This window comes from Eublepharis macularius, chromosome 19 (assembly GCF_028583425.1).
Source record: "Eublepharis macularius isolate TG4126 chromosome 19, MPM_Emac_v1.0, whole genome shotgun sequence".
Classification (NCBI taxonomy): domain Eukaryota; kingdom Metazoa; phylum Chordata; class Lepidosauria; order Squamata; family Eublepharidae; genus Eublepharis; species Eublepharis macularius.
This window is the reverse complement of record NC_072808.1, coordinates 19,018,889-19,130,527: the sequence shown is the minus strand read 5'-3', so window position 1 is coordinate 19,130,527 and position 111,639 is coordinate 19,018,889. Positions and strand designations below refer to the sequence as shown.

The window sequence follows — 111,639 nt, the reverse complement described above, 5'->3', positions numbered from 1 at the left end:
TCTACGGCCGTTCTGCATGCCGTGTATTAAAAAAGAAACCCTTGGCTTAAAAGCCTTGAAAATGTCCTAGAATAAAATCAAACAGGGAAAGTTGCTTTTAAATGTATTGTCGGCTTTCACGGCCGGAGAACGATGGTTGTTGTGGGTTTTCCGGGCTGTATTGCCGTGGTCTTGGCATTGTAGTTCCTGACGTTTCGCCAGCAGCTGTGGCTGGCATCTTCAGAGGTGTAGCACCAAGTGTAGGTGTAGCACTCAGTGTAGGTGTGACACTGAGAGATCTCTGTCCTTTGGTGCTACACCTCTGAAGATGCCAGCCACAGCTGCTGGCGAAACGTCAGGAACTACAATGCCAAGACCACGGCAATACAGCCCGGAAAACCCACAACAACCATTGCTTTTAAATGTTTTAAAACCTAAATCATAAAAATTGGGGGCAGCCAGGGGAGGGGTGTGTGTGGACTGGCATGCCAACTCACTTTGTGGGCCTCCAGAAATCTCTCGAATGTCCCACTGGCTTTCCAGCAGGAGTGGAAGTTGGCAAAGCGACCTACTTCACAGTCAACGCTACAGCAGCCAGAAGGGCCAAGCTGGACGTCCACTTCACTGGGCCAGGAAAGAGAGGTGCCGTTCAAGACTTTGAAATAATACATCACCATGACAACACCTATACTGTCAAATATACCCCAGTTCAGCAAGTAAGTGAGGGCAGAGGGGGTGGGGTGGGCATCAACCATGGACTGTTTTTTAGTTCATCCTAGAAAGCATGCTGGAAAGTAGCGTTGCCAGCCTCCAAGTGGTGACTGGAGATCTCCCGGAGCTACAGGTGACAGAGATCAGTTCCCCTGGAGAAAATGGCGGCTTTCGAGGATGCGCTCTGTGGCATATCCTACTGAGGCCTTTCCCCTCCTCAAACCCTGCCCTCTCCAAGGCTCCACCTTCAAAATCTCCTGGAATTTCCCATTTTCCCAGACGGGGCAGAAGTCAGCTTCTGGAAGAGCGTGGGAAAGAATGTAGAATCCCAGGATGCCTTGCGATTGTGAGAGAACCGAGTGGCAGTTGGTTGTAAAGGTTCTAATTTAGGGATCTTCGTTCCAAACATGTCATCTCCCATAATGGAGGAAACCTGCCCATGGTCTTTGGGGAGAAGTCAGCCTCAAACCTGCCCAGTGAACTAACTTCTAAGTTAACTAGTCAAAATTCTGGAAAAACTGGGCATTGCAATGCTAATTATGTAAATATTGCCCCTCAAGGTATAGCTAATGGCAGCTCTTGTCTTTTTCAGGGTACCATTGGCGTGAATGTAACCTACGGTGGAAAACACATCTTTAAAAGCCCTTTTATTGTGCCTGTGGTACCCATGTTGGACCTCGGCAACATCAAGATTTCTGGACTTCATGACAGTATGTATCTCAGTGGCTTAACTGCTGGCCCGTGCCTCTTTGCTTCTAACTGCTCTGCATGCTCAACTTGTATAATTCTGCTTCCAAGTTGTGACCATGCACAGCACTGGCCTCTGCTCATGAGGAAACCCCTATCGAGCCTCCTGGGCAAAAAGGCAGAAGAGCAATTTTTACTTGCAGCTTTTGTGACAGATGCTCATTCGGTGTAATGTCAAGTTCAGCCCTCGAAGATGTATTCCCACCCCCACCCCCATGCTTTCATGGAAGGGCAGCGTGCACCTACTTCTGTCCACAGCAGGTGGCATTTAAACTGTTTTGGCGGTGGCTCCCTACCCTTGCAATCTCACCGCCCTGACATGCATCAACTGCTGCATCCTTCAGAGCCCTTCAGGGTTTCTATTAACTATAATAATAATAACATTCGATTTATATACCACCCTTCAGGACAACTTAATGCCCACTCAGAGCGGTTTACAAAGTGTTATTATTACCCCACAACAATCACCCTGTGAGGTGGGTGGGGCTGAGAGAGCTCCAGAGAACTGTGACTCGCCCAAGGTCACCCAGCTGGCTTTGTGGAGGAGTGGGGAATCAAACCCGGCTCTCCAGATTAGAGTCCCGTGCTCTTAACCACTACACCAAACTGGCATGTCTAAACTTACAATCCTGTCCTCAAAGGCTGCTCACAAAGGGCCAAGCTAGAAGTGACGAATGACACTTGAACGGCAAGTGAACAGACTCACGTGCATTCCTCCCTGTTCACTTGCACTCCACTTGCACTCCACTTGATCAGTTAAGAGGGCAAGTGGAGCACAAGTGAACAGGGAGGAATACACGTGAGTCTGTTCACTTGCTGTTCAACTGTCATTCGTCACCTCTAGCTTGGTCCAAAGTTTCCCTTCTGGGAGACATGCCAGGGCCTAATAACTGGAAATGCTCCAAGGCTTCTTTGTTTACCAGGAATCATTAGTCACAATGACAGCCTTCTTTCCCCTTAGCTTAATCCCATCCAAAAATAATTTTTTTCCTCTCCAGGTTTTAGGATAGGCTAGGTCTCAAAATGCTGGCTACCTAGGAATGTGCAGCTGTTTTCAGATCTTGCTGTCAGAATCATAGAATCATAGGGTTGGAAGGGACCTCCAGAGTCATCTAGTCCAACCCCCTGCACAATGCAGGAAAATTGCAACAACCCCCCCCCCTCCCCACACACACACCCAGTGACCCCATGCCCAGAAGATGTCAAAACACCATCAGGATCCATAGCCAAACTGACCTGGGGAAAATTGCTACCTGACCCCAAGATGGTATTGTCCTTACCCTGGGCGTGTAAGAAGGGGCCATGAGAACTAAGCACTGATGTAGCCCTTCCTGCCCTCCCTCTCACGACCTGCCCAGGTTCACAGAATCAGCACTGCTGTCAGGTGGCCATCTTGCCCCTGCTTAAAAACCTCCAAAGAAGGAGAGCCCACCACCTCCTGAGGAAGCCTATTCCCCTGAGGGACCGCTCTATCTGTCAGGAAGTTCTTCCTAATGATTTAATTTTAACCCATTGGTTCTGGTCTGACCTTCTGGGGCAGTGGAAAACAACTCTGTGCCATCCTCTATATAGCAGCCCTTCAAGTACTTGAAGATGGTTATCATATCACCTCTGTTCTTGGTATACTTTAAGGTACTTGGTATGGGGCTGGGTGCAGGGCTTGTAAGCAGGATTTCTTGGCAAGCGGGAATGCTGAGAGCTTGTGAGGTAGCCGTCTGGATCAGCAGTCTGCAGCCCGTGGGTCAGTACTGAACCAAATACGGCTCTTTAAAGATCAGGGCAAGTGGGATATTAGAATAACTTTTGCTTTCAATATGACCCTGCTGAGTAGGTTTATGTTGTCTAATATCGGTCTTAGAATTGCTTATGGTCTGCTTCAGCATTTCTTTAACTCTGTATTGGATTCCTGCTGTATTGGATTCTTTGTAAACTTGCATTTATTTATCCTATGGCATTGTTTGCTGAAATGTCCTTGGCATTGACTGTACTGGACAGACATACAGACACAGAGAGAGAGAGAGAGAGGGACGGATGGACACACGGACGGAGACAGACAGTCAGTCAGTCAGTCAGTCAAATATTTTAGGCAGGCAAATATTTTATGGGACTAAATTGTTGCTTAGAAATACTTTGCAGGTACTTTCCAGAAAAGGAAATAAGAAATTGAACAGTTGCCAGTAATCCAAATGTAACCCACGCACAGCTTTGTGCCAGTGTATTAAAACGATCATGAACTGCAGATCTATTGAGGGGTCTTTGTTGATCTTTTGCTCTGAATTTTGACATCGTTTGGAGCTTTAATTGTCACAGACTGCGGAGCCCTCATCCAGATGAATATCTGACACACAAACTGTTCTTGCAGAGCTGGAAGTGGGCAAAGAGCAAAAGTTCACTGTCACATCCAAGGCGGATGGTGGTCCGGGCCAGGAGGCTGCCAACATCACAGACCCCCACAGCAAACCAGTGCCCTGTAAAGTGGAACCAGGCCTCAGCTCTGACAACAGCGTGAAGTTCATCCTTCCGGAGGAGGGACGCTATCAGGGGGATGTGACTTGCAGTGAAGTGCCTCTCCCTGGCAGCCCCTTCCCTCTGCAGGCTGGACCTCCTCCCGGCCCACCCAAGGTAAGGTCTCTGGGGCTCAGTGTCAGTTTCTGGCAGGTAGATCCCTCAGCCCCTCCCCAGTGAACACACATGGGTTCCAATAGAAAAGGCTTTATTCAGGATTTTTACAGTTCAGGTCTGAACTCCATCACAGAGCTTGGTAGAAGTAACAATTCAAAACAACGGGTCAATATTATACTTGAGTTTTCCCGCGTTCCAGCAACGGTTACGTTTTGGCGCGCAGGGGTATACTGGTTCTGTGAGAACCCATTATAGTTATGGCTAAGCAGTGAGTACACAGTACTGAGTTCCCGGCATCTGGGCAAAGTAACCAAAGCAAACGCCTGGAGTCTCCAAGGTCGTCTCTAGCTCAGAGAGGCTGTGAGATAACAGGAGGCCCATCCTGGCTGGAGGAAAAACAGTTATAATGTGAAAAGAACATGGCTAATGAGAGAATACAGCAGGTTAGACATTAGACATTCAATACACTGTGGCATCAGTGACAGAATAAACAAACAAACATGGCATGGATATACACAGACATGACACTCAGTGGCATAGCGTCGGGGGGGGGCAGAGGAGCTGTCACCTCAGATGCATAATTTTTAGGGAGCTCTGCGCCGAGAAGAGACTACGCTGTGTCTGTGGGAGGCTGCCTGTGGCGCTTTGGCAGCTTGCCACACCGACGGGGCGGCCGGCTTGCTGGACGCTGAGCTGGCCGTCCTGCAGTGGCTGCTGGCTGAGGAGCATGCCAAGCTGGCAGCAGAGGTACAGGCGGCTGCCACGGAGGGCTCCCAGGTAAGGGATGGGGAGGCGAGCGGCCCAAATTGCGGGAGCGCTTCCAGGAAGGTGGCCGCTCCCTGCATGATGATGTCCCTTCCCGGAAGGGATGTCATCGTGCAGTTCTGGCAGCACGCATGCTCTTTGTGCACACATGTGGTGGTGTCAGGGGCGCCACCTCCTGCCGGGAGTTGCCCTGGGTGCTGGCAACCCACACTACGCCACTACTAGGGCTGGTTGGGTGGGACTAATTCCTTACAGCATCATACTTCTAGGGAGGGTGTGATGGGTCTGTTGTCCTAAAAATCGATTACGGCAGCTTGATTTTGAGAACCTGCAGAGATTGTTCACCCCTGTCTTTTGGTCTTTCTTTCCCAAAATCCATACCCCCCTATATGTACTATCTTACCATCCCATGATACTACAGAGCTTTCTTGTTTGCAAAACTGAATATTCTGACAGAATTTGCCCTTAGGGCCTTAATTGGATTGATACATCCTTTCACACCCTGCTTGAACGCAAGTCCTTTGAAAATATAAGGGATATAAGGGAAAATATAAGGGACACTTGTTCGTCAAGTGTAGGGAGAAGCAATGTTAGCCAAGAAACGTAGTTTAAAAAGACAGCGCTGGCAGAGATCACTCCTTAGAGGGATTGTTAATTTCATCTTCACTTCCCTGAAGGCTCTGTCAATTTCACCTCTCCAGTCTAAAACTGTGTGGGATTGCAACCAGAGGGCAGAGAGGAATGGAAACAGGCTGGAGCTGCCTTCCAGAACCGGGCTTGGACCTGGAGAGGTGATAATGGGCTGAAGTTTCCCTTCTGGCATTTCACAGCCCCTTCATACAGCTCCAGCCTTTCCCTGCTGCCAGCTCTGTCTTTTTAAACTGCCCTTCCCGGCTAACATTACATCTCCTGACATGTCTTCTTCACGTGTCAGATGTCTCGTGTAGACTCTCAGAGTCAAAGCTTCCTTGGTCAGACAAGGGAGCTTTGACTCTCTGAAGCTCATACTTTGAAAATCTAGTTGATCTCTAAGCAGCGCCAGCTCCAGCGGGGCCACGGGTGGCGCATTGGGCAAGCCCAGGGCGCCGAGGGGTCCTCGTCGAGCTGTTCGATGGTGAATGTGCTGCCAGGCTCGAGCAGCAGGGCATCCTTCAGGCAATGCACACACCCCGCCGGCGCATCCAGGTTGGCCTCCAGGTTGGCATCGGAGCCGGGCGAGCTGGCCTCCTTGATGGAGTTGGTCAGGTGGGAGGAGCGGCCGCTGCTGTCTCTAAGGTGCAAGGGACCGAGAAGAAAGGGAAATCAAAGTGCCCCAGAGCCTGACATTAAATAAGATGGGGATATGCCAAGGGGGCAGCTTGCAGTGTCCTAATATTGCAGTATTCCTAATAAAGTATATGAGTGTAAGAGATTTGAGCTTCAAAAGGATTTGAGGAAGGGCTGCTCCTGTGGACTGGCAGAATAGAGGCTTTGTGTGCTAAGTTACGGGCAAAGACTTCCTTGTAGAGATGCAAAGATTCTCTAGAAAAGATTTGGCTACTCCAAAGGAAATGGTGAGAGAGATCAACACTAATGTCGTGCAAAACTCTCGCGAGAAGACGCTATCTTCCGTGCTTTTTGTGTGACTAGATTTTCGCAACATCACGGAAGCAGGTTAGTAGTGTGAAAACGGCCCTGCTTGTATATTATGATGGGGGGGGGGCATCTTGCCATTCATGGTGACTGCTTCCACATGGGAGGAGAGCCCCCCCCAACGATGTTCCTCGACCTGAAGGAGTAAGAAAGGAAGAGGTAAAAGATCCATGGACTGCAGAGGTAATTGCCTGACTTCCTCCCTTTCCCAGGTGAATGCCTACGGAGCAGGCCTGAAGAGCGGCTTGGCAGGATGCCCGGCTTCCTTCACCATAGATGCCAAGGGGGCTGGGCAAAGAGGCCTTCGCCTGATTGTGGAGGGTCCAGGGGCAGCCAAGTATGAGTGCTGGTATAAAAGTGATGGCACCTGCTCCGTGACCTACCTGCCCATGAGACCGGGCGAATACATCATCAGCATCCTCTTTTCCGAAATCCACGTGCCAGGCTCTCCCTTCAAAGCCAAGGTCGTGCATCCACTCGACTACCTGAAGCGCGTCGAACCAGGGCTGGAACACAGGGAGGCAAAGCTGGGTAAGGGAAAGGGCTAAACTCGGGACGGAAGACTAAGGTCCAAAGAGAGAGCTCAGATTTTTTTGGTAAGATCTTTATTGGAGAAATTAAAGACAAAAGTATTGCGGCTTACTTGCGTATCCTAGAATTTTTCCACACTGAATGTGTTTATCTTGAATTCTAAATAAATTATTTTGTTCATTTATTTATTTGCTTCATTTGTAGCCCACTTTTTTTCATCAAGAATGAGGGAAGATGACAAGGTCATAAAACCAATTCAATAAGCGAATCCGTACTATGGGAGACACAGGACTTTAACACAGATTTAACAGTCGCTCCTTAATTTTAGTGATTTCTGACTTGGCCAAATATAGGCCTATTTAATTGATGATAATCATATCAAGCCTGAATTCTCCCTAGCTATGGTACTTTGGTCACAGCATGAGAAGGCAAGACTCTTTGGAAAAGTCAATAATGCTAGGAAAAGTAGAAGGCAGTAGGAAAAGAGGAAGACCCAAAATGAGAGGGCTTGATTCGATAAAAGAAGCCCCGTCCTCCAGTTTGCAAGATCTGAAAAAATATGTTAATGATAGGATGTTTTGGAGGCCTTTCATTCATACAGTCGCCACAGGTCAGAGGCGACTTGATGGCACACAACGCACAGAGAATGGTCACTTAGAGCTAGAATCAGTGAGCGGCAAGCAGATGAAGGAATACTGGATCACTAGGGGAAATGCAACAAGTAAATCCTCTAGCATCTTTGAACATGTCCTAGCCCTACTTGTCAAACAGTATTTGGAGATACAACGGGGAGTGCTGGGATTGGTTGGAATTGTGTGGTTATATAAGCATTAAACAGTTTCTACTTATGAAGATACTTGCAGGCGCATTGGGAATTATTCATGGAATGACTGTTGCGCCCCCACCCACCCCCCGCCAGCTTTGCCTATTGCACTGACTGAACCAGAGATCAGGTATCTTGAGGAAAGGAACAAGTGGTTTGAAAGGTTGTATGCGCACGTAGAACTACACCAAGCTTTTTTGTGCTCCATGTATTCATTTAACACAGTGCCCCCAGTGGCAGGCAATCTCTCAGCGGTTTACCCGATTGCCCCTCCAGTTGCTGGAGACCAATGGGAGGTTTTGGGCTGCCCAGAGACTGCCCGCCACTGGCAGGCACCCTGGGGACACGTGTGGCACACATGCTCCCAGCGGATGTGATGACATCACTTCCGGAAGTGACATCATTGTGCCACCCACAGGAGTGCTCCCACGCTTCATTTGGGACCAATTTTGGCCCCAAACAGGCTGATTCCCAGAACATGGGAGCACTCTTGCAGCCAGTGTGGTGATGTCACTTCTGGATGTCACTTCTGCAAACACTGAGAAGACACACACGCAGAAGGCACAAGGTAAGCGCCAGGTCCCCACCATCACCAGGAGGATATAGGGACCTGGCAGCCCTACCTAGGACCCTTTCCTCTGTTGTAGAGGATGCTCAGGTGGAAGTTTCAAATCCAAAGCTCCTCTTAGGCTTGTCCCAGGAGAGGAGGGGAATACCCAGAACATCTCGAGAGGAGCACAGCACCAAGCTTACTGTCATGTTTGACTGTACCCATTCATCTGTGCCAATATTTCTTTTGTCAAGTACATGCTCAGTTGCCATAACTCTGTATGCTTAATTGCCTGGTATAACTCCATTTCCTGTTGCCAGTGTTCTGGTGGCTTCTCACACGTTCCCAGGTGGCTGTTGTCTATTTACAGCTTCAAACTTCCTTCCAGACTATGATGCGTCTTCTCTCTTCGTAACGTGATAGCACAAATATGCACAATGTTCTCACACAGAAAGAACAACAATGAATTGTTTGGCCATTGGGAGGGGGGAGGAAAGTCGGGTAGAACAGGGATTTCCCATGTTGCCATTCTTGTCAAACTTCTACTAGAACTACATAGCTGCTTACCTTACTCCTAAGTAGACCTTTGGACCTGAATATGGAAAGAACTGATTCCTGAATAAAAGTCATTTAACCAAGGACCTGTGTCTTGCTATAATGAACCAGGGGTTTGTCTGCTATATTGTCATCCAGAGCCTGACACTTAACTTGTTGGGTGCAGGATGCCGGCTTTGATCACCCACTGCGCTCCCACTGCCAGATCCTTTCTCACAGCAATATTTCAACCCCGCAAGAGGTTTGCCACTGCAGTGATCCCACCGCTGCCGTGGGCCCTGAGCAAGTAACAGCAGGTACTTCTGGTCCTGTTCTGTGGCTACAAAGACAGCCGAACAAAGTGATTGGATCAATAGCTGCATTTCAGTCTGGCGGGTGTAGAATCACATGTTGAATGCTTCCCCTACTGTAGGCAAACCCCTTGCAAGAGGAAAACGAGCATACCAGGGAGGGCACTGATCTAGAATCCTTCTCCCTAACGTCCCCTCCCATATGCACAAAGTTTTATATAGAGGAGCAGCCGGAAGGGGGCAGGTGTGACATTTTTTTACTTGCACTTGGAAGTGGTACAATCTATTCTACCACCTCCCTTTGCTGAATGTGTAGATCGAGTCATAGCATGTGCGCATCACACAGGCACCTGTTTCACATATTCGAAGCACTCTGGCGGTGTTGGCAAACACAAATTAATGGGGGTGTTGTGGCTACATGTCCCTGGCAAGGGAACTGACAGCAGCTTCATGGGCCAGTTTAAGGTCACAAAAACAGTACGGGCCGGTGTGGATCTTGGAGGCACAAAACTCCCCTTGTGCATTGAATACAAAATCCTCATGTTGTCCCTTAACAGACACAAGGATTTTATAACATACAGATTGGCTCTCGACTATCTCAAAAAGATAATACCCATCATGGGTTCCCGAACATTCGTGGAAATGGCACAGTTTGCCATCAGTTCATCTCGTTTCCTGGGTCAGGATGCCCCACCCTGTGTTACAAAGTAAAAATAGGAATTACGGTAAGTGAACCAAAATGCCAAAAACAACCGTTGCCGTGATATGCTTACTATATAGAATATTTTATACCACAATAAAAGTAATTTCATACAATTTATAAAAAATTTCTTTATATGTAATGTTTAAAAGCATATATTCCGTTATGGTTACATGTGTGAAAGGCAACACATCAAAAACACTTTTGCAATAGGCAAACAAAGTGCCAAGTATATAACAATTTTCTTATATAAATTTTTTTCTTATATAAATATAAAGTGTTTGTGCCTAATGATGACAAATTAGTGTCTGAACAAGTAACCAATTTTATAATTCAAATACTACCTTTCTGAATGCTGCAATATATATCAAAGTTCAAAATTCTTCATAGGATGATCCAACAAGTAAAATTCTATGTAAAGTGTAATAACTGCGATGGGGAGCCAGCAAATTCACCCGTTTCAAATCTTCATCCTGGCAGTTATTAATGTAGTAATAATGAAGTACAAAGATAATCAAGAGCTTTGAAAAAATTCTCAATATGTTTCAACAACCATCGGCAGCCATTCCATTTAAGCAGGGCTTTTTTTCAGCAGGAACGCGGGGGAACAGAGTTCCGGAACCTCTTGAAAATGGTCACATGGCTGGTGGCCCCGCCCCCTGATCTCCAGACAGAGGGGAGCTTAGATTGCCCTTCGCGTGGTGCATTTATGTGGCAGCGAAAACTGCAACAGCTTCAAGTGGAAATCACAGAAACCTCCTACACTAGCAAATTAGTACTCTAAGTACCAATTCTAAGTACCAATTCTCTACATTGTAGAGAAAATCACAGATGGCCTCCTTCAAGCTGAAATATACCCCAGAACAACGGATTTTACAGGAAAATGGCTCCCCTTCATTGAACATATAGCCAAGATCGACATACAACCAAAAAATCCAGTGTACCAGGGCTTTTTTTCTAGGAAAAGAGGTGGTGGAACTCAGTGGGTTGCCAGCACAGGGGGCAACTCTTGGTGGAAGGTGGTGCCCCTGGTACCACATGCGCAAGTGCAAAGTGTGCACACACCCCCAGGACCACACAATGACATCACTTTGGGTCAGCTGGAACAAGGGGGGAGTTTTTAAAAGTTTAAATCACCCTCTGCAAAAATGGTCACGTGGCTGGTGGCCCCGCCCCCTGATCTCCAGACAGAGGGGAGCGGCGCGCCGCTCAAGCGGCGCGGTGGGCGATCTCAACTCCCCTCTGTCTGGAGATCAGGGGGTGGGGCCACCAGCCACGTGACCATTTTCAAGAGGTTCCGGAACTCCGTCCCACCATGTTCCAGCTGAAAAAAAGCCTTGCAGTGTACCAAAGCATGATGTTATGAAAATTTCAAATCTATACATTCTAAGTCGGACCTTGCAGATCAATAAATGAGATGTGCAAACAACTTAATCATTTGGTTTGTCTTAATACATCTTATCCTCCTGAACAATCAACAACAAAATAAAGTTTTCAATCTCATGTAACATCGAAAGAATTCACGCAGATAACCTGAGTTATTGACTCAACAGACATATAACATAGGAATGCCAATAATGTACCTTGCAGCAGCTTTTGTTATCTTTAATGTTATTGTTGTTTATCTTTAATGATATCGTTGTTATAAGAAATTAAAATCAATGTTAATCAATGTTTTTTATAAAAAAAGGATACAGAAGCTGGTACAGGACCAAACAGGAGAAGGGAGTGGAGCCTATTTCACTCGTCCACCCAGCATCAAACTACGGGCCAAGCTACAAGCGATGAATGACACTTGCCTGGCAAGTGAACAGACTCACGTGTATATGTATTCCCCCCTGTTCACTTGCCATTCACTTGCGCTCCACTTGATCACTTTTAGCTTGGCCCTGAGCCACTGCTCTCTGTAGAGGGAGGCGGATGTTTTTTTTAATTACTGATGGCTCCTCCTTGGAGGTGGGGTGAGGCACCCCAGCCCCCACCCAGTCTTCTTCTTTGTGGTCTAGTGTCAGTTGCAAAAGAGGAAGCTCTCGCCTGTTACTTGGTTTCCCAGCCGTAGCACAGGGTGTGCTGCAATAAGTAGCATCTCGCAGGCCGCTCTGACCCCTCGCTCCTTGGAGGGGGTTTTGGTGGGGAGGCCATGGAGCTGTGGAAGCAATGTGCTCATTGGCTTATCCAGTGCCGGGTGCTGCCCTCCAACCACCGAGTGACCTGGGAAGGGGCTCAGGTCTGCGACTTGGCCCAAGCCTTGCGCGATGGAGTCCTCCTCTGCCAGCTTCTCAACAACCTCCTGCCCCATGCTGTCAACTTGCGGGAAATCAATTTGCGCCCTCAGATGTCCCAGGTGAGTGAGGCGGGCGGGGGAGTTGGGAGGGGTCTTAGCAGTATATGAGGAAAGAACACCCCTTGTTTCGGGGGAAAGGGGAAAGAAAGAAGAATCATAGAATCACAGGGTTGGAAGGGACCTCTAGGGTCATCTAGTCCAACCCCCTGCACAATGCAGGAAATTCACAACCACCCCCACCCCCACACACCTTCAGTGACCCCTGCTCCATGCCCAGAAGATGGCAAAACACCATCAGGATCTGTAACAAAACTGGCCTGGGGGAAATTGCTTCCTGACCCCAAGGTGACGATCGGTCTTACCCTGGGCATGTGAGAACGGCCATGAGAACTAAGCACTGATGTGGCCCTTCCTGCCCTCCCTCTCACGATCTGCCCAGGTTCACAGAATCAGCATTGCTGTCAGGTGGCCATCTAGCCTCTGCTTGAAAACCTCCAAAGAAGGACAGCCCACCACCTCCCGAGGAGGCCTATTCCACTGAGGGACCACTCTATCTGTCAGGAACTTCTTCCTAACGTTTATTTGTACTTTTCCTCAGTCTTGCCACCTTTGTGGAGATGAATTTATTACATTTTTATCCCACCCTTTCTTCAAGGAGCGCATAGAGATTCACCCTGCCCATATTTGATCTGCACAGCTATCCTATTCGGTAGATGAGGTGAACAGAGAAACTGGCCCAAAGTTACCCAGCAAGGTTAAACATCTGAAGCTGTGTTTCCCCCCACTTCTGGTTTAATATAACCACTAGGCGTGCCAGTCCCTGAACCAGGATTCGGCCAACATGTTCAGACAGAAAGAAATATCTGTCATGGGACCCAGGAAGGAAGTAAAAGACGTCAAAGCACAGGATGCGAGGGAATCAATGATACGGATACGATGAATAAATGTGTGGGGTGACAGCTGGAGAGGAACAGGAGATAGCACGGGGATCCAGAAAATAAGACGTTGGGGGGAGGGACCTCAGTTAATCTGTACTTTGGGGGTTGAATCCCATAACAAAAGGGTTAATGAGGAAGTCATTATTACAGTGTGATCTCATATATGTGGGTGGGGAGTATTGGTTTTCTGCTGGTATCTGATGTGAAGCAAGGAGGAGGAGGTGGGCTGGTGGTGGACAGATGGGGTGGGGGGACTGGTGCTGCCTGCTCTCTGCTGGGAGGGCAAAGATGTGCTGATGTTCTGTGTAGAGTTGCCAGCTCCAAGTTGGGAAATTCCTGGAGATCTAGGGGGTGAAAACTGGAGAAACCTGGAGAAAGTGGGGTTTGGGAAGGGAAAAGACCTTGGCATGGCAAGGAGCCCACCCCCCAAAGTAGCCATTTTCTCTAGGAGAACTGATCTCTGTGGCCTGGAAACCAGGTGTAATTCCGGGAGATCTCCAGCCACTACCTGGAGGCTGGCAACCCTAGTTCTGTGGCTGCTCGAGATGGCAGATGAGACTAAAGCTCATTTCTGACTCACAGCGACCCAAATCTAGAACAACATTTTTGAGATACAGGCTCTGTTCAGTGGCTCAAGAGTCCTGCACCAGAAGACACAAGCTGCGATCAGAATAAATTAGGATGTGTGACAATTAACCAGGACGCAGGTAGTTGTTTGCTTAGACAGAACATGGTTTTTGATAGGGGCTGAAACATGGCAGTGGAGAAGTTGAGTGGTGATAAGGGCAGAAGTCTAAAGAGTACCGTGAGAAGCACCCCTCTCCTCTCCCTCATGTTTTGCATTTAGGTAGGAACAATCAAAGGCATACTTATAGGATGGGGGAGACTTGTCTTGGCAGTAGTACACGTGAAAAGGATCTGGGGGTCTTAGTAGGCCATACACTGAAGATGAGTCAGCAGTGTGATGCAGTAGCTAAAAAAACAACTGCGATTTGGTGCTGCACCAACAGAATTGTAGTGTCCAGATCACATGAAGTGATGGTATCACTTGACTCGGTTTTGGTTAGACCTCGCTATTTCAGTTTGGGGCACTGTCATTTAAGAGGTTGACAAGCTGGAGCGTGTCCAAAGCAGAGCAACAAAGATGGTGATGGGTCTGGAGACCATGTCCTATGAGGAAAGGTTGAAAGAGCTGGATATGTTTAGCCTGGAAGGAAAACAACTGAGAGGTGATATGATAGATGAAGGGGTGTCACATAGAGGACTGAGTGGAGTTTTTTCCTGTTGCCGCAGAGGGTCAGACCAGATCCAATGGGTTAAAATGAAAACAAAAGAGTTTTCAGCTAAACTTTAGGAAGAACTTCCCAGCAGAGCAGTTCCTCAGTGGAACAGCCTTCCTTGGGAGGTGGTGGGCTCTCCTTCTTGGGAGGTTTTTAAGCAGAGGCCAAATGGCCATCTGATGAGCAGTGATGATTCTATGACTCTATGAATTTAGGAGAGGGAGGGCAGGGAGGGATGAGCCGGTGCGCAGCTCTCGTGACCCTATCACCATTGGGGTCAGGAAGGAATTTTCCTCCAGGCCAGATTGGCCAGGGAGAATGGAGGGTTTTTGTCTTCCTCCTGGGGTAGTGGGGGGTAGCTATGAATTTCCTGCATTGTGCAGGGGGTGGACTAGATGACCCTTGGGTATCCCAGCTCTATGTTTCTACGTTTCTCTGGGGTCAGGAGATGCTGCCTTTGCCTTTCAGGTATCTTCTCCTCAGGACCAGCAAGATAAAACCTGCTCTGTGAGGTTTATAAATGAAAATGATGACCTAGGATTTCTCAAGACCTTTTCCAGCCAACAGGGACAGGGTATCATTAGCTGCATGTTCTCTCGTGACATTTGGCTGAACGCAAACAAAAAGCCAAACTATAGACTAGGAGTCTTTCCACATGGCGATTTCCCTGTGGTTTGGGCGCCAAACTGCAGTGGTTTTTTTTCCGCATTTCCTCATGTCATCATTTTCCATACGTTGTCTTTCCATAGTTTCTTCATTGTTCCTTTCTCAAATGGGATCAAAGGTGGTTTGAGAAAGCATGGAGAAATAAGGAGGAAACCACAGAAAGGCAAATGGAAAACAACTTCACGAGGAAGCCTGGAGTAAAACTGCTGCAATAAGCCTCTGACCTGGATAGCCCAGGCAAGCCGGGGCCGTTTTCACATGGCTTACCGGCCACGGAACATCGTGCCAAGCTCCCGGAATGACAGCGTCTTCCTTGTGCAATTTCGCACGAGTTCTCGTTGAAATCACGCCAGGAAGACGCTGTCATTCCAGGAGCTTGGCGTGATGTTCCGTGGCCGGTAAGCAGTGTGAAAACGGCCCAGATCTCAGGAGCTAAGCAGGTTCATCCATGGTTAGTAACTGGATGGGAGACCTCCAAGGAAGACCAGGGTTGCAGAGGCAGGCAAAGGCAAGGGATTAGCAGAGGTGAAAACACCAGTAGAGGTCGCCATAAGTCAGCTTTGACTTGACAGCACTTTCCGCCACCACCAAGCCTCTGTGTGGAAAGACCACAGGTAGACAGATTTCTGATCTGATCCAGTGTAACCATTTTGTGCTATATTGCCAGTAACCCTGTTCTGTCACCATTGGCACGGCACTTAGTCCCCACAAAATTCTTGCAGGGTAGCCTTAGCAACAGACTGGGATCAAAAATTCAAATGTCACCCCTCTCCCCCCATTTCCTATAGTTCAGTCATTCCGTCCTGTGCTCTTGTGCTATTCCTACTCATTTCAGTGGGCCTTCCCAGGACATTTTCCCCTCTAGATCAGATCAGAATATCTTCTACTCTGCTGCCCATAATGGCATGCCAGGTCTGCTGCCTGAGACACCCTCCTTGTGCCAAGAAAGCTAGTTTCGCAAGACATTCTGCTGCTGGGATTATCTGGATCTGCTTCCAGAAGTCCTGTTTCTGATGGCCAGGCTATAGGAAATGCAGTCTCCAAGGGCCATCAGTCTGAGTGGAGAAGTGAAGGGTCTTGAATATTGTTCCTGCCATGTGGCTTTCTTTATAAAATCAAACACACATACGCTAGCTGTTTCAACATATGTTCAAGAGGGTAAATCAGGTACCCTGAGGAGAAAAAAAAAAACCATTGTAGCAGGGTGGATTTTCAAGCAGGTAAAATGGCCAACAGAGAACAAGTTCATATTCTCCTTCTTTGCCTCTGCTTGAAACTCCAGCTTCCAAGTTTGAGTTCTTGTTTTGTTTTTAAGCACAGAGCTTTCTTTATGTGTATCAGTGTGTAAATTGTAGGTTGCTCCTAAGACATTCAATTTATTCTTCACAAGGAAAATGGATAGACTCTTCTCCTTCAGAGATTACATATTATTGGTTGGAGACAGAGTTCGTAAAAAAAAAATCTATAGAAAAATGGCAATTGTACGGTAGTAACACCAAAGCCAGTTGGACTTCTCAATAGCAAAATGCAAAGTCTGGCATTTGCATAGGCAAATTCTTTATTTGTGTATGGATTATGGAGGCTGATAAGAAGCAGCAGGCGGCTCCAGGTCATAACAATATGGCCTTATGCACCACCAAAATTTTCCTGCATCCATTTTATCTCAGTTGTCGTTGCATTGATGTGCATGGCCTAACTTCTCCAGTATTTTACAGGACTGTATGCATGGGGTGATTCCCCTTCATATGTGGCAGTCTTTCTCAAAAGTTTGGAATTCAAACTTCACCTCTTTCTAAACTTAATCCACCCCCTTCCCAAAAAAGTGCAGCAAAACATCATAGTCCCCAGATCATCTTATGAAGCCAGACAGGTCCAAACTAGAGTATTTATGTATTAGATGAAGGGATGTTAAATATATATATATTTAGCAGAGGCATACACACGCACTTCCCCTGCCTTTCAGAGACCCCATTCTCTTGACTGGCTCTAGTCTCACTCACCTAGTTTTGAAGTAAGCAGGGAAAGGAGCTGGCACTCCGAGTCAAACTACACGAGATGCCAGACACGTGTTCTTCATGTGTCGGGTCCCACAAGGTTCCTTGGGTAGTGTAGTCTTACAAAGAACAGCTGCTTGATGTGATTCTCTGCCAGGGAGAAGAGCAGTGGTGGGGTTCTCTATCTTGCAAAAAGCTGCCCTAATTTCCTGCCTCCTGTTACATCCCCCCCCCTCCAAGCTCCCAGAGGAAAACCTGAGCTGAGGCTTTTTGCAAGAGACAGAGAGATTCCCCAGCAGAGAATCGTATCGAGCGGCTGTTCTTTGTAAAACTACCCAGGGAACCCTGAGGGACCCGACACACGCCCAGGCATCTTGTGTAGTTTCACTCTCAGGGCACTTGGGATGGTAGAGGGGCATACTCCCCTGGGGTGTTTGGGAGAGTGCAGGAGCTGCTGTGTTCAGACCGAAAAGTGCTCTGCCAGTTAACCTGAAGCAGATCACTGTTGTTACAGTTGCCAACTAACTAGAAAAAAGCAAAAATCAGACCTAGCTGGGTTTGGGGCCTCTGAACCAGTTTCCAGAATGTTTAAATGAAAGCCAGAATTTTAAGTTACAATGTTAAGCTGGTGCTCAGAATGTTTTCAAAACAAAAACACTCAACATTTGTGTGTAAAGACTAGAGATGGGCACAAACCGGGGGAAAAACGAACCATGTGGTTCGTGGTTTGTCAAATTTCATGAACCACGGACTTTCACGAACCTGCCCCTGGTTCGCGAACCGGTTCATTTGGTTCGTGAAAACGTCATGTCTAGGTCAGAAAATCATCACTTCTGGGTGAGCAGAAAGTCACTTCCGGGTCAGCAGAAAGTCAGCAGGAAGTTCATCCCCTGTCGCCTAGGAAACTGATTGATTGGCACCAGGCTGTCTGCAGTGACGAACCAAAAAATGAACCAAACGAACCAGCCTAAAAGTTCGTGGTGGTTCGTCAGAAATGGGATCTGACAAACAGTGGTTCACGAACCATGAACCGGCCTGGTTCATGCTTAATTTTGGTTCATGCAGATGGGAATCCATCCAGACTGATGCTTTTGGTCTTCCAAAGTCCATTCCTCAGCTCTGCCTCTGTTGCAGGTTTTCCAAGATCCCAGCCCATATTTTCAGAGATATCCCTACAAGCTACAGCAACAAACAGTTCATCTCATTATAAGCAAATCACTTTCCCTCGATCTGATAATCTGCCATATTACAAATACATCAGTTTCACAAACCCTGAAACATATTTTAACTTTCTAAGTCATTTAAATTTGTGACTTCATAGTACTACACTGCTATACAAAAGCTAACCTTTAACAGTTTTTAAATTATAAGCTATCACTAGCAAAACTTGAGGGGGAAGAATTCCTCTAAAGCATTTTTATTTTGTTTTATTAAAAACATTTGAATGCTGCTTTTCCACCCCAAGGAGGCAAACATGAAAATGTTTGAATGTTAAAACAGCATTTAAAATAATATATAAAGTAATTAAATAAAGACATATAAACACATAAACACACACCTTCAAAACCAGGGAAGAAGGACAAAGCAGTTATTGGGGGTATGCCAAAGGAGGGGGGGGAGTCTTTAGACAATAACAGAGGGAGACAGATGAATCTCCCTGAGTACGGTTGCCAAATGGTCCCCAAAAAACACTGAATTGGGGTCCCGGCACTCACTGTTGAGTTCTCCACTGCGTACGTGTAATGTGCACGTGTGCTCCCAGGCCCAGCATGATGTGTCCCTTCCAGAAAGTGATGTCATTGCTGGGGCACAGGAGGCCCAGCGGGCGGCTGGCAGGCAGTTTCCCAGAAGAGCACGTGCACTGAAGAACTCAACAGTGAGTGCCAGGACACCCATCCACTTTATCCTGTGCACGTAGGGATCCCGTTCCCCCAGTGGGGGTGGGGGATCCCCTGCTTGCACCTTTTGCCCCCCCCCCACTTAACTGGCTGGCTGGGAGAAAGGCGGGGAACAAGCCTTCCAGGTGCAGTAGGGATGCCCTGCCTCCACCCTCCACCCCCGCTTCCCTGGCCAGCGCGGGGAGTGTACCTTCTGTGTGCGCTCCCCTGCGGTGCTACATGCTTCCGTGTGCTGCAGCCGCCTGCATTGGGCCCATTTTGGCCAAGATCAGGCCCAGATTGTGGCTGCTGCAAAATGCAGGAGCGCTCCTGCCCTCCACAGTGGCCCAAAATGCACTTGTTTCAGCCCAGATCGAGCTCATTTTGGGCATGTTTTGGCACAGATCGGGCCTGTTTTGAGCCACTGCAGCGCACAGGAGCGCTCCTGCGCTGTGCAGCGGCCCAAAATGGGCCCGTTTTGGCATGGATCGTGCCTGTTTTGGGCTGCTGCGGAGCACAGGAGCGCTCCTATGCTCCACAGTGTCTCAAAATGGGCCAGATCCATGCCAAAACAGGCCTGAAACGAGCCCAATTTGGGCCGAAACTGGCGTGTTTTGGGCCACTGTAGAGGGCAGGAGCGCTTCCGCACTCCGCAGCATCTGCAGTCTGGGCCCCTGCAAAGCAGGGGGCTGCATGATGACGTCACTCCCCAGAGGCCCTAGGGTGTGCTCCCAGGGCCAGTGCGACGATATCACTGACATCATAGCACCACTCCCAGAGCGTTCAGGCGCTTCACAATGGGTTGATTTGGGCCCCAAATGGGCCGAATTGAGCCCATTTGTGGCCCCAGTCTGAATACCATAAAGTGTATGTGCGCTCCCCAGTCTGGCACGATGACCTCACTTCCTGGAAGTGATGTCATCACACCAACACGGGGCTACATGTCATCATACCAGCACAGGGCCACGTGTGCACTTTGTGCGCATGCAAGGAGCATCCAGGGAGCACCAGGAAGGTAAGAGCTGCTCCTGCTGGGAGGGTAAGAGGGCCTGGCAACCCTACGCTCACAGCAAGGAGGACGGGCAGGCCGGCAGGCCACTTCCCCAGTGCACCAGGAGCTGGGATGTCCGTACAGTATTTTAATCCCATTTCCCCCCAGAAAGTCCGAGAAAAAAACAGACTGTCTATGGGAAAACCAGACACCTGGCAACCTTGTATCTGAGGGGGAAGTTCCAAAGTTTTGGCGCCAGGATCACGAAGAACCTTTCTTGGGTTGCTACCTGACTGGTCTCAGATTGCTCATTTAACATATTACAGACTGTAGCTGGATGAGATTTTCTAGTACCTCAGAGATCTGGGCCCCTGCCCGAACTAAAAGAAAGCTCTTCTCAAATGCTCCATTTGTGAGGGAATTCAGCCATTACGCATTTCCACTGACATACTATTGTCATTCCTCCAACCATTTAAAGGCCTCTTAGGGCCAAGCTACACATGACGAATGACACTTGAACGGCAAGTGGATTGAGTGGAGGGCAAGTGAACAGGGAGAAATACACTTGCTGTTCAAGTGTCATTCGTCATGTGTAGCTTGGCCCTCAGTTCCTCACCATATTTCTGGATAAACTGTTATACTGCCACAAATTATATTGTGGTTTATATGTCTGAGAAGTGCGAAAATTGTTTTGACCGTTTTAGCCACGCGTAATTGACATATCAGTCGTCAGTCCCCCTGGTAGCCAGGGCCTACACCGAAATTTGGGCACATAACACTTAAAACCAACTCAGTACAAATAAATACTTTTAAGGATATCTGACATATTTCGGTCTTTGCTGTTTCAAGCAGATTAGGATAGCCCCCTCCCCTGATATCCGTATTCTGTCCATGGATCTGCTGGGTCGCCAATCCAGACAGGAAAATTCTTGGAGATTTGGAAGGGAGGGCAGAGTTTGGGGGCAGGGGAGCTCAGTAGAGAAGGGATGCTGTAGAACCCACCCTTTTCAGCTGACTTTTTCTCCAGAGGAATTCATCTCAGTGGTCTGGAGATCAGTCATAATTTTAGGAGAAGTCCAGGCCCACCTGGAGGTTGGCAACCCTAGCTGGCCCATGAAAACAGTTTGCTGAGCATCTGGCTCAAGCCCACCGTCATGTGCACAAACAGAAGTGCTGGTGCTCACCGCAGGGATGAGGGCCACATGACTGCCTTGCCATTGCTGTGGGCACACTTGAATCCGAACTGTTCGCCTGACGGAACACAAGTTCTGCGGTGCATCTATGGGTCCCAGTGAAAGAGCCACAAAATTTACATCACTCGCTAGCTGAGCTTGGGTTTGCCATTTCCTTTATGAGCTCTCTAGATCAGGATACAGATATTCGCTGTAGCTCTTTGCATGAACAAAACCCATCTCTCAACTGATTTGCTATTCACCTATCGCCCTCTCGAGTCACACTCTGGAAGCTAAAGCATTCTCCTGTGCCTGTTAATCCATGAGGGATAGGTTGGTTTAATTATAGACCCATCAGCAAAAGTTATGGTCCAGGTAAATTTGTAGAAATTATTCCTGAGGGGCAAGCTACACATGACGAATGACACTTGAACGGCAAGTGGATTGAGTGGAGGGCAAGTGAACAGGGAGAAATACACTTGCTGTTCAAGTGTCATTCATCATGTGTAGCTTGGCCCTAAGACTATAATGTAATGTACAACACGGTTCATAATAAACTAGGTGGAGGAAGAATCAGCACAGCTCATGCAAAAGGAGATAAGCATCATTTAATTTTTTAAAATTTGTTAAGCATACAAAAAAGAGTAGAATCATAGAATCATAGGGTTGGAAGGGACCACTAGGGTCATCTAGTCCAACCCCCTGCACAGTGCAGGAAATTCACAACTACCCCCCCACACACACACACAGTTATACCTGCTACATACCCAGAAGATAGGTTTATCTATCTATCTATCTATCTATCTATCTATCTATCTATCTATCTATCTATCTATCTATCTATCTATCTATCTATCTATCTATCTATCTATCTATCTATCTATCTATCTATCTATCTATCTATCTATCTATCTATCTATCTATAGTCTGCCTTTCTCACAGAAACTCAAGGTGGATTACCTAGTGTGAGATTAGTACAATCAGTAGCAAGGACAAGGGCAGGCATTTCCATACAGCGTCAAGGACATTTCCATAAACAATGTCATAGGGTAAATGAATATAAGTTTACAAAGCAAAGCATTAGCAAGGATCCAATATGGGGTTGAAGAATTGCTGAAACAGAACATAATCAATTCTAGGATTGACATTAGACAACATAAAGCACAAGTAGAATATAGTACATACTTAAAGCAATAGATAATATGTAAAGCAACATAATGACGGAGTCTATGGTTCCTAACTCATTAGTGAAACATCTGAGACCCCCTCCCTACAATACTGCCTTCCTATCTGAGTAAAAAGCCTTTCTGAATAATTTGGTTTTGCACTGTTTGCGGCAAGCCAGGAGAGTGGGGGGGCTCTCCTGACCTCCTCAGGCAGAGTATACAATGCCCAGAGTACACAATGTATTCTTAATTTTTTTTAAAAAAATATCAAAGTGTTCTCATTAAAGCTTCTCAGGAATTGTAGCAGACAGGGGATAAGAAGTTAACTCTTCATTTGGATTATGAATTGGCCAAAAGATAGTGTCAGTCCCTGGCAGTTCGGTCCCTCAAGCTCTCCACATTTAACACACAGGTGTTCCAGTTGAAGCAACTTTATTGAGATCCGCACAGTTCAGGATGTTCACACAAAGGTGGCAATTGGCAGAAGTGACAATTCAAACAAAGGCATTACTAATTATAGGGAAACTTCCCACCCTTCGAGGTCCGTTGACATTCTGGCGCAAAACCCTAAAGAAGTTTCATGGGAACTGATTAGTTTAGGCTAGATGTAATGCAAAGGGAAAATATCCCAGTCTCTGGGAAAAGATACAACGTTCGCTGCTAGCAGCTTGTCTTCAAGGATACTTGCTGGAAATGTGAAGGTAAATATTTTCAACAGATCACGGAGAGGCCCCACTGGCTCTCCTGCAGTTTATGTTAGCAGTTAAGACATCCTCAGATGATATATGCAGTACACAGAATATAACTTTGGCAAACAGTTAGGAACAGCACAAAATGCATAACACCAAATTGGCAGGTATGCTGGCATACATGACAGGGTAGGAGAATAAGGAGAAATTGTCTCTATTTCAAAATATTTGATGTGTTGAGAAGGGTTTACTGATCTCCAAGTGGGACCTGGAGTTCTCCTGGAATTACAACTGAACTCCAGACTATGGAGTTCAGAAAATTGGGAAAATAGCTGCTTTGGAGGGTGGCATCTATTGTATAATAACCGCCCTGAGAACATGTGTGCCATGGCTACTAGCCACAGTGACTAATGGAACCTCCACATTGAGACAGGGCTGGATCTAGGGATGCTGGAGACCGGTGCAACCGTTGTCTGGCCCTCTGTGCATGTGTGCAGCGTGCATGCACTCCTGGTGCTACGTGATGACATCACTTCCATGACATCATCACACAGGGCGGGAGGCATGCCGCCTGCATGGCAAACCGGTGGCCCCAGCGCGTGATGTGCTGCGGAGCTGGTGGCGGCGCGGGCGTGCACTGGGGTGGCTTGCTTGCTGAGCGGGCGGCACAGGGCAGCACGGCAGGCAAACCGTGTGGAGGGCCTCCTAGCCCTGTGCTCAGCCGCCCGCGTGGCAAGCAGCGGCATGCTCCTGGAGGCTGGTAGCCGCATCCGGCGCCCCCTCATGGGCAGCGCCAGGGGCAGGCTACCCCCCTGCTCCCCTCGATCCGGCCCTGCACTGAGAGGCAGTGAGCCTTTGGATACCTGTGCCAGGAGGCAAAAGCAAGAAAAGGCATCGCCATGGATACCCTGTTGTTGGTCCTCCGTAGCAACTAATTGGCCACTGTGTGACAGATTGCTGACTAGATGGACCACTGGTCCAATCCAGCAGGACTCTTCTTATGTTTCTATATGTCCTTGATAGTGATAATGTGATTTATACTCCACTTGCTCTATAGGAAACACTATCCAAAAAAATCGTCTTATGTCAGCTTTGTACTGGGACCGCAATTTTTTTTTTACAGTCACATTATGAGTGGCTTCTAGGAACCTCAAACCTCTTCCATCTGCTATCAATTCCAATTATGATAGCTAGTGACCAGAAAAACAGACATCCGTTTTAAAGCAGCTTCGCTGGCAGAAACCAGCCATTGGCAGTCCTTCTTCCAGCTTGTAAAGCTGACTCAGCTGACAGAATACTCTTTTACTATTGCATCAGAGGCAGAAGGTCTTCCCAGTCCACCCCGGGCAAGAGTTTCTGTCTGATAAACTGGAACCACTGCTGTTGCGTGAACTTGGGCCACACAGTAGATTTCTAATATAAGCTGTTTTGGGGTTGCCGTTTCCCCCACTGGGTGAATACAAAAGGCCAACTGTGGATTCTCCCAGTTGGGAGTTGGTCACCGGAACGCTGTTCGTCAGGAACCACTGCAGGTAAGAGAAGAAAATTCAATTCCTTCAATTAAGAGACTTTCTTGGCATTGAGAACTATGGGGGAGTTTATGCTATTTGGTTTGTGCATTTTTGTTGCATGTGAACTGCAAAATATAAAAGCACTTGGCACTTTTATGCTATAACAGCTATACTGTATAATTAATTAATTGTAAATTGTCGGTCCGTAGACCCTTCTGTTGTGGGTTATTGTTCCCCCAGTGGGAGCAGGGGATCTCCCGCTCTCACCCTCCACCCCCCACCACTCACCTGGCCACCAGGGAGAAAAGGCAAAGGAATAAGGACCTGGAAGTTACAACTGGTCCAGAATGCAGCAGCATACATCCTGACGGGGACGCCATTTAGGGCGCACGTCCGTCTTGTGTTATACCAGCTGCACTGGCTCCCGGTTGAGTTCCAGATCCAGTTCAAGGTACTGGTTCTAGTATTTAAAGAGAGCCAGCTTGGTGTAGTAGTTAAGAGCGCGGGACTCTAATCTGGAGAGCCGGGTTTGATTCCCCACTCCTCCACTTGAAGCCAGCTGGGTGACCTTGGGTCAGTCACAGCTCTCTTGGAGCGCTCTCAGGCCCACCCACCTCACAGGGTGTTTGTTGTGGGGATAATAATAACATACTTTGTAAACCGCTCTGAGTGGGCATTACGTTGTCCTGAAGAGCAGTATATAAATTGAATGTTGTTATTATTATTGTTGTTGTTATTCTTAAAGCCCTACATGGACTAGGACCTGCATACCTACAGGAACGCCTTTCCCATTATGTCCCCCGCACAGCCTTGCGCTCTGTGGATGAGCAGCTTCTGGTGGTCCCCAGCCCGAGGGACATTTAGCTGGCTTCGACTAGGGCCAGGGCCTTTTCTGCCCTGGCCCCAGCCAGGTGGAACGCTCTCCCAATGGAGATCCGAGCCCTGCGGGACCTTCTACATTTCTGCAGGGCCTGCAAGATGGTGATGTTCCGCCAAGCCTTTGACGATGGGCCAGCATTTTGTCCCCCTTCTGCCCTGCTCTCCTTTTGCAGCCTCCCTGGAGCTATATCATGGGGGTGCCCGTAGTTTATGGTGACTTTGCAGTAGCCTGATTTGTTTGGTGGCACCTGGAGTTTTTCATATTCTTTGGACTAATATCGTTATAATGTTTTTTATTGTATTTTTAACTGTATTTCCTGTTGAGCTGTCCTGAGCCCACTTGTGGGAAAGGCAGGGTATAAGCTGAACAAAATAAATGAATAAATAAATTAACCTCCTGAGCACACTCCCGGGGGGAGTGTCACGATGTCACTTCTGGGAGTGATGTCATCACACCACTCCAGAAGCGCTCCCGTGCTTTGCAGAGGGCTGATTTGGGGCCCAAATCACGCCCGGAGTGGCGCGATGACATCACTTCCTGGAAGAACGAAAAGGTGAATACCAGGTCCTCCCTCCCACCGGGAGGGCAAGGGGGCCTGGTAACCCTAGGCTGGTTCTATCTGTCTGCCTCATAGTTGCCCAGCAGTGTCCAGAATGTGAATCACTTTATGGCATGAGTAGTCTAGTAGGGCGGAAGGAGCTGAAGTCTTCAAAGAGCTTCCTTTAGATATGTGAAGGTCTGGAAAACTTTACTGAAGTGAAAGCCAGGTTCCTCCCCTTCTGTTTTTCAACATAAAAACTGAACATTTGGGGGCACTCTGAAAAAAATTCTACGAAATCTTTTCTCTTTTGGAGTGAATTGTTTTTCAAGTCAAGGTGTTTCTCACTGAAACTGTGTAATACGAAGATTTTTATGTAATGCAATCTACACGCATTAGATAACTCCTGCATATACGGTAGACATGCACAACAAATTCTCAAAGAAGATGTTACGAAGTGTGTAAATATTCTATGAAGCGAGTTCAGTGTTTTTCAGTGTTATGAGGTTTAACTGAATATGCTGCTAGCACCTTTGTGACTGTATGAGGAATGTTTGGTGTAGCAGTTACACCGTGCAATCTTAAGTGGAGTTACTCCAGACTAACACCATTTATTTCAATGGGTTTAGACTGGAGTAACTCTCTTTAAGATTGCACTGATAGTGTTGGACTGGGATCTGGGAGGCCTGGATTCAAATCTCTACTCTGTCCTGGAAGCTTGCCACGTGACCCTGGGACAGTCACTTGATCTCAGGTGCCTCACCTGTCTCACAGGAATAAAATGGAGGAGAGGAGAAGTATGGTAACTGCTTTGGCTCCCCGTTGGAGAGAAAGGCAGAACATAAATGATACCCCAGTAAAGCAGTATTTTAGCTCAGCCACGCAAGCTATATGTTTACTAAAGCAACCTGCAGCTCATAAGGGCCCTAACAAATAGTATTTTCTTGGCTATGTGTTTATTTACTGTAAGCAATTCACAATTGCTTAGTTGCTCTAAGAAGCTGACAGCAAGAATTCATGGCCTTTTTCAAAGATAACCTAAAGCAGGCAAATTTCTTGCAGTGTTCTCAGCGTTTGTCGGACACCTAAGTCTGATTTGCATAGCATACTTTAAAAGTAGCAAATTCAAAACAAAAGCTCGCTTTATACAGTCATACATGGGTGTTATAACAAAAGGCTGCACATGCATGTTGAATGTCTTACTGTGAAATGTCTGTTAACCAATCATGTTATAGGTTTGCCAGGTCCCCTGACTCCCCAGGGGACTCTACCTTGGCTTTTTCCTTTTTGTGCCTGTGCACAGCACAGACATGCGCTCCTGGCTTGCTTGATGATGTCACTTCCGGGAAGTGATGTCATCACGTGGGTCACAGTGCTGCCCAGGGAGCATCCCCACACTCCCCAAAGGGCCAAATTGAGGCCAATTCAGCCCGATTCGGGCCTGATTCAACCAATTCGGGCCCAAATCGGCCCAGATCCGGCCACCGCAGAGCACAGCAGTGCTCCCATGCTATGCAGCAGCCCGATTCAGGCCAAATCGGGCCTGAATCCAGCCAGGGATTGGCATCCCTAAATTGCACGAATGTTCTGATGTCTTAAATGTTATAAAGGTTGTTCTGCTCAAAGGAGGGACAGAGGAAACCATTTTTTTTGGCATAAACTTCCCTAGGGTTTTTCTCTCCTTTCATTGCAATGAAAGTGTTAAGAATCACCCCTACTCCAGCCATTTATGTCTAATTGGATAGGCTGCAGAGGGTGAACTGCTTCAGGCATAACATAAATGAAGTAAAAAATAAAAATAAAAAAGGTGTCCAAATCATACACTTCCGTTTCTTGACTGTGGAGAGGTCTTCCGGTCCTCAGAAGGCACTAGAGCTCCTTCCTCATTGGAAGTTTCCAGCCCCCCTGCAAGTCAGCACTTGGCAACGTGCCTACTTCCCTCTACTCCCAGATTAACCCGTTGTTTGGACACCACCATCCCCCACTCAAACAAACATTCAGGAGCGAGGCGCTGAGATGATGCTAGCCTGCCGCCATCTTCCAGGGCTCCATTTTTGATGTGAAAGTCACTTGAGGGAGCCCAAAGTATCCCCTGCTTTGCAATCTTCTCTCAGTCTTTTTGATACTTTGGCAAAAAAGAGTGTTCTCATCCCCCACTCAATTTGTAAAGAATAACTGGTTGTGGGTGTGGAACCCCAGAACCTTAAGCCTCCAGAGCAACTTGCCAGCTCCACTGCTTTGTTCACCTCAGGGCCAAGCTAGAAGTGACAAGTTACACTTGTATTCCTCCCTGTTCACTTGCACTCCACTCGGTCACTACGTGCAAGTGGAGTGCAAGTGGAATACATGTGAGTCTGTTCGCTTGCCGTCCAAGTGTCATTCGTCACTTGTAGCTTGGCCCTTAGTTGGCCAAGCTGCAGGAGGAACAAGCCACCCTTTCACACCCTTGAGGACGTTAACTTCCCCCCTCCTCTTACTTTGCCTTTTGTAACATGGTTGAGAGTAGGATGTGATATGGATACAGTAATCAGACTTCTAGCTTTCCATTTATAAAGGTTTGATAGAAGTATCCTGCATACATGCCAGATTATGTACGGGCAGCAGGAAAAGATGGAAAATAAAATGGCAAACCACAATCTGTCTCTCCCTGACTAGATATGTTCCTTATAGATATACTTAAAAGAACAAACAGTTAATCTTTGTTACCTTGAGTTTGAGGTTTGTGCTTCTTCCCATTGTGTGGCTACATGTGGTCAAAACGGAGTCCACGGGAGGCATGAGTTCAGAGATGAGAGCAAAACAAGAGCGCACAGGAAGAGAGTTTCCGTTTCATGCCTGGAGAATGTTTAACTTGTGCCTCCACTTTGCTGGGATGTGTCAGCTTGTGGCTAGATAAGGCGCTTCCTACAGGTTCCCTTTCAAAAGCAAACAGGAGTCCATTGATTGAACAAGGAAACTTTACTGCAGAAAAGGTCCATTATAGTCCACTGTCCTGAATAGGAGACTCAGGATGGTACATAGTCATTGTTACCAATGAAGGGCAAAGCATGAGGTACAGAGTAACAATACCCATCTGGATTTGCCTCCCCCCACAGTTCTCAAAACAACATCTCTCAGTCCTGGGAAGCTGCTCTCCTTCAAGGCCAATGCTTGGTGGAACGGTGTTAGACAAAACAGTCGCCTCCGGTGGGAATGCTGCCTGGGAACTGGTGCACCTGGGAAGAAAGCACTTAAACACTAGAAGCATTAGAAAATGGAGTCAGTACAGTTTAGATATACACTGGACCTGACATTCTGCCCCCCTTAAAACAGATCCCCCCCTGGTTTATATGGGTAGCGAGTATGAAAAGCTTTGGTTAATCTAGGAGCATGAACATGTACAGAGTTCACCCACTCATCGTACCCAGAATCAAAGTCCTTCCATCTAATGAGGTAAAAAAGCTGATTTCGTTTGAGTTTAGAGTCCAAAATTTGTTGTACCTCATAGTGTGTTTGGTCGTCAATTAAAGTTGGAATGGGTGGAGCTTTGATGTGCCACTTGTCATCGGTAGGAGCTCTTTTTAAAAGACTGACGTGGAACGTATCATGTACGTGGCGTAAGTTCTTGGGCAAAGTTACAGCAGCAGTCACTTTATTTATTATTTTGCGCACAGGGAAAGGTCCCAGGAATTTCAGAGCGAGTTTGCGGCTTGTCTGAGCTAGTTTCAGGTTCTTGGTGGAAATATACACATGATCTCCAGGTTGTAAATCCCATTCGGCCACACGATGGCGATCTGCGTATTTTTTGTAATCCAGTTTGGCTTTTTCAAGATGTTTCTTAATAAGAGTCCATTGTTGCGCCGCCTCTCCCCACCACGAAGATACATCTGGCAAATTAGAGGAATGGAGAGGGGGAGCGTCCAACGGGAAGGGATTGAAGTGAGCTCCATAGACAATTTTGAAAGGGGCCTCTCCAGTTGAAGCGTGTACACTGTTGTTATATGAGAATTCGGCCAGAGGGAGAAGGTCTACCCAATTATCTTGTTGGAAATTAATGTAGCAACGAAGAAACTGTTCTAGTATCTGGTTTGTTTTTTCGGATTGTCCGTCGGTTTGTGGGTGGTGGCTTGAGCTGATGCCTTGCTCAATATTCAACATTCTCAAAAGCTCCCGCCAGAAGTTGGCAACGAACTGTCCGCCGCGATCCGAAATCACCTTGGACGGAAAAGAATGTAATTTTACGATGTGTTTTAAAAATAAATCTGCTAGTTTTCGAGCGGTGGGTATAGCAGTACAGGGAATAAAATGAGCTTGTTTGGAGAACAGATCTACCACGACTAAAATGCAATTATGTCCTTTTGAAATAGGTAGATCAGTGATAAAGTCCATAGATATTATTTCCCAAGGTCTGTTGGGTGTTTCCAATGGTTGCAGGAGACCCGGAGGTTTTCCTTTTCTGGTTTTGGCGCTGAGGCAAACGGGGCAGGAACTAACATATTGGGAAATGTCTTTGCGCATGCCCGGCCACCAGAACTGCCTTTGGATTAGATGCAATGTTTTCAGATACCCATAATGACCAGCAGTGGGAGCATCATGACAGCGCTGCAAGACCTCCAGCCTGAGGCTGTCAGGGACATAAAACTTGCTCCCAGCTAGCCAATCCCCCTGTGGGGATTGGACCAGTTTGTTTCGCGGAGCCTTATCCCCCTCCTTTTCCACCTCAGTTTTAAGTTTCGATTTCCACTCCTGGTTGGCCGGGAGGGGCTGTTTGGCTCGACTGCGAGTAGTCACCACGCCCCCAAGTTGCGTAGGCGAGAAGACCGTGTCGACAGTCTCCTCCCGTTTGCTCCTGTGTTGGGGCATGCGCGATAGGGCGTCCGCCAAAAAGTTAGTTTTGCCCGGGAGATAATTCAGAGTGAAGTTGAATTTGGAAAAGAATTCCGCCCACCGCAATTGCTTGGCATTCAGTCTGCGTGGGCTTCGGAGGGCCTCCAGATTTTTATGATCTGTCCAGACCTCGAAGGGGTATTGCGCCCCCTCCAGCCAATGTCTCCAATTAGTAAGGGCTGCTTTTACTGCAAAAGCCTCCTTCTCCCACACATTCCAATTCCTTTCCGCCTCCGAAAATTTTCTAGACAAGAACGCACAAGGCCGCAATTTTCCATCCTCCCCCTTCTGCAGTAAAACTCCCCCTATTGCCGTATCGCTGGCGTCGACTTGCACTACGAAAGGGGACTGTTCGTTGGGGTGGGAGAGGATGGGTTCCGTTACAAATTGCTTTTTCAGGCATTCGAAAGCAGTTTGGCAATCGGAGGTCCATTGTAGTTTGGAGGAGGGTTTTTTAGCTTGGTCCCCTTTATCTTTTGTTTTCAACAATTCTGTTAAGGGGAGCGTGATTTGGGCGAAATTTGCTATAAAGTCTCTATAGAAGTTGGCAAAACCCAGGAAGGATTGTAGTTCTTTACGGGTGGTGGGTGTTTGCCATTCTTGAATCGCTTGTATTTTGGTTGGATCCATTTTTAAACCCTCTTGGGAGATGCAATACCCAAGGTAAGTGAGTTCGGTTTTATGGAATTCACATTTGGACAACTTGATGGGCAGTTTATTATTCATCAAGGTGGCCAGGACCTTTTGTACCATTTGAATATGTTCTTCCTCTGTGTCCGAATAAATTAAGACATCATCAAGGTACACCACCACCCCTTTGTACAGAAATTCGTGCAGAACTTCGTTTATCATGGACATAAATACAGACGGGGCTCCCGTCAATCCAAAAGGCATAACTAGGTATTCATATTGTCCGAGGGGCGTATTAAATGCGGTTTTCCACTCATCCCCTGCCTTGATACGGACGTGGAAGTAAGCATCTTTTAAGTCTAATTTTGTAAAGATCTTACCTTGGGCCACGACGTTGAGAAGGTCTCGGATGAGTGGTATAGGATAGGCGTTGTTGGTGGATACTGCATTAAGTCCTCGAAAGTCCGTGCATAGTCGTAGTCCCCCATCCTTCTTTTTCACGAAGAGAACCGGAGCGGCGTGGGGGCTGTTGGCTGGGCGGATGAACCCTCGTTGGAGGTTGGTGTCGATGAATTTCCGGAGCTCTTCTCGTTCATGGAGACCCATGGGATAGAGTCGTCCTTTGGGCAGTGAGGCTCCGGGTAAAATTTCCACCGCACAGTCCGTTCGTCGGTGTGGGGGTAGAGTATCAGCTTCCTCCTCGGAAAAAGCGTTTAGAAAAGGCCAATACGGTTCGGGTATTTGGTTGATTTCTTCTTGAGTAAGAAGGGCGTTTTCAGTGTGAGTTGGATCATTGCCCCAGTTTTGGTTCCAACGGTGATTTTTGCAGTTGGCATGACTGAAGGTGATGCATCCTTGGGCCCAGTCTATGTAGGGATTGTGATCACATAGCCATTTGCTGCCTAGAATTAACGGGTATTTGGCAGTGGTGCTGATGACAAAAGACCTCTTTTCCCAATGTTGTCCCATGCCTGTGATCACTGGGATGGTCTCAGTGGTAACAGGGTTCATATTGGTGCCATCCATTTGTTCAAAGATTACTGGATTTTGTAATTCCCGAGTTGGTAAGACTAGTCCATTGACTAGAGCTGGGGCGATGATGTCTCTCGAACAGCCCGAATCGATAAGGGCTTGCACTCGGATGTGCATTTTTCTCTCTGGGTTGATTAGAGTCACTGGCATGAATAAGATGGACCCGGGCGGCCGGTTCCGTGCAGGAACGGGCTTGGGGCGGATCTGTCGTTTGGGCCCTTTTACGACAGATCCATCTCGTTTCCCGACTGGGGGCTTTCTGGAGTGACTTCTGCGTTTGGGGAAGCGGGGTCGTATTCCATAACTTCTTCCGCTTCTAGTCCTCTCTCTGAGGCGGGCCTTTGGGAAGCGCCGCGGCCTCTGTTCGCTCGTGGTGCGGGAATCGGGCGTTGGAGAGCAGGAAATGGAGCAAGGGTTGGGCGCCGTAGTTGAAGCGGAGGTCTTTGCACAGGCCGGTAGGGGCATTGTGCTGCAAAGTGACCGGCTTGTCCGCATTGCAAACACAGCCCTTGTTGCCATCTAGCATCTCTCGCTCCACGGGTGGCGTACCCAGCTCCCCGTCCTCCCTTCTGTAAAGCCAAGGGTCTTCTTTGTCCCGTTTGTTGTTGTTGTTCAACCAAACGGACTTCCAAAATGCGATTCTCAACTTCGCATGCAAGTTGGATCCAGCCTAACAACGTAGGGGGATTGTCCTGCATGAGGGCTCTGTCCAAAAGTCTCGGGTTTAGTCCTTGCTTGAACAGAATGATTTTGGTGGACTCCTCACACCTAGGGCATTTGGCAGCCAATTGTCGGAATTTCGTGATATAGTCTCTCGCCGACATGCTGCCCTGTTTAATGGCTTGCAATTCTGTTCGGGCCCTGGTTTCCTCTAAGGGATCTTCATATTGCGCTCGAATAGCATCCACCAACCCCTGGAGAGTATTGAGTTCTGGGGCCCCGATATTATATAGTCCTACATACCAGTCCGCTGCTTTGCCTTGTAAGCGGGAGCCGAGATGTTCAATTTGACTGGCCTCGCTGCCGAAGAGGTGTCCCCACCGGTTGAAGAATTGCACGACTTGCACTAGGAAAAATCCCAGTTTGGAGGGATCCCCATCAAAAGTAGCTTCCAGTTTCACCCAACCCATCGGGAGGTCTTGCCTCGGAGCCGGTGCTGGGTAGAAGTCCGTCGGAAGCATCAATGGCACTTGAGGTATGGGGGGACCCGGTTGTGGTAGCGGTGCTGGTTGCGCTGGCGGCGGCATCACCGGTTGAGCCGGGGGTAGCGGCCTCGGCTGGGCTGGCGGTGGTGCTCTCGGCTGGGCTGGCGGTGGTGCTCTCGGCTGGGCTGGTGGCTGCAGTCGTGGTCGGGCAGGCGGCTGCAATCTTGGTCTGGCTGGTGGCAATACAGGAGGTGCTGGCAGTAGCGGTTGAGGTGGAGGTGGCCGGTGCGGCTGAGTAATGACCGGCCACTGAGGGACGGGTTGGTGGGGTCGTAGTGGTGTAGGCCCCACCGGTTGGTTCGGAGGTGGTATTACGGGCTGCTCAAGTGGCAAACGTATCGGTTGCTGCGAAGGAGTTAGTTGCGGTCGAAGCGGAAGGGGCCGCAGCGGCGAAGGCCTGATGGGTGGTGGGCCGTGCGGGCTTACCCCTCTCGGCGTCGTGTCTCTGGGACGCAAAGGCTGATCTTGTGGCGTCGGGGCGCTCGGGGTCTGTTGAATGGAAACCACTTCTAGCGGTCGTTCCTCCTCTGAAGGGGCCGGGGGCTCTTCCGTCTGATCCGGCCGAACTGTCGTTGGAGAAGCGGGAGGGGGTATCACCGTCGTTTCGGTTGGACGGGTTGGCCCTTCTTCCTCCTCTCTAGGCTCCTCCGCTGGAGTCTCCTTGGGAGATGGATCCCCGTCCGATTTTGGGGTTTCCGTCGGAGTCTCTCCAGGTGCCTCAGCTGGAGTATCCCCGCCCGGCGGAGTTTCGTCTATCCTAGGGAGTTCCGCGGGCGATTCTCCCGGATAGTATTCCTCCTCTCCCGAAGGTAGCGGCTGCTGCGGGGCGTCCTCCACTGGATAGGACATGACACTTTGGAGGGTGGCGATTTGTACCGCCATTTCTTCAGGTGAGATTCTCTCCCCTGCCCCCATCGCTGAGATTAGGTGAATGGCATGAGCCAAACTTTCCTCCATATCAATCAGCCTAGCCTCCAACTGTTGCATTCGGCTAGGACCCGGTTGCCCCATCACGGAACCTCCCTCGGTTGTACTCACCGGGGAAAACGGCCCCCAAGGCGGAGGGTCTCCTTGATCGACTCGTGATCTCGCTGCTAGAATTCCTTTGGCTAGGCCCGTCACTGCCGAGATGCCGGAATCTACAGCATGGGTGCGACTTTGCATTTGCACCCAACTTTGTTCAGGAACTTCCGTTGGCTCTTTCCATGGGACAAGTTCCGAATAATCCCAACTCAGGGCGCCGCGGCGAGATGTGTTCCCGTCCGTCTGTTCGGCCGTCCTGTTCCAAAACAGCCACGGTTGGCTGCTATCCAGCTCAGGGACAGTCTCTAGGCTTCGGCGTCCGTCCATCGAAATTCTTGGATGAAGCCCTCCGGCCCGGCGCTCTCGCGTTTCTCGGGGTCTGGCTCCCCACTCCGACGGGGTGGGTAACGAGATCAAGGGGAGAGCGGTAGCCGTCGGCCTTGTCCCCTCACTGCTGAGGTCGATGAGAGGCGATGTAGACGTCGAAGCTCCAGCCCCGGCTGGCACATGAGATTCTTGGGGTTGCACTGTTTGACTGTCGGGGGACGCATACGGATCAAACAAAGGATCCCTGTCCGGGACAACCTTGGATTCCGCTGGGCCCGACTCAGGCATGATTGGTAACAAAATGTCAGCTTGTGGCTAGATAAGGCGCTTCCTACAGGTTCCCTTTCAAAAGCAAACAGGAGTCCATTGATTGAACAAGGAAACTTTACTGCAGAAAAGGTCCATTATAGTCCACTGTCCTGAATAGGAGACTCAGGATGGTACATAGTCATTGTTACCAATGAAGGGCAAAGCATGAGGTACAGAGTAACAATACCCATCTGGATTTGCCTCCCCCCACAGTTCTCAAAACAACATCTCTCAGTCCTGGGAAGCTGCTCTCCTTCAAGGCCAATGCTTGGTGGAACAGTGTTAGACAAAACAGTCGCCTCCGGTGGGAATGCTGCCTGGGAACTGGTGCACCTGGGAAGAAAGCACTTAAACACTAGAAGCATTAGAAAATGGAGTCAGTACAGTTTAGATATACACTGGACCTGACAGGATGTCCATTTGTCTCCTCCTGTTTGACATGGGACGGTAGCCCACCTAGCAATCCTTTGGTTCTCCTTCCTCTCTGATCTTACACTGGCAGAACCCATTTGCAAGCCCATAGGATTGGTTGCTTTTAGCTGGGTGTGAGCTTACAGCCTGCTAGATTATTCCTAGCATCTTACTAGCCCTGAGAGATGGACATTGCTTTCTTACAATAACCCTGCAAGATAGACCAAATACAGTGAACTTCAAGAGAAAATTATGGGGTGAATTCTCCCCATTGACTACAAACCTTGTTTTCCATTTTCAGCATTCATTTTGTTTCTCCCTCTCAGACTGGGTTGTCAAGCTTCCAGGTGGTGGCTGGAGATCTCCCGGAATTACAACTAATCTCCAGACCACAGAGATCAGTTCCCTGGAGATAATGGTACTTTGGAGGGTGGACTGTATGGCGTTATACCTTGATGAGGTCCCTGCCCAACACAGGCTATACTCACAAATCTCCAGGAATTTCATAACTCAGAGTTGGCAAACCTACCCTCATGTGACCAAAAATGAGATACATGTACTAAGGAAGCACAGAGTGTAGCAATTTGCAGCGGTCAGTCTCTCTCGTATTGGGTAGATTTCGTCTTTTTGCTTGTAGAAAAACTAAGGCATTTATACTTCTACATTCTATAAATATGCCAAATAGTAAAATTTCATATACTAAATTATGCGTATAATGCTGTACAACAGAAAAATACGTTTAGGTCTAATAAAAACTTGCATAGATTTCAATTTCTCCCCCCCCAAAAGCCCAGCTTTCCCTCCAGGGCTTCTAAAAGTCCAGAAAATATTGATCTCTGTTCTCTTCCTTTTGGTCTAGGTGGTGATGTCATCCATGTACCTAAGGCCGTTTTCCACACTGCTTACTGGACACGGAACATCACACCAATCTCCCGGAACGACAGTCTCTTCCTGGCGCGATTTTGCACGAGAACTACTGTTGTTCTGTACTGTTTTGTTCTCGCACAAAATCACGCCAGGAAGACGTTGTCGTTCTGGGAGCTTGGTGCGATGTTCCATGGCCGGTAAGCAGTGTGAAAATGGCCTTAGACAGAGGAGTGGCTTTTGGGAATTAATTTCAGTTTCTTAGTTCTTCAAGGATCGGCACTTTATAAATTGAGGCAACTTCTTGCTTAGTTACTTTTCATAAACAGAGGCCAAGATAGCTTTCTCGTAGGAATCTGAATATAATGAACAGGCCGTTTTCATGCTGGTGGGAAATAGACTTATTATGAGCCAAGCTACAAGTGACGAATAACACTTGCCTGGCAAGTGAACAGACTCACGTGTATTCCTCCCTGTTCACTTGCCATTCACGTGATCAAGTGGAGAGCAAGTGAATGGCAAGTGAACAGGGAGGAATACACGTGAATCTGTTCACTTGCCAGGCAAGTGTTATTCGTCACTTGTAGCTTGGCTCATAGTCTTTCTTCACAGTACTAAGACTGCAGACTTCGTCCTTCCTATCTATACCCCATGCTTCTATAACTCTGCAACTCGAATACATTTGGCAAGTATTCCATAATATTCTTCCGTCACCAAATCAGTCTTCTACTGACCGTGGCAAGAGGCACAGAGCTGCATAGAATTCTAAAGCATCCCTTCCATAAATTCTTGCCAGTTTCTGCACGGATATTCTGCTCCACCTGGGCTTCTTTAGTGCTGTATAGTTTTGGGGGGAGGCTCCACTTGATGTCATCCTCTATCTGTCCTGCTTCCTTGTCTCCCACACACCACTTCGTTGCAGTCTTTCCCAAACCTGGCATGATTTGACCATTTGGGGAAGTTGGTAGTCTTTTTTGCAGGTACCTCCCACCCTGACACCTTTTTTTTTACAGCAGCCCTTGCAGCAGAAATTCCCCTTTCCCCGTGGAGGGCTTGGAGGGTGGACTTTAAAATGAAATAATAGGTATATCATAGTGTTACAACATTATAATGATCTATATTAACATACCAATGCCCAACCTCCCCCCATCAAAGGTCCCTTTTTGTTGTGGAATTATAAGGGGAAAGATACTGGCTGCATATTTCTTAAAATTCTGCAACCAATAGTTCTGGAAACTTGCATTTTAACAAAATGAAAGCTGGATTCTTGTACATTATTATAATAGATTGTTGTAATGTTACTATTACATATCTAGTTTAAATAACAGCCATCATATCCTCAATAGCGTTACCAATTTCTTGCAGATTAATGGGAAAATTATCTGAAGAAAGGCAATGATCTGGGACGGCAGGGATTTCTCCGGGGGGTGGGGAGGACTGAACGGTTCCTAGAACACAAAGAATGGAATGAGTGAACTCACTTTAAAAGAGCAGCAAAGTAAGGATTGTTTAATTCGACTTCATGATGTCTGTAGATCTGAGAGACCAGGGAGGCTTTGCTTGGGAGTGCTTGTACCATTTCACATGAGAAGCTGGTACGGTCATAGCTGGCCTCGGGGCAAGTTTGCTAGCCCAGCTATCGAAGGGATTGACTGGAGTGGCACATTGAGTCAGAAGCTGATATTGCTTCATAGGACCTCTGTTCATTCCCAGACACTGGTGGCATGGGATGCGGCTGTCCTCCTCTCCTGGCCCATGCTGCCTCTGGCTGAGTCCATGCCAAGCCCCTTTGGTGGCACAAGCCCAGGAGTTAGTGGGTAGACCCTGCTTGAGGGTCCTGTTTGAACTGTTCCTGGGTAGCTGATAGCATGAGCAATCTAAGCCATCCCTTGTAAATCGGCTCCATTTGGTGTGTTAGGGCCAAGCTACAAGTGACGAATGACACTTGCCTGGCAGGTGAACAGACTCACGTGTATTCCTCCCTGTTCAAGTGGAGCGCAAGTGAATGGCAAGTGAACAAGGAGGAATACGCGTGAGTCTGTTCACTTGCCAGGCAAGTGTCATTCGTCACTTGTAGCTTGGCCCTTAGTGAAGCACAGCCTGGTACGGGAGGCATGCTGTGGGAGCCTTTGTCTTGTCTGATACATCTGCTAACTTCTGTCGTGGGGAAGGAGTGGTTTCCTGCCATGCCTATCCTGTCAGAATTATTAGGTGTGATTGTGCTTGTGTGATTGGTGCTATTTTGAAATATTACCCAGTGCCTTCAGCCCTATATCATCAGCAAAGTAAGGAAGCCACGTGAATGCAAAGTTGAGGAGCCAAGATCAGGACAGAATGAGGAAAACACTGAAAAGAGCAAAGCCTTTGGGCTGGGGCTGACGTGTGGCTGCACAGTTGAAATCCAGCCAGAGCAGCTCAAGGCACTGGGCTGGCAGGATAGGGAGGCATTTTGGGGTAGCGTTAGTACTCATGCCCCAACGTTGGAAGGCATCCAAAGACAGAGTAGGGTCCTTTTAGCCACAGAGTGAGATGGTGCTCCAAGTCCTGTCTTCAGAACTGGGGCTGGCATGGCTAGTGTTGGAATTGTTTAGCAGAGTTAGAGCCAAGCTACAAGTGACGCCTGACACAGGCTGGACACTTGTCAGCTTCCCTCAAGTTTTGATGGGAGATGTAGGCATCCTGGTCTTGCAGCTGTAATGGAGAGCCAAGCTGTAAAACCAGGACGCCTACATTTCCCATCAAAACTTGAGGGAAGCTGACGAGTGTCCAACATGTGTAAGGCGTCACTTGTAGCTTGGCTCTCAGGGTTTTTTTCTGGGAAAAGAGGTGGTAGAACTCAGAGGGTTGCCCTTGGAGAAAATGGTCACATGGCTGGTGACCCCGCCCCCTGATCTCCAGACAGAGGGGAGTTTAGATTGGCAATCTCAACTCCCCTCTGTCTGGAGATCAGGGGGTGGGGCCACCAGCCATGTGACCATTTTCAAGAGGTGCCGGAACTCCGTTCCACCGCGTTCCAGCTGAAAAAAAGCCCTGAGCAGAGTGAATAAAGCACAGCAAAATGATGCCGCACAGACGTGTGTGCGTTTAGCTTCTAAGAAAAAGTTTACTTCTGAAATAAAGGGGAAAGGTTACATGGAAAAGAAAACAACAGCCTAACTAAACCCCACCTTGCTTCTTTGTTCTCTCTGTGTCACTATTGCTCTCTCTGACCCCTCGAAGAAGAAACTGGAAGCTTCCCCCAAAGCTGCTTCTCTTTCCCAGGGAAAAGTCTACTCTAGTCCTAATTGGCTCTATGCTAAACTTGCTATCATTAGCTTACAGAAACTTCGGTTTAACTCTTTCATCATAACTGGATTTACGGTTGCCAGCTCTGGGTTGGAGATTTGCGGGTGGAGCCTGGAGAGGGTGGGGTTTGGGGATAGCATTGTACAATGTCTGCCTTTTGAAGCTTCCATTTTCTCCAGGGGAACTGATCTCTATAGCCTGGAGATCCATTGTAATTCTAGGAGATTTCCAGCCACCACCAGTCCACTGAGGGACCGCTGTAACTGTCAGGAAGTTCTTCTTTTGATTTATTTTCAATTTGTTAATTCTGGTCCGACCTTCTGGGGCAGTAGAAAACAACTCCGCGCCATCCTCTATATGATAGCCCCTCAAGTACTTGAAGATGGGACTTGATTTGGATGAAGGAATAGAGGGAATGCTTATTAAATTTTCAGATGAGACTCAGTTGGGAGGGGTGGCAAATACGGTCCAAGACAGAGTAAGGATACAGGATGATCTTGACAGGCTGGAAAATTGGGCTAAAACAAAATGAATTTCAACTGAGGGCCAAGCTACACATGACGAATGACACTTGAACAGCAAGTGGATTGAGTGGAGGGCAAGTGAACAGGGAGAAATACACTTGCTGTTCAAGTGTCATTCGTCATGTGTAGCTTGGCCCAGAGATAAATGCAAAGTTCTGCATTTAGGAAGGAAAAATCAAAAGCATAATTATAGGATGGGGGAGACTTGTCTTGGCAGTAGTATGTGGGGAAAAGGATCTAGGGGTCTTAGCAGACCATACACTGAACATGAGTTAGCCGTGTGATGTGGTAGCTAAAAAGACAAATGCAATTTTGAGCTGTATCAACAGAAGCATGGCGTCCAGATCACGAGAAGTGATGGTATTGCTCTACTCTGCTCTGGATAGACCTCGCCTAGAGTATTGTGTTCAGTTTGGGGCACCACAATTTAAGAAGGATGTTGACAAGCTGGAACATGTCCAGAGGGTGAGGAATCTGGAGACCAAGTCCTATAGGGAAAGGTTGAAGGAGCTCTGAATGTTTAGCCTGGAGAGGAGATGACAGAGAGGTGATATGATAACCATCTTTAAGTACTTGAAGGGCTGCAATATAGAGGATGGAGCGGAGTTGTTTTCCACTGCCCCAGAAGCTCAGACCAGAACCAATGGGTTGAAATTAAATCAAAAGAGCTTTCGGCTAAACATTAGGAAGAACTTCCTGACAGTTAGAGCAGTTCCTCAGTGGAAGAGGCTTCCTCGGGAGGTGGTGGGCTCTCCTCCTTTGCAGGTTTTTAAGCAGAGGCTAGATGGCCACCTGACAGCAATGCTGATTCTGTGAGCCTGGGTAGATCGTGAGAGAATGGGCAGAAGGGTTGCATTAGTGCTTAGTTTTCGGTGCACTTCTTACATGCCCAGGGTGGTGCCAATCACTACCTTGGTGTTAAATCAAAAAGAGTCCAGTAGCACCTTTAAGACTAACCAATTTTATTTTAGCATAAGCTTTCGAGAATCAAGTTCTCTTCTTCAGATGCCTGATACAGAGACTGGTCAAACACAGAAGAGCAGAGGGAAGAGGCAATTAGGGGGGGAGGGGGAGGGAGCAATCAAAACATTCCTTTGCTAGTATATGTAAACATCTCCTTTTGGTGTGTGTATCAGTTGGCTTCAAAGGAGTTTGCCCTGTTAGTTTGTAGAAGCCAAACAGCTAGACCATCCAATTCCAATGCAGTATGGGCCTTCGATAACCACAGCTCTCCCTGCCAGATGCATCTGACAAAGAGATCTGTGGTTCCCGAAAGCCCACGCCAGGTACCACTGAGCTCCCCCAGACCCCACCTCTGTAAAGGAAATCTGTTACCTGTGGTAATGTGATAACCATTCATAGTCCCTATTCAGTCCCAGCTTGACAGAGTCAAATTTGCATATGAATTCCAGTTCAGCAGCCTCCCGTTGGATTTTGTTTTTGAAAGGTTTCTGTTGAACTACAGCGACCTTTAAGTCTTTGATGGAATGTCCTGGTAGGTTGATGTGTTCTCCCACTGGTTTCTGGACATTTCCATTTCTAATGTCAGATTTGTGTCCATTTATTCTTTTGCGTAGAGGTTGGCTGGTTTGTCCAATGTACAGAGCAGAAGGACATTGTTGGCACATGAGGGCATATATCAGATTGGAGGATGAGCAGCTGTAAGAGCCAGAGACAGTGTAGTTGATGCCATTGGGTCCTGTAATTGTATTCCCTGGGTAGATATAGGGGCAGAGCTGGCATCTGGGTCTGTTGCAGGGCCTGGTACCTGTGCTGGTGACTCTGCTGGCTGATTCATGGTTGTGAGTGAGAAGTCGTTTAAGGTTGGGGGGCTGTCTGTAGGCAAGGAAAGGTCTTCCACCCAGGGCTTCTGAGAGAGAGGTATCATTTTCCAGGATGGGTTGTAGCTCACTGATGATACGTTGGATGGGTTTGAGCTGGGAGCTATAGGTGACAACCAGTGGTGTTCTGTTGTTAGTTCCTTTAGGTTTGTCCTGGAGTAGGCTGTTTCTGGGTACTAGTCTGGCCCTGTTGATTTGTTTCTTCACTTCATTTGGTGGGTACTGTAGTCCCAAAAATGCTTGTTGTAAATCTCTTAAGTGTGAGTCTCAGTCGAGAGCATTGGAGCAGATACGGTTGTAACGTAAGGCTTGGCTGTAGACAATAGACCGAGTGGTATGTTTAGGGTGGTAGCTGGAGGCATGTAGATATGAGTATCGGTCTGTTGGTTTCCGGTATAAAGTGGTATTTATTCGTCCATTATGTAGTTGTACAGTGGTGTCCAGGAAGTGTACCTGTTGTGTAGAGTGGTCCAGGCTTAGGTTGATAGTAGGGTGAAAGTTATTGAAGTCTTGATGAAATCTCTCAAGAGCTTCCTTCCCATGGGTCCAAATGATGAAGATGTCATCCAGGAATCTTAAGTATAGTAGTGGTTCCAGTGGATGGGAGCTGAGGAAGCGTTGTTCCAAGTCCGCCATGAATATGTTAGCATATTGTGGTGCCATGCGTGTGCCCATGGCTGTGCCATTAATCTGTAGATATAAGTTGTCACCAAATTCGAAGTAATTGTGAGTGAGTACGAAGTGACAAAGTTCAGTGGCGAGGTGTGCTGTGGTTTTGTCCAGGATAATATTCCGTATGGCTTGCAGTCCATCCGCATGTGGGATATTGGTGTATAAAGCCTCCACATCCATGGTTGCTAGGATGGTGTCATCAGGTAGGTTGTCAATGGACTGTATTTTCCTGAGGAAGTCAGTGGTGTCCCGTAAATAGCTGGGTGTGCTGGTGGCATAGGGCCTGAGGATAGAGTCCATGTATCCTGAGACTCCTACCGTGATAGTGTCTCTTCCTGAGACGATGGGGCGTCCTGGGTTACCCGGTTTATGGATTTTGGGTAGTAGGTAGAATTTTCCTGGCCGTGGTTCCTGGGGTGTGTCCGTATGGATGCATTCTTGTATGTCCACGGGAAGAGTCTTCAATATTTTATTGAGTTCTCTTTTATATTGCTCCGTAGGATCAGCAGGTAGTATTTTATAGAATGTTGTGTTGGAGAGTTGTCTTTCTGCTTCCTGTATATAATTCTGTTTGTCCATGATGACCACTGCTCCACCTTTGTCTGCTTCCTTGATTACGATGCCAGAATTGTTTTGGAGGCTGTTTATGGCATCTCTTTCTGCACGGCTGAGGTTCTGCTTTAGGTGTTGTTGTTTGTCAATTATTTCAGCCTGGGTGCGTCGACGGAAGCATTCAATGTAAAAGTCCAATGAAGAGTTCCGGCCCTCAGGGGGTGTCCATGTGGAATTCTTTTTTCTGGAGTTTTGTAACGATGATTGTGTATTGCTGGGTTGGGAGAGTGATGGTTGCTGTGATGGTGTCTGTTCAGTGCTTTGTTCCTCATTTTGTTCAGCAGAGTAGTTGAAGAATTCTTTCAGTCTTAGGCGTCTGAAATAGGCCTCCAGGTCTCCACAAAGTTGTATGGTTTGTGTGGGTCTGGCTGGGCAAAAAGATAGACCACGTGAGAGGACAGATTCCTCTGCCGGGGTCAGTTTATGACTGGATAGATTGATGATGTTGCTGGGTGGATCCAGAGTGTTCTTGTTCTCTGTTGCATGCAGGATTTTTGAGAATTTCTTCTCCTTTTTTTTCTGTAGTTCAGTAAATAGTGGTGGTTTTCCACAGGCTGGTTTGGTTACGGATCCTGGAAGTGTTTTGCCATCTTCTGGGTATGGAGCAGGTGTCACTGGGGCAGTTGGGGGGGGGGCGGTATTTGTGAATTTCCTGCATTGTGCAGGGCTGGACTAGATGACCCTAGAGGTACCTTCCAACCCTATGATTCTATGATCATATCAGCTCTCAGTCGTCTCCTCTTCAGGCTAAACAGATCGAGCTCTTTCAACCTTTCCTCATAGGACTTGATCTCCAGACCCCTCATCATCTTTGTTGCCCTCCTCTGGACACATTCCAACTTGTCAGCAACCTTCTTACATTGTGGTGCCCCAAACCGAACACAATACTCTAGGAGAGGTCTACCCAGAGCAGAGTACAGCAATGCCCTCAGTTCACGTGATCTGGACACTACGCTTCTGTCAGTGGCGTCTGAATCTTTTTATCTGGATTACTGAAACATTGTTGGAAGCCACCCTGAGCCTGCTTGTGGGAAGGGCAGGGTATAAGTCAAATAAATAAATAAATAAAATGTTTGAGTTCACTTGCATGCTGTCTTTTTAAATTGTGTACTACTGTTTGCAAGCCTCCAAGCTGAAATGTGTGACTGGTTAATGTTTTCTTCAGTTGTGCAAAATCCTGTAGGATACAAATGGTGGAGTTGTGGCAGAATTTTACCATTTGGAGGGTGAGGCTACCCATATAGGCACATCTGCTCTTCCTAGCATCTGATGCGGTGAACTCGGACTCCCAAAATCTCATTGTAGAATTAATGTGATTAGTCATTAAGGTGCCACTGGATTTCTGGGTTTTTTTAGGGTTTCCAACTCTGGGATTGGAAATTCCTGGAGATTTGGGGGGGTGGAGCCTGGGGAGGGCGGGGTTTGGGGGGAGAGATCTCAGCAGGGTGGCCATACAGTCCACCCTTCAAAGCATCCATGTTCTCCAGGGGAACTGATCCCTGTAGTCTGGAGATCAGTTGTAATTCCAGGAGATCTCCAGGCCCCACATAGACTTTGGCCACCCTAGTTTTATTGTCTGCTATGCACCAGCCAGCCACCATCAGGTAACCCCTGGTGGGCTTCCCCAATACTCCGGCCAGCTGTCATTAGCGGCTGAGCTGAGATGAACTTAGTGGGCTGAGCATGACAGGAGGAGCGTTGCTGACTCTCGTAGGTGTCTCACAGATCTCTTCTGCCTGTTTCCCTTTCAGTTCCTGTGCCTCAAGAACATCCGGACGTTCCTTGCTACTTGTTTGGAGAAGTTTGGCCTACGCAAGAGTGAACTTTTTGAGGTCTTTGACTTGTTCGACGTGCAAGATTTTGGGAAGGTCTGAGTGCTTTGTTGGTTCTCTCCCACCCACCCCCAACCACTTTTCTCAGGCACAGCATGGAGCCAGAGACACACAGGGACACCCTTGACCCTTGAATTTCTATACTGTTGAAACAACCCCTCAAGTTCTGGGCAGGGCGGGGGGGAGGCGGGGGTGTACTTTGTAATATTCCGTTTTCTCTGCATTCCACACCCTTGAGTGGCCCCATAACAGGCTGCCATTAGCTTCATGGATGGGGGCACACAGACCTCACAGCAGCTTCGACAATGTAGACCAGGGGGGTCCTCACATTTTTGGCTGCTTTGGGCACCTTTGGAATTTGGAGAGGGGGTGGTGAATGCCACCCCGAAATGGCCAAAGGAAGTGGGCCCAAATTAGGGTTGCCAGGTTCCTTTACCGTCCTGGCAGGAGGCTGGGGACCCGGCACTTACCTTCAGTGGGGCCCCAGCATGCTTTACTGTCCAGCCCGCGCCTGCATGATGACGCCACTTCTGGGCAACGGACCCATTTGGGCCTCAAACGGGCCCAATTTGGCCTGCTTGGGGCCCAGATCTGCTCACTGCAAAGCGTGCACGTGCTTTTGGGTCAACGCAATGACGTCACTCCCGGCAGTGACATCGTTGCGCTGCCTCAGGAGCGCACCTGGGATGCCCATTCCAATGCCCTTCTCCCCCACTGGCCAGGTGAGTGGAGGGGGTTGGACGGCAAAAGCCCCCAAGTGGGAAGGGGATCCCTAGCCCAAATCTAAAATGGCTGCAGAGCCAAACAGAGTACCTACGTCTTCACATCTCCTGGGAAGTAGGTATCCCATTCCCCGGGTCTGGGCAGGTGATCTCCCACTCCCAGCCTCTACCCCCGCCACCTATCACCTGGCCAGTGGGGGGGGGGAAGACATGGGAACAGGCTGGGAAGCCTGTTCGGGATAATACCTTGCTGAGGCCCCTCCCCTTCCCAAACCCCGCCCTCTTCAGGCTCCACCCTCCAAATCAGTAATTTCCCAGCCCAGAGCTGGCAACCCTACTTCTCACACTGCAGAGGTTGACGAGTCCCGTCTTGGTGATGGAGGTGTTCAGTGTAGGTCTTAAGCTGATTGGCCTCAGTGCAAAATCACTGGAGCTAGAAAAAAGGAGGAGCCATGTAGCATCAAAGATTTTAGGCTGCTCAGCTGCATGCGAACAGCGTTGGCTGACCTCCCACTCGCGTTTCAGTAGGGAAGAAAAGCAAGCAAACATTTGCCCACAACAGGATGTGAAATACAGCAGCACAACCACACGGCTGGCTGCAGTGGGTGTCTCCTAGACAAGGAAGCTTGTGACACGTGCAGCCATATTGCAAGAGGCTCCCTTGAAGCCAGAAAGCACAAGCGCTCTCTGCGTGTGACGGGGGGTGGGGGGTGGGGTGAAAAACAGAAATCTTGGTCCAGGGCCGATCCTTCTCAGCAGAGCCGAGTGGTGTCTGAGCAGGATCATAACACAGGAAGAAGTGAGCCCAGTCACTCGTTTGCTTGTTCATGAGTCGTCCCTGGGGTGGGGGTCCACTCTCCAAAGCAACATCCAGGTGAGAGAGCGGACCCTTCCACCCTTACTTCCTGGGTTGGAGCAGGTGAATTGGGGGAGGGTTCCACTCCCCTCACCCATTTTGTTATAAAAATAAGGCTTGTCTGAATTGGTGTTGCCAAGAGGTAATGGTTCTTTGTCATATGGAGAACAATGAATACACTTTTGGAAAGGAAACAGATTTATTTAACCAGAGGAGGTAGCCGTGTTAGTCTGTAGTTGCAAAATAGTAAAAAGAGTCCAGTAGCACCTTTAAAATGAACCAACTTTATTGTAGCATAAGCATTCGAGAACCACAGCTCTGTTTGTCAGATGCATCATATTGTAGCATAAGCTTTCAAGAACCACAGCTCTCTTCATCAGATGCATCATATTGTAGCATAAGCTTTCGAGAACCACAGCTCTCTTCGTCTCCAAGGGCAACCCACTGAGTTACACCACCTCTTTCCTCCCCCCCCAAAGCCCTGCATATAGGGCTGCCAGACCCCTGGTGGGGGCGGGGGATCCCCGCCCCCACCCTCCCACCCCCGCCCCTACTTACCTGGCCAGTGGGGGGGCGCGCACCTTCCATGCGCGCCCCCCTGTGGTAATGCACGCCCCCATGCACAGCAGCCACCAGGATCAGGCCTATTTTGGCCTCGATTGGGGCCCCTGTGGAGCACGGGAGCATTCCCGCGCCAAATCCGTTTTGGCACGGATCAGGCCTGTTGTGGGCCACTGTGGAGCGCAGGAATGCTCCTGTGCTCCGAAGGAGACCAAAACGGGCCCGATCCGTGCCAAAACGGGCCAAATCCGCACCCGTTTTGGCACGGATCGGGCCCGTTTTGGGCTGCTGCAAAGTGCAAGAGCATTCCTGCACTCCGCAGCAGCCCCCAACGACACAATCTAGGGGCTATGAATTTCAAGCCCACTCAAAAAACTAGCAAAATATCCAAATCTTATATACAGTATCTCAGAACAGTAAAGTGCTAATGAATTCAAAACAATCAAGAAATATATTGTAGAAATAGTTTGATTAGTCCTATCTATAATACCAGTTAGTAAGAAAAATATTTTGCAATCTAATAATTCATCATATAGCAGAAAAAGTCCTTTAAAACCATCCTTTAAAATGTCAGTGTCCATTCATGTAAATAGTCCATTCATAAATAGTCCATTCATAAATCATGTAAAATTGAAGACTGTCCTGCTATATTTGAAGTAATTCAAATTGGTCCTTGACTCCTTCTTAGAGAAGTAATTTCCAGCTATGACCACATGAACTGGCAGGTGTGCCCAAGCAGACGTCTCTGTAAAGAGAATCTGTTACCTGTGATAATGTTTAGATAATGTTTATCACAGGTAACAGATTCTCTTTACAGAGGCGTGATCTGGGGGAGCCCAGTGACGCCTGGTGTGGGCTTTCGGGGACCACAGTTCTCTTTGTCAGATGCGGCTGGCAGGGAGAGCTGTGGTTATCGAAGGCTTATACTACATAGGAATTGGATACTTTCACTGCTACAAACTAATACGGCAAACTGACTGCACACCAAAAGGAGATGTTTACATTTCCAAGCAAAATGTTTTGATTGCCTCCACGCTAATTGCATTCTGTCCCCTTGTGATATATGTCCCCTTCTTTCCTCTCTCTCTCCCTTCTCCCCTCCTCTTCTGTATCTGCCCAGTTTTGATCAGGCATCTGACGAAGAGAATTTGCTTCTCAAAAGCTTATGCTACAATAAAATTGGTTAGTCTTAAAGGTGCTACTGGACCATTGTTCACAGGTGATCATCTGTGTAATTTAGTGTACAAACAGAACTTTTGGAAGCACCTTTCCTCGATATTTGTTTTCATTGTCCAAAGATATTTTGCAGAATGAATGTAATCTTGCCCTCAAGTCATAGGTGATTTATGGCGGGTGACCCCTGGCAGGGTTTTCATGGCAAGAGACTAACAGAGGTGGTTTGACATTGCCTGCCTCTGCAACCCTGGCCTTCTCTGAAGGTCTCCCTTCCAATTACTAACCAAGGCTGACCCTACTTAGCTTCTGAGATCTGATGAGATCAAGCTGACCTGGGCTAGCTGGGTCAGGATATATTTTGCGGAGCATGGCTAAAATATTTAAATTATACACAATAGGGACTTGAAAAGATGCTGTAACATAGTGGTTAAGTGGCTGGGCTGCAAATCTTCTGTTCATGCCAAAATGGTACATTTTGATGTCCTGTCAGAAGAGAACGATAACCACTTCTGTATTCAGGCTATCCTTTCCCTCCAGTATTTACAAATATAACATCTGTAGCTTGGGGCTATGTACTTTGAGCCATGAAGGACATCAAGTAACAGCAAGGACATAATTAATTATTGGGAACAGCTGTTTGAATAATCTTGATCATCCCTTTATATCGCTGTATGTTGTGTGTGTGTGATGTGCCATCAAGTCACCTCTGACCCACCTGTAAGAATGAAAGACCTCCCAAATGTCCCATCATTAACAGACTTGCTCAGATCTTGCAAACTGGATGACGTGGCTTCTTTTACTGAGTCAAGCCATCTCATTTTAGGTCTTCCTCTTTTCCTACTGCCTTCCACTTTTTCTAGTGTTGCACACAATTCAGTGCCTTATCTTGTTTTAGCTCAATTAGAAAAGGAGAATACGCAGGAGTCCTAATGAGGGAGGTAAACATAGGCCTTTTTATTTGCTTATAAGCAAAGGAAGAATAATACAGTTACCAGGACAAAAAAGGGCTCCTTGAACTGATCAGTTCTTCGGAGCTATAATGCTACAACAGAAGAATTTATACCTTCAGGTCAATTAGCATAAGTTTTGTAAGTTACGACCTTGGGACTAGATTGGTCCAAGCAAGTGACCACCCCCAGTTCACATTGGAAGAACAATTCTGGACGTCATTGCTTATCACCTCGAGATTATCTTGTCAAGGAACATCTTTTATTAGCAACATTTTGTGCTTTGCGGGCAAAATACCATCTTTGTAGCTACTTAGGCTCCCTTCTGACACCTGGGAGCTCTTCGTGTCCTTGACGCGTCATGCTGGTCTAGGAGAAAGGGCGCCAAGTCCTTCTCGCTGCGTCCTGCGATTTCTGTTTCTTGAAGGTAAACTCCTACTTGCAGCTGGTCCTTCTCTCCTCTTTTCTCTGTTCCTATTCTACAGCTACGTATGGCATAGTACATAGTGGTTACCGGTGCATCTTACTACCAGTCAGCGAGGCCAGTATACATACGTGGGTAGCCTTTCACCAAACTTCAAATAACAGGCTCCTCACAGTGACTGGCATTTGCACATGTCATCTGCCTGGGCACTTTTACCCCCCGTGTTCTCTCTCTGCCTTGCACAGTAAGAATACAGCAAAATTGCAGTGAGAATACAGTAAAGGACACCTGAAAATACAGTATGATTGCATATTTATTTATTTGTTTGTTTGTTTTATTTTATTCGATTTATACCCCGCCCTCCCCACTGATGGGCTCAGGGCAGCTAACAACATTAAAAGATACATTAAAATCACAAAAACATAAAATCAATAATAATTTTTTAAAAATCATTAAAATAGTCCAGGAGCAGCCTGTTTAAACAAATATTGGGAGTCTGTATACGGGCATAGCAAATGGCCGAGGGCAGCCCCAGAAGTGGTGGTCTTAGATGGAAGAAGGACACCCGCCGGCACTCAGCCAAAGGCCCGGCAGAACATCTCCATTTTACAGACCCTGCGGAACTGTAACAGGTCCCGCAGGGCCTGGATCTCCAGTGGGAGAGTGTTCCACCAGGCCGGGGCCAGGGCAGAAAAAGCCCTGGCCCTGGTTGAGGCAAGGCAGAGGTCCTTCGGGCCAGGGACCACCAGAAGTTGCTTGTCTGCAGAGCGCAACACCCTGCAGGGGACGTAATGGAAGAGGCGGTCCCGCAGGTATGCAGGTCCCAGTCCGTGAAGGGCTTTAAACACCAAGGTTAACACCTTGAACCGGATCTGGAACTCCACTGGGAGACAGTGCAGCTGGCACAGCACAGGATGAATGTGTGCTCGGATTGGCGTCCCAGTAAGGACACGTGCCGCTGCATTCTAGACCAGCTGTGACTTCCAGGTCAGGCCCAAGCGTAGAGTGAGTTGCAGTAGTCTAGCCTGGAGATGACTGTTGCATGGATTACTGTGGCCAGGTCCCGGGGCGAAAGATAGGGCACCGGTTGCCTGGCCTGTCGAAGATTAAAAAAGGCAGACCTGGCAACGGTCATGACCTGGGCCTCCATTGAAAGTCTGGCATCTGAGGTCACACCCAGGCTCCTCACCATCGGCGAAGGTTTCAATTGTACCCCATCAAGGGCTGGGAGCCAGGTCCCCATAGAGACAGGAAGGGCACATAAGAATAGTCTAGTCCATTAAATTCACTTTCCACACTAGCATGATTGACTTTTCCAGAGAGTCTTGTCTTCTCATGATGTGACCAAAGTACGATAGCCTCAGTTTTGTCATTTTAGCTTCTAGGGAAAATTCAAGCTTGATTTGATCTAGTACCCACTTGTCTTTTTGGCCATCCATGGTATCTGCAAAGATCTCCTCCAGCACCACATTTCAAATGAACCAGTTTTCTTCCTGCCAGCATTCCTCATTGTCTAAGAACAAAACCCTAGATAGCAAAGTATCTTGCCTGGTATCTTGAAAGCCAGTGTGGTATAGTTGTTAAAGTGTGAGACTAGGAGACTAGGTGTGAATGCCCACTCTGCTATGAAAGGTCACTGAGTGGCCTTGGGCCATCACACAGGCCCAGCCAAACCTACATTGCAGGGTTGTTGTGAGGATAAAATATAGGAGAGGAAAATGATATAAGCCTCTTTGTGTTTCAATGGGAGAGAAAGGCATGGTATAAGTGAAGTAAAATAAGGTAACATTCAGCAATACTTACCAGGGTGTTTGTCTCAGGCCCCAGTCTACTTATCCTGTGGTGCTTGCCCTACCTGGAGAGCAAATAGAGAGTGCAACATCTAATGCTGGTAAGGTGAAAGAGGGAAACGTCTCCAGGTGAGAATGAAAAGTTGAGTGCTAGCTCCACTTGGTGGAGTTGAATGCTATAGTTTAGTTGCATTTAGTTGCTTTTTGTGTATCACTTTAATCAGTGGAAGCTGGCCTGGTTGGGTGGGAAATGGCAGGTTCTAAATATTTTTAGTACATTAAACAAACGTATCAAATCCCATCTCACTCACTGCAGCCAAAAATTTTGCATATGACAGCCCCACCTCTCTCTTTCTGTCTTCCTGCAGGTGATCGATGCTTTATCAATACTCTCATGGACCCAAGTTGCCCAAAACAAGGGCTTTGTGTAAGTGCCGATGCTTTTCACCAGTGGCAAGCATTTGTGAGACAGCGGTTCACTTATGCAACCTTTATCGTTTTCGTTTTCGTTATTGGACGGTACTGCATTATTTGTGGATAATGTGTGTCTTCTGGCCAGCTATTTAAAAGTCATCTGAGCTGTCCAGCCCTCCCGTTCCCGAAGGTGCAGCTGATTGGCGGTTGAAGTATCTTTGGAACCTGCTTATAGGTTCTGAATACCAGGAATAGATCGGCCATTAAGGCCACCAGAAAAAGCCCCAGTGGGCCAATTGCCTTGGGGGCTGCCCCCCTTCCAGGCTCCTCCACCCTCAAGCAAGGGCTGCTCCAAGCTCTTTGGGGGATGGGTACCATATGCTGCAGCCCTGAGCTAAGTTGCACTTCCCGGGGTGTGGGGAAGAGGCACGTGGCCAAGCTGCACACAAAAGGGGCTGGTCAGACGGGCTCTTTCTCTTTCCCTCCTTCCTTTCGGGGGGGGTGGGCTATGTGGCCAGGCCCCTTTCCAGGGCCATTTTTTCTTTCCACTCGACCCCTTCAGAATGCCTAGACTCAAGAGGGAAATGTTTTGGGATTCTCAACAAAGCCTTTTTCATTTCCACAATGGAAACATTATCTTTTTCATTCTTTATTACTTAGCAAAATAGTCTTAAATTATACACACACACACACACACACACAACAGTGTGAAATTCTCTCTGGTCTTCACCACCCCACTTTCCATGTGTGAATTGATGGCTGGTCTGGAAGGAAGTGATGCGCACCTCCATCCACCCTGTAAAGACAGGCGTATTTGTGCATAAATGTTAATGGCCCATTTGTCAGATGGACTCGTGAAAGGGTATGTCACAACAAACTCATTTTTCCTGAAAGTACCACAAGACAACCTGCTAGAAGGTTCAGAGTCATGTGATGTCCTCATTTAATTCCACTTCCAGCTGAGTAACGCTTCAGCAGCTGGGGTGGGAAGGGCTTAGGACATTGTTTGTAAGTTGCTTCTTCCGCCACAGTCCTGGGCCTTTGATTAGGACTCCCAAATCTTCAGCTGGCCTCTGTGAACTGTATTTTTAACATTAGACGTTTGTGGTTTATCGCAGCAGGGAGACAACAATAGTCCTCACTTGATCACTGCAAGAAATCAAGACTTTTTCCAGATACATTGTGGAGGCCGGTGGAAAAGCTGACTTTCTTTTCTTCGACCTTTGGAGAAAGAGCTCAGGGCTTTTTTTCTGGGAAAAGAGGTGGTGGAACTCAGAGCCGAAACAGACGTGACGAGATATCTAGGTTCAACTCGTGTTCTCTTTCCTCAAGGTTTGTCGGGAAGTGTAGGCGTCCTTGCAGGTTAAAGTTTATGCAGCTCCGAGCCACATGGCTTCAGGTGGGGGCCAGGCGAGTGAGGGGGAAGATGCAGTGATGCCCTTTCCCAGCCCCCGCAGAGCGACGCCAGGCTGCACAGGGAGAGCAGGAGGAAAGGCGCCCAGAGCATTGCTGCATCTCTACCCCCCACTCGCCTGGCCCCCACCTGAAGCTGCGCGACTCAGAGCTGCATAGCTCGCGGTTGCTCTGCGGGGGCTGGGCAAGGGGTGAGTGGAGCGACGGTCTGTGTGATCGGGGTAAAGGCAGAGCACGCTGGGCTATGCAGCTCTGGGCCATGTGGCTTTGGGCAGAGGCCAGGCGAGCGAGGGGGGGAGATGCTCTGGGTGCCTTTCCTCCCAGCTCTCCCGGTACAGCCAGGCATTGCTCTGCAGGGGCCAGGCCGGGTGAGGGGGGGAGATGAAGCGATATTCCGTGTAAGCGGGGAAGGGAAAATGCCGCAATGCACTTCGAGAGTGGGAGGAAAGGCGCCCCACGCCTGCACTTCCCTCCTTGCTGCTCTGTAAATGCTAAACTTTAAGCTGCAAGGATGCCTACACTTCCCAACAAACCTTGGGGTAAGAGAACACAAGTTGAACCTAGGTATCTCGTCACGTCTGTTTCGGCTCTCAGTGGCGGAACTCAGGACCTCACAATGACATTACTTTGGGTCAGCTGGAACGGGGGGGGGAGTTTTTTAAAGTTTAAATCGCCCTCGGTGAAAATGGTCACATGGCCGGTGGCCCCGCCCCCTGATCTCCAGACAGAGGGGAGTTTAGATTGCCCTCCATGCCACACTGCGCAGAGGGTAATCTAAATTCCCCTCTGTCTGGAGATCAGGGGGCGGGGCCACTGGCCATGTGACTATTTTCAAGAGGTGCCAGAACTCCATTCCACCGTGTTCCAGCTGAAAAAAAGCCCTGGGAGTGACTTTGAATGGCCAAATTCATCTGGCCACGGGAGGGCACTTGGAATATTTGAATAAATGGCCCATGGCTATCAGTAGCAGCACACAGTGGATTGCCTCATTCCTATAATTATTTCCTTTTCCTTGTGAACTTTATTGCCTGATCTGTGTTTCTTTACAGGCCATTCCCTACTGAGGAGAGCATTGCTGATGATGAGATATACAGTGGCTTATCAGATCAGATTGAGTAAGAAACAACCTTGTTTGGGTTGGGGGAGGGGAGAAATTATGCGTGCCTATGGTTGCCATGTTTCTTCCTGTACTTTGAACAGGTGTTCAGTGGCAGAAATTCAATAGGTGGAGTTTTTTCCCATCATGACTGGAATCTCTGAGTCTCTCCACACCAGATGCCTGTGTATGTGTTCGTCAAGACACAATGTTAGCTGGGAAGCATAGTTTTAAAAAGGCAGAGCCGGCAGAGATCGCTCCTCAGAGGGTTTGTTAATTTCACTTTCTCCTCCCCAAAGGCTCTGTCAATTTCACCTCTCCAGTCTAAAACTGTGTGGGATGGCAACCAGGGGAAAGCGAGGAATGGAAATGGGCTGGAGCTGCCTTCCAGAGATGGGCTTGGACCTGGAGAAGTTCTAATGGGCTGGAGTTTCCCTTCTGGCATTTCGCAGCCCCTTCCCACAGCTCCAGTGTATAGCAAAGCCTTTGCCCTGCTGCCGGCTCTGTCTTTTTAAACTACCCTTCCTACCTAACATTGCATCTCCCAACACATGTTCTTCACGTGTCAGATGTCCCATGTAGAGAGACTCTTTGTTGCTCAGTGGTTGAAGGCAACCCAGAAAAAAAGAAGGAACGTTGGAAAGTGTGCCCATCTAGACTACTGCAAAAGGAAAGATGATCAAAGCTTGTAAGGAACGTTGTCATCCAAAGTCGGCCCAGTTACTATCCAGTCATTGAGGACGTCTACGGGGAATGTATATTAGGAGAAAACATTTCCAGATTGTACAGAAGTTCCTGACTTAGAGGCTGGAGAAAAGTTGATTCAAAAGAATTTTTGTTAGGTGCAGAAGCAGGTGAAAAGACACAGGAACCTTACCTGCATTTTGAAATTCAAGTAAGGAGAATGGACTGTCGGAAATGTCCCTAAGATTAATCCAAAGAGGCTTTTCCATATTGCTTGTAAATGGTTAGGAGAAGCATACTAGCTGTGTGTGTACAACTTTCACTCCCAAAATGATAGGGCCCCAGGGATGGCTCTTGAAACTCGTGGCTGCCATGTGAATCAGCCCTGAATAAAATTTACCTGTCAGACATCAAAGTTTGCTTTAAGGATAGATTCATACAGCCTCTTTCTTTCACAGAGAGAATGAACTCAATCAATCAATCAATCAATCAATCAATCAATCAATCAATCAATCAATCAATCAATCAATCAATCAATCAATCAATCAATCAATCAATCAATCAATCAATCAATCAATTTATTTCGATACAGAATCAGCTCCGGAGAGTAAAAGAAGAATAGACTAAAAACAATAAAAATAAGAATAGGGTGGGCACATGTAGTGCGACGAGCACAGAACTGTGGACAGAGGTTGTAGGGGGGACAGAGAGATAATACCTTCCTCAGGCAAGGAAGTAAGCTATTGGGGCTTATAACAGTATAGCCTGGTTGTTTGACTTGCTGTCATTTGGGAGCCAGTGTGGCGCAATGCTTAGAGGGTGTCACATTCTATCTGGAATCTATCTGGGCGATCCTGGGCCCATCACCCTCCCTCGGCCTAACCTATCTCATGACGTTGTTGTGAGGTTAAAATGGAAAGGATATGTGGCCACCCTCAGCTTTTTTTTTAACATTCGATTTATATACCACCGTTCAGGACAACTTAACAATCACTGAGCAGTTCACAAAGTATGTTATTATTGTGAGATGGGTGGAGCTGAGAGAGCTCTGAGAGAGCTGTGACTGACCCAGGGTCACCCAGCTGGCTTCAAGCAGAGGAGTAGGGAATCAAACCCGGTTCTCAAGATTACAGTCCCATCACTCTTAACCACTACACCAAACTAGCTCCCGGCTCCTCCAAGCTTCTTGGAGCACAGGCAGGATAATAATGCGCTAGAAGATATATCAATAGATTTGATGACTGAGTGGAAATGCACGTTGCGAATTTCCCAGGGATGCTCAAGTGCAGGATTTTATGTGTGGTCCTCAATTCACGAGCAGGCAGTCTCTTACTGGGCATATGTGCATGCTGTTTTCATGGGAGCTCCCTTTATATGATTGCATTTGCAAGTGAGTATGAACGCCGAGTCAGGAGGGCAGAGCTCCAATTCAACTCCATTTTCGCAGCGATAACTCTCAGGTATGGGCACTGTAGAACAAGTACTTTAGGCTCCTCTGACTTACCCATTTGCACTTCTTTAAGGTGTGAGAAAGTGTCAAGATCTGCATTTCAATGAATGGATGTGGGAGGTGGGGGAAACTGGGAATCTGGCAGCTGCAAACAGCCTGGGATACTTTTAGAAGTTGAGGATGAGCTATCGAACGTGTGAATGTACTCACACGGAGCAAATTGAAGTGTGACTGTGTGAGTGAGTGCATGAGAAGTTGGAGGGGAGACACATGAAATGAGGTTCACTTGAGCATCTCTAGGTTCTTTGTCACATGTATTTCCACCCTGTGTCAGAGAAGACTTTTTAAAATTTACATTTTCCAGTAACTTTTACAATTTTTCTAACCAACTTTACTGTAGCATAAGCTTTTGAGAATCACAGTTCTCTTCTTCATATTTCACAAGAGTTCTACAAAATTTATTAACCATTGACTTAAAACTCCTTGAATATTTATAATTATTAATAATAAAACTCATACAAACAGTAGTAGACAATCCTAATTTTTTTTTTGTGCGCATGTAACTTATATTAAGCCTTATCACTGGCACAAAATGAAATGAAAACAGTCTTTCGTTTACAAATTGATCATAGTTAAGCCGACTTTATAATACTCCATTTTCGTGGATGTCTATGCCATAGAATCATAACTTGTAAGATGTTCTAGAACAGGGAACCATTGCAGTAGTAGGTGAGGTGCGTAGTTTCAGAGAAGACTTTTCAGCACGCATAAGCAAAGGTTCTCAAGGACTGCTCTGGTTAAGTTTCTGGCTTCAGTGGCTGCAGCAGCCATGGGTCATCGAAGTCCACCACAAGTTACTCATTCAGTACTTGAGCGTCAGTATCTACAAAATCATAAAGAGTCCAGTAGCACCTTTAAGACTAACCAACTTTATTGTAGTATAAGCTTTCGAGAACCACAGCTCTCTTTGTCAGATGCATCTGACCAGGGCTCATTTCGAGGGGGAACGCGCCGGAATGCAGTTCCGGCAGTTCCCCAAAGAGGTCACATGTCAGGAGGCCCCACCCACCTGACTCTCGGCCATTTTGGGCCCGTTTCAGCCTGGATTGGGGCCAAAACAGCCCGGATTGGCCTCTGATGGGTAGTGGATCACTCTTCCACTCAGCAGCAGCCCGATCCTGACTATTTTGGGCCCCTTTTCAGCCATTTTCAGCCCCTTTTTGCCATTTTGGGCCCAATTTTGGCCCTGAATGGCAAGGATTGGGTCCAAAACAGCCAGGATAGGTGATGTCAAGGGGCGTGGCATATGCTAATGAGTTATGCTAATGAGTTCCTCCAGCTCTTTTTCTACAAAATGACCCCTGCATCTGACCAACAAACTTTATTGTGGCATAAGCTACAATATTATTAACCAGCTTTATTGTAAAATAAGCTTTTGAGAACCACAGCTGTCTTCGTCAGATGCATCTGAACAACTTTATTGTAGCATAAGCTACAATATTATTAACCAACTTTATTGTAGCACAAGCTTTTGAGAACCACAGCTCTCTTCATCTAATGCATCTGAGGAAGAGAGCTGTGGTTCTCGAAAACTTGTGCTACAATAAAGTTGGTTCATCTTAAAGGTGCTACTGGACTCTTTACTATTTTGCGACTACAGACGAACACAACTAACACGTCAGGATCTACCAAGACAACCCCTGTGGATCAAGTCTTCTTCGATTTTTACTTTTTCAGCCATCAGATTTCCTGACTGTCACAGGCTAATCTATTCTCTCCCTCCCTTTCCCTCAGTGACACCATGGAGGAAGATGACGACCTCTATGACTGTGTGGAGAATGAGGAGGCAGAAGGGGACGAAATCTACGAGGACCTGATGAGGTCAGAGCCCTGCGTCATGCCGGTGAGTAGCCAGGAGTGAGGGCGCTCTCCAGTCATTCTCTGTGATGCAGAATCATCGTGTTTGTGCTCCTTCCCCATCGGCTCCACAAAGACATATTTTTTCTTGAAAGAGCTTTTGGTGTACTTTTACCATCTTTAATTTCTTCACCTCCACAACAACCTTATGGTATGCTTTTGAGATGGCTTTAGGGGCATTAGAAAGAATACCCACCGTGACCCGGATAGGCCAAGTGAGCCTGAACTTTTCAGATCTCAGAAGCTAAGCAGGGTCGGCCTTGGTTAGTAATTGGATGGGAGACCACCAACGAAGATCAGGACTGCAGAGGGCAGGAAACGGCAAACCACCTCTGTTAGTCTCTTGCCATGAAAACCCCAGCAGGGGTCGCCATGAGCCAGCTATGCCTTGAGGGCCCTCTCCACCTCCAGAAAGAATGTCCAAATAATAGCAAGGCAGTATTGTTCCATTTAACAAATATGAGACACTTGGCCATAGTAACAATCAGAAAGGCCTGATGAGCTTCCAGGGTTTGGGAGACGCTGGGCAAGATGTCCTCCAAGGCTCTACCACCCACCCACCCGCCCACCCACCCCTCTCTCTCCCTCTCTGGAGTTGATATCAAGAGGACTAAAAGAAGCTAGAGATAGTTGCCCCTCCACAAGGGCTGCCAACTCCAGCGTGGGAAATTCCTGGAGATTTGGGGGCAGAGCATGAGGAGAGCAGAATCTGAGGAGGCAAGGGAGGTCAATGGTGGGGATATGATCCCATAGAGTCTACCCTCTGACGCTCTTATTTCATTTAGGGGAAATGTTCTCTGTAGTCTGACGATCAGCTGTAATTCTGGAGAACCCCAGACGTCACTTGGAGGATGGCAACCCTTCCGCTCCCGCCTGTGGCATCATGGGAGACTGTGGAGTAGGCTTGCCAACCTCCAGGTGGGGCCCGGAGACCTCCCAGAATTACAACTGATCTCCAGAAGACAGATATCAGTTCCACTGGAGACAATGGTAGATTCAGATGGTAGACTACGGAATCACATCTCGCCCTGCCCTCCCCAGGCTCCACCTTTCAGCCTTGAGGAATTTCCTACCCTGGACTTGGCATGTCACCTCCTTGCTGGTGAGAGGGCACTCGGAAGGGGCAGGGCACCGGCAGAGCTCAGCCCTGGCACATGCTGCATGGATGGACCACCAGGCAAAGCTGGCCTCGACTGTACTCGTTTTTGTGCTACTATATTTTGCGATTTTTCTTCTTCTTTTTTTGCCCCTGGGATTTCTAAGATGAAACTGGAAATCAAGGGCTGTGTGTGACCCTAGTAGGCCTCTCTGTCTCTGCTCATCTACACTCCTCATCCAAGCCTCCAACCTGTATCTTTGGTGTAGAGGTTAAGAGCAGCAGAACTCTAATCCGGAGAACTGTGTTTGTACTTTACACAAAGGGTGATAAACACATACTACTTTACACAAAGGGTCACAAAGGGTGATAAACACATGGAATTCGTTGCCACAGGAGGTGGTGGCAGCTACAAGCATTGCCAGCTTCAAGAGGGGACTGGACAAATATATGGAGCAGAGGTCCATCAGTGGCTATTAGCCACAGGAGATAGATGGTATTCTCTTTGTGGGGAGGTGGTGCTCTGTTGTCTTGGTGCTGGAAGGAAGGCAGTGGGAGGGCTTCTGGTGTCCTGGCCTCACTGACAGTCCTTTAGATGGCACTGGATTTCTAGCCACTGTGTGTGACAGAATGTTGGACTGGATGGGCCACTGGCCTGATCCAACATGGCTTTGCTTATGTTCTTATGTTCTTATGATGCCCCACTCCTCTGCTTGAAGCCAGCTGGGAGACCTTGGGTCAATCACAGCTCTCTAAGAGCTCTCTCAGCCCCACCCATCTCACTCATGAAGATAATAATAACACGCTTTGTAAACTGCTCTGAGTGGGCATTAAGCAGTCTTAAAGGGTGGTATATAAATCGAATGTTTTTATTATCTTAACAGTCTGCACCAAGTCAATACGTAGTGGATCTTGGTGCCTCCTTCTAAGGTACTACCTGTCCCATTGGGGAAGTTGTTTGGGGGACATGATGCACCTCAAACCTTCATCCTGCCTGTGCCCTTCTGCCTCTCCCAGGTGCCCCTCCCCTCAAGAAACGAGAGGTCGTTCCGGAGGTCCCTGCTAGGTCCCTGAGGCAGTTGTCCATTTCCTGGGAGAAGCGGATGGGCCAGGCAGCTGTGGCAGGCAAAGATGTGGGTCTTGGGGCTTGCTTCCTAGGGAGTGCTCAACCGTGCCAGTTTCTGATGCCAACCTTGCTTCAGGTGACCCACTGAGTTAAAGGTTGTGTGCGCCTTTAGGTGTGAATCTTTGTGGGTCTAGCCCCATGCTCTGTTCACTTGGCCACCCACGATGGCTCATTCCATAACACAAAATCTCCCTTGTGTGGTGTGTTCGACAGCAGAAGATGACCGAACAGGATAAGAGGAAATGCTGCCTTCAGGAGATCCAGCAGACGGAGGAGAAATACACAAGCACTCTGGAGTCCATTCACCAGGTACTGAGGCCCCACGGCTTCCTCCTCCACCACCCTCTGTATGGCTTCGGGGTGGCCCTCTGCACAGCTTTGGGCAGCCACCTTTGGAAAGATGGGTTGGGGGAAAAGAAGCCAGAAATCATCTACCTGGGCCTTTCTGGGTCCTGCTTTAGCTCTTCTGGAGGAGTCCCTAGGGGACTTCTGGTGATCCCCTTGAATTGTGCTTGTGGCTGGATCCTTTTTTCCAGCATTTTATGAAACCTCTGGATCCTTTTTTCCAGCATTTTATGAAACCTCTGCAGCAGTTCCTGAGGCCCCAGGACCTGGAGAATGTGTTTATTAACGTTGAGGTAAGATGCTTCTGTGACGTCCATTGTGTGTGTTATGTTCCATCAAGCTGCCTCCGACCCAGAACAACCCTATGAATGAAAGAACTCCAAAACATCCTATCGTTAACAGACTTGCTCAGATCCTGCAAACTGGAGGATGTGGTTTCTTTCATTGAGTCCAGCCATCTCATTTTAGGTCTTCCTCTTTTCCTGCTGCCTTCCACTTTTCGTAGCATTATTGAGAATCTTGTCTTCTCATGATGTGACCAAAGTATGACAGCCTCAGTTTCGTCATTTTAGCTTCTAAGGAGGATTCAGGCTTGATTTGATTTAGTAGCCACTTATTTGTCTTTTTGGCCGTCCATGGTATCTGCAAAACTCTCCTCCAGCACTACATTTCAAATGAATCAATTTTCTTCCCGTCAGCTTTCTTCATTGTCCAGCTTTCACATCCATACATAGTAAGTGGTCCTCACTGGAGAGCTGACATGACATAGTAGTTAGAGAGGTGGGCAAGATAATGAACAAACCAGGTTGGAATCCCTGCTTTGCCATGGAAGCCCGCCAGGTGACGCTGGACCCTTCATAATCTTACAACCAAACCTACCTTCCAAGGTTGTTATTGTGAGGATAAAGAGGAGGTGGGCGATAAGACACTTCGAGTCCTGATTAGGAAGAAAAGCAGGATATAAATAGTAAATTAGCATAAGTTATGCACTCTACACGTTTCAACAATAACATATCCCAAGTCGTGTAACATCTTTAATTAAGACCAACCAAAGTAACACAAAAAAAGTGTGCAAGGTTTCAGATTCTCCAGGCCTCTTCATCAGGCTACATGCTGACAAGGGGGTAGGGGAAAAGGCACACCCTGAAACATCCCCCAATTTTTCTTTTCTTCAGTAGGGAAGAATTTTTAGGGAACTTTTCTCCACAATTCTGTTCAACTAACCAGAAGAGTCTTGCGACACAATGAAAACTAATTCATTCATTGCGGCAGAAGCTTCCATGAACCCAGAGCTAAAAGAAGAAGTTAAAGAAGATGTTTTAGCCACCAGTAAAAGTTTTCAAAGCTGTTGCTACATTCACATTTTAACAAAAAAAGAACAACCACACCACTTTTTTTCTGTTGGTTGATGTGACACCAATAGTTAAATTAACGATGTTTTTGAAACATCTTCTTCTGCCTGTAGTTGACCTAGGAAGAAACAAACGGGTGACTGGATTATGCTGGTCAGTGCAAATGGGAACATCTCTTCCAGGTAGGGTTGCCAGCTCCAGGTGGGAACTGGAGATCCCCTGGAATTACAGCTGATCTTCAGGCCACAAACATCAGTTCCCCTGGAGAAAATGACTGCTTTGGAGGGTGAACTATAGGTCATTATACCCCACTGAGGTCCTCCCCAAACCCTGCCTACTCCAGGATCCACTACCAATATCTCCAGGAATTTCCAGAGCTGGAGCCGGCAGCTCTATAATTTCACTGCTGTGCTTTTCTGCACCCCTGGATTGCCAAACCCTTCTAAGCCCCTTGTAAGCCCTTCTCTCCCTTCGCCTGCCGCCCCATTTTGTGCTCTGTTCTTCAGTTTCCAATTCTGCAAGCAGAATATATTGTGCAGACACATGCAAACATAACCGCTTGCAGAACAGATGCTTGGTACGACGCTTTATGTTCCTTGGTGAACCCACACTGCAGCCGCTACTGACAGCTTACTACCATAAACATCTGGTTTAGTGGTGAGGAACACCCTGGTTGGTAGGGTTGCCAACTCCAGGTTGGGAAATTCCTGGAGATTTGGAGGTGGAACCTGGGGGGCAGAGTTTGGGGGGAAAGGAGTTCAGCGGGGACGTGGATTCCACAGAGTCTACCCTCCAAAGTTGTCGTTGTCTCCAGGGGAGCTGATCTCTGCAGTCTGGAGATCAGTTGTAATTCTGGGAGAATACTAAGCCCCACCAGGAGGTTGGCAACCCATTGGCTATGATGAGTATCCTGAGACCAGATTCTGTGATTGTACTAATTTCCTTCCTGCTACACAACATGTACTGCTTTGTTTGTGGCCCAGACTTCCTTCCTCTGTTGTCCTCTGGAGTGTGTGTGTGTGAGAGAGAGACACACACACGCACACAAAGAGAGAGAAATTCTCTCCCTCCTCAGTTTTACAGTCAATATGACTCATCTGAAAGGCAAAGCCTTTGAGCCTAGCAGGACTTTCCCTGCCTCCTCTGTTGCCTAAGGGATTCCCCCCAAGTCTGCTCCTGTGGGACAAATTTGGGCAATCTCTGAATTCATTATAGTAAAGAGCCCAGTAGCTCCTTTAAGACTAACCCACTTTATTGTAGCATAAGCTTTTGAGAACCACAGCTCTCTTCGTCAGATGCAACTTTATTGTAGCATAAGCTTTCGAGAACCACAGGTCTCTTCGTCAGATGCAACTTTATTGTAGCACAAGCTTTCGAGAACCACAGGTCTCTTCGTCAGATGCAACTTTATTGTAGCATAAGCTTTCGAGAACCACAGCTCTCTTCGTCAGATGCAACTTTATTGTAGCATAAGCTTTTGAAAACCACAGCTCTTTTCATCAGATGCAACCTAACGGTTGCATCTGACGAAGAGAGCTGTGGTTCTCGAAAGCTTATGCTACAATAAAGTGGGTTAGTCTTAAAGGTGCTACAGGACTCTTTACTATTTTGCAACTACACAGTAACATGGCTAACTCCTCTGGATCTCTGAATTAATTGTCCTTCCAAGTAATTTTGCTTTCTGTTTTCACAGATTCAGTGCCTTGCAAGAGATAGCAAGGAATATACTGGGATCCAGTTTGTTTTGTAGGGAGATACAGACCTGCGATGGGTCTTCCTCTTCCTGTTGAGGGCTAAGTGGCAGGGCTAGGATTGCCAGCCCGGGGTTAGGAAATTCCTGGAGATTTGGGAGTGAAGCCTGGGGAGGGCAGGGTCCTCCTTCTGGAGAGATCCCCAGGCACCCTTAGATTCTCTCTACACAAGGAATCTTACATGGGGATGCTCAAGTGTAGGGAGACGCAATGTTAGCCAGGAAGCGCAATTTAAGACAGGTCAGTTTCACCTCTCTACGCAGAGCCGGCAGAGATCACTCCTCAGAGGGTATGTTAATTTCATGTTTGCCTCCCCTAACGCTCTGTCAATTTCACCTCCCCTTGGGGGAGGCGAAGATGAAATGAACAAACATCTCCATTGGCTTTTTAAACTTCACTTCCCAGCTAAAATTGCGTCTCCCTACACGTGTGTGTCCCCGTGCAAGATGTCTTGTGTAGAGAGACTCTTCGATTCCATGCACACGCTGAAGTGGAAAGATCATTTGTGGTAGCTGCTGCTGATCCTGTCCACTTGACTTCCAGTCGCCCTGTGACGTTGTTGCACTGGCTGCAAAGGTGCTCCCAAGCTTTACATCAGGCCAATTTGGGCCCCAAAGTGCTGGGGCAGTCCCACGGCTAGCACAATGATGTCCCTTCTGGAGGTGTCATCATGCAGAGGCTGAGAGCACACATGTGCAAGAGAAATGTGCAAATGCCCTCTGCCCTGCCGGTTGCCTAGGAGAACTGGCAACCCTATGGGCAGTTATGGTGGTTAGTTTGTCTTTCTCACAGAGAAATGGATAGAGCATTTTCCCTGTGGGAAATATTTAATGACAAGGAATGTGCAGCTCTTTTGCCAGGCAGCTGATGGAGCCTAATATTTATCCAAAGGCCCAGATCCCAATCCATGTCTCAAGATCATAGAATCAGAGTTGGAAGGGGCCATACAGCCCATCTAGTCCAACCCCCTGCCCAGTGCAGGATCAGCCTAAAACATCCCTGACAAATATTCATCCAGCCTCTTCTTGAAAACTGCCAGTGAAGGGGAGCTCACCACCTCCCCAGGCAGCTGATTCTGCTTTTGAACTACTCTGACCGTGAAAAAGTTTTTCCTAATATCCAGCCGGTACCTTTGTGCATGTAATTTAAGCCCATTGTTTCGGGTCCTACCCTCTGCTGCCAACTGGAACGGCTCCCTGCCCTCCTCCAAATGACAGCCTTTCAAATACAGGACAAATACAAGAGCAGCAGGACTCTAATTTGGAGAGCCAGGTTTGAGTCCCCACTCCTCCGCTTGAAGCCAGCCGGGTGACCTTGGTTCAGTCACAGCTCTTCCACAGCTCTCTCAGCCCCACCAACCTCACAGCGTCTGTTGTGGGGATAATAATAACATACATTGTTTATGATAGTGAGTGTACTAATCTCACACTGTGTAGTCTGCCTTGAGTCTCAGTGAGAAAGGCGGCCTATAAATGCCATAAATAAATAAATAAAAACAGCCATGCCGATTCCTGATTTGTTTTGCTTTTTCCTCCATTCCCCCAGGAACTTCTGAAGATTCATCGGTGCTTCCTGGTGGATCTGAAGAGCGCTTTGTCTTTTACCAACTCCCAGAACCTCTATCAGGTGTTCATCAAGTACAAAGAGAAGTGAGTCTCCGTGTCACATCTATTTTCACGGTGCACCGGATGTGTGTGTATGTTGGAGCAGGTCCTGTTTGCTCTCGTTCTGCACTTCCCCTCTAGCTGTATGATTATCCCCGAATTCGTAGGCATGGCCGAGCAAACAGGAATCTTGGGCTTCTGATTGCACATATAAAACTTAAACAAGTGCTGCCCTTTTGCCCTAATCCCAAACCCAGTGATCAGAGGCACGTCCTGAGAAAATGTTTAGTTATTCTGTTAAAGCTTTTCACGGCCTTGGCCTGGCATACCTACAGGACCGCCTCCCTCCCTATGTCCCTCCACAGCAGCTTCGCTCATCCAAACAGGGTCTCTTGCAGGTGCCAGCCTGCACATGGGTGAAATCAACTGCAGTCCATACACGGGCTTTCTCTGTGGTGGCCCCTACCCTGCGGAACGGCCCACCTGAGGAGGTCAGGAGAGCCCCCACTCTCCTGGCTTTCTGCAAATGATGCAAAACCAAATTACTCAAAAAGGCTTTTTACTCAGATAGGAGAGCAATTATTGTAGGGAGGAGGTCTCAGATGCTTTGCTAATGAGTTAGGGGCCACTATGTTGCCTTGCATATTATTTATTGCTTTGAATACGTACTCCTATATACTACCTGTGCTTCATGTTGTCTAATGTCAGTCCTAGAACTGGTTGTGTTCTTTTTCAGCAATTCTTCAACCCCGTATTGGATCCTTGCTAATGTTGTGTCTCTGTAAACTTGTATTTATTTGCCCTATGGCTTGGTTTATGGAAATGTCCTTGACACTGTATGGAAATGTCCTTGCTACTGATTGTACTAATCTCACACAATGTAATTCACCTTGCGTCCCATTGAGAAAGGCAGACTACAAACAAACAAACACACACACACACACACACACACAATTGCTGCACATGTGACAGGGCAAGCCATGGCATGAAACCCTTAACAGAAGCGACTCACCTCCAACACTCACCTGTGCCTACGGAATATACACCAGTCCCTACACGACACGCAAGACCCGTGCCAGGTCACGGGTCGCGGTCAGATGTTCATCAGGGGAACTTATCTTTTAAAGCGCTTGTTTGCTTGGCGCTGCAAGGGGAGAGAAGGAGCGTTTGTTCTCTCTCCCACTGCACTTTCAGCAACGGAAAGGGCAGGGGAGCCAGCTGTGAGTTATGCACCTGCAACCTGACACCTTTGGGGTGTGTCATGTAGCTTTGGCCACTAGAGGCCACAGTCAAGCCCAAATCTCCACTAATGCTGCCTTCATTGTCTGCACCTATAGGTTCTTGCTGTACGGCCGGTACTGCAGCCAGGTGGAGGCAGCCACGAAACACCTTGACCAGGTGACCAGTGCCAGTCTGGATGTGCGCATGAAACTGGAGGTGAGGATTTCTCAGCTCTGTCACTGATCTGACGGCCAGCCCCCCTCTACTAGTGAGCTCATCTCTCCTCTCTGCAGATCCTTGTAGTGGAGGCGACTTTTATTTTAGGCCTATTTACCCTCTGATTGTTTTTGGAAATGTTCCTGATATTGACTGTACTGATCTCACACGGTGTAATCCACCTTGAGCCTCAGGGCCAAGCCACAAGTGACGAATGACACTTGAACGGCAAGTGAACAGACTCAGGTGTATTCCTCCCTGTTCACTTGTGCTCCACTTGCGCTCCACTTGATCAGGTGATCAAGTGGAGTGCAAGTGAACAGGGAGGAATATACATGAGGAATACACGTGAGTCTGTTCACTTGCCATTCAAGTGTCATACGTCACTTGTAGCTTGGCTCTCAGTGAGAAAGGCAGACTATAAATAACATGAATGAATGAATGAATGAATGAATGAATGAATGAATGAATGAATGAATGAATGAATGAATGAATGAATGAATGTCAGAAGAGCTGCACGTCTTTCACACAATGTACCTATTTGCCTTCCCTCTCTCTGGAAGGGGAGGCTGTGGTAACAGCCACAACTACGAGCCCTCTGCAGGAACGTTCTCTGTCGCTGCTTCACCCCCAAGCACATTTGCACTCTAACTCCCCCGTTCTCTTCTGCTCTCTGCCTTCCAGGAATGCTCCCAACGAGCCAACAACGGCCGCTTCAGCCTGCGTGACCTCCTCATGGTGCCCATGCAGCGGGTGCTGAAGTACCACTTGCTCCTGCAGGTCAGCGCCATCGGATGGGGGCCGTTTTGGGGAGGGGAGAACGTGGCTTTGAAAACATGAGACGATGCTCTCGTGCGCAGTTCTTGTTGTGCTTGTGCTAGGGAAATTCCACAGCAGAAGAGCCCGGGTGCCAGCGTCCTCTTTTTTCTCTAGTTCTCAGAGGCAAGAGAGGCATAGAGGAAGCAAGGGAGGAACAGAGCCAGGATCCCGCTGGGGGATCTTAGACGAGGCTTCCCCGCCTGGCTGGCTTTTCTCGTTCCTCCGGCAGACTGCGAGTCTCCTTCCCATGTCTCTTCCTCTTTGAGCCGACAGAATCAGCAATTCTCGGTGGCAAAAATGTTGCCTGTTTTTGGATCTCAGCAATAATGCTGATTCATGAACACTGGCAAAGCGGAGGGTGCCCCACACATAGCAAATGCAGAAGTTTGCTCATTTCTCTCTGTTGCCTTCTCCCAGGAGCTGATCAAATACACGACGGAGCCAACTGAGAAAGAAAACCTCCGGCAGGCACTCGATGACATGCGGGTGAGAGAACAGCTCAGGCCCAGGCAGGGGGCCCCTTTTTTCCCTGCCTTGAAATGGATCAGGGCTGATGCACGTCTTACAAAGTCCATATGGCTGACAAGTGGTTTCCCTTCGGATTTTGGATCAGTTCTGTGATCCTGCAGTTCTGTGCTGGGAACTTAAATTCCAGGCATGTGGAGGCTTGGGCCCTTTTCACACTGCTTACCTGCTGCCGGAATGTCGCGAAATATCGCGCAAAACCCGCGGAAGATAGCGTCTTCTCGCCAGAGTTTTGTGCGACATCGCGCAAAACTCTCGCGAGAAGATGCTATCTTCTGCGTTTTTTGCACGATATTTCGTGACGTTCCGGCAGCAGGTGAGCAGTGTGAAAAGGGCCTTGGTTTGGATCAGGACCCACAAAGGGAAAGGGAGCTTAAGCTTTTGGGAAAGATCACAGCAAAGCCTGAATTGCTGCCACGTGAGTAGGAAAGTTTTAATTTCCCCACCCACACGGCAGCCATCTTCCCTGCCTCTGCACCCACGGCCACCATTCCCCTCCACCATCATGGGGCTTTTAAAAAAATCAGCAACTGAATATTGTTATAGCATTATATCATGCCTCTGTTGATTTCTCTGCATTCCCAGCTTTAATTTTTTAAAATAAAAAGTTAGTATCTAGCCCCTTTTCTTACAGAGATCTGTGTTTCCCCTTATGTCTCCGCAACAAAAGGATAATAAGCCAAAATCCACTGTGACTAACTACCTACTGCAATGTTAAAGTACATTCTTTTTAAAAAGACTTTTATGATTTTAAGCTCATGTCTCTGATTTTTGGAAACGATTCCAGCACTTATTGGCTGTTCTCAGACTGAACAAGGGTTTCGTCCATTTGTCTGTGCTAGGATTTGGCTCAATGTGTGAATGAAGTCAAGAGAGACAACGAAACACTGAAACAAATCACAAATTTCCAGCTGTCCATAGAGAACTTGGTGAGTTGTTTGGGAATAGCAACATTTAAATACTCTTTTGTTCATTTCATTGCTTTTTTAAAACTTCCCTTTACGCGTTATATAATGGTTGTGTGCAGTTCCACTTCCCTTGAACCAGTTATTGCCAAGGCAAAAGATGGAGGTTGGAGCGAACGATCTGGAACCTGAGGTGTTAAGCTTGCCAATTTCCAGGAGTGGCCTGGAGATCTCCCATAGTTACATCTGGATCTCCAGGCTACAGAGAAAATAGTACCGTTGGAGGGTAATACCTGTGGCATTATACCCCCCCCCCAAGGTCCCTCCCCTTCCCAAACCCTGGCCTCCACTCCCAAATTTCCAAAAAGGTCCCAATCCAGAACTGGCAACCCTGCGTGAGCCTGCTACTCACACTTTCTGAAATTTCAGCCATTGCTCCTCGCTGGAAGAATCCCAGAGCCTTCATACACACAAGCGTAGCTTAATCCCCTAGGCAGACCTGCACCAAATCCAACTGGACCCAGAGAATCCCCCCGTTTTCCTCCACTTGATCTTTTGCACTTTGAACCTACTCAGCAGGATTAAGAACATAAGACGAGCCCTAGTGGATTGGGCCACATTTCATCCAGCACCCTCCCTGTTCTCAGCAGTAGCAGCAAGTCGGCTGATTAGGAAGCTCACAAACAGGCCGTGAGAGCAACACACGGTTTCCGGACATGGAGGTTCCATGTTAAACTAGAGTTGACAGGCTTCTCCCCAAAGGACTGGTCTAATGACTAGGGGCATGCTCCTTTTTCAGTTTTTCTCCAGGCGCATGCACCTATCATTCAAATGTCCCTGCCAGTGAGAGTTCATAGAATCATAGAATCACAGGGTTGGAAGGGACCTCCAGGGTCATCTAGTCCAACCCCCCCTTCACAATGCAGGAAATGTGACCCCAGCTCCATGCCCAGAAGATGGCAAAACACCAGCAGGGTCTCTAACAAAACTGGCCTGGGGGAAATTGCTTCCTGACCCCAAGGTGGCGATTGGCCTTACCCTGGGCATGTAAGAAGGGGCCACAAGAACCAAGCACTGATGCCCCTTCTGCCCTTCCTCTCACGACCTGCCCAGGCTCACAGAATCAGCATTGCTATCAGGTGGCCATCTAGCCTCTGCTTACAAACCTCCAAAGGAGATCCCACCACCTCCCGAGGAAGCCTACTCCACTGAGAGACTGCTCTATCAGGAAGTTCTTCCTAACGTTTAGCTGAAAACTCTTTTGATTGTTTAGCACTTTCCGCTTGTGAGTCTTTCATCTCTCTCGCTTTGGCCGAGGGCTCTTGAAAGCCCACCCATGAACCTGATATTTCTGTACATGGTTCTTTTTCCTTAAAAAGGAGCTTCAAGGCCTGGAGACTAACCCCTTGTCAGTAGTCTGGCGTTAGTCATTAGACAGGAATGAGTAAGCATGCTTCATAGCTGATCTCCTGTAAGCAATACCATCTCCCTTCTTCCTAGACCCAGTCCTTGGCTCACTTTGGGAGGCCCAAAATCGATGGAGAGATCAAGGTAGTGGGTGGAGAGAAGCGCTCCAAGATGGACAGGTGACGCCTTGCAGACTTCATAGAGCAAATGGGAATGACTGTAGAACGTCTGATCCTAACGAATAAGCTGGTTGGACATTTTGCTGCCTGGGCAGGAGAGGCTGTCGGAAACTGCAGCCCATACGGCAAACACCAAAAGTACCCTTTGATCATATCCTAGTCCGGCAGCCAAGTCCACATTTTCCAAAATAGGGAAGCAGGCCAAAGTGGCATTTATGAAACATGAAAAGGCACTAGCAGGTATGCAGCCTCTGCCTAGGAACTAGCGCACGGAAGAGAAACAGGACAGAAAGCAGTGTAAAGCAATCCTTAGAACATTTTCCTGGAAGCAAGTCCTGCAAAAAAGATTTTAGTAGGATCCTGGAATAGACTTTCTTAGGATTGCACTGTAAAGGATTGAAATAAGCAGCACTTTTTTTTAAGAGAGCCAGTACTTATATATTCCCTGACCTGGCTAGCCCAGGGGGGGCTGATCTTGTCAGATCTCAGAAGCTAAGCAGGGTCGACCTTGGTTAGTAATTGGATGGGAGACCTCCAAGGAAGACCAGGGTTGTAGGGGCAGGCGATGGCAAACCACCTCTGTTAGTCTCTTGCCATGAAAACCCTGCCAGGGGTTGACATAAGTCAGCTATGACTTGTTGGCACTCTCTACCACCACATATATATAAGGTTGCACCAATTTCCTCCTCCGGACTTGGGAGAGCCCCCAAAAGGTGCTCTCAGTACCAGTGAGTACCAACCCCCCCACCCACACACACACACACAAAGCCCTGGAGACAAGTATTTGCTAACACACTGACATTCTGATCCTGGGAATTTGTTAATGTATCAGCAAGACTGAGCACAACATCCTAATTGGTGGGCTCCTGCTGTGCATGTTTGAGTAGGGGGGAAGAAAGGGTGCCTGAAAAAACAACTGCCGAAAAAGGAGTGACTCTGAGCCAAGCTACAAGTGACGCCTGACACAGGTTGGACACTTGTCAGCTTCCCTCAAGTTTTGATGGGAAATGTAGGCATCCTGGTCTTGCAGCTGTAATGGAGAGCCAAGCTGTAAAACCAGGACGCCTACGTTTCCCATCAAAACTTGAGGGAAGCTGACAAGTGTCCAACCTGTGTAAGGCGTCACTTGTAGCTTGGCTCTCTGTTAAGGACCAAAGGAGATGTGAGTCGCATGTCCGGTTGCTAATTGCTTGAGGGGCGGAGGAATGTCCTGTCCTTTTTTAGAGACTTAATGGGATGTTATTTAACAGATTATCTTACTTCCCTTCCTGCCATGAAAAGCTTCCACTGGCCATTTCGGCACCTTAAGTATTTATTATATATTTACTGATGTTTTTATCTGGTTTTAAAGTAATATGTTTAACGTATTTTATATATGCTGTATTCTGCTCTGAGTCCGTACATGGGGACAGTGGATTAGAAATATAATAATAAATAAAATAAATAAAAGTCTCTGTGAAGGGGACAGGACTGCTTTCCCCAGTCACCGCAGTGACGTGTGTCCTTCCCCGCACTGGGATCCTGAGCGAGTTTGCTCAAGATAGCTCTTACACTGAAATCCTAAGCAGAGTTACTCCAGACTAAGTCCATTGAAATCAATGGGCTTAGACTGGAGCAACTCTGTTTAGGATTTCACTGCTAGTGGCTAATGTGCCAGGAATAAAGTATCCCAAGAAACTCTTATAATTTGTGGATGGCAACAAGTGAGTCAACATGACAGCATCTCTTTTGCTGGTGGAGGCGGTAGTTGGGCTGGTTTAATAATGGAGAAAGAGTTGGAAGTTATTTTATTTATTTATTTAACATATTTATACGTCACTTTTCCACCCAAAATCAGGTACCCACGGAGGCAACAGATAATTAAAACATTTTAAATGTATATATAAACACAATAAAAACCATATAGACATATAAACAAACACACACACAGAGAAACACAACTAGGGAAGAGGGCCAATAAGAATTTAGTGGGGATAAGCCGAATGAAACAAAATGAAAATCTTCCCCCCGCTGGCTGAAGACAATGGCAGAGGGTGACAGGCAAATTTTCCTGGGGAAGGAGTTCCAAAGTTCCAAAGTATTGAGAAGGCCCTTTCTCGGGTTGCTTGAGAATTGCGTGTTTTCTATAGCTCCGCGTTGCTGCCATTTCTCAAGTGAACATTCTCTTCAGGTATGCTTTCCTCCTGGATAAGGCCCTGTTAATCTGTAAGCGAAAAGGAGATTCCTTTGAAATGAAGAAATTTATTAACCTGCACAGCTACCAGGTCCGGGATGACTCTTCTGGCGAGAAAGACAATAAGAAGGTAACGTTTCAGCACACATTTTCCAAGGAAAAGTTTCGGAGGCAACCGTGCAGGGGGAGTTTCACTCCTGGAATAAGGTTGTGCTTTCCTATAGCAAACTACTGCCTCCCGATCCCCAAATCCCTTTTTCAAATCCATTTGGTACCAGTCTCTTTCCAGGGGACAGAAGAGGAGGGAAGAATCTCAATGTTCCATCCAAGTTCAAGTACTAATTGGTTATTTCCTCTTATTTCTTGCTAGTGGACTCATATGTTCGTTCTAGTGGATTCTTATGGTCCCTTGGGCTATGAACTATACTTCAAGACACGGGAGCTGAAGAAGAAGTGGCTGGAGCAATTTGAAATGGCCTTGTAGGTTTCTTGTACCCTTTGAGTGCTAGCACTTATAATCCCTGGGAACTGCTTCTTGTTTGGCAGAAACCAAATATTTCAATCACTAGAAGCAAAATAGTAAAGAGTGCAGTAGCACCTTTAAGACTAACCCATTTTATTGTAGCATAAGCTTTCGAGAACCACAGCTCTCTGCATCTGATGAAGAGAGCTGTGGTTCTCGAAAGCTTATGCTACAATAAAGTGGGTTAGTCTTAAAGGTGCTACTGCACTCTTTACTATTTTGCAACTACAGACTAACGTGGCTGGATCAATCCCTAGAAGATCTCTCTGTCAGTAGAATAATGCCACAACTGGTATAAAAATGTATTGGAACAACATCATAATATTCCCACTGAAAAATCCAAATGAGCATATTTGAAATACTAGATTTTTTTTTTAAGGCTGTGATGCTCAGAGGTTTCTTTCTCAAATGACTGGCTGTGAGTTCTGTGAGAGGGGAGAAATTTCCACTCATTCCATACAGAATAATTGCATACATTGGGTCATTTTATATCTACAAAGGCTGTTTCCACAGAGATGTTTTGTTCTGCCTCAGCTTCTTTAAACATCACTTTTTTCAACATCACATCACTGTTTTCAAAAGCATAATGTGATTTCATCCTGTTTGTCCCGCTTCCATGTTTCCTATGGCTTTGCTGTGATCTTTCCCAAACTTGGTTTGGTATGATCTTTTAGGAAACATTATAATTAAAATAACAACAACAACAACAACAACTACTACTACTACTACTACTACTACTACTACTACTACTACTACTACTACTACTAGAATTGCACGTATATACTGCTCTTCTAGACAGATTAGTGTTCCACCCAGAGCGGTGAACAAGTTAGTGTTATTATTATCCCCACAATACAGCTGGGGCTGAGAGGAGTGGCTGACCCAAGGCCACCTACTAAGCTCATGGCAGTAGTGGGATTTGAACCGCTAGAATGCTGATCAGGGCAGGATCGATGGGGGGCAGGGGATAGTCTGCCCCCAGTGTCGCCAAAGATGGGGCGCTGGGCGCAGCAGCCAGCTGCCAGGAGCGCGCTGGTGGCAGCACGGGCAGCTGAGCGGAGGGAGGAGGCCACCCACGCCATTCACAGCTGGTGCTGATTCACAGCAAAACCACTTAAGCACTGTGCTACAGCAGCCTTTGGATACTGTGTGGACAGGTCCGCGAGCATTTATATAGGTCCCACAGACACTGGCAGCATTTTCCTCTCTTTGGCTCCTGTGACTGCCATTCCCTTCCCCTTCCAGAGAGCTTTTTTCAAGCATTTAAACAAAATCAGAGGAGATCTCTATAGCCTTATTAGTGTTATAATGCTCTATTGCCATTTGCCATGATCTACTAATTCCCATATTTCTTACTTAAAAAACGAACAGAAGTCTTTAGCCCTTTTCCCTTGCAGAGTTATAAGGAGACATGTATAGGATGCACCTTCCCTTTATAGCCCCACATGACACTGAAAACAGCCCTGGATTCCACCAGTCCTGCAATGCACAAAATTGCAGGAGAAAAAGTGGGCAATATTTCTCTGAATCCTCTGATTGGCACCAGAGGGTTGCCAGCCAGCCGCCTTTCCCTGCTGCCTGTAGTAGGGGGAGGGCTTTCCCCACCGTAATCTACAAATATGCAACGGCTTCAGGAACTGAACTTTTTCTGTTAGTCAATTTCAGGCACTTTTGCTCAGCACTGAGGCTGCTGGTTTCTGTGGCCTTGAGGCAATTTCAAGAAGCTTCACGGAGCCCCCTGTCTTTCACGCCATCTGCAAGTTGCATTGTTGCACTCAGCAACAGAACTGAAACTTACAAGCCAAAAACCAAAGGCATTTATGAAGTCACGCCTTCTTCCTGTCCTCCGTACTTCATGCAGTTCAGTCCTTTAATTTCCTAACCTATTTGTAGCTGACATTTACTCTGTCCTCTTTAAATTGGTCAGTAATGTTATTAAATGGTTGCACGCAAAGGGAACTTGTTTTTTTAAAATGCAAATAAATCTGACAAAAAGAATTACAAGTGTTTGAGTACCTTCCTGTAGGCAGCCTTTTAATGACACACGTCTTGATCATCTTTCCTCTTTGCAGTCACAGTTTTTTAAAAATCACAGGGAATAAACCTTTACAGGCCTTATTAAAATGGCAGTTTGGCCAGGGAAGGACAAGAGATTACCAGCAACAACACCCTTTCTGCCAAGTACATCAGTAGCATGTTGCCAGTTCACACTGGGCAGGTTGGTGCTGTAATTCCTTTCAAAGCCAAAAATGTCACCACAAACCGTCTGAAAAAAAGATTAGAATAACTTGGAAAACATGAGATTGCAACATATTGGTACAATAACATTGTCTAGATTCCCTTTAATGGACAAGCTGTGGCAATTCCAAACAAAATTGCTGGTGTGAAAGCAACCTATGCAAGCCATTATGTTCTCAGATACTTTCTTTTCAGCCCATTATCTACTTTGACCCAATTTCTTTAGCCGGTCTCTCTTAACCAGCTCCCCAGTATTTCTCTATCCAAGCTTCCATAGTGCAAAGGCTATGGTAAGGGCTGGGAAGTTTCTTTAGGGCCTCCTCCTCTGATTACCTCCACCTCTGCCTCAGTTTCCTGCTGTTTTCTTGGCTACAGGTACACCTTTCCTCCTATAACTATGCAAGAAAAAGAGCAAGTCTTTTTTTTTAAAAAGCTGGAAACTACAAACTAGTAGATCATGGCACTAGATTATTGCAATATAACAATCTGTCAATTCTTGATTTTTAAAAACCAAATCCTCTTTTGTGGTGGGGGAGGGGTGGCGATGGGGGTGGGATGGGGACTGAAGCAAGGAATGTACAAGGGACACTGCCAGATAGGGACATTTGCCAATACAATTTGCCAATACAAATGTCTTTGTATTCATAGCAGCAAACGCTGAAGCACTGTGTTAACAAAAGCCATATAATACGAACATTCCAGGATCTCAGCATTTTCTACACTTTTCATTCCAGTCATCTCATCAAGTTCCTTTTGACAAAGCTGTTAAAGAAAAGGTGCCTCGGGAACCATGTTTGGACCAAGGAAGGTTCTCTCAAGAGTTTTGTGTTTCTCACATACACACACACACACAAAACGTTTTTAGGATATTACTACTTGACTGCAGAAAAAATTGATAATAATGTAGGAAGCTGTCTTCACTGTAATCACTTTTTACCAAAATGAAGTGTGGAAAAGACATTTTGGACGAGCAAGGGAATTTCTTCTAGAGAAGCTGAGAAATATTGGTGTGGTGGTTAAGAGTGGCAGGACTCTAATCTGGAGAGCCAGGTTTGATTCCCCACTCGTCTGCTAGAAGCCAGCTGGGTGACCTTGGCTCAGTCACAGCTCTCTCAGCCCCACCCACTTCACAGGGTGATTGTTATAGGGATAATAATACCATACTTTGTAAACCACTCTGAGTGGGTGTTAAGTTGTCCCGAAGGGTGGTATATAAATTGAATGTTGCTGTTGTTGTAGTTATTAAAATTGCGGATTTAATATTAAAGTCCGTAGTGGAAAGTGCAAAAACAGCTCTTATTCATTGCACTTCTGGGCAGAGGAAAGTGTCAGGGTTTCTAGACATCCTCCCTGGAACGCTGACTGTATGTTCTCCCTCCTTGATTCAGGTCAAATATCTACCCTGAAAATGCCACTGCCAACGGACATGAGTTCCACATGTACTCCTTTGAGGAAACCACCACGTGTAAAGCTTGTCAGATGCTGCTGAGGTGTGTATACCACAAGGCAAAGAGCAACAATCTTCCTAATATAGCAGCCACTGTACATGATTATACCAGTTAGGAGGACAGGATAAATATGCTTCTTACCCATTCATGACTGAGGCTGCCTGATGCTCATCTCTTGGCTTGTGCTGAGGGACAGTTCTGGAAGACAGATACAAAAGGAGAAGGAGAAAAGGGGAGAGAAACTGAGAGCCAAGCTACAAGTGACGCCTGACACAGGTTGGACACTTGTCAGCTTCCCTCAAGTTTTGATGAGAAATGTAGGCATCCTGGGCCGATTCCAGATGGCCCTCCGCATCGCGAAACGTCGCGCGTCGTCGCACAGAAAACGCGAAATATCGCGTTTTCTCGTGCGAGTTTTGTGCGATGTCGCGCAAAACTCGCGTTTTCTGCGCGACGACGCGCGACCTTTCGCGATGCAGAGGGCTGTCTGGAATCGGCCCTGGTCTTGCAGCTGTAAGAGAGCCAAGCTGTAAGAGAGCTAAGCTGTAAAACCAGGATGCCTACATTTCCCATCAGAACTTGAGGTAAGCTGACAAGTGTCCAACCTGTGTAAGGTGTCACTTGTAGCTTGGCTCTGAATCCCTTCTCTCTCATGTGACACGTTCACACAAGCCATGGTCTTCCAGGGAGGGCATAAACAATTCCTTTGCTGGCGGCAGTTGGTTCTAGAGTAGTCCCAGAGAAAGGTTAAGAGTGGCAAGATCCTAATCTGGAGAACTATGTTTCATTCCTTGCTCCTCTGCTTGAAGCTTGCTGGGTGACCTTGGGCTAGTCCCAGCTCTCTCAGAGCTCTCTCAGCCCCACCCACCTCACAGGGTCTCTGTTGTGCAAAGAGGAAGGGAAGATGATTGTAAGCTGTAGGGGAGCTATAAAACCAACTCCTCCTCCTTCTTCTTCGAATAATAGAATCATAGGATTGGAAGGGACCTCTAGGGTCATCTAGTCCAGCCCCCTGCACAATGCAGGAACTTCTCAGCTACCCCCTTCTTCTTCTTCACCTTCTTCTTTGTGGCTGAAGAAGCTGAGAGACAATACCTTCTTCAGTAGTGAAGTGACAGGTAATGGTGGGAAGCTCCGTGGTCCAAGTCTTGTGCTGGGTTTTGACCACAGAGGTTTATAGGATGACAAATGTTATTTGGAATGGTGTCAGTTGAGCAGCAATATACAGCAGTGTGTTCTGCAAGACAGTTAAGGGCACCTCCAGTTTATGACGAACGAAGTGTGTGAGCCTTTTCCTTCTTTCTCCACCTACACACAGGGGTACCTTCTACCAGGGCTATCGCTGCAGCAAATGTCGGTCGGCAGCACACAAAGAATGTCTTGGTCGGGTCTCGTCCTGTGGAAAATCCAGTTCAGGTGGGTATCTCAGCATCCAAGTGTGGTGTGGTTGCCTCCTAGCGGCGGTGAGATCTGCAGCTCCGACTGTCTACAGCTCAGCATTAGAGATGGGCACGAACTGAAATACGAACTAAAATTAAGCATGAACCAGGCTGGTTCGTGGTTCACGAACCACAGTTTGTCAGATCCCATTTCTGACAAACTGCCACGAACTTTTAGGCTGGTTCGTGGTCTAACTGCAGACAGCCTGGTGCCAGTCAATCAGTTTCCTAGGCAACAGGGGATGGACTTTCTGCGGACCTTCTGCTGACCCGGAAGTGAACTTCTGCTGGCCAGGCAGTGTCCTTCTGCTGACCCGGAAGTGACTGTTTTCTGACCTGGATGTGATGTTTTCACGAACCAAATGAACCGGTTCGCGAACCAGGGGCAGGTTCATGAAAGTTCGTGGTTCGTGAAATTTGACGAACCACGAACCACATGGTTCGTATTTTTCCCAGTTTGTGCCCATCTCTACTCAGCATCCAGCAGTCTATGGGCTAGAGATGAGTAGCCCGGCATACATGGTGCTTCAGCTGTAGTCTTATGAATGCCTTCTCAACGTCACTACTCACCAAATCCTCGAAGACCTTCCCAAAGTGTGTTAGGTCAGGTGGTGGCACGGGATGATGCCAAGGTGTGATGAGACTGGCTAACAGTGCCTAAATCTTGCACACACCTATATACACACACCAGTCAATTTATCATGGCCACTAGAGACAGCTGTTGCAATTGTGAGAGTTAGACTTCAGTTACCGCAGCAGGCAGCTACCCAATTCACTGAAATCCACCCTCATTTTCTATTCTGTAATTCCTGAAACCTTTTCTTCTTTTCTATTTATTACAGAGTCTGGGTCTACAAAAAAGGTAAACGAAAGGAGATGGTGAATTTTCCCTCTTAACAAATGTTAGTATGTTATTGATGGGTTTGAATGGAACAGTGAAAAAAGCATGGAAATACAACCTTGGTTTGGCAAACAATGTTTTCCAAACAGCTTTGACAGTTACGGAAAATGGGGAAGGGGGAGCTGGTATTTGCAAGCGAGAGGCTACTTCTGCACAGATTATTTGCTACACCCCAGTTCTCTAACTGCAGTGGGGAGGGGCGGGGAGACTTTCAGAACATTCACACAACACCTTCCTCTTGTTCTTCTGTCACCTTTGATTATTTCCCCTCTGCCTCTGAAGCTGCTCTGGTTCTGAGATTTTGCAGGGTTACCCCCAGCCCTGCCTTTTCTCCCGCTGGCTCTCAGAATGGGGTGTAGATGGCCTGAAACTTGTTTGAGAAGGAAAAAAGCCTTGGTAGAGGATGGGGGCGGAGGCATTAAGGAGCTACTGGACTTGAAACTTGCTCTTCTACTGAAGACCAACACAGCTACCCATCTTATACCACCTCTTTCCTGATCTTTGTGGCTTCTTATACATGGGGACAATTCTCCATTGTGGAAAACATACAAAGGCAAATTTCATATTGTTGGAAGAGGAGGACTCAGCGCTGCCCCTTTCCCCAGGTTTCAGAGAGGGACAAACCTAAGCGTTAGAAAGACAGAGTGGTCAGGTACTCTGTTTACTGCTCTGATTATCCTTTATTTGTTGATTTGATTTGATTTGATTTGATTTGATTTGATTTGATTTGATTTGATTTGATTTGATTTGATTTGATTTGTACCCCCACCCTCCCCACAAATGGGCTCAGGGCGGCTAACATTAATAAAACTCAGTGAATCAGTCATAAAACCATAAAATCAATAATAATCTTTAAAAAGTCATTAAAATAGTCCAGGCACAGGCTATTTAAATAAATATTTGGGAGTCTGTATATGAGCACAGCAGATGGCCGAGGGCAGTCCCAGAAAAAGTGGCAGTCTTAGATGGAAGGAGGAGGACACCCGCTGGCACTCAGCTAAAGGCCCGGCGGAACATCTCTGTTTTACAGGCCCTGCGGAACTGTAACAGGTTCCACAGGGCCCGGATCTCCAGCGGGAGAGCGTTCCACCAGGCTGGGGCCAAGGCAGAAAAGGCCTTGGCCCTGGTTGAGGCCAGATGGATGTCCTTCGGGCCGGGGACCACCAGGAGTTGCTTCTCTGAGGAGCGCAATGCCCTGCAGGGGACGTAATGGAAGAGGCGGTCCCACAGGTATGCAGGTCCCAGTCCGTGAAGGGCTTTAAACACCAAGGTTAACACCTTGAACCGGATCCGGAACTCCACTGGGAGCCAGTGCAGCTGGCACAGCACAGGATGAATGTGCGCTTGGATTGGCGTTCCGGTAAGGACGCGTGCCGCTGCATGATATGTAGATTACTATTCTCAAGATTTCCTCCTCCTGACTTCCTCCCTCTCACCTCTGCTCTTCCTGGTTTTGTTCCAGACACCATCTCTCACCTTTTCTTCTCTCCATCTTGCAAGCATGGATGCAGGCCTTGTCCTAGCATCCAGGCACATCCTTAGACTAGATAGTTAGTTAGGATCTATCTGTCCTCCTTTCCTATCAGAGTATGGAGTTCCTACAATAAAGAACTCTTATTTCCTTTCTAAATATAAACAAGTGTATGCTGTGTTATTTTCTCTCCAGCCAGCAGAACCAGCTCACAACCACCTATAATCATGCTTCCTCTGCTAAATGATAGATTCTGCTAATGGCCCAAACATGAAATCCTTTAGGTTTCTGGGGCCAACATGCAATTTATTTATCACATATGACAGAACTTTCTGAAACCTGGGATTGAACATTGTGAACATTGTGACTAATTTTCTGTCTTGCTACATGCCTCTTACCCGAACTAGATTCCTTGTGTTCTCTTTGCAGAATAAACACAATCGGTATACACAGGACAGAAAAAACCCTGAATTGGGTGAGTTGTAGTTACGATCACGTTTCTTACATGACATGGCTGGTGACAGATGGGCCGTTTCCACACGGCTTACCTGAAGCCGGGCCATGGCGCAACGTTGCAGATCATGCCGGGGAAAACGCGAAATATTGCGTTTTCCCACGCGAGTTTTGTGAGACGTCACAAAACTCGCGCGAGAAAATGCGATATTTTGCGTTTTCCCCAGCATGATCCGCAACGTTGCGCCATGGCCCGGCTTCAGGTAAGCCATGTGGAAATGGCCATGGTGTCCATTCACCATGGGCTGAAGTGTTTCCGTAGGTGGGTGGAAGGAGACGGGTACCCCTAGAGACATGTCCGTGTGTGAATGGGCTGACTTCTTTATTTAGTTCCAACTTAGCAGTGGGGTAAACCTGAGCATGAGGAAGCAACCTTCTTTCCACTTCCTCTTGTTCTTATAGCTGTTGACTTAGGCTTTGTACCCAGCTTAAACAATGAAGAATGCACCCAATGTGGGCGACAGCCAAAAAAATGGCAAGAAAGGGATCATTGACAAAATGAAGAGATGCCAAGAGAACGTTGAAGGGGGAAAGGGCCCTAGAGAGCTCCCAGAATTGTAAATAGTCATCAGACTACAGAGATCAGATTCCCTGGAGAAAATGGCTGCTTTGGTGGGTGGAGTCTATGGTGTTAAACCTTGCTGAGGTCCCTCCCCTCTTAAAACCCCACCTCCCAAGGCTCCACCCCCAAATCTCCAGGCATTTTCCAACCCAGAGTTAGCAGCCCTAGGCACTACTTCTCATTTTCCTGCTTTTGCAGTTGCTTTTGGTCTAAGAGGGAAACTCAAGCCAGACTGAGGAATGCTTTGCCTCAGTTCCTCCCCTCAACCATAACTAAAGCTTCCTTTGTCAAAGCAGGAAGGCTGGCGTTGCTTCGCCCCAACCTTCTCTTGGCCCCAAGGACATTCTTGGGATCTCTGCATGTGGGAACCTTTCCACTGTCATGTTCTTCCTCATTACTTATTTATGTCATTTATAGTCCACCTTTCTCACTGAGACTCAAGGCAGATTACACAGTGTGAGATTAGTACAGTCAGTATCAAGGACATTTCCATAAACAGTGCCATAGGGTAAATAAGTTTACAAAGACATGGCATTAGCAAGTATCCAATACAGAGTTGAAGAAATGCTGAAACGGAACATAAGCAATTCCAGGGCTGACGTTAGACCACATGAAGCACAGGTAGTACATAGGAGTACATATTTAAAGCAACAGATACTATGTAAGGCAACATAGTGGTGAAGTCTATGGTCCCTAACTCATTAGCTAAGCATCTGAGACCCCCCCCTCCTTACAATACCACCCTCCGATCTGAGTAAAAAGCCTTTTTGAATAATTCAGTTTTGCATTGCTTGTGGAAAGCCAGGAGAGTGGGGGCTCTCCTGACCTCCTCGGGCAGGCCGTTCCACAGGGTAGGGGCCACCACAGAGAAAGCCCATGTGTGGGCTGCTGTTGATTTTGCCCATGTGCTGGATGGCACCTGTAGGAGACCCTGTTCAGATGAGCAAAGCTGCCGTGGAGGGACACAGGGAGGGAGGCGGTCCTGTAGGTATGTCGGGCCAAGGCCGTGAAGAGCTTTGTATGCGATAACCAATACCTTGAACTGAGCACGGTAACTGTTAGGTAGCCAATGGAGTGACTGTAGGATGGGAATGCTGTTCATGCTCCCGCTGGCTCCTGATCACAGTCGCCCTGTCGCATTTTACACCGATTGCAGTCTCCTAGTTAACTTAGAAAGGCTCACAACTTACTGCAGCCAGGTTCACCTCAAACATGGGAGCTTTGCTTTGCTTTTCAGGGCTACCCAAGTTAGAGGCCTGCCAGGGGTACAATGGATTGCCTCCACCACCCATGGCGTTTGGTCCACCCCTGAAGCTCAATGTCGGGGATATCGTGGAAGTAACCAAAGCTGAGGCAGAGCAGCTGTGGTGGCAGGTAAGTATCCTCGACGCTGCTGTACAATCACAGCTCCTTGCTCTCTGGGGAAGCCAGACCAGGAGGATGAACGGGGCACGTGGCTTGCCAACCTCCAGGTGGGGCCTGGAGATTCCCCAGCGTTCTGGCTGATCTCCACATAACAGAAATCAGTTCCTCTAGAGAAAATGGCTGCTTTGGAGGGTGAAGATTTGTGCGTTCGTAGGTGCATGGGTTGAAATGCAAACCAATCTCCTTTGTAGTACACATCATAAAGCTTCTGTTCAATTTCTAGAAACATGAATCTACTTGATTGCCTCCAAAGCTCTCCTGCCTTGTGTCTCATATTACTTTGCTTCCTCCATACAGGGCAGGAACACCTCCAGCAATGAGTCAGGCTGGTTTCCTTGCAAGAAAGTGAAGCCTTATGTCTGTGTGAGTAGTGCATCTCTGGTGGGAGGGGTGATTTGTGCATGTGTGTGCGTGGGCACACACATGCACCCATTTTTCAAGGAATCCCTGTAATCAGAAAAATGTTTATTGCATGCTGCCAAAGGCCATCATAACTAAGCAGACAAGACACACATGTAAAACATGAACAATAAATGATAAAATGATAATGTACACAAAAGTACATTAAAACACACTCCTTATACACAGGTGAAGGAGTCCCAACCATTAAGCACAGATTTTCTTAGTTGCCAGGGTGAACAGTGATACTCTGTAAGAAATGTATGGATCCAAATTGGAAAGGAGGAGGAGGAGAATCCGTTTTTTAAAAATTTCACTAAGAAGTTTATTCTGGCTCTGAATGCCAAACGCATCCTGACCTGGATAGCCCAGGTGAGCCTGAGCTTGTCAGATCTCAGAAGCTAAGCAGGGTTGGCCTTGGTTAGTGATTGGATGGGAGACCTCCAAGGAAGACCAGAGTTGCAGAGGCGGGCACTGGCAAACCACCTCTGTTAATCTCTTGCCCTGAAAACCCCACCAGCGGTGCCATAAATCAACTATGACTTGATGACACTCTCCACCACCATACGGAACAAAATATAGTGTGAAAGGTCTTCAGAGACCGAAGTTCTGCACATCAGTTTGTTTTGCTCTTTTGAGACAGCAGAAGGATTGAAGGTTAATCCTGTTGTAGACAGGGCTTTTTTTCTGGGAAAAGAGGTGATGGAACTCAGTGGGTTGCCCTCGGAGAAAATGGTCACATGGCTGGTGGCCCCGCCCCCTGATCTCCAGACAGAGGGGAGCTTGTATAGAGAGACTCTGAAATAGGAGGGCAGTACTATATGGAAGTGGTCCCAAAGAGATGCAAAAATAAAGGGATAGGAACTATAAACTTTACTTCTATGTACAGTCTGTTACTGTATGATCCTACTAGATTGTTTCTATATTATTTAATATGTCCATTTTAGAATGGTTTATGCTCTGTTTAGCATTTCTTCAACTCTGTAGGTTCCTGCTAGTTTTGAAGCTTTGCAAATTGGCATTATAGACCCAATTCCATTGTTTCATTGAAATGTCTTTGATAATGACTGTACCGACTCTCCCTGTGTAATCTGCCTTGAGTCTCAGAGTCTCTCTACACAAGACGTCTTAAGACAGGGACACTCAAGTGAATGATCTTACATTTGTTCTCCCGTTGTGGCTACACCTGCACTCCTAGGGAGGCAGACTACACTTGACTATAAGACCACACAGAAAGCAAGTTACGTGAGTGTCCCGTGTAAGATGTCTTGTGCGGACAGAATCTCAGAACATAAACCTTTTGCCTTGATAGGATTAAGGCCACGTTGTGCTCTGTGTAGGATTCCAGCTGTTGCGCTCTCAATGAAGTCCTGGCCCTGTCAGTCTAACTGCCCGCATCAACAAAGCCAAAACTTCCCCCCCTTTTTTAAAAGAAAAAAATCAACAAGGAAAGAAACCCAAGCCAGTATTTTATTTCTTTCTCTTTCTTTCTTTTATTTCTTTCTCTTCCCAGGCTCCTCCTCCAGATTTAGCCATCTTCCTCTGGTAAGTAATGCCATAGAATTAATCCATTTCAGTGTCTTGTCAAGCTCTCTGGTCATGTCAAAGGATAGCTGTATATCCAAAACGGCATCCAGGCCTAGGTTTTCAGATTGCAATGACCCACCTGGAAAAAGGTACAGCCCTTAGGCGTGCTTTCCCCAGGCTCTGTCAACTGTAACTCTACACGTTACTTCTTATATGAGTTCTCCATGGAGGTCCTCGTAGACACACATCACCTCGGGAATTGGCTTCTATTTAAAAAACGAGCATGCAAATGGGCTCAGAAAGCTGCTGCCGAGGGAGGGAGAGCACCTGCCTTTCTCCCAACCTTTTTTACCCATGCAAAAACATTGCAGAGGAGAAACATTTCCCCATTTCTGCTGCTTTGCATGAAGGTATTTTGTGCACGTGCGGCAGCAAAAAGGGGAAAACTCTCCTTCCCCGCACTGTTTTTGCACAGAGAAAAAAAACTTAGGAGAAAGGCAGGAGTCTCCCTCCCCCGTGGCAGCTTTCCGAGCCCATTTGCACTCTCGGGTTTTTTTATAGAAGCCGATCTCCAAGAAGACGTGTCTGTGCAGAGCACAGGTTTGCTCCATGGAGAACTCGTAGTGACTGTGGCAGTCAGGGCTTTTTTTCTGGGAAAAGAGGTGGTGGAACTCAGTGGGTTGCCCTCGGAGAAAATGGTCACATGGCTGGTGGCTCCACCCCCTGATCTCCAGACAGAGTGGAGTTGAGATTGCCCTCCGCGCCGCTCGGCGCGAAGGGCAATCTCAACTCCCCTCTGTCTGGAGATCAGGGGGCGGGGCCACCAGCCATGTGACCATTTTCAAGAGGTTCCGGAACTCCGTTCCCCCACGTTCCCGCTGAAAAAAAAAGCCCTGGTGGCAGTTATGGGGGAACTGTAATAAACACAATTGATCTCTGACTCACTGGATTCTGGAAATCCACATGGCATTTTAGGTAAAACATTCTCCACTGCTTACAATCTCCTTGGATACCAGGGAGATAAATGGAAAAAGTCTGGGGGAACACTATTCTCTATTTCATCTTTGGGTTCTGCTTCATGATGTTTCTTGAAGTAGAGAATTGTTAAAAGTGAAGCCACAGGAGTACAGAGAGATCAAACCCAAATTTGGAACAGAGCTGATAAAAATAAATCAGAGGCAAACTACAAGTGATGCCGGACATATGTTTTTTAAAGTGTCGGGGAAGCAGTGTTACCTGGGAATTGTAGCTGAAAACAGCGTTATGTCCCTAACATGGGGAGGCAGGGGAGGGAAAGAGGTTTTCAAAGACAGTTTTCAAAGACTGAGAGCCAAGCTACGAGTGACTTTTTTCACGTGGAGAACACTTGATTGTTTTCGCAAGTTTTCCTGGGAACTGATGTCCGAGTGTCCTTCCCCTCTCTGTTAGAATCGCTGCCTGAAGAGCCAGAGAAAGCCGGCGGCAGCAACAGCATCTGCAAATCATTCCTCCAGTCACAAGCCTGCTGGCTCTGGAGAAAGCCACCGTGTTGGTGAAGCTCCCCGGGAGCAGGACGCCCAGGGAGAAAGTAGCAGCTGCCCGCCCCCAAACAATCGTTGAGAGCCCTCTTGTCCAGCAGGCTTGTGACTGGAGGAACGATTTGCAAAAAGGAAGGACACTCGGACTTCAGTTCCCAGGAAAACTTGCGAAAACAATCATGTATTCTCCCCATGAAAAAAGTCACTTGTAGCTTGGCTCCATGCCACACGAGATCACTCCTTCACTGTATCTTGCTTTGCTTGGGCTGAGTGGTGTTATCAGTGCAGCTGGAGCGGTGTGTCTGGGAACAGAGCTTGGGAATTTCAGCTCTCTTTCAGGACTTTCGCACCAGCTTCAACTGACTCTTGTTTGGACCGGGGGGAGGGGACTGGAGGTATGACCTCTCGGGGAAGACTTGGCTTTGGCATTCCAGGCAATTACTCTGTACTCGTGCACTACTAGGGAGCATTATCTAATAAAGACCTTTAACTCATACAGCTGCATTTGATGAACTGAAGAGTCTGAGAGAATCCCCTAGCCAAGCCTTACAGGAGCCATCATAAACTGCTCACGTAACTTTTTTGGTGATTCTGCACATGTTGGATAACGCACTTCCAATCCTCTTTATAGATCATTTGGAACGGATTTTTTTGGGCGCAGAACAAAAAATCCACCTCAAACAATTGATAAAGTGCATTGAAAGTGCATTGAAAGTGCATTATCCAACGTGTGCGGAATCAGCCTTTGTCAACTTTTAAAGATTTACCTTGCACCTGCACCGTAACATCACTCTTGGCTTCGGTAGAATGTCACATGATTGAAAATCTGACGAATCAGCTAAATCTAAAACCAATCATATTTTTATATTATTGTCACGTGTGAAAGATAGGACATGCCAGTTATAGCACATGCTGTATATGTCTGTATTGCTATACTTGGTTTGACCTATAAATTGTATTTATTTATACTGAGACAATCTTCATTATTGTATTAGTGGTTTCTTAGGAATTTCCTCCTTTGTTTATTGTGTATTGGGGACCACTTTCCCTCATTGTTATTATACTTGTATAGAGCACATGCCAGTTAGTATAAAAGATGCCACTCAGGCGAGAGATTAGGGTTTTGATGAAGGAAATCTCATGAAGATCTAGGTGAGAAATATATTTGTCTGTGTGCTTATTGAAAATTTAGTGTATTTCATAGTAGGCTTGAGCATAATCCGTTACAAGTGTATCATTCACTTTATCACCAAAGTTGTATATAGTTGGATATAAATTGTTGGATTGTTAAATACAGTTTGGGTAGTTTAATATCATCCATGTCTTCGTGGTGCTTGAGAGATACTCTCTTACTTATCTTCCTAACACAAGAACTGTTGCCAAATATCACCTTGAAAGGCACTGCTCACAGATCCATCAGAGTAAAACTTCCCTCCCAATTCATTGATTCTAGCTCAACCAATACGAACCATTGTTGTTGTGTGGATATTGCAACTTCGTTTTTAAAAGTTTGAAAATAATAATTTAAAAAAACCACTTGTCTATTCCTGATGATAGTGTTGGTAGTATGCTATTATTTATGAAACAAGAGAGTTAAAGCTCCCTTTGGAGTTTTAATTCTCAAAAGCTCATACCCAGGAAATATAGTTGGTCTTTAAGGTGATGCTGGACCCGAATCTTGCTCTTCTACTACGGACAACACCGCTATCCACCTGAAACGATCTTCAGCTTTTGAAGTAATGCTAAATATTATGGGGTACAGAGACACCCAGTGACTAAATATTGCATTGCAAATTATGGATGCTTCTTGTTGTACAGAAGTTCCAGGGAGCTGTGTTGATCCAGAGAAGAATCTAAAAACAAATTTCTTGTAATACCAATGACTAAGCCTAACAAAAATGCCATAAAATAGCATGCAAGCTTTTGGGTTCTCCAAATTTTTTAATCAGGCTAGACGTTTTTTAAAAAGAGAGAGGGGAGATATTTCGGACCCTGATCTTCAGGCCATGAGTTTACTGCTGGTAAAGCATCATGCAGACTTGATAAGCATTGGCGCTCGGTGCAGTTGGAATCAGGCACAGAGGGTGGTGAGAACAATTACAGCCTCCACTATGAATGTCAAAATCAGCAGTTAATCAAATACCCAATGGAAGACATGGATCCCTTCAAAGACTGCAAGTGGAGGGAAATGTGGTACAATACTAGAACAATATGTGAACAATAGTGGAGATGTATTTCTCTGGACCTGGATAGCCCAGGAGAGCCTGATCGTGTCAGATTGCAGAAGCTAAGCAGGGTCAGCCTTGGTTAGTAATTGAATGGGAGAGCTCCAACAAAGACTCGGGGTTGCAGAGGCAAGCAATGGCAAACCACCTCCGTTAGTTTCTTGCCATGAAAACCCCACCAGGAGTCGCCATAAGTCAGCTATGACTTGAGGGCCAGATTTCATTTCAGAGATATATTAATTTTTTTGACAGTCTAGAGTGAATAGAAGCCAAAGTGGATCTCATCACCTAGAGACTACAGTCTTTTCTCATTTATACAGGTATGCAGGGCCGATGGAGAGGGGAGAAGCAGAACAGATACTGGCCAACCGTTCCGACGGGACTTTCCTGGTGCGGCAGAGAATCAAGGATGCAGCTGAGTTTGCCATCAGCATCAAGTAATCCTAATTCTTCTCTCAATTAAGTAAACCAAGGTGGAGGACGGTTTGTGTTTGACAGCTCACAGCCGAGCTGTTGGCAGATGGTCTGAGGTTTATTCCCTAATATCTTCAGTTTAAAGGACCTCAGGGATGAAGTCTAGGAAAGATCTTTCTCTGCCTGCAACCTTGAAGAGCGACTGCCAGAGAAGGCAGAGAAGGCAAAGCTAGATAGACCTGACTCAGCATTAAGCAGCATTGTACGTTCCAGCCTTGGCCTAGCCAGGCTGTTATTAAGAAAGATATTCCAACCGTCTTCGGGGGAATGCTGCTTAGTTCCGTTGTTGTCATTTAAACAGATGTTGCTGGGTGAAAGGGTCACCTGAAGCAAAAAATAAACTAGTCCTCTGAGTTAATCAAAAGCAGGATCCTAAGGTTGCTAGATCATGCTGCCTGGAGGAGGGGATGGGATTGCCAACCTCCAGGTGGTGGCTGGAGATCCCTGGAATTTCAACCAATCTCCAGGTCACAGAGATCAGTTTCCCTGGAGAAAATGGCTGCCATGGAAGGTGGGCTCTATGGTATTATACCCCGCCGTGGCTCCTCCCCAAGCCCTGCCCTCTCCTGGCTCCGCCTCCAAATTCTCCAGGAATTTCCCTACTCGGAGCTGGCAAGCCTAGGAGGGGGGGCAACCCATGGTCAGCTACCAGGAAACACAAGAGTATGTCCATGATGGATGGATATTGGTCCTCCTTTCTGAACATCCTCCAGGTATCTCACATTCTTACGCCAGCCCCTTTCAATATCATGATACATGTAGAAGCAAGTTATCAGAAATCATGGGTAAAACTTGATTTAGGGGAGTCTTTTGGGGCCAGGATACCTGCGAAGTTGGGGGTCTGCAAGCAACTTCCCGGGTGTGCAGCTTAGTTGCAAAGGCAGCTGTGAGAAGGCACGTGTGCATTCAGGTACATGCCATGCTGTTTCTAGATTAAAACTGTTCCTCTCTATGCAGCTTATAGAGGGGGAAAGACTGGCGCTGCAGCATGAGAAAAATAAAACAGAAGTCTCACATAAAAGGTTCATGAGGATGCAATATTCTTGATGAGAGTGAAAATGATACATCTCTTTGACTTGTGACGTAGTTAGTTTTCATGGCTGGTTGTTTTGATGTTCTTTTTACATGGAGAGGGTGCTAGTTTGTCTCTTTCAGATGAGGACATGGGCCCTGTCTTTGTCGTCCATTAAGACTGCTGTGTGGGTAATAGGCGCAGGAAATCGTTAGCCCAACGACTGTGTGAATTTCTGCCCTCAGGTTCAACACAGAAGTCAAGCATATCAAAATCCTGACAACGGAGGGTTTGTATCGCATCACAGAGAAGAAGGCCTTTAAAGGACTTGCGGTGAGAATTGGTCTGTCTTCCTATTCTCCCCCCATTCATGTAAATAAGATGCTCTAATCAGGGCTTTTTTTTCTGGGAAAAGAGGTGGTGGAACTCAGTGGGTTGCCCTCGGAGAAAATGGTCACATGGCTGGTGGCCCCGCCCCCTGATCTCCAGACAGAGGGGAGTCGAGATTGAGCGGCGCGGAGGGCAATCTAAACTCCCCTCTGTCTGGAGATCAGGGGGCGGGGCCACCAGCCATGTGACCATTTTCAAGAGGTTCCGGAACTCCGTTCCACCGCGTTCCGGCTGAAAAAAAGCCCTAGCTCTAATAATCATGGGTAACTGGAATGCAAAGGTCGGAGACAAAGCAGAATGAAACATTGTAAGATAGTTTGGGACAGGATTACGAAATGAGGTGGGAGAGTGACTCAGAATTCTGTGAAACCAGAAACTTGTTCATTGCAAACATCAGACAACTGATGATTGTATACATGGAAATCACCAGATGGCCAATACGGGAACCAAATAGATTACATGACCAGAAGCAGAAGATGGAGAAGCTCTATTCTGTCTGCCAATACAAGACTAGGAGCTGGGGTTGCCAGTCTCCCACTAACCTGGCCAGTGGGGGGAACACACCTCCCAGGGCATGATCCCAAGTGGCGCAGTGCACTACTGCGGGCCTCCGCGGCCCAATTTGGGCTCAATTCAGCCCGATTTGGGCTGCTGCAGAGTGCAGCAGTGCTCCCGCACTCTACAGTGGTCCAATTTGGGCCAATTCAGGCCAGATTTGACCTGAATTGGGCCACAGCAGAGTGCAGCAGCACTCTCATGCCCTACAGTGGCCTGATTCGGGCCAAGGCAAGCCCAATTCAGCCCCCCTGAGAAGCACAGGAGCGCTTCCTGGGCGTCACGTGGCCTGCGCGATGATGTCACTTCTTCTTGGAAACTCAGCCACCTAGATCACTAGGAGTCTCTCTCTTCTTTTACTATCAAGTATGTCAATTCCTAAATAAAGCTTTACTTACTCTTTAATCAGTTTGCAGAACTATAGTTTGGTAGAAACTCTGCCAACATAGGGGTAGTTTTAGGACTTGCCTTGAATTTCATGTCTTTCAAATGAAAAAGCCGAGCACAACGTTGCCCAACTACACTTGAATCTGAGAAACTGTTGATTCTTTCCACTCCTCTCTTGTTAAGATATTGTGCAAGCTCTGCTTCTCCTTTCCCCCTCTAGGAACTAGTGGAGTTCTACCAGCAGAATTCCCTGAAGGACTGCTTCAAGAACCTTGACACTGTGCTACAATTCTCTTTCCAAGAGCCGGAAAGCAGAACTGTGTCCAAGCCAGCAGGTGTGTGATCTGGGTCTCAGCTCCACAGCTTCAAGACTCGGGGCAGATGAGCGGGCAACAGCAATCCCAGGAACAAAAGAGGCTAGCCCGATTGCTGAGGCAAACAAAATAGCACCAATGTGGGCAGGACCTACAAAAACGCACACTTTCCCATCCATACGGCATGCAAAGATGTTTTGCCTGCATTCGTTCCAACAAAACAGCATGAAATCAGGTTTGGGGAAGATCATAGCAAAGCAGGAGCAAATACAGACGCAGTAGATGCAAAATACAGAATACAGTACAGAATGTAGTAGATGCAAAGCCAAGGCAGAGCGAACACAGCTCAGACTACATTGCCATGGGGCTAATTAATATTAGCTGTTGCACAGACAGGGTTGAGAAAAGAAAAGAGGAGCCATGAGAGACTGGAATTGATTCAGATGGGATGGTCAGTATCTTGTATGCCATTTGCTGAACACCATTGCTTTCAGTCTGTGATCACGTTTAATCTTGGACCTCCTGGAGTTAACCTTTCTTTTATTCCCAATGTTTTTATTGAGAAGGGTTAACCTTTTAAAACGGGAGGGGACAGGGGCCGTTACCACACTACTCACCTTCAGCTGGAACGCTGCGCAACGTTGCGAAAAAATGCAGAAGATAGCAACTTCTCACTCGAGTTTTGCACATGAGTTTTGCACATGCGTTTTTTTCGCAACGCTGCGCAGCGTTCTGGATGAAGGTGAGTAGTGTGGAAACAACCACTCTGTTCTGAGCAGCTCCAAGGATATGGTTGTCTAAAAAATATATTCATTATACAATTATACAATAAAAGTCAAACTGATACAAAAGCAAACCACTGAAATACACAAAAACTGGGGTGGAGCGTGAGAGGGGAGGGAGGTCTTTGCTGCATCAGGTACATCCTCTGGCCCTACCAATCCATAATATGCTTAATATTGTTTATATTGTTTGCAGGGAGAAGCTTGAAGTACTTTGGTTCAGCCAAGGCTCGCTACAATTACTGTGCTCGAGACCGTACTGAGTTGTCCATCAAAGAAGGAGACATCATAAAGATTCTGAACAAGAAAGGGCAGCCAGGATGGTGGAAGGGAGAGATCTACGGCCGGGTGAGCACCTTTACACCCATGCAAGTCTGTGCTGTTTAGAATGGAGAATATAGTGGGAGGAAATGAGATTAATTATATGCACACAAAGAGCTCCCATCATGGTGCAAACATGGCTTTATGTGCTGCTGTAATAGTATCATCCACTCCTCTCAGCCCAGCTCCTCAGCTGTATTGTGGGGATAATAATAACACTGACTTAGTTCACCGCTCTGAGTAGGACTCTCATCTGTTTAGAAGAGCGGTCTATAAATACAGGATGTTGATGATGTGACAGTAAGCGGATGCAGCAAACCGTTTCTGTGTTCAGCTCTGAGAAATTAAACATGGCATCGTGACTGCCGTTCTTCACAGGACATGTTGGAGTGATTGAAACTGCACAATCTCATGGAGAACCATTCGTTAAAAGTTTGCCTCCGGCGACTGTTGCTGTACAGTCAGGTTGCAAGCAGCCACCTATGCAGATCGCCTGTTAGCTCTGGCTGTAAGATGCTAGAGCATAGAGGCACTGAAGTGCAGGTTGTAGAAGGACTGGGGACGGAGTTGGAAGCAGTGCCATAGCTGAGTCTAAGTGGTGGCACAGCCCGTTGCTAGCTTGAGCCGGTAACTGAACAATGGGGCCAATCTAGGCAATAGGAACTCATGAGAGCAAGAGACCAGGTCAGGAGCAGCTGAGGATGCAAGCGTTCGGATGGCACATGGCAAGAGAGATCCAGAGACAAGAGCCAGGGCATTGTGTGCAGGAAGCATAGAGTAGAAAACCCAATGGAGGAACTTCAACTGAATACTAGAAGCAAAGATCCAGGCTCACCTGGATGTAATTATAACCAAGGACAGACCAAGTTTCCAATGGACATGAAGCCACGGGTGGGATCAGGGAGAATACTATGGCTTTTTTTCAGCGGGAACACGGTGGAACGGAGTTCCGGCACCTCTGGAAAATGGTCACATGGCTGGTGGCCCCGCCCCCTGATCTCCAGACAGAGGGGAGTTGAGATTGCCCTCTGCACTGCTGAGCGGCGCGGAGGGCAATCGCAACTCCCCTCTGTCTGGAGATCAGGGGGCGGGGCCACCAGCCATGTGACCATTTTCTCCGAGGGCAACCCACTGAGTTCCACCACCTCTTTCCCCAGAAAAAAAGGCCCTGGAGACTACTATTGCCCCTTCTCCCTTCCTTCTGCAGCCTGCGTCAACATGTAGACCCAAGAAGTTCCTACTTCAAATCCCAGTGGATTCTAAAACTGCTTGAATGTATTCGTCGAGCCACGAGTATATACTGGGAGAGCTTTGGTGAACTTGGGAACAAACAGAACGCTTTTATAATCTCCAGTATAAATGCATCATAGAATCATAGAGTTGGAAGGGGCCTTACAGAACATCTGGACTAACCTGCCCACAGCAGGAACATCCTAAAGCATCCTTTCAGCTTCATAGGGGAAAAAAGAATCTTCCTTTGCATGATATTGCTCCCAAGTCACGGCAGATGGCAAAAGATGGCCTATGCCATGATATCTCTGTTGCTGCTATGTTATGCAGGACAGCTACTGAAAAAAACCCACGTCTTCCTTGAGATTAGGTAACTTGTGGTTGCAAATTCCAGGATCCTGACCCTCCAGGGTCTCCGGCCGTGAAAGCCTTTGACAAAAATTAAAACAGTCCGGTCTTAGGTGAATGGGCAATCCCTGACATCTGTCAGCAATTCTGTTTGTTAGACTGTTGGATGAGATTTTGCAGTTGTATCAGCAAAACGGTTCCAGGCATGTTGAAGTACAAGGCTACGGAGTTTGTCCTCGAAATGTTCTCATCTAGGAATATTCTAATAATTCTTTGCCTTGTATTTTTCTACAGGTTGGCTGGTTCCCAGCAAATTATGTGGAGGAGGACTACTCGGAGTATTGTTGAGGACGTAGTCCTGGAAGGTGCGTTGAAAGATGCAGTGTCTCCTGGAACAGCCAACAGAATTGGTCTCTCTTGCTACTTCCAGGGCCTATTTTTGTGCAGAAATCACTGTTATTTATGAACTCTTTTCAATTCCTGTTCCACTTCTCATCATTTTCTCTCTTTCCTTGTGTCAAATAAATAGAGTGGAATAAGAGCATAGTTGTGAATACATCTCTCTTCATCCCCAAAAGCAAACTTCACCTACCCAGGAGAGTCAAAATTATACTCAGAAAACAAAAAACTCCACAAACACTCACAATTGCTCATAGTTGGTTGGTCCACACCAGTCTGGTTGCGGATACAATTCTGTGTGAAATTGCCCTTGCTACAGAGATTCCAGACTGCTCAAAATAATATGTTTTCTCTGCATTTTTAGCCCTTTCACACCAGATGTGCATTGAAGGTCTCATATGACCTTCAGGATTCTTTACCCAGACTGTTTTAATTTTTGTTGAAGGCTTTCATGGCCGGAGATCGATGGTTGTTGTGGATTTTCTGGGCTGTATAGCTGTGGTCTTGGCATTGTAGTTCCTGACGTTTCGCCAGCAGCTGTGGCTGGCATCTTCAGAGGTGTGGCACCAAAAGACAAGAGATCTCTCAGTGTCACAGTGTGGAAAAGATGTTGGCAGGTCATTTATATCTACTCAGGAGGGGTGGGTTTGGGCTGAGTCATCTTCCTGAGTAGATATAAATTACCTGCCAACATCTCTGTTGTTTTAATTTTTGTTTGTTTGTTTGAGCACTGTGGTAGTCAGGGGTCATTTTGTAGAAAAAAAGCTGGAGAAACCCATTAGCATAACTCATTAGCATATGCCATGCCCCTTGACATCACCTGAAGTGTGTCATTAGCATAACTGATTTGCGTATGCCACACCCCCTCACATCACCTATCCTGGCTGTTTTGGACCCAATCCTGGCCATTCAGGGCCGAAACTGGGCTCAAAATGGCCGAAAAGGGGCCAAAAATGGTCAGGATCAGGCCGCTGCTGAGTGGGAGAATGATCCACTACCCGTCAAAGGCCTGATCCAGTCCGTTTCAGCCCCAATCCAGGCCGAAATGGGCCCAAAATGGCTGAGAGTCAAGTGGGCGGGACCACCTGTCATGTGACCTCTTTGGGGAACTGCTGGAACTGTGCGTTCCCACTCAAAATGAGCCCTGGTGGTAGTGCAATCCTGCATAGAAATAATGCAGTATCTTCAAAAAAACCCTTAAAAAACAACAACACGATATGTCTGACAACTGCCCCTCCCCACCCCCTACTGAAAGGCAAGTTAACCTACGGGTGATTCTGTTTTTAAAAATATGGGCGCACACTCATGCCAGCATGATGATGTCACTTCCCGGCAGTGACGTCATCGCACAAGCACTAAGAACGCAGATGTGCAACATGAGCGCAACACAAGATAAGTGCCAGGTCTCTTCCCCCTCCTGCCGGAAGGGCATGGGGACCTGGCAACCCTATTGGCAGCTCAGAAGAAGGTGATGATAGACGCCTCTCAAAACAGCAGCACTCTCCGAACCTCAGTTTGCCCAATAAAAGGTTGGATAGCGGCAGCATTATATCATGCTAGATTCATGCTGAGTTACTCCTCAGATTCGGGGCTGTGTGAGACGGGGTCCTGGCAGGAGCGGAACAGCTGTTTTATGTATGAATTGTTATAGTTGGTACAAACATTGACAGAGCCTTAGAAAGGAGAAAGAGAAGGGAGGAGAGAATTCCCAACTAAATGCCAGCTGGTACGCAGTTGAGTCAATTGCATTAGAGGCCTGTATTCGAGTGGATGAAATCTCTGTGACAGTGAGAAGCAGTCGAGAAAAGTGGAAATGGTGAAGAAACATGGGGAAGAAAGGAGAGACGATTTGAGAAGATACGCTGGAGGTGCTTTTAAGAAATGCAACGACTCCTGCCGACTTAACGTATTTTCCCCCTTATACTTTCCTTTTGTTCTCACTTTTGATTTTTACATGTTCACACATTTTTTACTCTTATTTCTATAACTGGTGACTGTAGAATCTCTGTATTTAGGGCAATGCTGTTTTAATATTAATGTTATGTGACAAGGATTGGGATTTTAACCTTTTAATTCTAATTTTATTTATTGATTTCAGGAATATTAGTATTCTTACAACAATAAACATTAATTTTACATAATGGGGCATAAACAAGCAGCTGATTGTTGTGATAATAAAGAGTCAAGTATTAGAAGGACGCAGGAAAAAATAGATAATTTTTTAAAAAGAGTAGGTGGACAAATAGATACTCAGTTTTAATTGGATTAGATTAGATTCCAAGGCCGTAAACAATTGTAATTTTAGTATCAACCAAGGAGCAATTTATAATGAAAACAGAAATACTAAAATTCATGATGGCACAATACTTTTGTAACAAATAGATTTAACAGCAATGACAATAACAGATATTACTTCAAAAACTAAACTGCATAGTCACCAAAATACAACATTTGTATAACCTAGCCCATAGGGATATTTTGGGAGAAACAGACTGTAATCATGTAGCTATGACCCTGCAGCTATTTTAAGTTACTCCGACTGCATTCCCTTTTCAGAAAACAGTGATAAGCCAGCAAACATTTAGAACAGTTAAACAACATCTCAGATGGCTATTGTTTGGGCTCATACAAATATAGATTTTTGTTAATATGGAGAATGTCCAAGCAAAATATAGACAACAAAGACTCCTGTTTGTCATTAAGGACAGCAGAATCCCGTCTCAGATACTCAAAAACATACTGCCTGCAAAAAAATTGATATTGTAACGCAACGAGTATTTGCAGATAATGTGGTGAAAACTTTATATAGACAACAGCAGGGCTTTTTTTCAGGGGGAACGTGGGGGAACGGAGTTCTGGAACCTCTTGAAAATGGTCACATGGCCGGTGGCCCCGCCCCCTGATCTCCAGACAGAGGGGAGTTGAGATTGCCCTCCGCGCCGCTGAGCGGCGCGGAGGGCAATCTCAACTCCCCTCTGTCTGGAGATCAGGGGGCGGGGCCACCAGCCATGTGACCATTTTCTCCAAGGGCAACCCACTGAGTTCCACTACCTCTTTTCCCAGAAAAAAAGCCCTGATCAACAGTAAGCCTCATCTGTGATATAATTTAACTTGATGCCATCAGGCATACTCTGATGGCAAGTCAGGATAAAATGGAGGTTATTGATAAATCTTTACAAGCGAATGAGGGATATATTTTGCTCGTGCAGGAACGGGATTTAGTGAAATCTTTTGGACCTTTATCTGAACTTAAGCAGACATTTTAACAAGACTGGAATCTCTGAAATATAAGTTATCAATCACCAGCATTAAAATGCTTAAATAAAGAGTTAAAGGCAGACAGCCAGAAGGTAAATATGATTTCACTAGCTGAGGTGGCAGAAGTGGGTGGTAGAAAGTCAGACAAAATCGATTTGCAATTATCTCACCCACCCAACAAACCCCTATTCTTCTTATAAGACGCTTACTTAATAAGAACTGCCATTAAGCTGGAGTTAAAAATTTGGCAGCCAATCCTGTTGATGCTATTCTTTTAATTGAGTTACATGAACCTCAGGTTATCAGCTCCTAGCCTGTGCCTCCACCACCACCACTCACCCGGCTGGGGGTGGGAATGCACGATGAATGGGCCAAGAGCTCTTCCTTGTCGCACTGGGAATGACATCATGGGAATGAAGCGCACGGAAGCATGCAACGATAATCCCTAAAACTGACCCTGCAAATAACCGTCCCATTAGTCTCCTTTCAACAATTGGTAAGGTGTACGTGGCCTTTCACCACGTGCTGAATTGGATAGAATCTGAAGGTATGTTATATCTGGAACAAGCCAGATTTAGGAGAGTTGCCTCAGTTCTTGATCAGTCTTATATGGCGCCATCTAGTGGAGAAGTATTCCTTATTCTCAGGAGGTCGCATATATGCAGCTTTTATGGACCTAAGGGTGGCGTTTGACTCTGTCCCTAGATCCCGCCTTTGGACCAAATTGGCCAGAACAACATTAGATAAAAGGCTCCTTTGGCTAATTTTTAAGCTGTAGGAGAACACTACTGCACAAATTTGCTGTGGCCCCAAGGGGCAGCTTACCAGTAACATTCATCTTTCTAAGGCTGTTAAGCAAGGTTGCCTTTTAGCCCCTCTGCTTTTTAATTTATATATCAAGGATATGATACCTTGCGTACAAAAATCAGCACTCCATGCTCCTACATTAGCTGGATACAAAATTCCAGTCCTGCTCTATGCAGATCATAGAGTGTTGCTGTCCAGGACTGAAGTGGGTCTACGCAAGATACTAAATGTATTTGCCGACTATTGTTCTCAAGAGGGACTTCCCATAAATTATAATAAATCAAAAATTATGGTATTTAAAAAAAAAACCTTTCTGAGCCGTAGGACATGGACCTTTAAGGGAGGACAAATAGCTACAAGTGACACATGACACTGGTTGGACACTTGTCAGCTTCCCTCAAGTTTTGATGGGAAATGTTGGCATCCTGGTCTTGCAGCTCGGCTGTCCAATGGACTTTTCAGCTGTCACTTGTCCAACATTCCACCAAGCTGCCTACATTTCCCATCAAAACTTGAGGGAAGCTGACAAGTGTCCAACCTGTGTCATTCATCACTTGTAGTTTGGCCCTCAGTTCAAGTACTTGGGAGTGGTATTTAGCCATAATCAGTCCTGGAAACCTCATACTAATATAGCAATGAAAATTGCTAGAACTAACTCAAAAGCTCTTCTAAGGTTCTGCTACTCAAAAGGTGGTCAGTATAGACTATCTGAAGTGCTAAAATAATCCCTCAGATCTTGTTTGGTGCTGGTATATGGATAAGGGAAGTTACCAAATCTTTAGACTATATACTCCATTGATTTATATGGCAGATAGCAGGACTGCCTAACTGTGTTGCTGGACCTGTGCTGAGAGCAGAATTTGTGCAATGCTCCTTGGAGGCCAGGGCTTGGCTTGCTGCCTTCAAATTGAGAATGAGGGCCCAAGGAGGTCTCTTATACTTGCTAAAGGGAGACAGCTATAAACAGGGTTTTTTTTCTGGGAAAAGAGGTGGTGGAACTCACTGGTATCATATGCTCCCGAGACCGCACGATGACATCACTTCTGGGAAGTGACATCATCGTGCAGGGTGCAGCCCTGGTGCAAAAGAGAAATCCGCTCTCCTTCTGCTCCCCCTTTAGACTCCCCTCAGACACCCTTCCCCCATCACTCCTCTTTTCCTCCAAGGGGGGAAGCTGCAAGAGACTCCTGATTGCTCAGAGAAATGCTACAATGTTAAAAACAAAGTAACCTGCCCACTGGGGGAACCAGATTTGCATCCTCTTGCAGGCCCCTGGGGGATCGCTCAGACAGAAAGCGATTTAAACCCCAGCTTCAGCTGTCTGGCGAGGACTTCCCCGCTAGGCAGCTCAAGCGAGCTGGCAAGGTTTAAATGTCCGTTTCCATGTCATTGAGCAGCAGCACGGAAAGGGGCATTTAAACCCTGGCTTAAGCTGCCTGGTGGGGACTTCCCCAGGCCAGCTGAAGCCAGGTTGGAAAGGGCCCCTTTCCCCATGGTGTGCAAGCGGAGAAAGGGGCTCTTTAAAATTTAGACCCTGCGGCTTCAGCGGGCCCGTGGGGACCAGGTTGCAAAGGGCCCCTTGGCTTGCTCTGGGGCAGGCCAGCCGGAAGGCAGGCAGGCAGGCAGGACGCTGCCTTGGGAGGGCAGGAACAAGGATGGGAAGGGGGGACTCACCCTCTGGCTGGCTGGAAATCTCCTGCACTGGCACCTGCTGCTTCGCTGTGCTCTCAGGGAGGCTCTTTTTTGCCCAGGGGAATGCTCCTGTTCCCATGCACAGGCTCAGCATGCAGCTAAAGAGCGGGAAGTCTTCAGCTGCATGCATGGAAGAAACGGAAACAGGTGGGCAGTGCCAGCAGACACGTGATGTTTCTGGAGAGCTGCTGGAATGCCTTTCTACCATGTTTGGGCTTGTCATGCCTCAGGTGGGGTGAGCCACCTTACGCTGCCACCACTCTGGGATCTAGGGTCCCTTGGGAAGGCCCAGAGTACCCTCCCCACCCTTCTAACCTCCGTAGCTTGGCCAATAAACAGGCAGGAGGACCCAGCAGAGTAACAACAGACAAAAGGATTTATTTACAAGGAGGTCAGTTAATATCAAACAAACAAGCAAGCAAGCAAGCAAAGTTCCTTACCAACAATAGCTGGGTGAAAGCAAAATAAACCAAAGGCCCTAGCGCGACTGAACTCCCTGTCCCTCTGTCTGCCGGGCCTGTCTTCTCACCCTCCCTGGATGAGGGCCTCTCCCGCTAGCAGAAACCTCCCCTGGCCTGTTCCCTGGGAGGAAGAACCCAGGCTTTCCCCCCTCCCAGACTTATATAGCACTAGCCCCCGGGGTTCTGATTGGCCAAAATGGGTGCCAAAATGGTCCAGGGGCTCCTGGGAATCGTAGGCAGGCCTACTCCCACTGCTAACAGGCTTCTGAGGCCTTGCTAGGCATTCCTGGCCCAGCTAGATTATGGCAGGGCTAAAAAAAAGTATATGGGGAACATATATAGATGACAAACTTACACTGCTTGGTCTTTCACCACCAGTGCTCAAGTATATAAACTCCAGTGAAGCAATTAAGCTGATTAGGTCGAGGGTGTTCAGTCTAGATCGGGCCAGCACTCTAGCCCATGCGAGATGAGTATGCTCCTCCCATTCACTATGACTCTTCCTTTGTATGTGAGTTCTCTTACAATCCCTAATCGCGGGCATGTTTTTACACTCGTCGGACTAACCTCCTTCCGGACCGCAGAGCTAAAGGGACGTTTTGCCAAAACTCCATATTCAGATTGCTTATATGACAGTGCAACTGGTATAAAAGAAATGCTGGACCACCTTACATTATTCTGCCACCAATGGGAAGCCCCTACGTCCCATTAGATTATTATTGCATTACTTAAACATCAGAACCCGAGTTTGATCCTGGCGGAAGCTGGGTTCAGGTAGTTGGCTCAAGGTTGACTCAGCCTTCCATCCTTCCGAGGTCGGTAAAATGAGTACCCAGTTTCCTGGGGGTAAAGTGTAGATGACTGGGGAAGGCAATGGCAAACCACCCCGTAAAAAATCTGCCAAGAAAACGTCGGGATGTGACATCCCCCCCCATGGGTCAGCAATGACTCGGTGCTTGCACAGGGGACTACTACCTTTACCTTTACCTAAACATCAACTTCCTCTGGAATCATGGGTAATAGCCCCATTGTTGGCAGAGTCTGACCCAGAGTGAGCACGTTATGTGGCAAAATATCTAACAATAGTAAACTCCCTTAACACTGAAGTGGTACTTGCAGTACTTAGAAATGAAAAGTACTTATACTTCCCTACCCTGTTTTATACATACTCAATGCCTTGGTTTTAAAAATACTCAATGCCTTGGTTTTAAAAATTCATACATATTTATATAATTTATTCTGAATAAATATTTTATGTAATTTATATATTATCTCTGCTCTTGTACCGTGTTAAGATGATGATTTATGATTGTTTTGCTGTAGCGATTCAGTATGTATATGCGGCTGTAGGTTGTTTTAAGCTGTGGAGATGTCTGTTATAAGTTCTGAGCTTGAGACCTTTGGTCAAATGAGCCAACAAATAAAGGAAAGCATGAGGTAAGCCCCCCCCCCCCCATGTACCTCCTCCCCATCCCCCAGGTTGGGCTCCAGGGGACCTGGCAACTCTACAAACCTGTCAGAGCTTTGACTTCCTGTCAAGGAAATTTGGATTTGTATGAATTAGGAGAAACACTTACTTATTTAGTAATTTATTTAACTTATACAGTACAGAAAGATAGTTCAGCAAACCCCTTGAGTTCCTATTGAATCAAATCCATGTGTGCACAATAGTAAGCATAAAAACTTACTTCATTGACTAAATGATAGAGTCCAGATCTTCGTATTATTTCATAGAATGTTGCTGGATGGTGTTCAAAGAAGGGAAACTCATAATGCCTCGATATTATTCATAAGGCTGACAGACCGTTTTCACACTACTTACCAGCCACGGAACATTGTGCCAAGCTCCCAGGACGACAGCATCTTCTCACGATTTTGCGCGAGAACAGCAGTGTGAAAACAGCTATAATTCTTTAGCAAGAAACCTGACTTATAGATGATTTAGTAGTTTCTAATTTTGTTTCAGATTCAGTTCCAGCAGTTCAAAGTAATAAAAAGCATTGGGCCTCAGCAGGCTTTGCTCTTTTTATTTCCTTTAAAATAGAGCAGAAATTACCTGATTAAAATCCTTTCCTCCTTTTGCTATGGCAGCTCATATAAAACTAGTATCTAATACATTCTTGATAATAAATGTTTAGACTCCTCAAGCTAACACAAGATGAGAAAAAATCATGTCTGTCAGATCTCACAGACTGTTTCTGAGGTAATAGTAAATTATCCAGAAGCTCAAATAATATTGGGTGGCAGTGGGATTTAAATACTAGACTGGGTCTCTCAAATGAAGCTCTTCAAAAATCTAGACCGTGGGATGGTCTCCCTCTAAATATCACATCCTTCCCGTATGAATGCAAAGTCCATGATTTAAAGATAAACTTTGCTGGAATCTGTTTTATAAATTTCCCATATGCTCTAGATTTGTTTGTAGTTAATGGTCACAGTGACTTAGACAAGACTGCAGAGTTTCAACAAGAGAGGCCGTTCCAGGGACCAGCACTGGAGAGAACAGACTATCTTCTAATAAGTCGCTCATTGAAATGGTGTGGTCAGATGTTTAAAGACTCTGGTGTGAGTCTTACAAGGCATCCTGGAAGAATCACAAAATCAGTTTTGTCATGAATTCGCTTTATTTAAGAACGTTTGCTCTCAAAATAGTTGTCCTTAACAAGTTCTATGATTTTGCTGAGAGGAAGGATTAGGAGGACAATGGTTGTTGTGGGTTTTCCGGGCTGTATTGCCGTGGTCTTGGCATTGTAGTTCCTGAAGCATGAGGAGGAATGGAAGTTTTCTCATGCTAAGCTTTGTCTTAGCTATTTTGTCGACAAATGTACATTACGTCCACTTTTCAGTATCTTTCCCTCTCCCAAGGCTATCTGCTATCTATTTAACAGCCTCAGTAAATCGATCTGTTCTTATACATCATCAGGCAGTCAAGTGGCAAAATAGCTTAAAGAAATGGAAAAATCTGAAGCAAAAACCGGATGAGAATTACCCAAAGGTGATGTGTTGCTTAGTTTATCATTATTTGACCCCCATCACTATTTGACTCCCTCAATGAACTACAACAGGACTTATCAAAATTCTGAAATGAAATGAGCAAGAGTCCAGTAGCACCTATAAGACTAACAAAATTTGTAGTAGGGTATGAGCTTTCATGAGACACGGGCCCTTTTCACACTGCTTACCTGCTGCCAGAACATCGCGAAATATCGCGCAAAAAATGCAGAAGACAGCGTCTTCTTGCGAGAGTTTTGCGCGACATCACGCAAAACTCTCGCAAGAAGACACTATCTTCTGCTTTTTTTGCACGATATTTTGCAATGTTCCGGCAGCAGGTAAGCAGTGTGAAAAGGGCCCCAGTTCACTTCTTCAGAAATAGATGCTACTGGACTCTTGCTGTTTTCTACTGCTACAGACAGACTAAAACAGTACCCATCGTGAAATGAAATGAGAGACTTGCTTGGCTTCCAGACTTCTAAATATGCTATATTTTATCAAAAGTAATTTTCAGTGTTTCAGAATGCCAAAATTTAGGCATATTTATTTGAATATATCTGTTTCCTCCCAAATAACATAATTTCTAGTTAGTACATTTAAAAATGTCATTGCAGGAGACGGAGTCAAGTTCAATTGTAAAAAGAAATACTACTGTTTTTGTATTTTTGAAGCTTTTTATTATATGTACAGCATCTGAAACGTTTACATAGCTGAAGTCTAACTGATTGCATTGGAAGTGTGACTGGTTTTAGTTTTATGGTCTCTGTGTTGAAGTAATCCTTTCTGAAGATTTCAGCTTTGTTCTCCAAATAAGAATGAATTTGTACCTGGGAAGTATTTGGCATGGCAACTAAAGAAGAGAAGGGAAAAGAAAATAATAAATAGAATTTGCGAAGACAATAAAACGTATTTGGAACAGACTACCATTAGTAGAGCCTTTTACAAATTCTACGCTAAGTTGTATAATAAGAAAGAGGTAAATAAAGAGTCAATAGCGTTATATTTGGAGAAAATGAAACTTCCAGTAATTTCGGAAGCTTGGAGAAATAAATTGAATAGTGAAGTAACAGATGAGGAACTAAACAAGGCAATACAATCTGCAAATCTAGGAAAGGCGCCAGGGCCAGATGGACTTACAGCGAAATTTTATAAGGTGGCACCATTCTTAAAAGAGGTGATCAATGGAGTTTTAAAGGACCAGCGGATTCCAGATACCTGGAATGAAGCGAATATATCATTGATCCCCAAAGAGGGCCAAGATTTGACTAATGTGAAAAACTACAGACCTATATCGCTACTTAACAATGATTATAAAATCTTTGCGAAGATACTGGCGGAGAGACTGAAGGGGTGGCTTACGGAAGTCATTGAGGAGGAACAAGCTGGCTTTTTGCCAGACAGACAAATCAGAGACAATTTAAGGACAGTGATTAATGCTATTGAATATTATGACAAGCGTTGTGACAAAGAGGTTGGTTTCTTCTTTGTTGATGCTGAAAAGGCGTTTGACAATTTAAACTGGGACTTTATGTTTGCCACTATGGAAAAGCTACAACTGGGAGAAAGATTCATTAGAGCAATTAAGGAAATTTACAGAGACCAGACTGCAGCAATTGTGGTGAATGATGAAGCGACTAAGAAATTGATTATAAGTAAAGGAACAAGACAAGGTTGCCCGTTGTCTCCACTGCTGTTCATTTTGGTATTGGAGATCCTGATGATACAAATACGACAAGATGAAAAAATTCGAGGAATTAAAATAAAGGACTATTCATATAAGGTCAGAGCATTTGCGGATGACATAATGTTAATTGTAGAAGACCCATTGGAGAACATGCCAAAAGTGATAGATAAGATTAAGGAGTTTGGAGACTTGGCAGGTTTTTATATTAATAAAAAGAAGTCAAAGATACTATGCAAAAATATGACTAAGCAGAAACAACAATTGTTAATGGAAATAACGGATTGTGAAGTAACAAGTAACAATTTGGGAATCGAACTGACTGCTAAGAATATAGATTTATTTAAAAACAACTATGAAAAACTATGGACTCAGATAGAGAGAGATTTGATTAAATGGAACAGACTAAATTTGTCATGGTTGGGAAGGATTGCAGCAGTTAAGATGAATGTGTTACCAAGAGTAATGTTTTTGCTACAGACAATACCAATCATCAGTGACTCTAAGCAATTTGAGAAATGGCAGAGGAAAATATCAGACTTTGTATGGGCAGGCAAGAAGCCTCGAGTGAAAATGAAAGTATTACAAGATGCAAAGGAAAGAGGCGGAATGCAACTGCCCAATCTAAGACTTTACCATGACGCAATTTGCTTGGTGTGGTTGAAGGAGTGGATGACGCTAAAGAATAAGAAATTACTAGCCCTAGAGGGATATAAAAAAATATTTGGATGGCACGCATACTTATGGCATGACAAAGTAAAGGCGAACTCGATGTTCCTGCATCACTATATACGGAGAAGTTTATATATAATCTGGAAGAAGTATAGAATCTATCTGGAAGAGGGAGCCCCTTTGTGGGTGGTTCCGTGTGGGGTGATGGATCCGAGAGCTGTTGATAATGAGCAACAGTGTCTAACTTATAAAGAAATAACTAGAACTGAAGAATCTAAACTCAGAATAAAGACTCAGGAGGAACTATCACCTTACTATAATTGGTTCCAGTGCAGACAGATTAGAGATTTATATAACTCGGACTCTGTAAAGGGAGGTATACGAACAGAAAACTCGGAACTAGAGCAGACCCTTCTCAAAGAGGACAAGAAAAGAATATCTAAGGTATACCAAGCACTGCTGAAATGGTATACTGAGGATGAAATAGTTGAAGGACAAATGGTGAAATGGGCCATAAATTTCAACAGAGAGATAACAATGGAGGCATGGGAATACTTGTGGAAGACTACAATGAAAACAACGACATGCACTAGTATTAAAGAGAACATTTACAAAATGATTTACCGTTGGTACATGACACCAAAGAAGATTGCGCTAGGGAATTTGAACACTTCTAATAAATGCTGGAAATGCAGGAAGCATGAGGGCTCCCTCTACCACATGTGGTGGACGTGTGAGGTAGCTAGGCAGTACTGGGGGGAAATAATAAGAGAAATGAGTGAGATTTTACAATTTCAAATTAATAAGAACCCAGAACTCCTGCTACTAAACTTGGGAATGGAGGGAATTCCAGCCCATCATAGGACGTTGATATTTTACATGACGGCAGCAGCTAGACTTTTGTATGCGCAAAAATGGAAAACACAAGAAGTGCCAACCATTGAAGATTGGATCCACAAATTGCTGTATATGGCAGAAATGGACAAAATGACAAGAAAATTGAGAAACCTGGACTCAGGACAGTTTAACACAGACTGGGAGAAGCTGAAACAATATTTGGAGAAGAAATGGGAGGTGGGAGGAGAACTGTGGCAGTTTGAGAACTACTGAAGTACAATAAAATGTAGAGGGGGGTGACTTTACCGGGGAGGAGAAGAGGTAAAAGAGAATTTCTAAGCAGTTATGATATTAGATTGATATATATAGAATAATAAATAGAATATTGATAGAAAATAATTAATCATAAGGGTTAACTATAAGGATTGATTAATTAATAATATTTTCTTTTTGATTCCGTACAGTGTACCAAACTGAATATGTTTATTTGAAGTTGTATATGAGTCAAATTGATTGATATCACATATAGACTTATGATTGAAGGGGAATAGAAATATTAATGTAAACAAATATAACTAAAATAGAAAGAAGAAGATAGAATGAATAACATATAGAGTATAAGTTAAACTGGTTGATTTATATGAATGTATGGTTTACATAGTTTATGATATATAGAAATAATTGAAATTGAAATAATGAAAAATGGGATAAATTGTTTATCCATTATGGAAAAAGGGACTCATAGTCAGGGTACAGAGTATTAAAAATAGCTAAAGAAGTATTGCTTAGAATAAAGGGAGAATATATATTTGTTAGATAGAGGAATATATAAAGAGTAAGGGAAAAGGGATAAAGGGTTGGAAAACTGTTGGAAGTCAACAAAATGGGGGGGGGGAAAGGGAGGGGGTTAGAAATTGGGAAATGGGAATATTGATTGTAATGTGTAAACATTTGACCCTAACCCAATAAAAATCTTTTCAAAAAAAAAAAAAAGAATGAATTTGTTTTGTTAATTATACAAGTGCCAAGTGTAGTCTCCTCTGAACTAATCAAGGGTCCAGATTTTTTTAAAAAACCAATTCCATGAACTTGTTTACTTGTCATTAACCACAGAGTTAAATGTATGCATTTAGTACTACAAGAATGTTATGGATAGGAAGAGGGGTTAGGAAGGGAGGAAGAGTGAATTTCCTTGCTGGGAACTTTAGATCATAACAACATTCAATTTATATGCTACTGCCATTCAGGACAATTTAATGCCCACTCAGAGTGGTTTACAAAGTGTGCTGTCATAATCCTCACGACCTGGGCTCATTTCGAGGGGGAACGTGCAGGAACGCAGTTCTGGCAGTTCCCCAAAGAGGTCACATGTCAGGTAGCCCTGCCCACCTGACATTTTGGGCCCGTTTCAGCCTGGATTGGGGCTGAAACGGCCCAGATCGGGCCTCTGATGGGTGGTGGATCACTCTCCCACTCAGCAGCGGCCTGATCCTGACCATTTTGGGCCCCTTTTTGGCCATTTCCAGCCCTTTTTGGCCATTTTGGGCCCAATTTCAACCCTGAATGGCCAGGATTGGGTCCAAAACAGCCAGGATAGGTGATGTCAGGTATTGTAGCATATGCAAATCAGTTATGCCAATGACACACTTCCGGTGATAGCAAGGGGTGTGGCATATGCTAATGATTTATGCTAATGAGTTATGCTAATAAGTTCCTCCAGCTCTTTTTCTACGAAATGACCCCTGCTTACGACAACTACCCTGTGAAGTGGCTGGGGCTGAGAAAGCTCCTAGAAGTTGTGACTGACCCAAGGTCACCCAGCTGGCTTCAAGAAGAGGAGTGGGGAACCAAACCAGATTAGAGCCCTGTCACTCTTAACCACTACTCCAAAGGAGAACAGAGGCTTCCACAAATGAAATTCAGAAGGAGAATCCAATGAAAAGGTGCTGGATTAGGATTAATCAAGAAATCCTACACTATCTCACTCAGCCTTGAACAAGCCTCACAAACTCAGCATGACCCCCAGTTTACAGATTTGGATTAGTTCATTTTACCTTGTTTCACACTGCACCTTCCTTGATGAGATCTGATTCTATGTCTTCAACAGTTAAGCATTTGAACTGGCCCACTCTGAATGGATTGATTTATCTTTGATGGGCTATTGTCTCAGACAATAGCCCTTTGGATCATCTTCCCCACTCCAACCCCTCTGTTGCTTGTAGCTTTAAATTACCATTTTCATTTAGGGATTGTCCAACAGTAAAAGAGACTTGTGCAGCAAAACCTAGCACGTATACATTTAGCATATCACTTGAACATAGAGCTGCCAGTCCCCCAGTGGGGATGGGGCATTCCTATGCAGTGAACCAGCCCGGGAGGCCACTCCTCTCTCCAAACTCTACCCTCCAGAGGCTCTACCTCCAAATCTCCAAGCATTTCCCAATCCTGAGCTGGCTACCAAAAGTATTTCTGGAGCCTCCCCCCCCCTGCCGCCCCCCATAAAGTCTGCATGGTCCAAACTTTATTTGAACAGGGAGGCCATTTGCAGCAAAATGGTAACGGGTCCAGACATCTTGTCCTATGCAGGAAAGCAGCTTGGATGGCAGGCCAGATGGCAGCGGTGCCAACCTCGGGATGGTGGCTGGAGATCTTCTAGCCTTACAACTTATCTCCAGGCCACAGAGATCAGTTCAGCTGAAGAAAATGCCTGCTTTGGGAGGTGGGCTCTATGGGATTATACCCCTCTAAGGTCTCTCTCCAAACCCTGCCCTCTCCAAGCTCCACACCCCAAACCGCCAGCAATTTCCCCACCTGGAGATGGTAACTCAATCAGATGGTGAATCCACCCCCCCCCCCAGCAACCACAGGCAGAAGCTGAGCTCCCCGCCACCTTACAATTAAAGAGAGGGCGAGAGAAAAAAGAAGCTGGGAGGTGCTTCATACTTTATTTCATTGGACTTATAGCCCGCTGTCCCCACAAGCAGAATGAGAGCAGGTAACAAGTAATAAAAATCACATTAAAACATATTAAAACATTTTTGAAGTATTAGGACTACAAGTATAATGTTCGTAAGGGTATTAGAGATGTTGTACAGAAAATTGAAAATGACTCTTTATATATGTATCCTTTTTCTTTAGTTTCTGTTCTTTCCTTTTCTTCTTTCTCTTCCTCATTTTTGTTTTTTCCTTTTTAATGGGATTTTAAACTTATCAATAAAATAAAATAAAAATTTAAAAATTCTTAAAATTCAGTGCAAGAAAGCGGCTACATAGCAGCCCATAGATCAAACCCAACCCATCCTGTCGAGTTTGGTTCGCTGAGAAAGCTAGGCTGAGGAGGAAAG

General features: G+C 46.5%; 2 protein-coding genes across 3 annotated transcripts; one reads left to right on the top strand and one right to left on the bottom strand.

Annotated features, from left to right (window-relative positions):
* Nucleotides 1-4,133: 4,133 nt before the first annotated feature.
* Nucleotides 4,134-28,698, bottom strand: LOC129346231 (uncharacterized). Of its 2 annotated transcripts, none has more exons than XR_008598733.1 (3): nucleotides 28,598-28,698; nucleotides 6,840-6,962; nucleotides 4,134-6,592 (listed from the first exon to the last, which is right to left on the bottom strand). XR_008598733.1 is itself a non-coding variant. In XM_055003568.1 (3 exons), the coding sequence occupies exons 1-3, from the start codon at nucleotides 28,667-28,669 to the stop codon at nucleotides 5,660-5,662; spliced, it is 630 nt and encodes a 209-aa protein (XP_054859543.1). In that variant the 5' UTR covers nucleotides 28,670-28,692; the 3' UTR covers nucleotides 4,134-5,659. The 2 variants fall into 2 exon arrangements, 1 of the variants encoding a protein (XP_054859543.1); XM_055003568.1 differs by having other exon boundaries at nucleotides 4,134-6,094; nucleotides 28,598-28,692.
* On the top strand, nucleotides 11,971-96,026 carry VAV1 (vav guanine nucleotide exchange factor 1). Its single transcript, XM_055003569.1, has 27 exons — nucleotides 11,971-12,249; nucleotides 45,244-45,360; nucleotides 52,169-52,227; nucleotides 54,677-54,742; nucleotides 58,652-58,760; nucleotides 61,210-61,305; nucleotides 61,566-61,634; nucleotides 65,990-66,093; nucleotides 67,386-67,485; nucleotides 68,170-68,265; nucleotides 68,722-68,790; nucleotides 69,672-69,758; nucleotides 71,235-71,320; nucleotides 73,491-73,623; nucleotides 73,864-73,973; nucleotides 77,643-77,744; nucleotides 79,021-79,118; nucleotides 79,984-80,003; nucleotides 81,943-81,988; nucleotides 83,826-83,962; nucleotides 84,311-84,376; nucleotides 85,926-85,957; nucleotides 90,002-90,118; nucleotides 91,413-91,500; nucleotides 92,720-92,834; nucleotides 93,792-93,943; nucleotides 95,789-96,026. Exons 1-27 carry the CDS (start codon nucleotides 12,046-12,048, stop codon nucleotides 95,840-95,842), a joined length of 2,532 nt encoding a protein of 843 aa, XP_054859544.1. The 5' UTR covers nucleotides 11,971-12,045; the 3' UTR covers nucleotides 95,843-96,026.
* Nucleotides 96,027-111,639: the final 15,613 nt, after the last annotated feature.

Excerpts from the sequence above, each read along its gene's own strand:
- VAV1 (XM_055003569.1), top strand. The coding sequence starts at position 12,046 with ATGGAGCTGTGGAAGCAATGTGCTCATTGGCTTATCCAGTGCCGGGTG. Across the intron at positions 80,004-81,942 it reads AGTCTGGGTCTACAAAAAAG|AATAAACACAATCGGTATAC; the intron begins GTAAACGAAAGG and ends TTCTCTTTGCAG. Across the intron at positions 90,119-91,412 it reads GAGTTTGCCATCAGCATCAA|GTTCAACACAGAAGTCAAGC; the intron begins GTAATCCTAATT and ends TTCTGCCCTCAG.
- LOC129346231 (XM_055003568.1), bottom strand. The coding sequence starts at position 28,669 with ATGCCTCCCGTGGACTCCGTTTTGACCACATGTAGCCACACAATGGGA. Across the intron at positions 6,963-28,597 it reads GCACAAACCTCAAACTCAAG|CCCTGGTTCGACGCGCTTCA; the intron begins GTAACAAAGATT and ends CCTGTGTTCCAG. Across the intron at positions 6,095-6,839 it reads TCGCCCGGTCTCATGGGCAG|AGACAGCAGCGGCCGCTCCT; the intron begins GTAGGTCACGGA and ends CTTGCACCTTAG.